The sequence below is a fragment of the Heterodontus francisci genome, chromosome 15 (genome assembly GCF_036365525.1).
Source record: "Heterodontus francisci isolate sHetFra1 chromosome 15, sHetFra1.hap1, whole genome shotgun sequence".
NCBI classification, from domain to species: domain Eukaryota; kingdom Metazoa; phylum Chordata; class Chondrichthyes; order Heterodontiformes; family Heterodontidae; genus Heterodontus; species Heterodontus francisci.
In genome coordinates this window covers 18,216,721-18,360,899 of record NC_090385.1, presented here as the reverse complement: position 1 = coordinate 18,360,899, position 144,179 = coordinate 18,216,721, and the positions used below count along the sequence as shown (strand labels likewise).

The 144,179-nt window shown below is 44.1% G+C and overlaps 4 protein-coding genes across 5 annotated transcripts; 1 reads left to right on the top strand and 3 right to left on the bottom strand.

The window, feature by feature from the left end:
- Positions 1-33,880: 33,880 nt before the first annotated feature.
- slc25a5 (solute carrier family 25 member 5) lies at positions 33,881-37,975 on the bottom strand. Its single transcript, XM_068047180.1, has 4 exons — positions 37,711-37,975; positions 35,141-35,624; positions 34,916-35,056; positions 33,881-34,294 (listed from the first exon to the last, which is right to left on the bottom strand). The coding sequence occupies exons 1-4, from the start codon at positions 37,822-37,824 to the stop codon at positions 34,137-34,139; spliced, it is 897 nt and encodes a 298-aa protein (XP_067903281.1). The 5' UTR covers positions 37,825-37,975; the 3' UTR covers positions 33,881-34,136.
- Positions 37,976-55,604: 17,629 nt separating this feature from the next.
- Positions 55,605-80,918, bottom strand: slc25a43 (solute carrier family 25 member 43). The gene is made up of 5 exons (XM_068047179.1): positions 80,585-80,918; positions 74,346-74,587; positions 66,568-66,740; positions 64,431-64,565; positions 55,605-57,349 (listed from the first exon to the last, which is right to left on the bottom strand). Exons 1-5 carry the CDS (start codon positions 80,854-80,856, stop codon positions 57,131-57,133), a joined length of 1,041 nt encoding a protein of 346 aa, XP_067903280.1. The 5' UTR covers positions 80,857-80,918; the 3' UTR covers positions 55,605-57,130.
- Positions 80,919-89,811: 8,893 nt separating this feature from the next.
- On the top strand, positions 89,812-125,751 carry LOC137377507 (A-kinase anchor protein 17B-like). Of its 2 annotated transcripts, none has more exons than XM_068047178.1 (5): positions 89,812-90,227; positions 95,215-95,987; positions 96,369-96,514; positions 99,640-99,877; positions 120,405-125,751. In XM_068047178.1, the coding sequence occupies exons 2-5, from the start codon at positions 95,229-95,231 to the stop codon at positions 122,433-122,435; spliced, it is 3,174 nt and encodes a 1,057-aa protein (XP_067903279.1). In that variant the 5' UTR covers positions 89,812-90,227; positions 95,215-95,228; the 3' UTR covers positions 122,436-125,751. The 2 variants fall into 2 exon arrangements, with proteins under 2 accessions (XP_067903279.1, XP_067903278.1); XM_068047177.1 differs by having other exon boundaries at positions 89,812-90,256.
- Positions 125,752-129,788: 4,037 nt separating this feature from the next.
- pgrmc1 (progesterone receptor membrane component 1) lies at positions 129,789-143,866 on the bottom strand. The gene is made up of 3 exons (XM_068047176.1): positions 143,525-143,866; positions 133,308-133,463; positions 129,789-131,047 (listed from the first exon to the last, which is right to left on the bottom strand). Exons 1-3 carry the CDS (start codon positions 143,820-143,822, stop codon positions 130,935-130,937), a joined length of 567 nt encoding a protein of 188 aa, XP_067903277.1. The 5' UTR covers positions 143,823-143,866; the 3' UTR covers positions 129,789-130,934.
- Positions 143,867-144,179: the final 313 nt, after the last annotated feature.

Below are 144,179 nucleotides of genomic sequence, written 5' to 3'. Positions count from 1 at the left end.
TTCGGGGATGACAGGATTGACATATGAGGAGAGTTTGGGTCGACTAGGCCTATATTCACTACAGTTTAGAAGAATGAGAGGGGATCTCATAGAAACCTATAAAATTCTAACATGACTAGACAGGCTAGATGCAGGGAGGATGTTCCCGATGGCTGGGGAGTTCAGAACCAGGGGTCACAGTCTCAGGATACGGGGTATGCTACTTAGAACTGAGATGAGGAGAAATTTCTTCACTCAGAGGGTGGTGAACCGGTGGAATTCTCTACTGCAGAAGGCAGTGGAGGCGAAGTCATTAAATATATTCAAGAAGGAGATAGATATATTTCTTAATGCCAAAGAGATATGGAGAGAAAGCGGGAATTAGACAATCAGCCATGATCTTTTTTGAATGGTGGAGGAGGCCCAAAGGGCCGAATGGCCTACTCTTATTTTCTATGTTTCTATGAATATAGTGCTTCACCATGTCAAAATGTTGCAGAGCACTGACTGCAACAAATTAGAGTCATAGAGAGATCCAGCACTGAAACAGGCCCTTCGGCCCACCAAGTCTGTTCCAACCATCAACCACCCATTTACACTAATCCTACATTAATCCCATATTCCCTACCACATCCCCATCTTCCCTCAATTCTCTTACCACCTACCTACACTAGGGGCAATTTACAATGGCCAATTTACCTATCAACCTGCAAGTCTTTGGCTGTGGGAGGAAACCAGAGCACCCAGCGGAAACCCACGCGGTCACAGGGAGAACTTGCAAACTCCGCACAGGCAGTACCCAGAACTGAACCTGGGTCACTAGAACTGTGAGGCTGCAGTGCTAACCACTGTGCCACTCCTTTGAAGCGTGCTGACTATTGTTATGTAGTCAAATGCAGCAGCCATTCTGCATCAGTAATTTCCCATAAACAGCAATTTTTGTTTTCTTGGTTTTGAGTGTGGGAGGAACAGTGGCCGTACACTGGGAGAACTTGCTGCTCCATTTTAAAGGTTCGTCTGAACCATCCAAACAGGGAGATAGGTCTTCCTTTAAAAGCTCATCCTGAGCACACATTCTGGAATGACCCTCTGTTCACTTGCTGGTTAGTTTTATATACATCATTGGAAAATTTAAAGATGAGCCCCGAGTTTAATCCTGACAAATCTCAATATTTCCAAATTTTACATAGCCCAGGAATAGGGAATTAGCTATCCTTTAACAATTTTTGTAAGAGTTTACTGTTCTGAAGGAAAAACAGTGGTATACAATATATAGGTAGCGTAATCCAGCTGCTACAAGTGTCACCGAATAAAACTTCCACCCCTTAAATCTATTCATTAAAAAAAAATATTTACAGGTTATCTAACCTCTGGCTTTGTATGTAAATGTGCCATGTAACATGGTAGTGAGTGATGCCAAAACTCAAATGTAGCATGGTAGAGTGATGCCAAAACTCATCCAAAACTCCGCTGGCAGTGTCCTCACTCACACCAAGTCTGTTCATCCATTACCCCTGTAGTCATTGACCTACATTGGCTCCTGGTTGAACAACACCTCAATTTTAAAATTCTCATTGGTCTGTTCAAATCCCTGCATGGCCTGACTCCTTTCTATCTCTGTGACCTGCCTTACAATCCTCTGAGATCTCTGTGCTCATGCACATCACCGATTTCCATTGTTCCACCCTTGGCGGCAGTGTTTTCAGCTGCTTAGGCCCTAAATGCTGGAATTTCATCCCCAAACCTTCCCACCCACCACCCCCCCCTCTCTCCCCCATCTTTTAAGGTGCTCCCTAAAAACTACCTCTTTGACGATCTTTCCCAGATTTTCAAGGGTCAGCAGAGAGCTCACCGGATGCCGCTGGAACCATGACGCTTTCCAAGGCTCGGGTCCCTCTCTCAGGGTGAACCCATTCCAGAATGCCCTGCCCTTCATAAAGAAAAGAGAACTCTCCCTGAGGCTCCCACCGGCTTCTCCTGGATCGTTTGCGTTACCGCACTGGACGCTGCAAGGTGCTCATCTCCACCAGTCTGGATTTGGAGATCTAAACCCAGCTCCCATTCGATTGGCTGAGGGAAATGGAGGCCTGTCGCTCAGTCTGGGTTCTGCCATGGCTGCACTCAGCTCCTGACCTCATTACATCCTTGGTCTAAACATGGACCAAAGAGCTGAACTCCAGAGGTGAGGTGAGAGCGACTGCCCTTGACATCAAGGCAGCATTTGACTGAGTATGGCATCAAGGAGCCCTAGCAAATCTGGAGTCAATGGAATTTGGGGAAAAGTCTCCACTGCTTGGAGTCAGACCTAGCACAAAGGAAAATGGTTGTGGTTATTGGTGGTCAATCATCCCAGACACAGGACATCACTGCTGGAGTTCCTCAGGGTAGTGTTCAAGGCCCAACCATCTTCAGCTGCTTCATCAATGACATTCCCTCCATCATAAGGTCAGAAACGGTGATGTTCACTAATGATTGCACAATGTTCAGCACCATTTGCGACTCCTCAGATATTGAAGTAGCCCATGTCCATATGCAGCAAGACCTAGACAACATCCAGGCTTGGGCTGAGAGGTGGCAAGTAACATTTGCACCACACAAGAGACCATCTCAAACAAGAGAGAATCTAACCATCTAACCATCAACATCATGAGGTTACCATTGACCAGAAAGTGAACTGGACCACCACATAAATGCTGTGGCGACAAGAGCAAGTCAGAGACTGGGAATTCTGTGGCGAGTAACTCACCTCCTGTCTCCCCAATGCCTGTCAACCATCTACAAGGCACAAGTCAGGAGTGTGATGGAATATTCTCCACTTGCCTGGATGGATGCAGCTCCAACAACATTCAAGAAGCTCGACACCATCCAGGACATAGCAGCCCACTTGATTGGTACCCCATCCACCACCTTCAACATTCACTCCCTCCACCACTGATGCACAGTGGCAGCAATGTGTACCCTTTACAAGATGCACTGCAGCAATTCACCAAGGCTCCTTTGACAGCACCTTCCAATCCACGACCTCTACCACCTAGAAGAACAAGGGCAGCAGATGCCTGGGAACATCACCACCTGCATGTTCCCCGCCAAGCCACACACCATCCTGACTTGGAACCATATCGCCGTTCCTTCACTGTCGCTGGGTCAAAATCCCGGAACTCCCTTCCTAACAGCACTGTTGGTGTACTTACACCCCAAGGACTGCAACGGTTCAAGAAGGCAACTCACCACCAGCTTCTCAAGGGCAGTTAGGGATGGGCAATAAATGCTATCCTAGTCATTGATGCCCACATCCCCCGAACGAATAAAAAAAAGACATATCCGAAAATCTCCTTCAAAGGCTCAGTGTCAAATCTTGTCTGATAACACTCCTGTGAAGCAGGTTGGGACATTTTACTATGTTAAAGGTAGCTGTATAAATGCAAATCGTTGTTGATGCAGATTAATGAGGCATTTACATTTGCCACTTCTGATCAATCTCCATATGTTAGCTGCTCACAGTTACGTAGTTTAAACTACATTGTTGATCCTGATGGCTGGATTGTGAATCAAGGGTTGAGTAACTTGCTACCACTCCACGTCTTGACTGAATTGCTTCAAGTACTAGAAGGTTGCCAGCATCTGTGAAACCAAACCTCAGCAGGAGTTCACTCTCAGTGTGTTGAGGATTGGAGTGTAGATAAAGGGAGGAAAATTGATGGGCAGTGGGGCAAGGAATTTGATCACACTTGGGTCTGGGTAGAGCAGTCAATGAATGCATTGTTGTGTCACCTCTAGATCCTGGGTTTTAATCTAGCCCAGACTGAGTGGATGAAAGTCCTGTCTCTCTGCCAGCCCAGATGCTAAGTCCAATGAGCTTTGAGTGTATCATTCAAATTTCTAGTGGGGTGGGTGGCCTACATTTGGCAATCTCACTTGGGAAAAGCTGCAAAGTTGGCCAGGAATGGCAATAGAAGTATACATAAAAAGGGAACATTTTCAGGGCTATGGGGAAGGAGCAGGTGAATGGGATGAATTGGTAGATTTCAGAGAACCAGCACAGGTATGATGGGCCGAATAGCCTTTTTCTGTGCGGTATGATTCTATGATGTGTCACACTGCTGCAGTAGGAGTTGATCCTCTGACGTTGGAGCGACAGCAACTTTTGGGGGAACACAGTGCATGGAACAATAGCTCTGCAACTAGCTGGGGTATCCTTAATGTGGGAATACTTGATGCTGAAAGTAGGTGTAGGTACCTGAAATGAAAAGGTGTTCAGTTATCCAGCGATAACATCACTCATTTTGATAAATGAAATAAATATTACTTTAAAGTATTATTTGAAAATATTTAACATCGATGTGATCCTCTCCACAGTTGACTCAATTATCCTAGTGGTCGGCAAACTTTTTTTTACCTGAAGAGCCATTTTTAAAATTTGCATGAAATAAAAACATTGGGAGCCGCAAGATGAAAAAAATTAAAGAATGGATTGAAGGCAAAAGCATACCTTAAGAAGAAAGAATTATTTATTGAAGATCTAAGAAACATTGTGCACATATTTGATGCTGTAAAACGTCATTTGCTTTAACTTCTCTCTGATGCTTAATAAGAATGACCGCAGTTACTCCTGAATTTCATGTAACTTCAATCTTGTATATATGTCGGACAAACAACCAGTTTCTACATCCCAGGAATCAGAAAAACCTTTACTTTTGTTTTCAAAGTTGAAACTTGATGCTACCAAAATCTTAAATTTGCTTTATCAGCTTTTTCCTGTAGAATCCTAACAGCACGTTTGCTTTCACTTCTAGGTGGATATTTTTTGGCAAATGTTTTGAGCTATTCTAACAATTGCCAGGCAGAATTGAATTTTCTTGTTAACATGAAACATTTCCCCCCATATCAGACATACACGAGTCCTGTTTGGCTTGGTAGCAAAACAAAATCTAGTCATCTCAGCAAGTGAGACAAGTCCCCTGTGTGTGATATTTCTTCTAATATCATTTATATAATTTACTAAATTCTAGCATTAAAATAATTGTGAATGCTAAATTCTTTAACATCTATGAATTGACTGATGAGATAAACTGTCAACAGCTAGGAGACTGCCCTATTAAGTGCAGTTTGAACTTTTAATTTATCTTTTTAAGATCACAATTACCTTCTGAAATAATCCCTAAAAATGTAATTGTCAAACTCGACAGCGTAGAAACTAAATTTTTGATTAAGCAAATGTATAACTCAATAAGGAAGATTGTGTTGCTGTCTAGTTCTTTGACGTCATTTTCTTGACTTAATTTTTTTAGTCTTTTTTCATGATAATGCAATCCAACTGGAAAATGTTGGGAGCCGCAAATGTCATGTTAAAGAGCCACAGGTTGCTGACCTCTGACCTAGTGGTATGTGTAGAATGTGATTGTAATCTTATTTACAGTACATTCAAATGTTCCGATGGAACTCCTGCTTTGGGAACAGCTAATCCTGGGAGGAGGGAAATAGCAGAGGTAATCCCAAGAAACAGGATAGGCCAGTCTAGGTTGGAGGTTGGTTGAAAATGGTTTCCTGCCCTAGGGCAACTGTGACACAAGTTTCTTTCTTTTAAAAAATGAAGTTGAACAGAATACTGATATGCTTAAAAGAAAGGCTTGCATTTATGACCTCATGACATCCAATTTTTTTTAAAAAATTCATTCATGGGATGTGGGCGTCGCTGGCCAGGTCAGCATTTATTGCCCATCCCTAATTGCCCTTGAGAAGGTGGTGGTGAGCTGCCTTCTTGAACCGCTGCAGTCCATGTGGGGTAGGTACACCCACAGTGCTGTTAGGAAGGGAGTTCCAGGACTTTGACCCAGCGACAGTGAAGGAACGGCGATATAGTTCCAAGTCAGGATGGTGTGTGACTTGGAGGGGAACATGCAGGTGGTGGTGTTCCCATGTATTTGCTGCCCTTGTCCTTCTAGTTTATAGAGGTCGCGGGTTTGGAAGGTGCTGTCGAAGGAGCCTTGGTGCATTGCATCTTGTAGAAGGTACACACTGCTGCCGATATGTGCGTCAGTGGTGGAGGGAGTGAATGTTTGTAGATGGGGTGCCAATCAAGCAGGCTGCTTTGTTTTATTTTAGAGAGAGAGATGCAGCACTGAAACAGGCCCTTCAGCCCACTGAGTCTGAGCTGACCATCAACCACCCATTTACACTAATCCTACATTAATCTCATATTCCTACCACATCCCCCCTACCTATCCTAGAAGCAATTTATAATGGCCAATTTACCTATCAACCTGCAAGTCTTTGGCTGTGGGAGGAAACCGGAGCACCCGGCAAAAACCCACGTGGTCACAGGGAGAACTTGCAAACTCCGCACAGGCAGTACCCAGAATTGAACTTGGATCGCTGGAGCTGTGAGGCTGCGGTGCTAACCACTGTGCCACCCAAGCTTCTTGAGTGTTGTTGGAGCTGCAGCCATCCAGGCAAGTGGAGAGTATTCCATCACACTCCTGACTTGTGCCTTGTAGATGGTGGACAGGCTTTGGGGAGTCAGGTGGTGAGTTACTCGCCTCAGGATTCCTAGCCTCTGACCTGCTCTTGTAGCCACGGTATTTATAAGGCTACTCCAGTCCAGTTTCTGGTCAATGGTAGCAATTAAGATGTTGATAGTGAGGGATTCAGCGATGGTAATGCCGTTGAATGTCAAGTGGAGATGGTTAGATTCTCTCTTGTTGGAGATGGTCATTGCCTGGCACTTGTGTGGCGTGAATGTTACTTGCCACTTATCAGCCCAAGCCTGGATATTGTCCAGGTCTTGCTGCATTTCTACACAGACTGCTTCAGTATCTGAGGAGTCACGAATGGTGCTGAACATTGTGCAATCATCAGCGAACATCCCCACTTCTGACCTTATGATTGAAGGAAGGTCATTGATGAAGCAGCTGAAGATGGTTGGGCCTAGGACACTACCCTGAGGAACCCCTGCAGCAATGTCCTGGAGCTCAGATGATTGACCTCCAACAACCACAACCATCTTCCTTTGTGCTAGGTATGACTCCAGCCAGCGGAGGGTTTTCCCCCTGATTCCCATTGACCTCAGTTTTGCTAGGGCTCCTTGATGCCATACTTGGTCAAATGCTGCCTTGACGTCAAGGGCAGTCACTCTCACCTCACCTCTGGAGTTCAGCTCTTTTGTCTATGCTTGGACCAAGGCTGTAAGGAAGTCAGGAGCTGAGTGACCCTGGCGGAACCCAAACTGTGCGTCACTGAGCAGGTTATTGCTAAGCAAGTGCCACTTGATGGCACTGTTGATGACACCTTCCATCACTTTACTGATGATTGAGAGTAGGCTGATGGGGTGGTAAATGGCCGGGTTGGACTGGTCCTGCTTTTTGTGTACAGGACATACCTGGGCAATTTTCCACATTGCAGGGTAGATGCCAGTGTTGTAGCTGTACTGGAATAGCTTGGCTAGGGACGCGGCATGTTCTGGAGCACACGTCTTCAGTACTATTGCCGGAATATTGTCAGGGCCCATAGCTTTGCAGTATCCAGTGCCTTCAGTCGTTTCTTGATATCACGCGGAGTGAATCGAATTAGCTGAAGACTGGCATCTGTGATGCTGCGGACTTCAGGAGGAGGCCAAGATGGATCATCAACTCGGCACTTCTGGCTGAAGATTGTTGCAAATGCTTCAGCCTTATCTTTCGCACTGATGTGCTGGGCTCCCCCACTATTGAGGATGGGGATATTTGTGGAGCCACCTCCTCCAGTTAGTTGTTTAATTGTCCACCACCATTCACGGCTGGACATGGAAGGACTGCAGAGCTTCGATCTGATCCGTTGGTTATGGGATCGCTTAGCTCTGTCTATCGCATGCTGCTTATGCAGTTTAGCATGCAAGTAGTCCTGGGTTGTAGCTTCACCAGGTTGACACCTCATTTTGAGGTATGCCTGGTGCTGCTCCTGGCATGCCCGCCTGCACTCTTCATTGAACCAGGATTGGTCTCCTGGCTTGATGGTAATGGTAGAGTGGGGGATATGCCGGGCCATGAGGTTACAGATTGTGGTTGAGTACAATTCTGCTGCTGCTGATGGCCCACAGCGCCTCATGGATGCCCAGTTTTGCATTGCTAGATCTGTTCGAAATCTATCCCATTTAGCATGGTGATAGTGCCACACAACACGATGGACGGTATCCTCAATGTGAAGGCGGGACTTCGTCTCCACAAGGACTGTGCGGTGGTCACTCCTACCAATACTGTCATGGACAGAAGCATCTGCGGCAGGCAGATTGGTGAGGACGAGGTCAAGTATGTCTTTCCCTCATGTTGGTTCCCCCACCACCTGCCGCAGACCCAGTCTAGCAGCTATGTCCTTTAGGACTCGGCCAGCTCGGTCAGTAGTGGTGCTACCGAGCCACTCTTGGTGATGGACATTGAAGTCCCCCACCCAGAGTACTTTTGTGCCCTTGCCACCCTCAGTGCTTCCTCCAAGTGGTATTCAACATGGAGGAGTACTGTGTCATCAGCTGAGGGAGGGTGGTAGGTGGTAATCAGTAGGAGGTTTCCTTGCCCATGTTTGACCTGATACCATGAGACTTCATGAGGTCCGGAGTTGATGTTGAGGACTCACAGGGCATCTCCCTCCCTACTGTATACCACTGTGCCACCACCTTTGGTGGGTCTGTCCTGCCGGTGGGACAGGACATACCCGGGGATGGTGATGGCAGTGTCTGGGACATTGTCTGTAAGCTATGATTCCGTGAGTATGACTATGTCAGGCTGTTGCTTGACTAGTCTGTGGGACAGCTCTCCCAACTTTGGCACAAGCCTCCAGATGTTAGTAAGGAGGACCTCGCAGGGTCGACAGGGTTGGGTTTGCCGTTGTCGTTTCCGGTGCCTAGGTCGATGCCGGGTGGTCCGTCCTGTTTCATTCCTTTTTATTGACTTTGTAGCGGTTAGGTACAACTGAGCAGCTTGCTAGGCCATTTCAGAGGGCATGTAAGAGTTAACCACATTGCTGTGGGTCTGGAGTCACATGTAGGCGAGACCAGGTAAGGACAGCAGATTTCCTTTCCTAAAGGACATTAGTGAACCAGATGGGTTTTTACAATCGACAATGGTTTCATGGCCATCATTAGACTAGCTTTTAATTCCAGATTTATTAATTAAATTCAAATTCCACCTTCTGCTGTGGTGGGATTCGATCCCATGTCCCCAGAGAAATACCCTGGGTCTCTGGGTTACTAGTCCAGTGATAATACCACTACGCCACTGCCTATCCGCATCTTACAGCCAATTAAGTACTTTTGAAGTGAACTGTTGTAATATCAGAAATGTGGCAACCAATTTACACACAGCAAACTCCTACTAACAGCAATGTGATGATGACCAGATAATCTATTTCAGTGATGTCGATTGAGGACTAAATATTGCCCAGGACACCGGGAATAACTCCCCTGTTCTTCTTCAAAATAGTGCCAATAATTCTTCTGCGCCCAGTTGAGAGGGCAGACGGGGCCTTTGTTAATTTCTTCTATTTTTTAAATCGGTAGCCAAGAATATTTTTTCTTTGCCAAACTACAGGAGGATTACAGTTGCTTTGTTCAAACATTTTGTAATTCAATATGATTCATATACAAAGCATTTCTAGAGAGAGTCACACACCCAATGTGTGTCAATACTGTCTCCCTCACAACAATCGCCATGTAATAAACATATATAGGACTTTCAACTGTAGTAATTAGAAAGACACACCTCATCACATATACATGCACACCATTTCCAAATCAAACCCTTAATTTTCCTATAAACTGTGAGGACAAATTAAACTTTCACAGTTAAGTAGAAAGGAATCCTATATGTTTACCATAATAAATACTCAATCAACATTATTCACAGAAAATTAATTTATTAACTACTCCTCAGTGGGGTGAGGTTACCACACTGAATGAGGTTTTGTCACTACTGGTCACAATAATGCAGCTAAGGTATTTACCATTGCTTGTCCTAGTGTAGGTAGGTGGTAGGGAATATGGGATTAATGTAGGGTTAGTATAAATGGGTGGTTCTTGGTCGGCACAGACTCGGTGGGCCGAAGGGCCTGTTTCAGTGCTGTATCTCTAAATAAAATCAGGCATAGACAATAGCAGCACTCACATCTCAAGAACAATGAGAATAAGAGCTTAAGTAAGTAAAATTATGTCATATCCACCCTCTCCTCCGCCAGTGTACATTGGCATAGTGAGAAAGCAGGACAATGGAATTAGTTTTGGATTGCCAAAGGAAAGCTTAGCACAAACATGGTGGGCCAAATGGTCTTCTGTGCGGTGAACCTCTAGTTCTGTGGTACACATTGTTACCCAGGCAGCAACTGAGATTTAAAAATCTCTCCTAAGCACAATAAATTAACAGTATGAAAAGATGTCTCATATGGATGGAGTGTTGGCTTTGCCTATTGCTAATATACACCACACAGACAATAAAGGAGTTGGTGCACATGTAGTTCATGTTGAATCCACCTGTCTAAACCACTTTACCTGTAAAACACGTTTTGCAAACTGCAGAGAACTTTGCAAAGTAACCATGGAGCTATCCAGTGCATGTTACATCAGTGCAAGTGACAACAGTGCATGTGTCATCCAAAATGTATAAGAATCATTTCCACAAAGGTAAGCTTCACATATGTCTAACATCAACTGAAAACACTCTGAGGTCAAAGTATTTCAGCTCAAATCAGCATAACCCAGATGTATTGTTCTATCTATATCAGGTGCTAAAACAGTGAGAGCTGAATGACATTAATCAGTATAGCCAATTCATTTCAGTTACAGAAGTGTGAAGTTTACAGTGTATTCCATGCCAGCAAATTCCAGTGTATGACTGCAATAAAGTTAAGTAGGTTTGCATGTTTTGAATGCCTGGCCTTTTTAAGTGTGTTCTTAGAATGTGGGCATAGCTACATTTATTGCTGTAGTTGCCTGAAAAGGTGACCTTCTTGAACTATCACAGTCCTTGTTTTGATGGTGCTCCCATTAAATAGGAAATTAGAGGATATTGATCCAATGACACTGAAGGAATGGTGATATTTGTCCAAGTGATAATGGTGTGTGATTTAGTAGTTTCCACATCATTGCTGGACTTGTGGTAGAGATTGAAAGGGAGGAAGGCACTGTTGAAATAACCTTGGTGAGTCGCTTGGTGACCGGTAGGTCCTGCACATACTGCAGCCAATGTACACTGCTGGAGGAGAGGGTGGATATTGTGTCCAATGACAGAACTGCCAGTCAAGTGAATTGCTCTGTCCTTGAGGACGTCGAGTTTCCTATTGTTGTTTCAAGTGGGTCCATCCAGCTGAGTGGCGACTATTCCATTTCTTACCTGTCTTAAGCCTTTTAGATTAAGATGTTTTAATGGGTCCGGAGGTGAACTATGCATTAAACGAAATCCAACCTTTGCCCTCCTTTTATAGCTGCAGTGTTGATATGGCTGGTCAATAGTCACTCTCAGGATTTTTAAAAATTTGTTTTATGGGATGTGGGCATCGCTGGCAAGGCTAGCATTTATTGCCCATCCCTAATTGCCCTTGAAAAGGTGGTGATGAGCAGCTGATGGTGCGGTTACACCCACAGTGCTGTTTGGGAGGGAGTTCCAGGATTTTGATCCAGTGACAGTGAAGGAACGGTGATATAGTTTCAAGTCAGGATGGTGTGTGGCTTGGAGGGGAACTTGCAGGTGGTGGTGTTCCCATGAACCTGCTGCCCTTGTCCTTCTAGGTTTGGAAGGTGCTGTCGAAGGAGGAGTGGTGAGTTGCTGCAGTGCATCTTGTAGATGGTAAACACTGCTGCCACTGTGCATCGGTGGTGGAGGGAGTGAATGTTGAAGCTGGTGGATGGGGTGCCAATCAAGCAGGCTGCATTGTCCTGGATGGTAATATAAAAGCAAAATACTGCAGATGCTGGAAATCTGAAATAAAAACAGAAAGTGCTGGAAATACTCAGCAGGTCAGGCAGCATCAGTGGAGAGAGAAGCCGAGCTAATGTTTCAGGTCTTTGAACTTTCATCAGAAGGTCACAGACCTGAAACGTGAACTCTGCTTCTCTCTCCATAGATGCTGCTTTGTCTTGGATGGTGTTGAGCTTCTTGAGTGTTGTTGGAGCTGCGAGTGGAGAGTATTCCATCACACTCCTGACTTGTGCCTTGTAGATGTGGACAGGCATTGGAGAGACAGGAGATGAGTTACTTGCTGCAGAATCCCCTGCCTCTGACCTGCTCTTGCAACCACAGTATTTATGTGGCTGCTGCAGTTCAGTTTCTGGTCAATGGTAACCCCCAGGATGTTGATAGTGGGAAATTCAGTGATGGTAATGCCATTGAATGTCAAGGGAAGATGGTTAGATTCTTTCTTATTGGAGATTTTCAAATGCCTGGCACTTGTGTGGCGTGAATGTTACCTATCAGCCCAAGCCTGAATGTTGTGGATGGTGGGGTACTCAGTGATGGTGCCATTGAAGTTCAGGGCTATCAGAAGAATCTTCTATTGCGAACAATAATGGTTTGCTTTCTGCATGTCAATCACAGTAACTCTAAGTCCTGCAGAGCCCAAGGTCATTATGGTTGTAAAAGGTCTGTCATAATTTCCTTAAAACCGAAAGTGGCTGCCAATGTTCCTGCTTACATTAGCCAGATATAAATCCGCCTCCGTATTATAAAACGTACAAGTCCAAGAAAAGAAACAAAATTAATCAGTTGTAAAAGTGTGTAAGATTTTGATTTCCTTGTTGTAGGCTTATCAAAACAATCAGTGCGATTGACTTGTGGTGCACTCTTTGTCTACCTGTGAATCCGACTTATATAAAAAGCTGAAGTTGTTCGGTTCATGCAGTTTATGTTTCATCACAATCACAGATATCTGAATTACTCGCACAACAACCCTACACACTCTTAATTTACTAGGATTTAATTAATAGCGGTTTCTGGGGATTAATGTAGAAAACCCACCAGCGCCAATCGTTAAAGGTCTAATTAGCAGTGGTAATCAAAGTAGCGTTCATTTGAAAAACTTGTGACTGCTAGTGATTTTAATGGGTGGCAGGGCTATGATAATTAACAGTTCAGTGTTCCCGGTGAGAGAAACGGAAAAGTGGCACAGAAATCCTGGGAAATTATGACCTGTTGTAATTCATTTTCTGGATTTTTTCCCCCCGTAAAACGACATAGACACGCCATTAAAATGGCGCAACAATGCCCAATATTTGATGCCAAAATAATAGTGAGTTCAATGTCGCTCACTGTTATTAATGTGTAACTTGTGGCCAGGGTGAGATACCCCATGAATTGTAATTTGCCACAAGTTGCTGCTCTGCTATTAACTTCACGCAAACAGCAGCTGGGCCTCAACCACCCCATAAGTTTTATGATGTTGCTGCATTTGCACATTAATTGCCCATTACATTCGCCACAAAATGTTAAAGCTTAATTGCACAAGTACCTTTTTAATGAATTTTATGTTCCTGTAATGCTATTCAGCATCTCTGGCTCAGATAGGAAACAATTTGAACAGTTGAGTCTCATTCCTACAGGTAGTAAATCGCTCTTGCACATTTTTACATTATTTAAATTTTTTCCTTTCTGTCTCTCAATCCAGTCTTTCTTCCCCCTCCTGGCTCTTTGAAAGTGCTTTGTCCCACACCTGTGTATTTTCTGCCTATTTACTGCAAGTTCCTCATCCTCAGGTTCCTGTCCATCTCCCTTTTACAATAGTTATAAATCATACAAAATTGTTTTCCTTTAAGATACCAAAGATAAATAGTGAGATATTTAAGCAGGAAGGTTTTCGTTTCATTCCCTGAAGCAAAGGTGTGGAAAACACACAAAAAATAATTGTGAGAAGGGATGAGTCCCTTCACACTAATCGGGAAAAAATGAGTTGATTAGTCATTATTTCCCAGTGCTGCAATTAGTCTTCAGCTCAATGCCTGGTCGTCATTTTCATTCTGGGTGAGTGGAATGAAGGGAGTGTAAGGGCTGTGTCTGAAAGGAGTTGCGGTATCGGAAGGTGCAGAGGGAAGTACACAGCTTGCGGAATGACTCATTCTGCAATCACACTTCCTCACTTTCATTTGGCTTTCCGCAGTCACTGCTTTTTGGGCACGCTTAGTCAACACTTGCGAATTTATAACTTGCTGAACACTGGTAGAAGCCAAAATTTGCAACAACTGTCCAGCTGGGAAAATGGCGGAAGCGTTTCTTTTGCTTTAATTACATGACACTCGCCTCCCTTGCAAATGACCTTATCTCCAGCTGCACACTCGCAATGTGGGAGAGGCAGGGCGAAGACCAGTGTGATTCATACTGTGATTGACCGTGCCGAAGGCAGGAAATGCCAAAGTCATTGTACAGCAAGTTTACCCCGAGTCAGGGATTGCCCTTTGGCCATCGCGTGCTATCTCATTCCCATCGTAATTAAGCTTCTTTTGGCAACAAAGCAGTCACTGAGACAGCCTCTAAAATATAAAAAAAAACTGCATCTATACAGCGCTTATCGCCACGTCAAGACGTCTTACAGCCAGTTAAGTACTTGTTGAAGTGTGGTCACTGTTGTGAACGCAGCAGCCAGTTTGCACACAGCAAGATCCCACAAACTGCATCACAACAATTTAATCTGTTTATTTAGTGGTATCGGTTGAGGGACGACAGAAAAGATTCCTCTGCTCTTCTTCAAATAGAACTTTTACATCCACCTGAGAGGGCGGACAGGGCCTCAAGTTAACATTCCACCTGAAAGACAGCATCACCAACAGTGCAGCACTCCTGCAGTAGCACACTGAGGCATTATAAGGTCGAGTCTCTGGAGTACATAAGAAATAGGAGCAGGAGTAGGCCATTCAGCCCCTCAAACCTGCCCCACCAATCAATAAGATCATGGCTGATCTGTCCCAGGCCTCAACTCCTCTTTCAGGCCTGCTCTGCCTAATCCTCAACTCCCCGAGATTTCAAAAATCTATCTACCTCCTCCTTAAATATATTTAGTGATCTAGCCTCCACAACTCTCTGAGGTAGAGAATTCCAGAGATTCCACCACGCTCTGAGAGAAGAAATTCCTTTGCATCTCAGTTTTAAATGTGTGACCCCTTATTCTGTAACTATGTCCCCTAGTTCGAGATTTCCCCACTAGTGGAAACATCTTCTCAACATCTACCCTGTCAAGCCCCCTTAAAATCTTATGTTTCTATAAGATCACCCCTCATTCTTCTAAACTATAATGAATAAAGGCCCAACCTGTTTAGCCGTTCTTGATAAGACCCCTTCATCCCAGGAATCAGCCCAGTGAACATTTTCTGAACTGCCTCCAATGCTAGTATATCCTTCTTTAATTAGGGGGGGCCAAAACTGTACGCAGTACTCCAGGGGTGGCCTCACCAACACCCTGTACAGTTGTAACAAGACTTCCCTATTTCTAGACTCTAACCCCCTAGCAATAAAGGCCACAATTCCATTAGCCTTCCTAATTACTTGCTGCACCTGCATGCTAACCTTTTGTGTTTCATGCACATGAACACCCAGATCCCACTGTACTGCAGTATTTTGGAGTCTTTCTCCATCTAAATAATAATCTGCCTTTTTATTTTTCCTACCAAAGAGGATTACCTCACACTTTCCCACATTGAACACCATCTGCCAAGTTTTTGCCCACTCACTTAACCTATCTATATCCCTTTGTAGGTTCTTTGTGTCCTCATCACAACATGCCTTCCCACCTATTTTTGTATCATCAGCAAATTTGTATACACTACACTCTATCCCTTCCTCTAAGTCATTAATATAGATAATAAATAGTTGAGGCCCTAGGACAGATTCTTCTGGCACCCCACTAGTTACGGCTTTCCAACCTGAAAAAGACCCATTGATCCCGACTCTGCCTTCTGTGTGTTGGCCAGTCCTCAATCCACGACAACACAATACCCTGAGCTCCTATTTTGTGTAATAACCTTTTATGTGGCACCTTATCAAACGCCTTCTGAAAATCCAAATTCACTACATCTACTGGTTCCCCTTTATCCACTCTGCTTGTTATATCCTCAAAGAACTCAAACAAATTTTTCAAACATGATTTCCCTTTCATAAAACCATGTTGAGTTTGTTTGCATTGTGTTTTTCTAAATGGCCTGCTATTTCTTCCTTAATAATGGACTCTAGCTTTTTCCCAATGACAGATGTTAAGCTAACTGGTGTGTAGTTTCCTGCTTTCTGTCTCTCTCCTTTCTTGAATAAGGGTGTCACATTACCGGTTTTCCAATGCGCTGGTACCCTACCGGAATCCAGTGAGTTTTGGTATATTATGACCAATGCCTCCACTATATCTGCAGCCACTTCTTTTAAAAGCCTTGGATGCAGGCCATCAGGTCCTGGCGACTTGTCTGCCTTTAGTCCCATCAGTTTGTCCAGCACCTTTTCCCTCGTGATAGAGATTGTTACAAGTTCCTCCCTCCCATTTACACCTTGCTCATCTATTATTGTTGGGATGTTTATAGTGTCCTCCACTATGAAGACCGATGCAAAATATTGGTTTAAATTATCTGCCATTTCCCTGTTATTAATTCCCCAGTCTCATCCTCTAAGAGTCCCACACTTACTTTAGCTACTCTCTTCCTTTTAATATACCCGCATAAGCTTTTACTGTTTTTTATATTTCTTGCCAATTTACTTTCAATCAATTTTCTCCCTCTTTATTAGTTTTTTAGTCATCCGCTGCTGGTTTCTAAAAGATTCCCAATCCTCTGGCCTACCACTCATTTTTGCCGCATTGTATGCCTTTGTTTTTAATTTGATATTCTCCTTAACTTCCTTTGTTATCCATGGTGGTTCATCGTTCTCTTCAAGTCCTTTCTTCTGACCAGAATAAATGTTTGCTAAGTGTTATGAAATATTTGCTTAAAAGTCTGCCACTGCTCATCTACTGACTTCCCCTGTAGTCCATCTTCCCAGCCCGCTTTAGACAACTCTTTCTTCATACCTCTGTAATTGCCCTTGTTTAAATTGAAGTCACTGGTTTGAGACCCGAGTTGCTCACCCTCAACCTGAATTTGAATTTCTACCATGTTATGATTGCTTCCCCCTAAAGGATCCTTAACTACGAGATTTCTTATTAATCCTACCTCATTACACATTACCAAATCTAAAATAGCCTGTTCTCTGGTAGGTTCTGCAACATATTGCTCTAAGTAACAATCCCTGAGGCACTCTAGAAATTTGTCTTCCATGTTACCCTTGCCAATTTGACTTGTCCAGTCTATATGCAGATTAAAATCACCCATGATAATTGCAGTGCCCTTCTTACACGTCTCCATTATTTCCTGATTAATGTCTTGTCCTACAGAGAGGCTACTCTTCGGGGGCCTATAGACCACTCCCACCCGTGATTTCTTTCCTTTGCTATTCCTTATTTCCACCCAAACTAATTCTACATCACGGTCTATTACACCTATATCATTACTCACAACTGCACTGATCCCTTCCTTTCATTGCAAAGCTACCCCACCTCCTTTTCCTTTCTGCCTATTCTACTGGAACGTCGAATATCTTTGAACATTAAGATTCCAGTCCTGGTCATCCTGCAACCACATCTCAGTGATAGCTATCAAGTCATATTCATTTATTTCTATCTGTGCCGTCAGCTCATCTAGTTACAAATGCTACGTGCATTCAGATAAAGAGCCTTAAGCTTTGACTTTTTACCATTTTTACCTACTCTGGTTCTAATTTCTGCTGTACTCTTCTGCTTGTATTCTCTGTCCCTCCCTGTCACTCTCTGATTAATGTATGCTCCTTCACTACCCTGCACCTCTGCGCTCTCATTACTTTTTGACTTTTTAAACTTCCTTTCAATTGAACCCTCCCCCCACCCACTATTTAGTTCAAAACCTTATCTACAACCCTAGTTACACGATTCGCCAGGACACTGGTCCCAGCATGGTTCAAGTAAAGCCCATCCCAACAGAACAGTTCTCTTTCCCCAGTACTCGTGCCAGTGTCCCATGAATCAGAACCCATTTTTACCACACCAATCTTTGAGCCACACATTTACCTCTCTAATTTTATTTACCCTATGCCAATTTGCACATGGCTCAGGTAGTATTCCGGAGATTATTACCTTTGTGGTTCTGCCTTTTAATTTGGCCCCGAGCTGCTCATAGTCCCTCAGCAGAACCTCTTTCCTAGTCCTACTTATGTCATTGATACCTACGTGGAGCACAACAACTGGATCTTTTGCCTCCCACTCCACGTTCCTCTCCAGCCCAGAAGAGATGTCCTTAACCTTGGCACCAGGTAGGCAACACAGCCTTCGGGACTCTCTATCTTTGCTGCAGAGAACAGTATCTACTCCCCTGCCTATGCAATCCCCTATTACAGCTATATTTCTCTTTTCTCCCCCCACTTGAATGGCGCTCTGAACCACGGTGCTGTGGTTAGTTCGCTCATCCTCCCTACAGTCTGTGCGCTCGTCCACACTGGGAGCAAGAACCTCGTACCTATTGGATAAGGGCACTGGCTGAGGCTCCTCCAAAGCTAAATTCTGGATCCCCATACCTGCTTCACTCGCACACACCCTCCTGTCTCTGACCACTGGCCGAATTCAAGGTAGTTAATCTAAGGGGTGTGACTGTCCCCTGAAACACAGTGCCCAGGTAACCCTCCCCCTCCCTGATGTGTCGCAGTGTCCGCAGCTCGGACTCCAGCTCATCAACTCTGAGCCAAAGTTCCTCGAGCAGCCAACACTTGCTGCAGATGTGGTCACTGTGGATCGCACCGGCATCCACCAGCTCCCACATACTACAGCTGTAACACATCACCTGCCCAGCCATCTCTATTCTATTTAATTAATTATTTTGGATCTTAGTATTACAAAAAAAAAGAACTAGTTAAGTGGTCTCTTAACCTGTAATGACGTCACCTGATTTAAATCACTTGGCCAAAACTAAAAAAAAAACACAAGAGACACGGAAGAAAGAAATACCCACCAATCACTTACCAGCTTTCCCGTGACATCACACTTCAATTTTTGCTGGTCAAGCAGGTCCACAGAGCAGAACAGAACACTCTCACCGCCACCACTCTTGCTGCTGCTTCTGGTCTCGGGCCTCAGCTCCTTTTATCTCCCGGCTCCTCTCGCCGCCGTCACTCTCACTGCTGCTCCCATTTGAACCCACAACGTTTTGTGTCAAGAGGCACTAGTCCTATAACTGAGCCACAGCTGACACTTCTAGGTATGTGTTTTTAGTTTATTTATTGTGCACATTCCCATTGCAATTATAGTAATCCACATGAACTATGTACTACCCAGCAGTCCGATTAAAGAGTGGCCCTGATTCAGTCAGCAAGAATCTCAAACATTTTTCGCTAGCTTCTAGCTTGCAGAATGACTGCTAAATATTGTAACATTATGCTGAGAGCCGAGTCTTGTTGCCAGCCACTTAGTAACCAGCAACTCCCATGTCCCATTTCCAACTGTTAGGCCACTTATCAACTGAGAAGTGTGTAAGTTCTTGCCATATTTTAGGGTGCTTACTTATTGTGCCAACTTAGGTTATTCTTTTCCACATTGCTTTTTAAAATTTGTTCGTGATGTGGGCATCATTGGCAAGGCCAGCATTTATTGTCCATCTCTAATTGCCCTCGAGATGGTGGTGGTGAGCCACCTTCTTGAACCCCCGCAGTCCATGTGGTGTAGATGCACCCACAGTACTGTTATGGAGGCAGTTCCAGGTTTTTGACCCAGTAAGTGAAGGAACGGTGATATATTTCTAAGTCAGGATGTTGTGTGGGTTGGAGGGGAACTTCATAGAATCACAGAAAGAGACCACTTGACCCATCGTGTCTGCACCAGCCGAAAAACAGACCACACAGCCAAATCCCACCTTCCAGCATTTGGTCTGTAGCCCTACAGGTTACGGCACTTGAGGTGCATATCCAGACACCTTTTAAATGAGTTGAGGGTTTCTGCCTCTACTACCCTTTCAGGCAGTGAGTTCCAGACCCCCACCACCCTTTGGTGAAAACATTTTTCCTCATCTCCCCTCTAATATTTCTACCAATCACTTTAAATCTATGACCCTAGTCACTCACCTCCTCTGTTAAAGTAAATAGGGCCCTCACACCCACTCTATCTGGGCCCTTCACAATTTTATACATTTCTATCTAATCTCCCTTCCAAGGAGAACAACCCCAGCCTATCCAACCTTTCCTCGTAGCTGTATTTTTCTAGTCTCGGCAACATCCTCATAAATCTCCTCTGTACCCTCTCCAGAGCAATTACATCCTTTCTGTAATGAGGTGACCAGACTGTACACAGTACTCAAGTTGTAGCCTAACCAATGAGTTATACAGTTCCAGCATAACCTCTCTGCTCTTGTATTCTATACCTCGGCTAACAAAAGAAAAGATTCGATAGGCCTTCTTAACCATCTTATCGACCTGTCCTGCTACCTTCAGAGATCTGTGGACATTCACTCCAAGGTCCCTCACTTCCTCTACACCTCTCAGTATTCTCCCATTTATCAGTTTATCCTGTCTCTCAGAATTGATTCCAATAATTTACCCACTGCTAGGTTAGACTGATTGGCCTGTAATTATTCAGTCTATCCTTCGCTCCCTCTTTAACTAAAATTACAATGTTAGCAGTCCTCCAATCATCCACCTGTATCCAGTGAGGACTGGAAAATGATGGTCAGACCTTCTGCTATTTCCTCTCTTGCTTCTTTTAACAGCCTGGGGTACCTTTCATCCAGCCCTGGTGATTTATCCACTTTCAAGGATGTTAATCCCAGTAATACTCACTCCCTATGTTTATCGCTTCCAAAACTTCACACCCTTATTCTTTGACTACAATATCTGCAGCGTCCCCCTCTTTTGTGAGGACAGATGCAAAGTCTTCCGTCCCTATGCATAGGTTACTTTTTTAGTCTTTTATGGGCCCTACTCTTTCCTTAGTTATCCTCTTATTCTTATTGTATTGATAAAACATCTTTGGGTTCACCGTGACTTTGCTTGCCAATATTCTTTCATGCCCTCTCTTAGCTTCCCTAATTTCCTTTCTGATTTCACCTGTCCACTTTCTATACTCATCTCAGCTTTCTGTAGTATTCAGTTCTTGATGTTGGAGATACAGTGGCACAGTGGTTAGCACCGCAGCCTCACAGCGACCCGGGTTCGATTCTGGGTACTGCCTGTGCAGAGTTTGCAAGTTCTCCCTGTGACCGTGTGGGTTTTCGCCGGGTGCTCCGGTTTCCTCCCACAGCCAAAGACTTGCAGGGTGATAGGTAAATTGGCCATTGTAAACTGCCCCTAGTGTAGGTAGGTGGTAGGGGAATTGAGGGGATGTGGTAGGAATATGGGATTAATGTAGGATTAGTATAAATGGGGGACTTTAATGCCAGGGTTGGGGCCGACCATGACTCATGGCCCTCCTGCCGTGGGCGCTATGGTATTGGAAGGATGAATGAGAATGGACCGAGACTGCTTGAGTTGTGTACCTATCATAACCTCTGCATCACCAACTCGCTCTTTCACACTAAACCCTGTCAACAGGTTTCTTGGATGCACCCTAGATCACGTCATTGGCACCAGCTGGACCTCATCATCACAAGGCGAGCCTCCTTAAACTGTGTTCAAATCACACGCAGCTTCCACAGTGCAGACTGCGACACCGACCACTCCCTGGTGTGCAGCAAGATTAGACTCAAACCAAAGAAGCTGCATCACTCCAAGCAGAAGGGCCACCCGCGCATCAACACGAGCAGAATTTCTTATCCACAGCTGTTACAAAAATTTCTAAATTCACTTGAAAAAGCCCTTCAAAACACTCCCGCAGGGGATGCAGAGACCAAGTGGGCCCACATCAGAGACGCCATCTATGAGTCAGCCATGACCACCTATGGCAAACGTGTGAAGCGGAATGCAGACTGGTTTCAATCTCATTTTGAAGAGCTGGAACCCTTCATAGCCGCTAAGCACATTGCACTGCTGAACTACAAAAAAAGCCCCCAGCGAGTTAACATCCATAGCACTTAAAACAGCCAGAAGCACTGCACAAAGAACAGCCAGGCACTGCGCAAATGACTACTGGCAACACCTATGCAGTCATATTTAGCTGGCCTCAGACACCGGAAACATCAGAGGAATGTGTGATGGCATTGAGAGAGCCTTTGGGCCAACCATCAAGAAGATCGCCCCCCTCAAATCTAAATCAGGGGACACAATCACTGACCAATGCAAGCAAATGGACCTCTGGGTTGAGCACTACCTAGAACTGTACTCCAGGGAGAATGTTGTCACTGAGACTGCCCTCAATGCAGCCCAGTCTCTGCCAGTCATGGATGAGCTGGACATACAGCCAACAAAATCGGAACTCAGTGATGCCATTGATTCTCTAGCCAGCGGAAAAGCCCCTGGGAAGGACAGCATCACCCCTGAAATAATCAAGAGTGCTAAGCCTGCTATACACTCAGCACTCTACGAACTGCTTTGCCTGTGCTGGGACGAGGGAGCAGTACCATAAGACATGCGCAATGCCAATATCATCACCCTCTATAAAAACAAAGGTGACTGCGGTGACTGCAACAACTACCATGGAATCTCCCTGCTCAGCATAGTGGGGAAAGTCTTTGCTCGAGTCGCTTTAAACAGGCTCCAGAAGCTGGCTGAGCGTGTCTACCCTGAGGCACAGTGTGGCTTTCGAGCAGAGAGATCGACCATTGACATGCTGTTCTCCCTTCGTCAGCTACAGGAGAAATGCCGCGAACAACAGATGCCCCTCTACATTGCTTTCATTGATCTCACCAAAGCCTTTGACCTTGTCAGCAGATGTGGTCTCTTCAGACTACTAGAAAAGATCGGATGTCCACCAAAGCTACTAAGTATCATCACTTCATTCCATGACAATATGAAAGGCACAATTCAGCATAGCGGCGCCTCATCAGACCCCTTTCCTATCCTGAGTGGCGTGAAACAGGGCTGTGTTCTCGCACCTACACCGTTTGGGATTTTCTTCTCCCTGCTGCTCTCACACGCGTTCAAGTCTTCAGAAGAAGGAATTTTCCTCCACACAAGATCAGGTGGTAGGTTGTTCGACCTTGCCCATCTTAGAGCAAAGACCAAAGTATGGAAAGTCCTCATCAGGGAACTCCTCTTTGCTGACGATGCTGCATTAACATCTCACACTAAAGAGTGTTTGCAGAGTCTCATCGACAGGATTGCGGCTGCCTGCAACGAATTTGGCCTAACCATCAGCCTCAAGAAAACGAACATCATGGGACAGGACGTCAGAAATGCCCCATCCATCAATATCGGCGACCACGCTCTGGAAGTGGTTCAAGAGTTCACCTACCTAGGTTCAATTATCACCAGTAACCTGTCTCTCGATGCAGAAATCAACAAGCGCATGGGAAAGGCTTCCACTGCTATGTCCAGACTGGCCAAGAGAGTGTGGGAAAATGGCGCACTGACACGGAACACAAAAGTCCGAGTGTATCAAGCCTGTGTTCTCAGTACCTTGCTCTACGGCAGCGAGGCCTGGACAACTTATGTCAGCCAAGAGCGACGTCTCAATTCATTCCATCTTCGCTGCCTCCGGAAAATCCTTGGCATCAGGTGGCAGGACCGTATCTCCAACACAGAAATCCTCGAGGCGGCCAACATCCCCAGCTTATACACACTACTGAGTCAGCGGCGCTTGAGATGGCTTGGCCATATGAGCCGCATGGAAGATGGCAGGATCCCCAAAGACACATTGTCCAGCGAGCTCGCCACTGGTATCAGACCCACCGGCCGTCCATGTCTCCGCTTTAAAGACATCTGCAAACGCGACATGAAGTCCTATGACATTGATCACAAGTCGTGGGCGTCAGTTGCCAGCGATTGCCAGAGCTGGCGGGCAGTCATAAATGCGGGGCTAAAGTGTGGCGAGTCGAAGAGACTTAGCAATTAGCAGGAAAAAAAGACAGAAGCGCAAGGGGAGAGCCAACTGTGTAACAGCCCCGACAACCAATTTTTTCTGCAGCACCTGTGGAAGAGTCTGTCACTCTATTATTGGCCTTTATAGCCACTCCAGGCACAGCTCCACAAACCACTGACCACCTTCAGGTGCTTACCCATTGTCTCCAGAGACAAGGAGGTCAAAGAAGAAGTAGTAGTATAAATGGGCGGTTGATGGTCGGCACAGACTCGGTGGGCCGAAGGGCCTGTTTCAGTGCTGTATCTATAAATAAGCATTCCTTTTCTGCCTTCTTACCCTGTAAGCTCCTTGACATCCATGGGGCTGTAGATTTGGCCTTGCCATCCTTTTTTCTTTGTGGGAACATGATTACTCTGAACCCCTTGAATCTCTCCTTTGAATGCCTCCCACTGCTCTGACACTGAATTACCTTCAAGTAGCAGTTTCCATTCCACTTTCGTGAAATCACTCCTCAGTTTGGTAAGATTGGCCTTACTCCAATTGAGAACTCAACTCCTGTTCTATCCCTGTACTTTTCCATAATGATGTTAAAACTGACAATTATTGCAGGTGGTGGTGTTCCTATGCACCTGCTGCCCTTGGCCTTCTGGTGGTAGAGGTGTGCACTGGTAGTGGAGGGAGTGAATGTTTAAGGTAATGGACAGCTTGCCGATCAAGCAGGTTGCTTTGTCCTGAATGGTATCAATTTTCTTGAGTGTTGTTGGAGCTGTACTCATCTTGGCAAATGGAGAGTATTCCAACACATGTTTGATTTGCTTTGCTTTGTAGATGGTGGAAAAGGTGGTCCAGTTTGGCTTCCAGTCATTGATGACCTCCCAGGATGTTAATGATGGGGGATTCAATGATAGTAAGCCATTGAATGTCCAGGGGAGGTTGTTGGACTCTCTCTTGTTAAAGATGGTTATTGTTTGGTGCGATTGTCGGCTGAATGTTATCCAGGACTTGCTGCAAGTGAGCTTGGACTGCTTCATTATCTGAGGAGTTGGGAATGGAACTCTGAGCAGACCCCTCATGATTTTGAACACCTCTATCAAATCTCCTCTTAATCTTCACTTCTCCAAGAACAGACCCAGCTTCTCCAACCTATCCACGTAACTGAAGTGCCTCAGTCCTTGATCCATTCTTGTGAATCTATTCTGCACCCTCTATTGCCTTAACTGTCCTTCTGAAAGCATGGTGCCCAGAACTGGACACAATACACCAGCTGAGGCCAAACCAGTTTAAAAAAAAACAGGTTTATCATAACATTCTTTGTTGTACTCTATGCCCCTGTTTATAAAGCCCAGGTTCCCAAATGCTTTCTCAACATGCCCTGCCACCTTTAATCATTTGTGCACATAAACACCCAGGTCCCTCTGCACCCACTTTAGAATTGTGCCCTTTAATTTAACTTTGCCTCTCCTCATTCTTCCTACCAGAATCATTTCTGCATTAAATTTTATCTGCCGCTTGTCTACCCATTTCACCAGCCTGTCTATGTCCTCTCGATGCTTATCACTATACTCCTCACAGTTCATAACACTTGCAAGTTTTGGGTCATCTGCAAATTTTGAAATTGTGCGCTGCATAGGCAGTATGCTTCCATACCCCTTAAAGTGGTAAGTTGGTGACTAATTACTGTAAAAACTGTTAATGATTTACCACTACATACACTGCAAATTTAAATAAAATAACTCCACCATGTTGTAATCCCTTTTCAAATCCCACTCAGCAGCTTCGATTATGCGCTCAAGTCTATTTCAGAACAGTGATGCAATGAGGACTGCATTTTTGGAGATCTCATCTGCCTGTTGAGGTGGATGTTAATTATTTCTTTGCACTCTTTGGAAGTGATCACCCCATCTTATGGTTAATATGCTATCCACAGTCCTTGACACCAAAATGCAATTTGGCAGTTACGGCATTGCTATATGTGGGATCTTCCACTGCACAAAAATGGCTACTGTATTTACTTATATAACAGCAGTTGCACTTCCACCTATTTCATTGACTGTGAAAGAAGTTGAGACATTTAGTAAGCTACTATAATAAATGCAAAATTGTTTTTTCAAACTGGTAATAAAGTCCCATTCAACCAACAAGGTGGCATGCCATATGAGATTTAGTAATGAGCAGATTTAGTTACCAGTCTAAAAATGCTAGAACATTATGATTGCTATTTGATAATTATGATCAAGTTCAATTTAGTGATTGAAAGGGAAAAACAAATTTTGGTACAGTTGACTTTTTTTTTTTATTCGTTCATGGGATGTGGCCATTGCTGGCCAGGCCAGCATTTATTTCACATCCCTAATTGCCCTCAAGAAGGTGGTGGTGAGCTGCCTTCTTGAACTGCAGCAGTACATGTGGGCTAAGTACACCCAAAGTGCTGTTAGGAAGGGAGTTCCAGGATTTCGAGCCAGTGACAGTGAAGGAATGGCGATATAGTTTCAAGTCAGGATGGTGTGGCTTGGAGGGGAACATGATGTTCCCAGCAGCTGTTGCCCTTGTCCTTCTAGATGGTGGAGGTCGTGGGTTTGGAAGTTGTCGAAGGAGCATTGGTGCGTTGCTGCAGTGCATCTTGTAGATGGTACACTGTGCGTCTGTGGTGGAGGGAGTGAATGTTTGTGGGTGGGGTACCAATCAAGCAGGTTGTTTTGTCCTGGATGGTGTCAAGCTTTGAGTGGTGTCGGAGCTACACTCATCCAGGCAAGTGGAGAATATTCCATTACACTCCTGACTTGAGCCTTGTAGATGGTGGACAGGCTTTGGGGAGGTAGCAGGATTCCTATGCAGTCCATAATGGGTAAGTATACACCACAGTGGTGTTAGGAAGGGAGTTCTAGGATTTTAAGCCACTGACAGTGAAGGAATGGCAATATAGTTCCAAGTTAGGATAGTCTGTGGTTTGGAATAGAACTGCAGGTGGTGGTGTTCCCATGCTTCTGCTGTCCTTGTTCCGCTAGGTCAGGTAAGTTACTCGCCACAGGATTCCCAGCCTCTGGCCTGCTCTTGGAGCCATGCTATTTATATGGCTACTCCAGTTCAGTTTCTGGTCTATGGAAACCCCCAGGATGTTGATAGTGGGGGAATTCAGCGATCGTAATGTCATTAAATGGCATGGGGAGATAGTTAGATTCTCTCTCAATTGAGAGAGTCATTGCCTGTTACTTAAGTTGCAAGTAACATTCACACCACACATCAGCCCAAGCCTGGATATTATCTAGGTCTTGCAGAATTTTTACAGACTGCTTCATTACCTGGGTGTCACAAACATGCAATGTTCAGCACCAATCAGGGAGCCCCTCCTCAGCACGGATTATAAGATCTTTGTCCGGGCTATGTCTACCCGCCTGGGCTCCGTGCTGGCCCACATGACCAGTCCTGACCAGTCCTACATGGTCCCGGGCCAGTCCATCCAGGACAACATCCACCTGGTCCGGAAGCTGATCCATCTTTCCCAGAGGACTGGTCAGTCGGTCACCTTTCTCTCCCTCGATCAGAAGGCGATCGACAGGGTGGATAATGAATACCTTTTCGGGACTCTGCACGCTTTCGGACTCGGGCTGCATTTTGTGGCCTGGGTCCGACTTTTATAACGCCACTGCAGAGTGTCCAGTCAAGATTAACGGGTCCTTGACAGCGCCCCTTCGCTTTGGGAGAGGAGTGCGTCAGGGATGCCCCATGTCCGGCCAATTGTACACCATCTGCGTGGAGCCATTCCTGTGCCTGCTTTGCAGGAGGTAGACGGGATTGGCTCTACACGAGCCGGCCATGCAGATTGTCCTCTCAGCTTATGCCGATGACCGCTCCTCGCGGTCACAGATCCCGTTGACTTGCGGAGGATGCGCGACTGCCAGCAGACCTTTTCTGCCGCGTCCTCCACGAGGATCAATTGGGAGAAATGTTCCTGTCTCCTGGTGGGTGAACTCCCTGCCAGAGGAGTTGACACCTTTTGCGTGGAGTACCACGCACCTCCTTTATCTGAGAGTCCACCTTCGCCCCAGCAAACTGGCAGGAGTTGGAGGCGAAAGTCACCGCTCAGCTAAGGCGCTGGATGGGTTTGCTCAGAGTGCTGTGGTATCAGTTGGTCACTTTGGCCCTGCCCCCTGCATTCACCACCAAGATCCAGAAGAAACTTGTCGATTTCTTCAGGGGCAAGAGGAAACACTGGGTCTCCACCACGGTCCTGAGTCTCCTGATTGAGTCACCCAGGCTGCGACTCTCTGCAGGGTCCAAAGGCGGAGAAACCTGTACGTCAAGTGTCCTCCCAGATGGTGTGCACTGGTGATGTATTTTTTCCGCTAGTGTCACTGCCTTCAAGACGACACACAGCTCTTGGCAGAGACCGTTAGCCGCGCCTCTCTTTTACCAGGATCTATTCCAGTCTGGAACATGGTCGTCTCCAGCCAGGGCGTTCCCGCGCCAGTGGAGGAGCACGCCTCAGCTGTCCAGGCGGCTGACTCTGGGGACGGACGAGTAGCCGAAGCCCCCGGGACGTCCCTCACTGCGGGTGGCGAGGGGACTCGGGAGAGCAGAGCACTCCCAGCCGATAGACCCCCGCCCGGCCGGAACTGCTCATCGGACCCAGGCTCCGAAACCCTCCTTAGGAGCTGGTCCCGCACAACCCGAGCCGCCTCTCAGAAATGCCCTCTGTGCCATTCCAATCGGCGCAGAGTGGTTTCCTGTACAGGCTGCTCTTGCACACTCTCCACTTGCACGCCCTCGTCAGCCAGCCGGACATGTCCTGGCGGTCCATGTTGCCATCTGGCAGTGAGGGAAACCCCGATTGAGGTCTCTTTAGATGAGAGTCCTCCCCCTTTACATCGGGGAGCTGGGGTGGAGGGTGTTGTACAGGGCAGTCCCGTGCAATTGACTAAAGCATGTTCACGAATGCCCAGGCCGCCTGTACTTTCTGTGGGCTGGACGAGTCAGCGTTCCATGTATATATGGAGCGTGCGAGGTTGCAGCCCAAGTATTTGAAGGGGCTGCTCCTCAAGTTCTGGCTGCACTTCAGTCCCACGCTCCTGATCGCTAGGCACGCAGTGTGGAGGGGCACAGGCCAGGAGGAGAATCTCCTTGTTGCTCTGCTCTTGGGCCTGGCCAAGGTGGCAAGTCACAAGTCCAGGCTGCGGGCCGGCAAGTGTGGGGGGGGGGGGGGGAGGGTCCGTCCTCCCCGATTGCCTGCCCCTCTTCCACGGTTACGTTTGTGCCTGGGTGTCCGCAGGTACGCTTGAGGTCTTCTGCGAGAATAGCATTTTAATTTAAGTTTTTTAAAATTAATTATATATATATAAAAATATAAAGAGACTGAGTAATAAAGTCCCCCTCAAAATAAAAAACAAGTTTAAATATGGAGTAAAACTCTCTACACTGGCCCCAAACAGTCCCAGGACAGGTATAGAAAAAAAATCAAATCAGGGAGCATCCCTACTGCTGCCAGAGTGAAGGAGCAGCTGAAGATGGTTGGGCCTAGGTCACTACCGAGAAACTCCAACATTGATGTTCTGGATGAGATAATTGACCTCCAACAACCACAACCATCTTCCATTGCACTAATAATGACTCCAACCAGCAGTAGGTTTTCCCTGATTCCCATTGACTCCAGTTTTGCTCTAGCTTCTAGCTGCCATACTCTGTCAAATGCTGCCTTGATGTCAAAGGCAGTCACTCTCAATGAGACTTTCAGAACTGGGAAAATTTATTAAAATCAGTAAAATGACAATCATTTGTTGGAAGTCTTCAAAATAAATGTATTTTAATCTTACAGACCCAGTTTGTAACCAACCCCCACCCCACCCCCAAAAGGGAAAGAGCTCTACTTGCCAAAAGAGAGACAATATCAAAAGAAAGAAAAAGCATACAAAAATGTAAAAAAATCTCAGGGGAAAAGATACAAAGAGCAGCAAAGGGTGACAAGAGTATGAAAAGAAGCTTGCAAGGAATATCAAAATCTACACATTAGGAAAATGATTGTCCTCAGACACTGGAAACTCAGCCAATAAAGGAGGAAATAGCAGACATGCTGAATTAAATCTGGTAGTTACAGTTTAAAAAAAAACCTACAAATTGTTGTAAGCCAACAACTTTGAGGCCAAGGAACACTAATTACTTGCATATAGTTTGTTTAAATCTTCTAGTTTCAGCAAACTACCAAAATTCCACAAGGAAATGCTATTTAAATTTATCTACTCCAAATACACAACTCACTGATAATAGATATGAAAGGAGTGCATGTCCACAATTCTCCAATATTTGATTCACATTCCCAGATTATGGAGGTGCAAGGGAGGGGCTTCAGATCATGCCCCACAGGCAGGAGAAAAAAATTATAGGTTGAATGAGGTCAAAGAGCAATCATGCAACCTCAGCAGTAAGTGAGTGGTACCCATGGATGCTTTGGTGGTGAACCTCCCAGTCTTTCCTTGGTTGGTGCACAGTGCAATTCTAAGAATGAAAACCACTGACATAACTTGTTCTATTAACAGGAACATAGCATCTTACTGATCCCTTGTTCTATGGATTCCAAAGATAATACTGTAACAAGTATGTTACCTGAACCTTCCTCCAAACACTATCCTTGAAAAGAGCTCCAAAAGGTTGTAAATATCTGCATAGAAATAAAGTGTACAGACTATGTATTGCATAATTGTCATCAATATAGGTAAACATAAAGCAACATATTCAGCCCCATGTCAAGGACCCACAGTGGCTCAGCAAATTTTTGAATTGCAAAAAACACTGCATTAAATTAGTGCTGAACCATTCAATTTCAGTTTGGATGGTGATAGTTCCTGGAGACCAAGCATTAGGTATGTCCAGATCTTTGATGGACTTTGGGAGGATTGGGATAAGACAACTTTAATAGATCCATCAGCTCAGTGGCAGATACATTGCTTGGCATGATACTCAGCTGCACAGACCAGGAAGGTCCAGATCAGTTTCCTGGTCCCAGTCCTCTGCTCTTTTTCACAGCACTTCAAGTATATATCCAATTCTCTTTTGAAAATAATTCAATCTCCTATTACCATTCCAGACAGACATTCAGGCAACACATTTTGGATAACAGCTCACTGCAATAAAAAGGCTTATATCTGGCTTTTTTGTCAATTACCTTAAAATCTGCACATAATTACCAAAGCTTCTGGCAGTAGGTTTATTTTTACCTTAAAACACTTTTGGTTGTGAATGTCTACGTCCTTAACTTTCTTTGCCCGAGAACAATCCAAACATCTCAATCATTTCACACAATGAGAGTCTCATCCCTAGTACCATTCAGTTGATCTCCTCTGCACATGTAACAGACATCAGTTGATACATCTGACTAATAACAGTAACCAAGATCTTGAAGGTTTCAGTATAAACAAGTAATGCAGACTGAAAAATATAACCATATTACAACTGCAATCTGCATTAAGCAACATAATACTAAAAGTGAGTCCTACTTTAAACATACAAAATCACAAAAGGGACTTGATACGGTTATCTCTAGATTGGAAAAGGAAACATTATTGGAACTGGAACTTCAGATTGACTGGGAAAAAAAACAACCAGTTAAAGCTCAATTCCTTTAGAATGTTTCTTGAAGATGGGATCCTCCATCTGTAAACAGCATGCAAGCAGATGCTATTGATTTATTTATTCCAAAATGCAGTCTTAATTTTTGGATTCATTTACCACCAATACTACATTTCTCATAGGGGAATGTTTTTCTAAATTAAAAAGAAATCATGTATAGTTAGTGCTGTGAAGCCATGATATAGAAATCGTAGCATCTTACAGCACAAGGTTATTTGGCCCATTGCACCTATGGCAGCTGTTTAGTTACACTCCCCTGCTCTTCTCCATAGTCCTACAAACTTTCCTTCCTTCAGTTAATATTTTGAACATTCTCAGCCAGATTAGCTTTGTATCCAAAATGACATTTCTCCCCCTCCCCATTTCCAATTTTTCATTCATCTGGAGTTGTCTTTAGTATAGGCCACTGCCAGTCATTCTCTAGTACTTCTCTGATTTGCCATTACTTGTCTCAGTCTGACCATTGACCACTAAACAGGCTATTTGACTACAAGAGGCATCAAATCCAACCCCTGATGAAAGGTCACAGCTGCTGCCAGACATACTGCATATTTCCAGCACTGTTATTTCAGATTTCCAACATCCACAGTAGTTTGCTTTTATTCCAATGCTGTATTCACCTGACTACCACACATACATTCCATCTGTGGTTAATAAGCAATCAGGTAAGCAATTATGGTTATCTTCCTTTCCAGCCCAAGAATGCTGAGGCTCTCCATCATTGACATTACCCCAGTAACTCCCAAATTAAAAATATTTGAATGATTTACTCATTCACCGATTAATTTATAGTGGTCTTACCCCTGAACTTACTTTCAGCCTAGATATTAATCTTCTAAATAATCCTGGTGGAATATGAATGAGGAGCTTAACTGGTTTCTTGCTCAGTTTAACAATTCAACTGAAATAAACCACCAAAGTTGGAATTGGGGAAAACCCTTCAATAGGAATAGGCTATTAACTAGGTCGTAGAGAAAATGTAGATTTTTTCAGCTAGATTGAATTCAATGCAAGAATAGATATGAAGGTTAGGGACTACCCCATGACAAAAATACAGGCCCAGTTCTCAATTGTGTAATGTTGTTACAGTTCTTTGTTCTAACTGGATTGTAACAGTGGCTTCTCAACATTCTCCTAGTATCTCCAAGTTTAGAGAAACATTTGCAGAACGTTCCACATCACATTATGAGTAAACAGGTTAACAGTGATCTTGTCTATTGGTAGACTTTCCAACAATGCCAATAAGATACTGGAGGCTTGGCACCTACAACCGCATCCAAGCAGAAGTAGAGAAATAGGTTCTAATTTGACAAAACCATTACAACTCTGCTTCACTTAGCCTTGACAATTATTTTGTACTTCAAATGGAAAATCATACCTACAAATCAACTTGGTATACTTCAGCACATCACTTTGCATCACATGGAAGTGATCAGATGTCAGAACATTAAACAGCATTAAGGACAGTAGTATCTCTAGAATGTCACACCCATCCCAACCTGCCAACACCAGTTAATCCAAAGCAGTTGTCAATATATCCTTTGGCAGCTACATGTCAAGACATTTGCCAAAAACAAATTATGGGGGGCATGCAAATTTAGAGCAAATATTGAAGGGCTTTCAACCTAATCACATTACCTGCTGCACTAGCACAGAGGCAAAGTAATCTTGTAAAAGCTTTTAATTCAGCAAAAAGGCCCATTATATTCATTTAAGGTTTGAATATCCATGTTGAGACTGGGCTGTTAATTATAGACATACAGCTGAATAATTTACTGATTTGATATCTAAATTGAACATCTCAGCTGTTAAATGCACTGTATTCTAAATAGGCAATGAGACATTGCAAGCATGAAGCCAAGTTGGCAATGGGAATCTGGCTGCAAAATACAGCTTCCATACACTATTTAGAATTAGTGTGCATACAAAATACTTGGTTTGTATTTTTGGCTTGGGCTAAATTTAGACAACCTGTTGAATTCCCAGAGCAAGGCCTTTTGGTGTGAACTGTCCTTTAGTCAGGCATCGAGAAATATCAGGACTTTTTCTGCAACATTAACTGTTGAATTGCCATTTAGGTAGTTTCCCATGTTAAATAGAATACAGGGCTGCCAACAGGCTTACAACATCCCAGCTAGCCAGCACTCAATGTCTAGGCTTACAGAATGGCTATTCAAACAGGGAACAAAAAGACATCAGAAAAATTGTATCACCTTCAGGTGAAGCTGCAAAAAGCCATCCTTGGAATTCTGGAACAGTACATTCAGCAACATATGGAGGTTATCCAATATGCAAAAAAACAGGCATTCCTAAATTCTTGCTGAGTAACATTCAGATCCTACTGAAACATGAATAAAAACTGCAATCATTTACATTGTCTTTTATTTTCTTTAGTTACAGTAATTTAAAAAGATCAGTCGGATGAAGTGATTTAGTCCCATCAGTATGGAATGACTAAGTTTAGAGAATGATTGTGGTCACTTAATATGGTCGATTCACAACTCAAGCCAACAGAAAGATACCAGATGGGCCCCATAAATAGGTGTAACTTAACAGTCCATGAATGTACAAGATATGTTACAAGTACAACACTGGTTCACGCAACATTGACGTCTGACCATTTAGACAAACTTCTTGAATTCATCGTACAAGACCAGCACGAAAGCACCACCCATGCCTCTGAGCACATTGGACCAGGCACCCTTGAAGAAAGCTTTGCCACCCTCATCCCGAAGGATCTTCTTCCAGCAATCAAGTGTTCCTTTATACATGATATCAGCTGAAAACAGAAACACAATTATCTTGGCCACCTCTTTCTAGATCAACTTCAGAAGTTTAAATTAAGTGTTTATCAAATGTTACTCTGATATGCTTAAAGGGGAAGCAAAGCAGAGAGGCTACTTTCAATATCCCATATTGCACATTTACCAAGAGGCTCAATACCATTTCTCACCCCATACAATCTCATGCAGCAATGGAGCAAAAAGAGCACCTGCCCAAACCATACAGCCAGCATCAATGAGGGTGGGGTTTGGGGATAAAAGTACTTTGCCAAGATGATTCCTTTGGGCCTTTGGTTAAGTTGTTGTCTCTCCACCTAGTCCGGGCAGCAGAGAAAACCTAATGGTTATAGGTGCTAATAGAGTATGATGGATGTAATCCTGAATGACATCCAGTTCAATTGATAGCTATCAAGATATTCTGTTGCTATTCATGTCCAAACCACATACCATCTACACCCTCCCTAAAAGCACTGTGGGTGTACCGACACCATACAGACTGCAGCAGTTCAAGGCAGCTCAGCACCACCTGCTCAAGGGCAATTAGGGATGGATGATAAATGCTAGCCGAGCAAGAAGCACTCATCCACAAATGAATAAGGCATCCAGTGTCAACCTACCTCCTTTCCGACCAGACTGCATCATCATACGACGACGAACAGTATCAAATGGGTAGGATGTCACACCAGCAACAGCTGTTACAGTCTGAGCTATCATCCAACTGACCACAATATGGGTGTTCTTAGGATCTGGGAGCATTCCTGGGGTGGGAGAAAAGTGCCATCACATTAGAAAGTTAAAGAGATGCAGCTCATGTCATGAATACAAGAAGTTTCAATGCTTACCTTTAGCAGTATCATAGATGCCAAAGTATGCAGCTCTGTAAATGATGATGCCTTGTACAGACACATTGAAGCCCTGGTATAACCCTTTGATGCCGTCTGACTTGAAGATCTTGGTAAGACAGTTACCCAATCCTGAGAACTCCCTCTCTGCCGCTGACTTCCCAACATCAGCGGCCAGACGTGTTCGGGCAAAATCAAGGGGATAGACAAAGCAGAGCGATGTAGCACCAGCAGCACCACCGGAAGCCAAGTTACCAGCAAAGTAACGCCAGAACTGTGTCTTGTCAACACCACCAAGGAAAAACTGTTTGTACACATCTTTGAAAGCAAAGTTGAGAGCCTGTGTGGGGAAATATCTGATCACATTGGCCAAATTACCACGCCAAAAGGACAGAAAACCTTGCTCTTTCGGGATGCGTACAACACAGTCAATGATCCCTTTGTATTGACTCTCTACTGCGATCTGTTTGCTTGCATGTTGCACCTACAATGATAAAACAAATTAGTTCAGTTATCAGTGTTCCTTAAATCATTTTACAGTTTACACAGCCATGGTCTAGCAGTGAAAGTCTAAACTGTTGCTACAGAAATAAGACCAACCCTCATCTCTACTAACTACACGAGAACTCAAATAGTTAGAGGCTACAATGCTGAAACACCCATCCTCCAAAGGAATTCCATACAGGTGGCACAGTGGTTAGCACCACAGCCTCACAGCTCCAGCGACCCAGGTTCAATTCTGGGTACTGCCTGTGCAGAGATTGCAAGTTCTCCCTGGGTTTGCGTGGGTTTCCTCCGGGTGCTCCAGTTTCCTCCCACATGCCAAAGACTTGCAGGTTGATAGGTAAATTGGCCATTAGCAATTGCCCCTAGTATAGGTAGGTGGTCAGGAAATATAGGGACAGGTGGGGATGTGGTAGGAATATGGGATTAGTGTAGCATTAGTATAAATGGGTGGTTGATGGTCAGCACAGACTCGGTGGGCCGAAGGGCCTGTTTCAGTGCTGTATCTCTAAACTAAAACAAAAACATACATCAAGACCCACCCACAAGCACCAAGTTGTTTTAAATTCGTTCATGGGAAGTGGGCATCACTAGCAAGGACACTTATTGCCCACCCCCAATTGCCCTTGAAGGTGGTGGTGAGTTGCCTTCTAACTGATGTAGTCCTTGGGGTGTCAGAACCTCCGCAGTGCCATTGAGGAGGGAGTTCCAGGATGTGCCTGACTTGGAGGGAAACTTGCAGGTAGCGTTCCCATGTGCCTGCCGCCCTGTCCTTCTAGCTGGGTGGCAAGGTGACCCTGACTTGCCTTTTAAGAGTGGCTTGGCAGAGATTATCCAAAAAAGTCATTACTTCCCTGCACATAGTGGAAAATGCTATTTTAGTAGGAACCAGACATGCATCAAACTAGCGCGCCAGTGCAGAGAGTCAACCGCTGCAATGGGTTTGTTCTTCAGGATGACCTTCGAGTACTAGAGCTACACGGACTCAATATACGGGATTTGAAAGGTGAGGGCTGGAATACACTGAATCGCGGTACTTCGCCATTGATTATCTGCGACCGGGAAATACAGCGCGATTGATGGCCTCCGAATACGAACACCAAAATTTAGCCACCGCGCCAAATAGATGTTGCCTTGGAATAAAACGACTCGGTGGGCCGAAGGGCCTGTTTCAGTGCTGTATCTCTAAATAAATAAATAAAACACTTTACAGGTGGGACAAAGATACTTAATCTTTCCAAAAGTCAGATTTTATTTTTTTTTAAAGCGCGGAAAGCGGGCATTTCTGCCTAAACTGAGAGCGGTCCCTACCGGCTTCCCGCAACTCTGTGGGATAGCGACATCCACACGTGCTTAACCGGTGCGTAATTCCGGCGCAATGGATTCAGGAAAAGCCTAGTGCGGGGATAGTTAACAGTTCCTTCCTGTAGTTTTACAGGGTCAACCTAGTCCCCTCTCACTAGTTTAGTGATTAAATAAAGCAAAAAATCTCTCCCCCCCCCCAAACCACCCTTATTGTTCCGCCTCACTTGGCTAGTTCAATCATTGGGAAATTTCTCTCCGAATTTCCCCCAGTTTCGGATGCAGGAAAGGGAGAGGTTGCGGCGATTACAAGCTAGGCCTTCTTCCGCACCGCCTTAATCAGGAATCCTCAGCCCACAGGCCGCGCTCCTTCTCCTTGTCACGACCTTGATTGCCTTAAAAGTCGCCTTCAAAATTTCTCCCTCAAAATGTTTCAAAACATTTTACACATCAACCCTATCGACCTACAATAAAACCTCCATCTGCATTAATGCTGAACAGATGGAGACAGCCTGCACTGACTAGATCACATTCATTTTCTGCAATATGGGTGGGTGGGGAGAAGCTCCATTTTGCATCTGCTCAAGACTTGTTCCAATAGAGAAAAAGAAAAGAAACCCCGAATATAATTAACTATCACTTTCTAAACGCGAGAATTACAGGCGGCGCATAACCTACTCCAGCATTACAACAAAAGCAAACCGCTGCAACGTTCAACCTGCGCCAATGCTGAAAGCAAGAGGCCCTCCAGCAGAATCCGTTACCTGCAGCAGAAGCTTCACTCTCTCGATAGGAGCCACAGCCGTCTTGGAAATTGCAGCAGCCACGCCGCCAGCAAGGAAATCCTTAGAAAAACTTATAATCTTGTCGGTCGCCATTTCGTTTCTTTCTTCCTCTTGTTATTTTAACCCTTTTCTTTAAATTGCGCTTCTCTTGCTTTTTATTTGGGCTAAACTACCTTACAGCAGTGCTACTTTGCAAAGTACTGCCGGCACCGACGAAATGGCCGACGTTGCAGCGGAAGTGAAGCTTTAAAGCGGCGCAGCTACCGCGAGACCGCGCGCGAGCGCCTCCTGGGGCGCGGCAGCCACGTCGCTGATTGGCTGGCCGCGGCGCTCCTCGCTATGTGATTGGCCGGGCCGGCGGGGCGCCCGGGAGGCTCGCGCCAGCTGATCCATTGTCCCGGGTGGGCACGAGGTTACAGAGTAGCAAAGTGTAACCCGGGATCCCCACTCTGTAACTGTAACCATCTGTGCGATGTAACTCTGCCACAATGTTACTGTTGAGAAAACCTCCCAAAAAGAGCAATGAGGGGAAGGGTTAGTGGATGGGGAGGAAATCAGTCGCACATCCAAAAATCTTGAAGGTCACATTGCAACGAGGTTGCATTTTTCCTTCTGCCCGTTCAGATATTCCTCATGCCAAAGCACAGCCCATCATTTAGTGATTATACAACAGTAATCTAACTAAGGAGCATAAACTGCAAGAAGGAAATGCGAGTCGTCTTCATTGTTGAGTCTCTGAAATAGTTCGTTTTTAAAAAAAAACTTTTTAAGTTTACCAGTGCAAGTGTGGATTTCTTCTATTTTACGTTGTTTTATGCTACTAATTGACTAATGTTGTGATTGCACTTAGGCTACTGGGTCAAGACGTGCAAATAATGTTCGAGACATGCGCCAGTCTCTTCCACAGCATTTTCTTTTTCGTTAGCTGCTGTTCCTTGTTCCCAGGTGATGTCAGCTTCCGAAGGGTTATTATCAGTAGAGCTTTGTTATTCTTGTCTTTTCATTTGAGTGTAATTGGAATTCTTATGGCCAAAGTTGATAGCACTCTTGCCCCTGTATCAGGATTTCAAAGATATAATCAATGGTCTGCAAATGAGTGCTGCAGAGAGTCACAATGACAAAGAAGGAGGCCATTCGGTCCATCGTGTCCATGCCGTCTCTCTGTCGAGCAAACTAGTCAATCCCATTCCCCACTCTATCCCTGTAGACTTGCAAGCTTATTCCATTCGGATTGTGAGGCACTTCATGTTTCTGTATCAAAGAAATCTGATCTCTATTGTACTTTTGGAAATGTGAAATTTGAACTGTTTTGAACAAGTATATTTTTAGGAAAAAAACCCTGTGAGTTTATTTCCCTCAAGTTCCTAACCAATTTCCAGCCACCTGTAGGACTCCAGTGTCTTTGACTCTTGCAAACCGGACCCAGAAGGCAGTAGGTACGATTTGACCCATAGCTGGGAACTGGTTGATGGATGCCAGGGCATGTCCACATGCCAGTGGGCCTGTTTATCACATCTCTGGGGGCCAAGGTTCCTCCAAGATCCCTTGCATTTCACCCTAGGGCCATAGGATACCTAGTTGCTATGTGTCACTGTGAGGAGGCACTAAAGGGGATTTTGATGATGCAGAGGCTGGTAGGAGAGACTTAGACATATGGCTCCCTCTTCACAGTAAACTACTCAGTGGCAGTGGATCACTTCAACTGATGTATAATATCACCCTGTGGCAAAACCACTGACACACACAGAAAATGCTACGATTAATGCATCTATATATTATGTATTAATATGTCTATATTATGCCTGTGCTGGGACAAGGGAGCAGTACCACAGGACATGCACAATGCCAATATCATCACCCTCTATAAGAACAAGGGTGACCATGGTGACTTCAACAACTACCATGGAATCTCCCTGCTCAGCATAGTGGGGGAAGTCTTTGCTCGAGTCATTTTAAACAGACTCCAGAAGCTGCTGGAGCGTGTCTATCCTGAGGCACAGTGTGGCTTGCGAGCAGAGAGATCCACCATTGACATGCTGTTCTCCCTTCGCCAGCTACAGGAGAAATGCTGCGAACAACAGATACCCCTCTACGTTGCTTTCATTGATCTCACCAAAGCCTTTGACCTCATCAGCAGACGTGGTCTCTTCAGACTACTAGCAAAGATCAGATGTCCACCAAAGCTACTAAGTATCATCACCTCATTCCATGATAATATGAAAGGTACAATTCAGCATAGCGGTGCCTCATCAGACCCCTTTCCTATCCTGAGTGGCGTGAAACAGGGCTGTGTTCTCGCACCTACACTGTTTGGGATCTTCTTCTCCCTGCTGCTCTCACATGCATTCAAGTCTTCAGAAGAAGGAATTTTCCTCCACACAAGATCAGATGGCAGGTTGTTCAACCTTGCCCGTCTTAGAGCGAAGACCAAAGTACGAAAGGTCCTCATCAGGGAACTCCTCTTTGCTGACGATGCTGCATTAACATCCCACACAGAAGAGTGTCTGCAGAGACTCATCGACAGGATTGTAGCTGCCTGCAACGAATTTGGCCTAACCATCAGCCTCAAGAAAACTAACATCATGAGACAAGAGTTCACCTACCTAGGCTCAACTATCACCAGTAACCTGTCTCTCAATGTAGAGATCAACAAGTGCATGGGAAAGGCGTCCGCTGCTATGTCCAGACTGGCCAAGAGGGTGTGGGAAAATGGCGCACTGACACGGAACACAAAAGTCCAAGTGTTTCAAGCCTGTGTCCTCAGTACCTTGCTCTACGGCAGCAAGGCCTGGACAATGTATGTCAGCCAAGAGTGACGTCTCAATTCATTCCATCTTCGCTGCCTCCGGAGAATCCTTGGCATCAGGTGGCAGGACCGTATCTCCAATGAGGAATTCCTCGAGGCAGCCAACATCCCCAGCATATACACCCTACTGAGCCAGCGGCGCTTGAGATGGCTTGGCCATGTGAGCCGCGTGGAAGATGACAGGATTCCCAAGGATGCATTGTACAGCGAGCTCACCACTATTATCAGACCCACCAGCCGTCCATGTCTCCGCTTTAAAGATGTCTGCAAATGTGACATGTATTCCTGTGCCATTGACCACAAGTCGTGGGAGTCAGTTGCCAGTGATCGCCAGAGCTGGCGGGCAGCCATAAAGGTGGGGCTAAACAGTGGCGAGTCAAAGAGACTTAGCAGTTGGCAGGAAATAAGGCAGAAGAACAAGGAGGGAGCCAACTGTGTAACAGCTTCGACAACCAATTTTATCCAGCGCCTGTGGAAGAGTCTGTCACTCTAGAATTGGCCTTTATAGCCACTCCAGGCGCTTCTGCACAAACCACTGACCACCTCGAGGCGCTTACCCATTGTCTCTTGAGACAAGGAGGCCAAAGAAGAAGAATATGTCTACATTATATAATGTAAACATTTAATACTTGTAACACTGTAAGTAGACATTCCAATATCAGTTTTTGATGCACCAATAAAGTCTTTCTAAACAATTAAAAAATAAAATACTGCCATTTCCCCCCCACGCACCGCCCCCCCCCCGCCCCCCACCCCTGTAACTGAAATTTCAATTGTCCAAAATAAGACTTTAAATGATATTAAACTTTAACCATAGAGTTATACAGCACAGCAACAGGCCCTTCGGCCCATCCCTGTGTCTGTGCTTGTCATCAAGCAATTAACTATTCTAATCCCATTTTCCAGCACTAGCCCTGTATGCTGTGGAGTTTCAAGTGCTCATCTAAATACTTCTTAAATGTTGTGAGGGTTCCTGCCTCTGCCATCTCTTCAGGCAGTGTGTTCCAGATTCCAACCACCCTCTGGGTGAAAAATGTTTTCCTCAAATCCACTCTAAACCTCCTGCCACTTACCTTAAATCTATGCCCCCTGGTTATTGATCCCTCTGCTAAGGGAAAACGTTTCTTCCTATACATCCTATCAATGCCCCTCATAATTTTGTTTACCTCAATCAGGTCCCCCCTCAGCCTTCTCTCCTTTAAGGAAAGCAACCCCAGCCTATCCAGTCTCTCTTCATAGCTGAAATGCCCCAGCCCAGGCAACATCTGGTGAATCTCCTCTGCACCCTCTCCAGTGCAATCACATCCTTCCTGTAGTGTGGTGACTAGAACTGTACACAGTACTCCAGCTGTTGCCTAACTAGCATTTTATACAGCTATTATATATTTTGCAAAAATAGAATTAAAGTTGTCTTTGTGTTTTTTAATGCCATCATTAATATTTTTACTTGACAACCTTGGCTTCTGGGATGTTGATTTTGTTGACTCAAGGCAGATGTCTGCAGCCTGAAAATATGCACAATATCCTAGGAGGAACCACTAAGCTAGCCCAAGGAAGGAAAGAATCTCACTTCGGCTCAAACAAAACCTATCTGGTTGCCTCTCAAAATAATTTGAAGAAAAATGAGAGGACAAATTTCAAAAGCTTTATGCAGGTAAAATTAATATGGAAATATTTTTAAATGTGTCTGCTGTCCTGCAGTGGCACGATATAGAGGTTTCCTAGGAAAATAATCTGGACAGAAACAAATCATGTGGGCCTAAAAATGACATGATGATGTCATTGGATAGGCACTTAATGGGGGCAAAAATCATCTCGGTGACAGGACAAAAGTGGTGATAGTGGTTCATAGTACACTCTGTCCAAATTTATTTTCCATTAAATTCACCCACAATTTGTTCACGTGATGTTCCTCTGTCTTCTATTTCAATGTAGATATTACCCAATTTATTGACAGTTGAATGTCACACTTGGTAGTACGCTTTAGGCTGTAATCAGTTCATTTGAAGTAACAATGTAATCTTACACATTCCTCTCAATAGAATAACAGTACAAACTCTGTTTCTAAATCCTTTTCTAAATAACTGCATCTGTCTCCACTTTCTTTGCAGTTCCAAAGGTAAGGAAACAGAATGGAATTAAATTCTTAATGACTTACTAGGAAGTTCTGTCAGGAAAGAAGGAATCAGAGGAGTAAAATAGATCACAAAGAACCTTTGGTACCATTATCTCACCCACAACGCCAGTGGAAACAAAACTGGTGATAACCAAGCGGAAATGGTGGTGCAGTGGTAATGTTACTGAACTAGTATTCCAGAGGCCCTTGCTAATGCCCTGGGATATGGGTTCAAATCCCACCACAGCAGCTGGTGGCATTTAAATTCAATTAATAAATAAAAATCTGGAATTGAAAGCTAGTCTCAGTAATGGTGCCATGAAACTATCATCGATTGTTGTAAAAAAAAATCTGATTCACTAATATCCTTTAGGGAAAGAAATCTGTTGTTCTTACCTGGTCTGGCCTACATGTGACTCCAGATCCACAGCATTGCTGTGGTTAACTCTTAACTGCCCTCTGAAATGGCCCAGCAAGCCACTCAGTTGTCAAGGGCAATTAGGGATGGGCAACAAATGCTGGCCCTGCCAGCGATCCCACATCCAATGAAAGAATAATAAAAAAAGAACCAAAGGAAAGAATGAACCAGAACGAAAGGGAAGCATTAAAGCTTGGAAAGGTAACATGCCAGCAGATAGATCAAAACCCACTAGATAGTAGTTGGCATATCAAACCATAAACGTGATCGCGCATAAGATTAAAAATGCACCCAAGCGAGACAAACTGGGAACCACAAAAAAGAACCAGAGTGAACAACTAGTTCTGTCATAGAAGAGGAATGATGTTTGCATATTACCAAGGAGATAACGCTGCATCATTGTAATGTAACTGTGCCTGTGTAAATGCTGTAATGTGGCCCAGCCCTGAAACTGGCTGTAGCAGTGAAAAAATGACAAAAGAACTTAAAAAATAATGATAGCTGCTTTTACACTGCAGATTGAGGGGGCGCTAACTGCAGTGACTCCTGAAGGGTGGGGTCTTGTGGCTGTTGCCACACTTACTGGATATGTTAAATTCCACCGCCGGCAAGACCAAGCAGAAAATAGATTTCCTGGCTGCCCAATTTAATGAATACAACTTGTGTACAGCAGAAATAAAAACAAGAAATGCTGGAAATACTTGGCAGAACTGGCAGCATCTGTGGAAAGAGAAGCAGAGTTAACGTTTCGGGTCAGTGACCCTTCTTCGGAACAGTCACTGACCTGAAACGTTAACTCTGCTTCTCTTTCCACAGATGCTGCCAGACCTGCTGAGTATTTCCAGCATTTCTTGTTTTTATTTCAGATTTCCAGCATCCGCAGTATTTTGCTTTTATTTTTGTGTACAGCAGAGTTTCCATTGGCTGTACAAGACCAGTGAGTCGTGAACCAATGATGTGAACAGTCCTCTGATACCAGTATAAAAGAAATTAATAAAGGTAGAAAACTATTGCCCTCCTCAGATGTTTTAGTGGGTAAAAGAACCTAATGGTATAAGAACAAACCTGGAGTGTGCTACATTAGCTGATCTTAGGTGAGCTGACTGTAAAATGCTGTGTTGTCCATGTTCCTTGGGTGAGGGAAGGGTAAAATCAGTCAGGACCGACTGGATTGCTATACAGAGAGCTGACTTGGACTTGATGGGCTGAATGGCCTCCTTCTGAGCCGTAATGACTCTATGATTCTAAGTAGTTAGGATCTGGAATGCACTGCCTGAGAGGGTGGTGAAGGCAGATATAATCGTGGCTTTCAAAACAGAATTGAATAAGCACCTGAAAAGAAAAAATTTGCAGGGCTACAGGAAAAAGGCAGGTGAGTGGGATTAGCTGAGATGCTCTTTTTTTTAAGAGATACAGCACTGAAACAGGCCCTTCAGCCCACTGAGTCTGTGCTGACCATCAACCACCCATTTATACTAATCCTATATTAATCCCATTACCCTCTCACATCCCCACCTTCCCACACTAGGGGCAATTTATAATGGCCAATTTACCTATCAACCTGCAAGTCTTTGGCTGCAGGAGGAAACCAGAGCACCCAGCAGAAACCCACATGGTCACAGGGAGAATGTGCAAACTCTGCACAGGCAGTACCCAGAATTGAACCTGGGTCACTGGAGCTGTGAGGCTGCGGTGCTAACCACTGCGCCACTGTGCCGACACAGACATAATAGGCCAAATGACCGCCTTCTGTGCTGTAACCATTCTATGATTCTATGGTTCATGATTTATCGTATTGGATCACTTTCCAGGGAGATTTCTGAAAAGTATTCACATATTCACCGTGGTGAACATTGATTTACCCCACCGGCACCCTGCAACCCCCGTTGTAAAATACCCTGCCATGTATTCTTGCACTTTGGAACTATACGTGAGCACAGGTCACTGGACAGGAATGAAGTAAATTCTGTAAAATATAAAAAATATGAGTAATATCAGGAGTGGCGCAGTGGTTAGCACTGCAGCCTCACAGCTCTAGCAACCCAGATTCAATTCTGGGTACTGCCTGTGCAGAATTTGCAAGTTCTCCCTGTGACTGTATGGGCTTCTGCTGGGTGCTCTGGTTTCCTCCCAAAGACTTGCAGGTGGATAGGTAAATTGCCCTGAGTGTAGGAATGTGGGATTAATGTAGGATTAGTATAAAATGGGTGGTTGTTGGTTGGCACAGACTCAGTGGGCCAAAGGGCCTGTTTCAGTGCTGTGTATCTCTCTATGACTCTATTAAAATGTGGAAATGAGATAATGTCTTTCAGCCTACCTGTCTCACATGGTCATTCAGATAATCTTTTGGCACCATTTTTGAAATGTATTTTCTATTCCAAACCCATACAGCTCTTCCCCTGGAGGTTCAGTAATTATGACAGTTCCCATTGGTATTGAATTTCCTGTTTCAAAAGACGGTGATTGAGCAACGATAATGGAAATGTGCAAATGTTCCTCTGATTTTACTGCAAGCATGATTGTGTTGGTAGGTGCTAAGTCTTGGCTGTGGCAATCTGGCCAGGAGTTCCCTCAATATTGAAGGAGGATTCATACTAGCTCTGATGAAAGCACAAAGACGGCCAGCATGGCTGAGAGATCAGTTCATCTACGACCAAATTCAATGTGAAAATCCACATCACCATTGGCAAGGCTCAAGTCAGGAGTCAGATGGAACAGTCAGGAGTCACTGTTCACCTGGATAGTGTGTAGAGGGGAAAGGATAGCAAAAGGCAGGAGAGGTAAATGAATGCGAAGTCCTTCATGTTTAGTTTTTTTTACATTTTGAATTATCTTAAAATTAGTGTCATGTGCCTCCTAGTGGATGGCTAAAATATCCAAAGGTACATGCCCAAGTAGGGGAGGGCATTGGGGTGGGGGCCAACAGCAACAGTTTGGGGGAAAGGATGGGGAAATGGGGTGTGATATTGGATACCATGGTGTCAGGGGAGCACCCCTGCTTCTCTTAGCTCCAAAGCAATATCTTTGGAAATTTTGGAAAAACCTTTGCTTAGGCTGCAGTGACCCCGGAAGAATCCTGAGTAGGTCAGGAATTATGCCTGAGGTAGGGTCAATGTCTGCCTCAAGCATCACAGACCAGTTTCTGTAAAGTGGCCTAAAACAGGCTTCCAGCCCCTTGTTTACATACATAAGGGGGCTAACTCCCATTTTAGGCAACTGTTTTAGGTCGGACAGCTTCCAGGCATTCATGGGGTCCAGGCAATTGGTCCCCAAAATTGGGCCTCATTGCCCCCATTTTATCCCTGGAAAAGAGGTGCAACAATGTCCAATTTCCACCCCATAGGTCTGACTGGCGGGCAGTCATAAAGACAGGGCTAAATTGTGGCGAGTCGAAGAGACTTAGTAGTTGGCAGGAAAAAAGACAGAGGCGCAAGGGGAGAGCCAACTGTGCAACAGCCCCAACAAACAAATTTCTCTGCAGCACCTGTGGAAGAGCCTGTCACTCCAGAATTGGCCTTTATAGCCACTCCAGGCGCTGCTTCACAAACCACTGACCACCTCCAGGCGCGTATCCATTGTCTCTCGAGATAAGGAGGCCCAAAAAAGAAGAGGGTCTGACCAAACAAACAACCAACCAATCAGAAATTATGGGAGTCTCTGTCCTCAAATGAGAACATGTTTTCCCCCCAAAATATACTTTATTCATAAAAATCTGTACAAAAATACATTACAGAGCGGTTCAAAATAGCACCAAGTTGACATTCCAAAAAGTGCAAAGGAAATTAATTTTCTTCAATATTGCCTCGCACCCCTTCCATTCCATTTTACATGCCATGTACATTTTACAGCAAACCCATATTTGGTGTACACAACCTTAGAGGGTTTTCCATGGATCCAGCCCCTCAGTTCACTATAGCGGGAGGACTTTACACAGTGGTCTTTCCCCATTGAGCCTTTGCGGCGGCTGCCCCAAGCTTTAGTGTGTCCTTCAGCACATAGTCCTGGACCTTAGAATGTGCCAGTCTGCAACACTCGGTCGTGGACAATTCTTTGCGCTGGAAGACCAGCAAGGTTCGGGCAGACCAAAGAGCATCTTTCACTGAATTGATGGTCCTCCAGCAGCAGTTGATGTTTATCCCGATGTGCGCCCCTGGAACAGCCCGTAGAGCACAGACTCCTGTGTTACAGAGCTGCTTGGGAGGAACCTCGACAAAAAACACTGCATCTCTTTCCACACCTGCTTTGCAAAGGCACATGAACAAAGAACAAAGAACAAAGAAAATTACAGCACAGGAACAGGCCCTTCGGCCCTCCAAGCCTGCGTCGATCCAGATCCTCTATCTAAACCTGTCGCCTATTTTCTAAGGGTCTGTATCTCTTTGCTTCCTGCCCATTCATGTATCTGTCTAGATACATCTTAAAAGACGCTATCGTGCCCGCGTCTACCACCTCCACTGGCAACGTGTTCCAGGCACCCACCACCCTCTGCGTAAAGAACTTTCCACGCATATCCCCCCTAAACTTTTCCCCTCTCACTTTGAACTCATGACCCCTAGTAATTGAATCCCCCACGCTGGGAAAAAGCTTCTTGCTATCCACCCTGTCTATACCTCTCATGATTTTGTACACCTCAATCAGGTCCCCCCTCAACCTCCGTCTTTCTAATGAAAATAATCGTAATCTACTCAACCTCTCTTCATAGCTAGCGCCCTCCATACCAGGCAACATCCTGGTGAACCTCCTCTGCACCCTCTCCAAAGCATCTACATACTTTTGGTAATGTGGCGACCAGAACTACACGCAGTATTCCAAATGTGGCCGAACCAAAGTCTTATACAACTGTAACATGACCTGCCAACTCTTGTACTCAATACCCCGTCCGATGAAGGAAAGCATGCCGTATGCCTTCTTGACCACTCTATTGACCTGCGTTGCCACCTTCAGGGAACAATGGACCTGAACACCCAAATCTCTCTGTACATCAATTTTCCCCAGGACTTTTCCATTTACTGTATAGTTCACTCTTGAATTGGATCTTCCAAAATGCATCACCTCGCATTTGCTCGGATTGAACTCCATCTGCCATTTCTCTGCCCAACTCTCCAATCTATCTATATTCTGCTGTATTCTCTGACAGTCCTCTTCAGTATCTGCTACTCCACCAATCTTAGTGTCATCTGCAAACTTGCTAATCAGACCACCTATACTTTCCTCCAAATAATTTATGTATATCACAAACAACAGTGGTCCCAGCACGGATCCCTGTGGAACACCACTGGTCACACGTCTCCATTTTGAGAAACTCCCTTCCACTGCGACTCTCTGTCTCCTGTTACCCAGCCAGTTCTTTATCCATCTAGCTACTACACCCTGAACCCCATGCGACTTCACTTTCTCCATCAACCTACCATGGGGAACCTTATCAAACGCCTTACTGAAGTCCATGTATATGACATCTACAGCCCTTCCCTCATCAATCAACTTTGTCACTTCCTCAAAGAATTCTATTAAGTTGGTAAGACATGACCTTCCCTGCACAAAACCATGTTGCCTATCACTGATAAGCCCATTTTCTTCCAAATGGGAATAGATCCTATCCCTCAGTATCTTCTCCAGCAGCTTCCCTACCATTGACGTCAGGCTCACCGGTCTATAATTACCTGGATTATCCCTGCTACCCTTCTTAAACAAGGGGACAACATTAGCAATTCTCCAGTCCTCCGGGACCTCACCCGTGTTTAAGGATGTTGCAAAGATATCTGTTAAGACCCCAGCTATTTGCTCTCTCGCTTCCCACAGTAACCTGGGATAGATCCCATCCGGACCTGGGGACTTGTCCACCTTAATGCCTTTTAGAATACCCAACACTTCCTCCCTCCTTATGCCGACTTGACCTAGAGTAATCAAACATCTGTCCCTAACCTCAACATCCGTCATGTCCCTCTCCTCGGTGAATACCGATGCAAAGTACTCGTTTAGAATCTCACCCATTTTCTCTGACTCCACGCATAATTTTCCTCCTTTGTCCTTGAGATGGGAAACAGTCTCTTCCCCCACCACAGCCACCTCGAGGGCAGCGTGTGGAGGGGGTGAGACTCTGGGCGTGCAGGAAGGATCTGACGGGGAGGGCCCTTCTCACCACCAGCCAAGCTACGTCTTGGTGCTTGTTTGGAAGTTCTGGTGATGAGGCATTCTGCCAAATGACTTTGGCAGTCTGCTCGGGGAACCATCTGACAGGATCCACCATCTCCTTATCCCGTAGGGCTTTGAGGACATTCCATGCAAACCACTGCCTGATGGATGGGTGGTCAAAGGTGTTTTTCCGCACATACATTTCCAGGATAGGTAGTACGTCACGGTCCAACTGGATGGAACATTCCGCAGTAATGTGACCAGACCCATCCTTCGCAACACTGGGGACAGATAGAACCTCAGCACATAGTAACACTTGGTGTTTGCGAACTGGGACTCTACACAGCTTGATGCAGCCGCACATGAAGGTGGTCATTGGGATGAGGGCGACGTTGGGTACGTTTTTCCACCCTTATCCAGAGGTTTGATCATCATGTCCCTCCGGACCTGGTCCATTTTGCATCTCCAGATAAAGCGGAAAATGGCTCAGGTGACCACCAGGACCCACTGGGCCAGACCTGCGCCTCATACAGCAACGTGAGCGTCTCGAACCTGATGACCAGGTTCGTACCCACAATGAAGAGAGAACACTGCCCCCACATGTTCAGTTTATGGTGTACCCTGGCTACTCGCTCCCTCCAGGTTTTGGCCCTTCCAAATCATATCCCCATCACCTTCAGGTAGTCTGACCTGATGGTGAAGGGGACAAAGGATCGGTCAGCCCAGTTCCCAAAGAACAAGGCTTCACTCGTCTTGAGTTTGACTCCAGAACGTATACATTTAAAGAAATAGTTATTAAACAGAATCGTAGAATTTTATAGCACAGGAACAGATCATTTGGCCCATCAAGTCTACCTGGGCCTTTTTCTCCACATGAGTCAATCCCAAAAGTCTGCTCTCTTGTTAAACCCTATAATATTTTTTATTTTTTTAAATGGCTTTAGGTACAAAGTCCATGAACAATAAAACACTGACTAGGCCAGAACTTTGAACTTTCACATCCCGATGTCTGGGGTGTGACACAATAATGGCTGTGAGATCCAAGGTTACAGTAAATGAAGCAAGTCCGCAGCTAAAGCAATAGGATTTCTGATGCCCTACTTTCACTTTCAAACCCTGGAAAAACCAAGTATGGAGGCTCAGAAGCTGTCTTAAGATGCTTTTATACCATGTGAAACCCAGGCCAATACCATTGGTTCCAGTTCCCAATACATGCAGCTGGTGTAGGCAAAGTAAGCCTGCTGGGATTCACTAAGACTGACTGTTATATTTTACTGGGCCTTCCTAAAAGTCAGACTTGATGAATCTAAAAATCTTAGTGAATCCAGGGGTACAACTACAAGGAAATACTGAACAGGCTAGAGCATCTTTTGTCCAGAAATTAGAAGACTGAGAGGTGATCTGATATTCTTTGAAATTATGATGAGGTTTGGTAGCATAGACATAGAGATATTTACACTTCTGAGGGTGTCTAACAGAGGTCATAAATGTTACGTAGCTAGTCATAAAATCAATATAGAATTCAAGAGAAACTTTGTTACCCAGGGAGTAGTAAGAATGTGGAACTCACTGCCACATAGAGCGCTTTTTTTCATTCCTTCATGGAATGTGAGTGTCGCTGGCAAGACCAGCATTTATTTCCCATAAAGGCCTGCTACCCGACCCGAACCTGACGGGACCTGATGACATGCATCGGGTTTGGGTCGGGTCGGGTTGCACTTCTGGGTCTGGCATTCGGGCTTGGGTCAGGCCGGGTCGGACACGCTCTATCATAGGTAAGTGGCTCCAATGTTAATTTAAGTTTTGGACTAGAAAGGTGGTTTTGTTACAGTTATTTTAAGCTTGTGCAGATCAGCAACAAAGTGAAAAATGGAAAGTAAGTTAACTGGTTGGGTCTGGCGCGGGAAAAAAATGGAAGGACTCGGGCCGGGTCGGGCTCGGGTCGGATGTGGTTCTTTCGGGCACGGATCGGGGTTTTTTTTTGCAGACCCAAGCAGGCCTTTAATTGCCCATCTCTAATTGCCCTTGAGAAGGTGGTGGTGAGCTGCCTTCTTGAATCGCTGCAGTCCATGTGGTGTAGGTACACTGACAGTGCTGTTAGGAAGTTCCAAGTTTTTGACCCTGCGACAGTGAAGAAATGACAATATCATTTTAAGTCAGGATGGTGTATGACTTGGAGGGGAACTTGCAGGTGGTTATGTTCCATGCATCTGCTGCCCTTGTTCTCCTTGGTGGTAGAGATCATGGGTTTGGAAGGTGCTGTCAAAGGAGCCTTGGCGAGTTGCTGCAGTACATCTTGTAGATGGTACAAACTGCTGTGTGTCGGTGGTCAAGGGAGTGAATGTTGAATGTGGTGCCAGCCAAGTGGGCTGTTTTGTTCTGGATGCTGTTGAGCTTCTTGAGTGTTGGAGCTGCACTCATCCAGGCAAGTGGAAAGTATTTCATCACATTCCTGACTTATGCCTTGTAGACAGGCTTATTCATCCCAGAATTCCCAGCCTCTGAACTGCTCTTGTAGCCACAGCATTTATATGGCTGGTCCAGTTAAGTTTCTGGTCAATGGTAACCTCCAGGATGTTAATTTACAGTTCTTATCAAAGTCACAAATGATATACTATGTGACTTTGACAAAGTTAAACTTTCCCTCCTCATCCTTCTTGACCTGTCTGCTGGCTTTGACACTGTTACCCACACCATCCTCCTCCAATGCCTCTCCACTGTCGTCCAGCTGGGTGGGACTGTTCTCACCTGGTTCCATTCTTATCTAATCGTAGCCAGAGAATCAGCTACAATGGCTTCTCTTCCTGCTCCCACAATGTTACCTTTGGTGTCCCTCAAGGATCTATCCATGGCCTCTTCCTATTTCTTAACTGTATGCTGCCCTTGGCAGCATCCAGTTAAGAAATAGGAAGAGGCCATGGATAGATCCTTGAGGGACACCAAAGGTAACATTGTGGGAGCAGGAAGAGAAGCCATTGTAGCTGATTCTCTGGCTACGATTAGATAAGAATGGAACCAGGTGAGAACAGTCCCTTGGCAGCATCATCTGAAAGCATCGCATTAGTTTTCACATGTATGCTGACGATACACAGCTCTATCTCACCACTTGCTAAATTACCAGACTGCTTATCAACATCCAGTACTGAATGAGTAGAAATTTCCTTCAATTAAATATTGGGAAGACTGAAACCATTGTTTTTGGTCCTCACTCCAAACTCTTTTGCCTAGCTACTAACTCCATCCCTCTGCCAGGCAACAGTCTGAGACTATGTCTGTCTGTTCGCAACCTTGGCATCATATTTGACCCCGAGATGAGCTTCCAACCTCATATTCGTGTCATCATTGAGACTGCCTATTTCCACGTCTGTAACATCACCCAAATTTGCCCCATCTCAGCTCATCTGCTCCTGCAACCCTCATTCATGCCTTCGTTACCTCTTGGCTTGACATGCTCCAACAGACTCCTGGCAGGGCTCCCACGTTCTACTCTCCGTAAACATGAGGTCATCCGAAACTCTGCTGCCCCTGTCTTAACTCGCACCAAGTCCCATTCACCCATCACTCCTGTGTTCGCTGACCTACATTGGCTCCCGGTCAAGCAACGACTTAATATTAAAATTCTCATCCTTGTTTTCAAATCCCTCCATGGTCTCGCCCCTCCCTATCTTTGTGATCTCCTCCAGACCAACAACCTTCCAAGATACCAGCACTCCTCTAATTCTGGCCTCTTGAGCATTCCTGATTTTAATTGCTCCAGCATTGGTGGCCGTGTCTTCAGCTGCCTAGGCCCTAAGCTCTGGAATACCCTCCCTAAACTTCTCCACTTCACTTTCCTCTTTTAAGACACTCCTTAAAACCTACCTCTTTGACCAAGCTTTTGGTCATTTGATCTAATATCTCCCACTGTGTTTTATAATGCTTCTGTGACGTGCCTTGGGATGTTTTATTACATTAAAGGCACTATATAAACATAAGTTATTGTTGATGATTGTAATGCCATTGAATGTCAAGGGACAATGGTTAGATTCTCTCTTGTTGGTCATTGCTTGGCACTTAAGTGGCAAGTAACATTCATGCCACACATCAGCTGAAGCCTGAATATTGTCAAGGTCTTGTTACACACGGGCACGGACTGCTTCAGCAACTGAGGAGTCACAAATGATGCTGAACATTGTGCACTCATCAGTGAACATCCCCAGTCCTGACCTTATGATGGAGGGAAAGTCATTGATGAAGCAGCTGAAGATGGTTGGGCCTAGGACACTTCTGCAGCAATGTCCTGGGGCTGAGATAATTGGCCTCCAACAACCATAACCATCTTCCTTTGTGCTAGGTATGACTCCAACCAGTGGAGACTTTTCCTCTGATTCCCATTGACTTCAGTTTTGCTAGGTCTCCTTAATTGCCACACTCAGTCAAATGCTGTTTGATTTCAAGGGCAATCACTCTCACCTTACCTCTGCAATTCAGCTCTTTTGTCCACGTTGTAGCAAGGCTGTAATGAAGTCTGGAGCCAAGTATCCTTGGCAGAACCCAAACTGAGCATCGCTGAGCAACATATTGCTGAGTAAATGCCACTTCATAGCATCGTCAATAAAACCTTCCATCACTTTGGTGATGATTAAGAGTAAACTGATGGGGTGGTAATTAGCCCGATTGGATTTGTTCTGCTTTTCATGGCAGAATATACCTGAGCAATTTTCCACATTGTCGGGTAGAAGCCAGTATTGTAGCTGTACTGCAGCTTGGCTAGGGGCGCAGCTAGTTCTTGAGCACAACTCTTCAGCACTTATCGGGCTGTTGTCAGTCGGGCTGTTGTCAGGGTCTATAGCTTTTGCTGTATCCAGTGCCTTCAGCCACTGGGGCAAATAGCACAGGTGCATTTAAGTGGAAGCAAGAGAAGTACATGATGAAGAAAGGAATAGGAGGATATGTTCACAGAGTGAAATGAAGTAAGGTGGGAGGAGGCTCCTGTGGAACATCAGCATAAACAAATTGGACTGAATGATCTATTTCTATGCTGTAAAATTCTACATAAAATAGTGAATCCCAGCAGATTCACCTTCAGTTTGCAACTTGCTAATGTGAGACCCAGGCATCAGGAAGTGAGCAGGTCTTGCATAATATAAAATCATCTCTCGTCTCCAGAAGGTGCACTGTACCCTACTGCTATCCCCAGGTCCTGCTGGATTTGCGAGGTGGTCCCTGAGATGATCAGATTCCTGCACATTTATCATCAAATTTTTATATTTTTGACTTACTAGTTGTTCTATAGAAATAAGGACAATCACTGTCAGTGCTAACATTTGGAGTTGTTGGCTTAATTGTCAAATGCACCACGTGGTGCGGCACTAAGCCATTCAAACTAGGAAGGGAGTTTAATCCTTGGTTAGCTGATCTCAGTTAGGGTGCCATTGTCCTCAGGCTAGGGAGGGAGGAAAGCCATCTGGTGTTTCCTCTGCTGGTTCTCATTTAATGGCTCCCAAGTGAAGTAACTTTGATTACAAGCTGTGATCCATGGCTTTAATTTCAATCCATAAACATTCTCCAGTGGCTTGGGAAGGTCCTTACAAACTAATAGTGTGAAAATTCCTGCCTAGTCTGAGCTGGTCACCCACAACTGTACAAAAGTGGCCAGGCTACTGGTTCAGACGCTTACCCAAAGATATATTAGGATCCTCACAGTAACAACAGAGACCTTTGTTAAGCTGTTTCATTTAACAGCTGCATTAGTCCATTCCAGACATACAGGGCTATTGCACAGCAAAAATGATGCAGGTATGAGAAAAAATGACCATGATTGGGGAAAGGATTCCTCCATGTGGGAAATGAGAATTGAACTCAAGTGAATACAGACTGACTTCTGCTATGCTTATTAAGTCCTGTACCATTGGAACGCAAGAACGGGGGTAGGCCATTCAGGTCCTCAAGCCTGTTCTGATATTCAATTAAATCATAGCTGATTTGCACCTCAACTCTATTTAGCTGCATAACCCTGATATAACAAAAATCTATTGATCTCAGTCATGAAAGCTCCAATTTTTCCAGCAAGCACAGTTTTTTGGGCAACAGAATTCCTGATTTCAACTACACTGTGTGGAGGAAGTGCTTCCTGATTTCACTCCAAAATGGCCTATTTTATTATGTCCCTTCATTCTTGATTTCATCCATCAGAGGAAATAGTTTCGCTGTATCCTATTGACTCCTTTTAACATTTTATACACTTGGACAATTCAAGTTCTCGCTGTACAGAACACCTGTACCTCACACGAATGCTGCGATATTCCAATAACCAAAGAAGCACCAAATACAGTCATCCAGCCCATTCAGTGGCAGAGTTTGAAGTGTAACTGCAAGCCCAGGAGTGGAATGGTGAAATTTTACTTGCTGCCATTTTGTTGGTCAAGGCATTTACATCATGGGATCAACGTGAGCAGGAACGTCACGGTTACTTCAGAATCATGTCCCAAGTGGTGGGACTAACATCTCAAACCACCATTTACATTGGGGTTTAGAAAATCAGGCAAGTGGCAAAGAAAAGTCACACTACATAAAACAAGTGACAAATGGCACAGGAACTGTCACAGAATATCACACTCTAATAAATCATTCACCTCACTGATATATTACGGATGAAACACTGTACATAATATACCAAGATAATCTGCAATATACAGCGACAATTAAACATCTTATATTTAAAATTTTATTATATGTATAATAGACATATAATTTAAATGGTCATTAAAGAGGGAGAACAAGATCAAAAGAATGTCCATCTTTGGCCTCATTTGGATATAAAAAAGGTGTGACTCGAAGGATTAGAATCTAAATGTAATATTGGATACATTTCTTAATTACAGTGCATATTTCTGTTATTGCTGAAAATGGTGAAACTTTGACAGATCATATGGTCCGTACAGGACAATTTGTTCTAAAGAAATCTCTGATTTCATATTTCTCTGTTACAGATGAGGGCAGACTAACTGAGTAATTCAAGTTTGTGCAATAAAGTGATTGGGACGTAACCCAATGAGACTTGCCCAGTAATACTGACTGGTTATGGATACTTGCTCACAAGTTAGTGCATAGGTTCAAAATGCAATCCTTCTAGTCTTTAGTTCCTTAATAAATTGCTTAAGACTTTGAGTTTGTTTCCAGACAGGGTCATAAAGTGAACAGCAGAATTCCAGAAAACCGACCAAAGATCATCTACAAAAGCAGAGGTCGGTTTCTCTCTCTGTACAGCTTTGCTCACAAGACGATTTTTTGTTTTAGTACCAAGCTCATCTGTAAACAAGTGCTGAATACATGCGTTAGTGCATTCTCTCAGAATCCAGGTAATTGCTAACTGTACACGGTCACACCTCAATCTTTCTTTGGTTCCTATGTCCATTTTCTCTGTGAAGCAACATTTTTCTATGTTAAAGGCACAATATAAAATGCAAGATTTTTTTGTTGTCTTACAAATGATTTTTGTGTTACTTCACACCTAATGTCTGTTGTGACGCTGGCACCTTTAATGCTCTTCCACGGATTCGTATTACCAGCTACCTATTCATGGGTGCAGTCAATACCCAAAGATGTGTCTTTATCGAGAAAACGGGGCAAGTAAAAATGAAATCTAACTTGTGCATTATCAGAAAAGCTCGGGTAATCACATGATAAGCCATTGAAGTCTCTGACTTAAAGGGCATTTCATGTTAATATTGGGCTGCCCCACTCATTCATTAAACCCAAGTTACCTCAGTAACAGATACCGCCTCTTATTCAGCTGGGCTACTAACTGATTGATATGTCACATATAGTGTGACATCAACGGGAGAAATGTACTGTCTTTGAAGTGAAAGGTTCTTTTGAACAACCAGGTGAAGGTTGTGCTTGAGATTAACAAGTATTTTATCACAGGCCTCTACAGACCGTTTTCTCAGCCCCACCATTTGGTGCCTAGTGTGGATTGGTTGGTCTCAAAGCTCTTTTCTCTGATCAACCTCTTTAGTTCCCAGAGCTCTTCGACCCCCAAACTCTGGTCCACTCCCGGGCTGAGCCGATAGCTCAGAGGGGATACAATGTAGCCATTCTTGTAAAGACAAACCCGCTTGCAGAATTCGAACGTGCTGAACATCAGACCATAATACGGAACGATCTGTGAATTAACAGCAATGATTAAAACAGGTGGGCAAAAGGCAAAGGTTTAAAATGAAAATGACAGGTCTCCCCAACAAGTGTACTTGAGAATCAAGCATGAGGGCATTTCACATGGCTGGACTAACACTGAGGAAGCTGTAACATTTAGCTTATTAAAAAAAAAGTCAATGCTACACTGAATGTTGTACAACAGTATGTTGGAGAGCAATGGGATGAGGAGCTAATGTACTAAGAACACCTCTTGGGATTGTAAAGAGGCTTCACGCAGAGATAATTCAAAAAGCTTTTGATCCATGTCTGTGTCTATAGCAGCTGTCGCTCAGGGGCTTTTCCCACAGTTGCTGCATTTGTGTGAATTTTATAAAACTCTTAAGCCTCATTCTCAGCTCCAATCTGGACATCGTGACCGCCCCGCGCCTCCCACCACTCCATGGTAAGTTCTCAATAATAAAAAGGAGCCATACAGAACAGCCTTATATTGTACAGATTTTAGATTATCGGACACACTTCCGAGGAAAAGAGCCTTGAAATGGTTCTAAAATTAGCTTCATGGGACGCAGCGAATGCATGAAAACTCCTGTGAACAGGATTTGTTGACGTTTTTGTCTGAAAAGTCAATTTGCTGCACTCAGCTTTTCCAGATGTCTGAATATCTGGAACGGAATCAAGTTCCAATGCTGGGTCATCATGTGACATTTGTCTGTCCATATTACATTCACACAGGTTCCACGTGTTTGCTGGAAATGTACATTTGATCAGTCTTAGTTTCTCAAGTACTACAGTTAATTCTTTCTAGCTCAAGAATATCATTTTCCCCCAATAAATTATCCCTCTCCCCATCTTTCTTCCCCTTTTACTTCCTCTATTATGGTGCACCACTCATTGAGAGATAATGAGGCTGATTGTAACTTGGCCAAATAACAAATTATATGTTTAAAGCACCTTTAAAGTAATAAAACGTCCCAAAGCGCTTTACTGGAGTATTATAAAGCGAAGTATGACACCCAGCCAAAAAATGATATATTAGGTCAGATGACTAAAAGCTTTGTCAAAGAGGTAGGTTTTAAGGAGTGTTTTAAAGGAGGAGAGCAAGGTGGAGAGGTATAGGGAGGGAATTCCAGAGCTCGGGGCCTCGGCAACTGAAGGTGGGGCCACCAATGGTGGAGTGATTAAAATCAGGGGAGCACAACAGGCGAGAATTAGAGGAGTGCAGATATCACAGAAATGTTACAGTACAGAAGGAGGCCATTCGGCCCATCGTGTCCACTCCATTTCTCTGAAAGGGCAATTCACTTAGTGCTATTTCCCCACCTTCTCGCGTAACCCTGCACATTCTTCCTTTTCATATAACTGTCTAATTCCCTTTTGAATGCTTCAATTGAACCTGCCTCCACCACACTCACAGGCAGTGCATTCCAGACCTTAACCACTCGCTGAATGAAAAAGTTTTTCCTCAGATCACTTTTACTTCTCTTACCAAAAACTTTAAATCTGTGCCCTCTCGTTCCCGATCCTTTCATGAGTGGGAACAGTTTCTCTCTATCTACTCTGTCCAGACCCCTCATGATTTTGAATACCTCTATCAAATCACCTCTCAGCCTTCTCTTCTCCAAGGAAAACAGTCCTAACTTCTCCATGTTCAAAACTGAAATTCCTCATCCCTGGAACAATTCTCGTGAATCTTTTCTGCACTCTTTCCAGTGCCTTCACGTCATTCCTAAAGTGCGGCACCCAGAATTGGACACAATACTCCAGCTGAGGCCAAACTCGTGTTTTATACAAGTTCAACATAACCTCCTTGCTCTTGTACTCTATGCCCCTATTAATAAAGCCCAGGATACTGAATGCCTTATTAACCGTTCTCTCAACCTGTCCTGCCACCTTCAATGACTTATGCACATATACACCCAGGTCCCTTTGCTTCAGCAACCCCTTTATTTTATATTGTCTCTCCATGTTCTTCCTACCAAAATGAATCACTTCACACTTCTCTGCATTGAACTTCATTTGCCATCTGTCTGCCCATTCCACCAACTTGTCTATGTCCTTTTGGAGTTCTACACTATCCTCCTCACAGATCACAATGATTGCAAGTTTTGTATCATCTGCAAACTTTGAAATTGCACCCTGTACACCAAGGTGCAGGTCATTAATATATATATATCAGGAAAAGCAAGGGTCCCAATACTGAGCCCTGGGGAACTCCACCACAAACCTTCCTCCAGCCCAAAAAAAATCCATTAAGCACTACTGTTTGTTTCCTGTCACTCAGCCAATTCTATATCCATGTTGCTACTGTCCTTTTTATTCCATGAGCTATAAGTTTGCTCACAAGTCTGTTGTGTGGCACTGTATCAAATGCCTTTTGAAAGTCCATGTACACCACATCAACAGCATTGCCCTCATCAACCCTCTGTTACCTCCTGAAAAAACTCCAGCCAGTTAGTTAAACATGATTTTCCCTTAAGAAATCCATGCTGGTTTTCCTTAATTAACACACATTTGTCCATGTGACTATTGATTTTGTCCTGAATTATTTTTTCTAGAAGTTTTCCCACCACCAAAGTTCAACTGACTGGCTTGTCATTGTCAGGCTTATCTTTACACCCTTTTTTGAACAAGGGTGTAACATTGGCAATTCTCCAGTCCTCTGGCACCACCCCTGAGTCTAAGGAAGACTGAAAAGTTATGGCCAGTGCCTCCATGATTTCCACCCTCACTTCCCTCAGTATCCTTGGATGCATCTCATCCAGTCCTGGTGCTTTATTCACTAAGTACAGACAGCCTATCTAATCTGCTCTATCAATTTTAAACCCTTCTTTCTTTTCTTTCTTTCTTTTGGGTCTCCTCATCGCGAGAGACAATGGATACGCGCCTGGAGGTGGTCAGTGGTTTGTGAAGCAACGCCTGGAGTGGCTATAAAGGCCAATTCTAGAGTGACAGGCTCTTCCACAGGTGCTGCAGAGAAATTTGTTTGTCGGGGCTGTTGCACAGTTGGCTCTCGCCTTGCGCCTCTGTCTTTTTTCCTGCCAACTACTAAGTCTCTTCGACTCGCCACATTTTAGCCCCGCCTTTATGGCTGCCCGCCAGCTCTGGCGAACGCTGGCAACTGACTCCCACGACTTGTGATCAATGTCACAGGATTTCATGTCACGTTTGCAGACGTCTTTAAAGCGGAGACATGGACGGCTGGTGGGTCTGATACCAGTGGCGAGCTCGCTGTGCAATGTGTCTTTGGGGATCCTGCCATCTTCCATGCGGCTCACATGGCCAAGCCATCTCAAGCGCCGCTGACTCAGTAGTGTGTACAAGCTGGGGATGTTGGGCGCCTCGAGGACTTCTGTGTTGGAGATACGGTCCTGCCACCTGATGCCAAGGATTCTCCGGAGGCAGCGAAGATGGAATGAATTGAGACGTCGCTCTTGGCTGGCATACGTTGTCCAGGCTCGCTGCCATAGAGCAAGGTACTGAGGACACAGGCCTGATACACTCGGACTTTTGTGTTCCGTGTCAGTGCGCCATTCTCCCACACTCTCTTGGCCAGACTGGACATAGCAGTGGAAGCCTTTCCCATGCGCTTGTTGATTTCTGCATCTAGAGACAGGTTACTGGTGATAGTTGAGCCTAGGTAGGTGAACCCTTGAACCACTTCCAGAGCATGTTCGCCAATATTGATGGATGGAGCATTTCTGACGTCCTGCCCCATGATGTTCGTTTTCTTGAGGCTGATGGTTAGGCCAAATTCATTGCAGGCAGCCGCAAACCTGTCGATGAGACTCTGCAGGCACTCTTCAGTGTGAGATGTTAAAGCAGCATCGTCAGCAAAGAGGAGTTCCCTGATGAGGACTTTCCGTACTTTGGACTTCGCTCTTAGACGGGCAAGGTTGAACAACCTGCCCCCTGATCTTGTGTGGAGGAAAATTCCTTCTTCAGAGGACTTGAACGCATGTGAAAGCAGCAGGGAGAAGAAAATCCCCAAAAAAGTGTGGGTGCGAGAACACAGCCCTGTTTCACGCCACTCAGGATAGGAAAGGGCTCTGAGGAGGAGCCACCATGTTGAATTGTGCCTTTCATATTGTCATGGAATGAGGTGATGATACTTAGTAGCTTTGGTGGACATCCGATCTTTTCTAATAGTCTGAAGAGACCACGTCAGCTGACGAGGTCAAAGGCTTTGGTGAGATCAATGAAAGCAATGTAGAGGGGCATCTGTTGTTCACGACATTTCTCCTGTATTTGACGAAGGGAGAACAGCATGTCAACGGTCGATCTCTCTGCACGAAAGCCCCACTGTGCCTCAGGGTAGACGCGCTCGGCCAGCTTCTGGAGCCTGTTCAGCGTGACTCGAGCAATGACTTTCCCCACTATGCTGAGCAGGGAGATTCCACGGTAGTTGTTGCAGTCACCACGGTCACCTTTGTTTTTATAGAGGGTGATGATATTGGCATCGCGCATGTCCTGTGGTACTGCTCCCTCGTCCCAGCACAGGCAAAGCAGTTCATGTAGTGCTGAGAGTATAGCAGGCTTGGCACTTTTGATGATTTCAGGGGTAATGCTGTCCTTCCCAGGGGCTTTTCCGCTGACTAGAGAATCAATGGCATCACTGAGTTCCGATTTGGTTGGCTGTATGTCCAGCTCATCCATGACTGGTAGAGGCTGGGCTGCATTGAGGGCAGTCTCAGTGACAGCATTCTCCCTGGAGTACAGTTCTAGGTAGTGCTCAACCCAGCGGTCCATTTGTTTGCGTTGGTCAGTGATTATGTCCCCTGATTTAGATTTGAGGGGGGCGATCTTCTTGATGGTTGGCCCAAGAGCTCTCTTCATGCCATCATACATTCCTCTGATGTTTCCGGTGTCTGAGGCCAGCTGAATATGACTGCATAGGTGTTGCCAGTAGTCGTTTGCGCAGCGCCTGGCTGTTCTTTGTGCAGTGCTTCTGGCTGCTTTAAGTGCTGCGGATGTTAACTCGCTGGGGGCTTTCTTGTAGTTCAACAGTGCAATGCGCTTAGCGGCTATGACAGGTTCCAGCTCTTCATTATGAGATTGAAACCAGTCTGCATTTCTCTTCGCACTTTTGCCGTAGGTGGTCAAAGCTGACTCATAGATGGCGTCTCTGATGTGGGCCCACTTGGTCTCAGCATCCCCTGTGGGAGTGTTTTGAAGGGCTGTTACAAGTGAATTTAGAAATTTTTGTAACAGCTGTGGGTGAGAAATTCTGCTCGTGTTGATGCGCGGGTGGCCCTTCTGCTTGGAATGATGCAACTTCTTTGGTCTGAGTCTAACCTTGCTGCACACCAGGGAGTGGTCGGTGTAACAGTCCGCACTGTGGAAGCTGCGTGTGATTTGAACACTGTTTAAGGTGGCTCGCCTTGTGACAATGAGGTCTAGCTGGTGCCAACGACATGATCTTGGGTGCCTCCATGAAACCTGGTGACAGGGTTTAGTGTGAAAGAACGAGTTGGTGATGCAGAGGTTATGATAGGTACACAACTCAAGCAGTCTCTGCCCGTTCTCATTCATCCTTCCAACGCCATAGCGCCCAAGGCAGGAGGGCCATGAGTCATGGTCGGCCCCAACCCTGGCATTAAAGTCCCCCAGCAGGAATAGCTGTTCGGTGTTGGGGATGCTGCTAATGATGTTATGGAGTTGCTCGTAGAACTGGTCTTTAGCTTCAGGTGGGGAGCAGAGTGTTGGAGCATAGATGCTGAGTAGGCGTACTGGGCCAGAGATGGTGAGCAGTCGGATGGACAGTATGCGTTCCGAGCCATTTGAGGGAGGCTCTATCATGCTGAGCAAGGAGTTTCTGATGGCGAAGCCCACTCCATGCTGTCTTGGTTCTTCAGGATCCCTGCCCTGCCAGAAGAAGGTGTAGTCTTGCTCTGCTAGAGATCCACTTGCGGGGAGGCGAGTCTCCTGAAGTGCTGCAATGTCTACATTGAGTCTACTGAGCTCGTTGTTAATGATGGCGGTTGATTTGTGTAAGGTCTTCCGACAGGCCAGGACACATAGTTCTGACGTTCCAGCTTGCAAAGCGAAGGGCTGGTACCTTCTTTCCTTTTTTCGTGTTGTTTGGTGCGGTGTATCAGTCCACCTTTCGGGCAATGACCCTGAGCTCCAAGCACCCATTGAAGCAGGTAGACTGTGGCGGGACAGAACCTTATTGACTGAGGGCTGCCTGGTTTGAGGCGGGCGGTAGCTGTCCAGTGAGGTGCGATGACCTCTCCCACCGACAAAGGCAACCCGTGGCGCCCAGTTTCTACGCCAATTTATCTGGACTTATAACCCGTAACTGCTGCCTTCCGTGTTGTTTCAGACAGCCTATCTAATCTGCTCTATCAATTTTAAACCCTTCTCGTGTCTCAATTACCTCCTCTTTCACCATTGCCTGGGTTTCCTCTTCTTCCTTGGTAAAGACAGATGCAAAGTATTCATTTAATACCTCAGCTATGCCCTCTGCCTCCATGTGTAAATCCCCTTTATGGTCTCGAATAGGTCCCACTCCTCCTTTTACCACCTTTTTACTATTTATATGCCGAAAGAAAACTTTGAGATTTCCTTTAATCTTGGAGGGTTATGCGGCTGGTTTTAACATCAAACCGTGTAAGGAGATATCAGGATAGATGATCAAAAGCTCGGCCAAAGACATAGCTTTAAATGACTCCACATTAAAACCTAAGATCCAATCTATGTGATGTCTAAAAGTATTAAAAAGCAGTTCAGAATATGCTGATACCAATTTAAAACAATAAAAGAATTGTTTTCATGTCTAATGGGCATTCTTCCTTTAGATGAAGAGCTCTTACGTTGTCTAGTAGTGGTTGCATTGTACACAGAGAAATCAAGGTCAATGTTAATGTTTGCAGCTGACTAGCTTTAGATTAAGATTCTAATTATTGGGTAATGCATTAGTAGTTACAGTCTACATCTGGGAGGTAGATAAACTGAATATATAGTTTATAGTCTGGTGATCCCAAGGGATTTGCACTTTTGAAAATTTCAGGTGGAACCAGCACAATCAATACACTTCTCCTGCTACCCATCCATTTAACAACTACCGGTTTTATAGAGACAGTTATCACCTTTAGTAGGTTGGCTGTGAGACCATTCCATAGGCTCAGGACACCTTTTGTCTTCATAATTTGCTTGAAGCAGTCCACAACCCCAGTAAAATGAACATCAACACCTCCATAATGGGGGAGCAGGGGACTCTGTGCCTACAATGAGAGATAAGATATTTACACATGGATACATGGAAACCAAGACCAATTAACGTGAGGTTGCTAAGAACAAACAACCCGCATTTATATAATCGCCTTTAATGTAGTTAAACTTCCCAAAGCGCTCCACAGGAGTGTAATCAAGCCAAAGAAGGAGACATCAGGACTAATGACCAAAAGCTTGGTGAAAGAGGTAGGCTTTAAAAGGAGGGTCTTAAAAGGAAGAGGAAAGAGGTACAGGCATGGAGAGGTTCAGGGAGAGAATTCCTGAGCTTAGGGCCTAGGCAGCGGAAGGCATGGCTGCCAGTGGTGGATGAAGGAAATCAGAAAGCCGGAATTGGAGGAATGCAGAGTTCTGGGAGAAATGTAGGACTGGAGGAGATTACAGAGATAGGGAGGGGCAAGGCCATGGAAGGATTTGAAAACAAAGATGAGAATTTTAAAATTGAAGCACTGGTGAATCAGGAGCTAATGTTGGTCAGTGAGCACAGTGGTGATGGGTGAACGGGACTTGGTGTGAGTTAGGAGACTGCCACAAAGTTTTGGGTAAACTTAAGTTTACAGAGGATAGAAGATGTGAGGCCAACTAGGAAAACACTGGAATAGCGGAGTTTGGAGGTGGCGAGTCGAAGAGACTTAGCAGTTGGCAGGAAAAAAAAACAGAAGCGCAAGGCGAGAGCCAACTGTGTAACAGCCCCGACAACCAATTTTATCTGCAGCACCTGTAGAAGAGTCTGTCACTCTAGTATTGGCCTTTATAGCCACTCCAGGCGCTGCCTCACAAACCACTGACCACCTCCAGGCGCTCACCCATTGTCTCCCGAGACAAGGAGGCCAAAGAAGAAGAAGAAAAAAAGGAGGTGAAGAAAGCATAAAATGAGGGTTTTAGCAGCAGATGGGATGAGGCAGGGTCAGAGATGGGTGGAAGTGAATGATTTCTTAGCCTGAATGAGGTGGGCGATTGAATTATTTATGCTTCATCCACATGAATTGGAGTGAGTCAGATGGAAATTATTTTGGTTATTAAGACTGATTACATTAAAATTATAGTGCAGGGACAGCACAGTGACAGATCACAGGCCTGTTTCACTTCAGTGTACAAATAGGAGTCAACTCCACACACAACTCATCTCCTGTTTGCTACTGTAATACTGGTTGGTACAGAACTGCTACAAAGAGGCATGTTTCAGCTTCCGGTGCTCGGAAATTTAACCTGATAATATTGCACGGAACATCTTAAAAGCACTCGAGGTAATGACGTGCTGTAAAATGGCAATTACATCTATAGTTTACCGGCCATGGACATTCCCCAATATCAAAAACTGCATTGCTGCCCTGTTATGGGTGTGCTGAGTGTTCATGCAGGTACTGCTGGAAGCACCATTTAGATTTGCTGCATCTTTAGAAATGGTGGTGACGATGAACTTGAAATCCACTGGAAAACCCGATGGTAGGTTTTCTTAGAATGAATCTGACTTAGCACCTGCATTAAACCCACTAATGAGGCAAGTCTCAATTACACTGGCACTGATTCAGCACACTTAAACTGGCTGCTGTCTGTCAGCTACAATTTGACCGACCTACAAAGCGCCTTATAATCAGGACACCCGAGAGAAGGGAGCCCCTTGAGCTTGGAATCCCATCCTTCTGATTTGCAGCCAGTGACGAAACACTTTAGCTACATATCCATCCACATTGCGTTATCATTTACTGCTAATGCAGTCGTTCATAAAATGTTGAGCAGCTGCTTTTAATGAGAAAATGCCATCAGAGAACCCATAGAGCAATGGGCCAACAGCGCTAACTGGTGGACACAGCTGGGAACGCACAAAACAAAATAAAAAGATGTAATAGGAATTCACAATTAATAGTTATTAGGAGATGAAGAACTGTAAAGAAAAGTTAATTGCTGCAGTTTCCCTGGTACTCTAGTCAGTAAATTTACCTAATCATACAGTTTAGATGAAAGATTTCAGGCACAGCTCAGATCAAGACTCACCTGCATCTTTCTTTTAACAGTTTCAAAAGGGAAGGAGAGTGTTTGGGCAACACCCGCTGCCAGACAGCCATTCGCAAAATTCTGGAGAGGAGTGAGTTTCACACTGGGCTTATTCCAGAGCTTATCCAGGTTGATATAGACCAAAAAGGAACCTGCAGAAAAGGGTACTGCTCCTGGAAAAGGAAATACATGAATTTTCAGATTAAAATTAGAATGAGAGGTGATCTCATTGAAACATAAAAAATTCTTAAGGGGCTTGATAGGGTAGATGCTGGGAGGCTGTCTCCTCTGGCTGGAGAGTCTAGAACAAGGGGACACTGTCTCAGAGGAAGGGGTCACCCTTTTAGGACTGAGATGAGGAGAAATTGCTTCAGCCAAGCTTCACTTAGGGATGGTCAATAAATGCTGGCCTAGCCAGCGATGCCCACATCCCAAACAACTAAAGAAAAAAAACTCAAAAGGTTGGGAATCTTCAGAATTCTCTACCAGAAGGCTGTGGATGCCGAGTCGTTGAGTATATTCAAAACGGAGATCGATAGATTTTTGGATATTAAGATAATCAAGGGATATGGGGATAGTGCGGGAAGTTGAGGTACATCAGCCATGATCGTATCAAATATCAGAGCAGGCTTGAAGGGCTGAATGGCCTACTCCTATTTCTTATGTTCTTAAAATAAACGATTAGTTTAAATAGAAATATGAAGTTGTTCACTTTGGCAGGAAGAATAAAAAAAGCAGAGTATTACTTAAATGGAGAAGGACTGCAGAATTCTGAGATGCAGAGGGATCTAAGTGTTCTAGTCACAAAAAAAGTTAGTATGCAGGTACAGCAAGTTATAAAGAAGGCTAATGGAATGCTATCCTTTATTACGAGAGGAACTGAAAATAAAAGGATCTTATGTTTCAGTTATACCGGGCATTGGTGAAACCACATTTCGAATACTGTGTGCAGTTTTGGTCTCCTTATTTAAGGAAGGATGTAAATGCATTGGAGGTGGTTCAGAGGAGGTTTACTAGATTTTTACCTGGAATGAGCGGGTTTGTCTTATGAGGAAAGGTTGGACAGACTGGGCTTGTTTTCAGTGGAGTTTAGAAGAGTGAGGGGAAACTTGACTGAAGTTTATAAGATCCTGAATGGTCTTGACAAGGTGGATGTGGAGAGGATGTTTCCTCTTGTGGGGGAGCCCAGAACTAGGAGGCACTGTTTTAAAATTAGGGGTCGCCCTTTTAGGACAGTGATGAGGAGAACTTTTTTCTCTGAGGGTTGTGCAACTTTGAAACTCTTTGCCTCAGAAGGTGGTGGAGGCGGAGTCATTGAATAATTTTAAGGCGGAGGTAGATAGATTATTGTTAGGCAAGGGAATCAAAGGATAGAGGGTAGATGGGAGCGTGGAATTTGAGACACAGACAGATCGGCCATGATCTTGTTGAATGGCGGAGCAGGCTGGAGGTGCTGAATGACCTACTGCTGCTCCTAATTCGTATGAACATCTTGATCTGGCAAATGGAGTTTAATGCGGAAAAGTGCGAGGTGATTCACTTTGGAAGGAGTAACAGGAATGCAGAGTACTGGGCTAATGGGAAGATTCTTGGTAGTGTAGATGAACAGAGAGATCTTGGTGTCCAGGTGCATAAATCCCTGAAGGTTGCTACCCAGGTTAATAGGGCTGTTAAGAAGGCATATGGTGTGTTAGCTTTTATTAGTAGGGGGATCGAGTTTCGGAGCCATGAGGTCATGCTGCAGCTGTACAAAACTCTGGTGAGACCGCACCTGGAGTATTGCGTGCAGTTCTGGTCACCGCATTATAGGAAGGATGTGGAAGCTATGGAAAGGGTGCAGAGGAGATTTACTAGGATGTTGCCTGGTATGGAGGGAAGGTCTTACGAGGAAAGGCTGAGGGACTTGAGGTTGTTTTCGTTGGAGAGAAGGAGGAGGAGAGGTGACTTAATAGAGACATATAAGATAATCAGAGGGTTAGATAGGGTGGATAGTGAGAGTCTTTTTCCTCGGATGGTGATGGCAAACACGAGGGGACATAGCTTTAAGTTGAGGGGTGATAGATATAGGACAGATGTCAGAGGTAGTTTCTTTACGCAGAGAGTAGTAGGGGCGTGGAATGCCCTGCCTGCAACAGTAGTAGACTCGCCAACTTTAAGGGCATTTAAGTGGTCATTGGATAGACATATGGATGAAAATGGAATAGTGTAGGTCAGATGGTTTCACAGGTCGGCGCAACATCGAGGGCCGAAGGGCCTGTACTGCGCTGTAATGTTCTAATTCTAAAAAATCTGTAGCAGATGACGCTGAGGCTCTGTACGATATTTGTGGATAGATGTTGCCCTGTTTATACTGGCCGGGTGGGGGGGTGGGGAGGTGGTGGTGGGTGGAATCTCAACACTTGTATCACTTGTTTATTTGTGTTCTGATCTGGGGTGGAATGTTTTAAGCAGCCAGTCAGTAAATGGTACCAATGGATAACTAATCAAAACATAACTAGCTGTGGATGGGGAAGCAATGAATAGGAGGATTTGGAATATACTTGCAAGAGTTCAGGTAATAAGTTTCATGCCAATTTATAAAGAAAGAACTTGCATTTCTATAGCACTTTTCATGACCTCAGCACATCCCCAAAGCACTTTACAGCAAATCACAGTTCCATCTGCTGGTAAATACAGATAATGCCACAGGCCTGCTTTAGTTCCTAAACTCTGCTTTTCTGCAATTTCGTTTTTCTCAATCTCCTTTACTTCTCAACATGTGCCTACAAATTCACTCTCCCACTCTTACGTTCCTTCTGCATCATTAACCACCTCACAGTGACCTAGTGCCAAGCCTCCACCAGAAACATTCTTGAACTATAACACCTTGCATTTATCTAGTGCTTTTAGTGTAATTAAAACATCCCAAGGTGCTTCAAAGATGCATTAGCAGACAAGAACTGACACCAAGCTAAAAGAAGGAGATATTAGGACAGATGACCAAACACTTGATCAAAGAGGTAGGTTTTATGGCCACCAGTGGGGGATCCACAAGAGGTGGGAATTTTTTTTAATTCTTTCATAGGATGTGGGCATCACTGACAAAGTCAGCATTTGTTGCCCATCACTAATTGTCCTTGACGAGGGAGTGGCTTGCTAGGCCATTTCAGAGGGCATTTAAGAGTCAACCACATGTTTGGAGTCACACGCAGGCCAGATCAGGCAAGGACAACAGACATCCTTCCCTGAAGGACATTAATGAGCCAGATGGGTTTTTATGACAATTGATGATAGTTTCATGGTACCATTACTGAGACGAGATTTCAATTCCAGATATTTTAGTAATTAATTGGATTAATTAATTGAATCTGAATTCCACCAGCTGCCACGTGTGGGATTTGAACCAGTGTGTCCAGGGCATAAGCCTGGGCCTCTGGTTACTCATTCAGCGACATTACCTCAAGTTGGTTCTGGGAAGGTTGTAGGGCTGGAGGAGGTTAGAGATAAGGAGGGATGAGACCATGGAGGGATTTGAACATTTAATTTAGCTCGTGGGTGCAAAACAGTGTTTCTGGTCTGAGTTTCCCCGAGTGCTGATTTCTCCTTCTGTGTCTCTAGTCCCTGCCCTGCGGACGATGGTTTGACATAATCCTGGGACCTCCTGCAGATTCCAAACCACACCCAAAAACCAGCCCTATCTTAACTCTTCTGAACAAGGAATTTAGCTACTCACAAGAAAACAGCACTCTCATTGTTATTACAACAACAGAGCCAACTTGCAAATACAGAGCAATACAGAATACACAGTTCTTGAGACCCTGTGCTTGCACTGCTTCTGCCCCAAGTTCCCAAAATCTGGTGACCTGACAGATTCCCTGGGATTTCCCTACAATCCCCTCAGGTCCAATGTACCAGTTTGAAAACCCATATGTTAATGTGCATGGAAGCAGGAAATTTGATAATAGGCTAAAGCCAATCCTAAAAAAAAACAAGTTTGCTGCTTTCTTACCTGCCTCATTTTTCTTCCTTTATTTTTGCCCTACTAGTTTTTTAGAATTAGAATTTTAGAATTAGAACATTACAGCGCAGTACAGGCCCTTCGGCCCTCGATGTTGCGCTGACCTGTGAAACCATCTGACCTACACTATTCCATTTTCATCCATATGTCTATCCAATGACCACTTAAATGCCCTTAAAGTTGGCGAGTCTACTACTGTTGCAGGCAGGGCATTCCACGCCCCTACTACTCTCTGCGTAAAGAAACTACCTCTGACATCTGTCCTATATCTATCACCCCTCAACTTAAAGCTATGTCCCCTCGTGTTTGCCATCACCATCTGAGGAAAACGACTCTCACTATCCACCCTATCTAACCCTCTGATTATCTTATATGTCTCTATTAAGTCACCTCTCCTCCTCCTTCTCTCCAACGAAAACAACCTCAAGTCCCTCAGCCTTTCCTCGTAAGACCTTCCCTCCATACCAGGCAACATCCTAGTAAATCTCCTCTGCACCCTTTCCATAGCTTCCACATCCTTCCTATAATGCGGTGACCAGAACTGCACGCAATACTCCAGGTGCGGTCTCACCAGAGTTTTGTACAGCTGCAGCATGACCTCGTGGCTCCGAAACTCGATCCCCCTACTAATAAAAGCTAACACACCATATGCCTTCTTAACAGCCCTATTAACCTGGGTAGCAACCTTCAGGGATTTATGCACCTGGACACCAAGATCTCTCTGTTCATCTACACTACCAAGAATCTTCCCATTAGCCCAGTACTCTGCATTCCTGTTACTCCTTCCAAAGTGAATCACCTCGCACTTTTCCGCATTAAACTCCATTTGCCATCTCTCAGCCCAGCTCTGCAGCCTATCTATGTCCCTCTGTACCCTACAACATCCTTCGGCACTATCCACAACTCCACCGACCTTAGTGTCATCCGCAAATTTACTAACCCACCCTTCTACACCCTCATCCAGGTCATTTATAAAAATGACAAACAGCAGTGGCCCCAAAACAGATCCTTGCGGTACACCACTAGTAACTAAACTCCAGGATGAACATTTGCCATCAACCACCACCCTCTGTCTTCTTTCAGCTAGCCAATTTCTGATCCAAAGCTCTAAATCACCTTCAACCCCATACTTCCGTATTTTCTGCAATAGCCTACCATGGGGAACCTTATCAAATGCCTTACTGAAATCCATATACACCACATCCACTGCTTTACCCTCATCCACCTGTTTGGTCACCTTCTCGAAAAACTCAATAAGGTTTGTGAGGCACGACCTACCCGTCACAAAACCGTGCTGACTATCGCTAATGAACTTATTCTTTTCAAGATGATTATAAATCCTGTCTCTTATAACCTTTTCCAACATTTTACCCACAACTGAAGTAAGGCTCACAGGTCTATAATTACCAGGGCTGTCTCTACTCCCCTTCTTGAACAAGGGGACAATATTTGCTATCCTCCAGTCTTCCGGCACTATTCCTGTCGACAATGACGACATAAAGATCAAGGACAAAGGCTCTGCAATCTCCTCCCTAGCTTCCCAGAGAATCCTAGGATAAATCCCATCTGGCCCAGGGGACTTATCTATTTTCACACTTTCCAAAATTGATAACACCTCCTCCTTGTGAACCTCAATCCCATCTAGCCTAGTAGCCTGAATCTCAGTATTCTCCTCGACAACATTTTCTTTCTCTACTGTAAATACTGACGCAAAATATTCATTTAACACTTCCCCTACCTCCTCTGATTCCACACACAACTTCCCACTACTATCCTTGATTGGCCCAAATCTAACTCTAGTCATTCTTTTATTCCTGATATACCTATAGAAAGCCTTAGGGTTTTCCCTGATCCTATCCGCCAATGACTTCTCGTGTCCTCTCCTTGCTCTTCTTAGCTCTCCCTTTAGATCCTTCCTGGCTAGCTTGTAACTCTCAAGCGCCCTAACTGAGCCTTCACGTCTCATCCTAACATAAGCCTTCTTCTTCCTCTTGACAAGCGCTTCAACTTCTTTAGTAAACCACGGCTCCCTCGCTCGACAACTTCCTCCCTGCCTGACAGGTACATACTTATCAAGGACGCGCAGTAGCTGCCCCTTGAATAAGCTCCACATTTCGATTGTTCCCATCCCCTGCAGTTTCCTTCCCCATCCTACGCATCCTAAATCTTGCCTAATCGCATCATAATTTCCTTTCCCCCAGCTATAATTTTTGCCCTGCGGTATATACCTGTCCCTGCCCATCGCTAAGGTAAACCTAACCGAATTGTGATCACTATCACCAAAGTGCTCACCTACATCTAAATCTAACACCTGGCCGGGTTCATTACCCAGTACCAAATCCAATGTAGCATCGCCCCTGGTTGGCCTGTCTACATACTGTGTCAGAAAACCCTCCTGCACACACTGGACAAAAACTGACCCATCTAAAGTACTCGAACTATAGTATTTCCAGTCGATATTTGGAAAGTTAAAGTCCCCCATAACAACTACCCTGTTACTCTCGCCCCTGTCGAGAATCATCTTCGCTATCCTTTCCTCTACATCTCTGGAACTATTTGGAGGTCTATAAAAGACTCCCAACAGGGTGACCTCACCTCTCCTGTTTCTAACCTCGGCCCATACTACCTCAGTAGACGAGTCCTCAAATGTCCTTTCTGTCGCTGTAATACTCTCCTTGATTAACAATGCCACACCCCCCCCTCTTTTACCATCTTCTCTGTTCTTACTGAAACATCTAAATCCCGGAACCTGCAACATCCATTCCTGCCCCTGCTCTACCCATGTCTCCGAAATGGCCACTACATCGAGATCCCAGGTACCAACCCATGCTGCAAGCTCACCCACCTGATTCCGGATGCTCCTGGCGTTGAAGTAGACACACTTTAAACCAGGTTCTTGCTTGCCAGTGCCCTCTTGCGTCCTTGTAACCTTATCCCTGACCTCACTACTCTCAACATCCTGTACACTGGCACTAAATTTTAGGTTCCCATTCCCCTGCTGAATTAGTTTAAACCCCCCCGAAGAGCACTAGCAAATCTCCCCCCCAGGAATTTTTCTCCCCTCCAAGTCCCCAGTCTCCTGTTCCCCCAGACCAAGCTCTGACTGAGATTCCAAGTAGGTGCCTTGCTGTTAATGCCCACTTGTAACCAGTTGTGAAAAACTCCATTAATGGATGGGTCGAAGGATGCCACTGTGAAATGAGAGTTAACCTGCATCTCCAATTCTCCTTCTCCTTGTGGAGAGAAGCTCTTTTCAAGCAGGGTCCCTCTCAGGCAGCTGTGCTAAAGATCACAAACTCATCCTGACCCCATAGGGGTGGTGTTTGTTGGTACATCACTGCACTGCACAGCTACATGACCCTACTAGCTTTCTTCTTTCAATTGCATCAGTTTTCACCACTGGCTATCTCCTCTCCTGGACACTGGTCACCTTGCTCAAGTGACCATTCATCACGAGAGTATTGGCAGTAAGCGTCGGCCATCATTTTGTAGGGGTTAGGCCAAAGTCTGGCCCGATCCTGCCCTCACCTGCACTTGCAACAGGGGTAGATAGCTAGAGATTGGGAGGCAGAACCTCAGCTGAACTTCCCATCTCTAACTCTGATTGATTAATAAAGCCAGTTTTATAGAGTCCCCTAAACTCACCCTGCCGAAGATCAGCGAACTCAAATATTTACAGTTTGTCCGATGACTAAACATCTTCAGTAACAACCCCCCTGCTCCTAAACAAATCTACAAAGACAGTATATTTCTTACTGCACTGAAACTTTTGCCTACATACCCAGTACTGTCAATGAAACCCCACGGTAAAGTGCTAGGAATCCCTCCTTGGTGTAGATGGTGAGGAATGTGTGGATGATTCCTCTGTAGGTGGGAGCCGTGCTGTTCTGAACAATCAAACGGGTCTCGATCAGCTCTGTTGGGTAAGTCAGGACAGCAGCCATGATCCCAGCCAGGCTCCCTGCTACAATGGCACTCCAATGGGAGATGTGACCAAGGTCATCCATGAAGAGGCTCACAAACCTGGGAAACAAAAGGACAATGTCTCAAAAGGGATGCTGGTAACAGTTGTCACTTGTGCAGCCTGGAAAACTGACCTGTCTAAAAATCTGGGCCAGCAATAGTGACACAATAAAAATTCTGTAACGAGAATTGTACCTGTGATGTGGAATTTCAGTTACAGGCAGACACCAGCGAAGCTAGGGTGGTTGTTCTTCAGAGTAGAGAAGGTTTGGAGAAGATTTGCTAAAGGTGTCGAAAATCATGAATGATTTTGATAGAATAAATTAGGAGAAACTATTTCCAGTGGCAGAAAGATCAGAAAACAGAGGACACAGATTTAAAGGTAATTGGAAAAAGAACCAGAGGCGAGATGAGAATTTATTTATTTACACACACACAGTGAGTTATGATGATCTGGAAAGCACTGCTTGAAAAGGCAGTGGAAATAAAGCCTGGCTCGGGTATAAAATTAAAACCTGCCCCGGGCCCGGGCCCGGCCCAACCCGACCACAGCCAATCCGAACCTGACCTGGGGCCAAGTCCTTCAATTTTTTTCCATGCCTGACCTGGCCCAAAAATATCAAACATGTTATTAGTACAGAAAAAAAATTGCATCAAAACGTAGATTAAAAAGAAAACAATACAAAACAAAACCCGACCACAGCCAACCCAAACCCAAATGCTGGACACTGAAAGGAAAGAGGAGTGGGACTAATTAGAGAGCTCTTTCAAAGAGCCAGCACAGGCACAATGTCCTGAATGGCCTCCTTCTGTACTGTATGATTCTACGAACTGCATCCTTAAAAGAGGGTAACCAGTATACAGAACTTACTATTTAAAAAAAAATTCTTATTTCCAGTTAATCGCAAAGTCAATGTTTAACTCAGGTCACTTTATCTGTCTAAAGTCAGACAAAAATATAATAGACATTTTGCCTGACAAAGCTCTGCTTCCAAGTTGGTCTAAAGTTCATGCAAATGAGGAGTATATCATAAATCAGAACGCAACACAAAAGGACAAGAAATGTATAGGCAAGAATACATATTCTAGTATGTTTCCCTCAAAACAATGGAGTGTGTGGAGGAGCTGTTGTCTCACTCGTCCTTTTAATTTTGTTGGAGAGGTGTCATAATTCAGACTAGAGCTTTCAAACCTGTGCGTGTGTGTATTGGGGGTTGGGGGAGGGAATCGCTGCCAATACTGACACACTCCTGAGCATTCCTGCCCTAACTTCCAACCATGGCTATTAAAGGAAAACACAGCAGCATCACTGCAGGAACTTGATGACCCTGCAAATCCACTCAGGTCTAGCGAATCAGACTTTGGTTTGTAGGAGATGTCAAGGTGGTTACCTTCCTTGGTGGAAGCGCCTGCCTCTTTGCCATTTATTATTTTACATATCAAGTCAATAATATTTATCAAAGTAAGCGTTGGCAACAGCAACTTGCATTTATATAGTGCCTTTTAACATCGCAAAACATCCCAAGGTGCTTCATGGCAGTATCATCAAAAAGGTTGGTACCGAGCCACATAAAGAGATATTAGGACAGATGGTCAGTTTACACATCCTGGTTTAGCATTTTTCTGCAAATACTATATTTAGTCTTCAGTCTGCCTAGACCGGTAAACATTTTGGAAATTCCTCTTGGAAGTGATTCCTAGATTCTCGTTGCTTAACTTGTACTTTCTTTATATGGTGATGGTCGACACAAGCTCTTCGACTTAAAAGAGAACGCCTGATTCTTTAGAACATGCAAAGTTTCCAATGTCTGCTTTCCCTTGTACTGGAGTGTCGTCTGTAGCTTCCCCTTTACTTCAAGTTCAACCCTTCCTGGGCCATGTAATTGGGTTTCTGCTGGTTGCAGAAAATGTGTTGATAACCACGACTCTTTGTCTAATTAGAGTGTTACACTTGTTCCGGTTTTGAGTTTAAAATTAGTGACATGTCCATTGATTATATATATATATATATATATCTGCAGACCAAAATGCCTGACTAGGATCATTAATCTCTCCAAGAAAGTGTATAGGTTGCTCTTCTGAATGCCCTATTTTCTTACAGTAGAAGCATTCTGCTTTGTTTGCAGGACACTGTTCGCGCCTGTAGGTACTTCTGGCGCCACGTCGCTGGCAGGGTTTAATGGTGTCTTTTGTTTATAATATAATAAAGTGTTGACATGTTCTGCCTCAGACTGATTGTCCAATTTAGAAGCTATTCTGTATCTGACGAAGCTTTTTTCGCCAGAATGACCAATTTTGGTTCTTCTATGTCTCCAAATCTCTCTGGAATTGAGAATCGAATCTCCATTGCTTCAATTAGTTTTGCTTTCACTTTTGTGTTCTTTCTTCTAGTATCCGATGTTTCCCGCACTTTTTTTCTTTACTCTGTACTGATTCCCACTATGGTTGTTTCAGCCTTCAAAATCTCGCTGCTAGACTAAGGATTACTTCCTTATTTTAAGCTCTGTTTAATGGCGTAACTGCTATCTCATTAAACTCTCTTCTTGTTGAGAATCAAGTATTTGCAGCTTCGTTGTTTTGTTTTCCTCCGGACACCATGCGTAATGGCACTGACCTTGGATCAGCCCTCACTACAGATTTTCCTAGTGCTGCTGCCTAGTACCATTATGGACGGATTTTTTTTTACCCTCTTTCAGGGTTGCTCACCAGATCCTTGAACATTGCTTGGTTCTCCGACTCAAGCCTGCGCTCGCCAGGCTGGATTTCTACTGCCAACTCCCTGACTCACTGTACCTGGAGCTTTTCTGCTGCCTCCTCTTGAGTCCTGCAGTTTTGGCTCTTCTTTTTTCAGGTTAGCTTCTTTAACTTCTTTCAAATTCTTCTTCTGGGTGTAGCCTGGAAAGAATCCTCGGTCTCAATTGCACCGCTGATCACCGTCTTGTATATGTCTGTTCTGAAGAAGGGTCACTGACCTGAAACGTTAACTCTGCTTCTCTCTCCACAGATGCTGCCAGACCTGCTGAGTATTTCCAGCATTTCTTGTTTTTATTTCAGATTTCCAGCATCCGCAGTATTTTGCTTTTATCACCATATTGCATGTTGGTTTGGTACGCTGCCACCTTACTCAGTCTAGCTGATACAGATGCTTCAGTCTGGGTTAGTTAGAATATTGATATTTATATTAGAACTATATACATCTTTGCAAGGGGAGAGCTAACTGTGTAACAGCCCCGACAACCAATTTTATCTGCAGCACCTGTGGAAGAGTCTGTCACTCTAGAATTGGCCTTTATAGCCACTCCAGGCGCTGCTTCACACACCACTGACCACCTCCAGGCGCTTACCCATTGTCTCCTGAGACAAGGAGGCCAAAGAAAGAAAGAAATATACATCTTCACACTAGTCTGAGTGACTTCATCAAAAGTCACGCTGCATCTAGCTTCAAGTCTCTCTCACATGTGATCTCTTACATCATGATAGGAGGTATTTACACACTCTCAAGATTAATCCTTTCAGACCCTTATACTGAGTAGCCTAGCTCCATTAAGATATGCTGTAAAGAGGCCCCATTGAAGGAAGTCAAAGCATGTTGAAATATTTTAGTTGCTACACCACAACTGGATACTGCGTGTTCATTAGTTATTGCTACTGAAAATATTCTTTGACAGAACTGCTGTCACAGTGCAGTGCACTATTGCTCACCTTTAGTCCTGTCCCTCAATCCCAGGGCGTCTCTGGGAGATTGTGACGAGATTCATCCCATACTTTGCATACAATTTGTATCATGTGATGAATATGGTGACCTGATCACCACATGTTTGGCAAGGACCAAAATCCTACTGGACAACATTGGTTTAATAGGTCTTCAATATTACAAAGTATGCATTTAAAAAGAGACAGCAGACAGTGGAGCAAGGCACAAACAAATAGAAAGTTATAACTGGACCAGTAACAACATTGCATGGTGCAGAAATAAAAATGGAAAACACTCAATGCACTGTACAGAAATTGTAGAAAGTGAAAATAGTAAATGTTCAATCAAAAAGGAGCAGCTTTATATTGATATGAGGGCCTGCGTGAATTTATTTTTCTAATATAAAATATTTCTCATAAACCAATACCACAGAGATGCCAAGTGTATATACACACAAAGGTGCTTAAATTTATGTTGTTTCAAAAACTCAGTTACTATGTAGCAAACATATCCCAACCACAATTAGCAACAGAGTTAAAACAGGGTAAATATGTCTGCTAATGTGAACTACATCAGTGAAATGTAGACCCATTCATTCTCCTTTCCTGAAGACTGACTCTTTCTGGGATCCATGGGAACCAGCACTCCTCCAGTGCCTTACCATTCTTCAGTTGAAACTAGGCAAGTATCAGCCAAGTATTTGACCATGAAGGGCATCCCAGCTGAGTACAATCTCATCCCTCCTCACAAGTGCACTTTAAGTAGGAAATCACTGGTTAGCAATCAGGAGCAGGAGCCCTATCTCCCTAGTTCACAGCACTGAAACTGGATGGCTTCAACTACAGAAAGTTATCTCAGCACAGACAGGGATTGAACTTAGATCTGCTGGTGATTGTAACTTTGTTACCCCAGGGTATGGTTTTACTCCAGACCAGTGTCCCTGCATTCATTTTAAGATCTACCACATCAAATAACACTTGCGTGGTTATACACTCCTGTCAGATTCTGATCATAGAATCATACAGAACAGAAGGGGCCATTCATCCCATCATGTCTGTGCCCACTCTTTGAAACAGTTATCCAATTAGATCTACTCACCTGCGCTTTGCCAATAACCCTGCAAATTTCTCCCTTCCTTATATTTTTGATTCTTAAAGTGAACCCAAAAATCTGTCTACTAGATATTTTAAGAGATTATTTTTAAGCAGATTCCTTTAAATTAAACTACAGTAGTTGAAATGTGAGGTGGGGGAGGGGAGGGGGGCAAACTAGTAAACGATCAGTTTAGGACTGATATTAGGAAACAGTTTATTACACACAAAATAACCAAGGTGTGAAATAAATTTCTAGATAGAGTAGTTTAGTGGAGGCAAAAACCCTGGAATCTATTAAGAAACAATTGGTAAATGGATTGGACAGGGTGGATGCAGAGAAACTAGTTCCTCTGGTGGGTTAATGCAAAACAATGGGACACAGTCTTAAAATTAAAGCTAGGCCAATTAGGACTGAAATCAGGAAGTACTTTGCCACACAAAGGGTAGCAGGTATTTGGAACTCCCTCCACCCCCCCGCCCGCCCGCCAAACAGGCTGTGGATGCTGGGGCAATTGAAGCTTTGAAGATAGAGATTGATAGATTTTTGTTGGGTAATAGCATTAAGGAATAAATGGCAAAAGCAGGAAAAAGTGGGGGTGTAGATCAGCCATGATCTAATTGAATGGCAGAATAGGCCCGAGGGGCTGAATGGCCTCCTCCTGTTCCTTGTTACTATGCATTTCCATGGGAGTGCTGATGGACAAGTGACATTTTATTATTTTAAAAAAACAGGAAATGTACAAGAAGTTTATCAGCATCTGTGAAAAGACAGGTCATTGTTTGAGAACAGGAACCCCCCTTTTCTGCACTCGAAACTTTAAACTGGCCCTTCCCCTTTTTGTTACTCCACAAGCCTGCTGGCTTTTAGACCAGACATATTCATTTACAAATGTGCCATCACACCCGGAAGCTGCGCTCTCCTTACAGTCCGTCAGTATCAGCTAAGTGACAGCCAGCCCGGGATTGGATGTACAGGAAGGCGTGATCGTGGAGTCCCTTCATTAAAAAAAACATTGAACAGTGCAATCTGAGCAACAGTCCAAACGTCTTAACCTTCTCCTTTACTTAAAAGAGCTTTTTCCAAAAAAAAGTTGTATGCTAAAAGTTGTACAAAATGCCAAAGTATGTTTGGATTAATTTGAAATTAACATGTCAATTGGATAAATACAGACACCCCTCCCCCAGTCGCATTTGAAGCCATGTGTTTTCTAACCTATGGAACAATTTACAGTGAAATGGACAAGCAGATTAGAGCCAGCTCCCTCTTACTTGCTGTAAGCGGTAACTTGTATGGAGCTGTAAGGAAAGAGCCGCACGCAGGCGATGCCATTCCCCTTCCACAGAGCCCGCAGTCCCTCGGCCTCGGAAAGTATCCAGAAAGTCCTCAGGAATCCCCTCTTGCTGTGGAAGGTCCCCACTTGGGCCAGCACCTTGACCACATCCAGCGGGCAAGTGAGGGAGCGGCTGAGCAGTCCGGCCAGCCCTCCACAGCCCAAGCTCTGGCAGTAGGTTATCCTGGAGTCCCGTTTCCCCACCACCATCCTCCGCCTCTCCTGGCCGCTGCCAGCTGAAAACAGATCAGCCGGAGGCCGGTTTATTTTAGTGCTTCAGGAAGCAGCCGGTGACGATGGGAGGCTGGACTCTGACAGATTTAAAGGTCGACTCGATGCCTTTTAATTTTTTATTTTAATGGTCATTAAAAAAATACCAATTCTGATCGGATCTTCGTGCATTTTGATGCCGATCTGTTTCCTAAACACGGTGAAACAGTGACTCTTTGGCATGTTTTTTTTTAATGCTGTCTACAGACCGAAATATATCAGCTGGGCCATCGCAACACAATACTGCAACAGCAGAAGTCCCAGTGTTGCTTAGAAATTGCAAGAATATGTCTAGTCTGAACATGGCCTGAGTTATGACCGGCAGCTCCTTTTCATCAGGTTGCAGGGTCTACACGTGGCCTGGCAGGAGTTGCCTGTCTTTTATCAAGAACTTGTTAGTGTTTGGAACATGGCTGCCTCCAATGTCCTCTCTGGTGGAGCTGCTGCTCTGCAATCAGCACCTCTGGGTGGCTGGTTTAGGTGACACGTGGCTGATGGAGCAGAGGGCCTGGGCTGGGAGGGTAACCGGCATCAGGGATGTACTGGATGGCGACAGAGCATGTTGGATGTCACTGGATGCATTGGTGCATCAAATGTTCTGGACCTGCGCCCAGTCTGCAGCTAATTTCAGGCAATGATACTCATGCTTGGCCCAGACTCTGTTAGGGGTATTGAGGTGCGTCTATAGTATGGTGTGATCCCACCAAATCTTAGCTTCTCATTGGCATGAAGCCACAAAACCTCCCTTGGGAATCTGCGCCTCACAATCTGAGCCATCTGACCTCAATTCTGTCTGTGCCATTTCACACTGGGCAGAGTGGGTTTCTGTATGGGCTACTCCTGTGCACTCAGCTCTGTTGCCCCTGTCTGCTGTCTGGATGTGCCCTGACATTCCATCTCACCATTCAGATACAACTTGATAGGTCACCTCTGGAGCGGGGAAGGGGGTATGGGGTCCTCAGTGGAGGACTGTCAGTGCGGAGGCCTACCCTGCTCCATTGGGGATCTGGGTGCAAAGTGTTGCATGGAGCAATCATGCGCATTAGGTTTTTAAGCTCAGGCTGCATGCTATATTTACAGCCTACAGGAGTCTGCAGCCCATGTATTATTCAGTGAGTGGTTGCAGTCCCTGTATAGTTACCTGAAAGGGCTGTTCCCCAATGTTTAGCTACATTTTAGCCCCATTGTGCTATAAGCTTTGGCCGCCTGTGCGCAGTGGGGGTGGGAAAGTTGAAGGATCTTCTCATGGGCCTGCTGCTGGGACTGGCTAAAACAGCAATCTGTAGGTCCAGGACTGTTGGGGCCCACAGGGGCAGGGAGAGTGGAGAGGAGGTGTTGCCTGCCTCTGTTCCTTGGTCTTCTCCTTGCCCGCCAGACAGTGTTCACCAGTATGCCTGGGGCCTTCTGAGACCAGTGGATACTGCAAGGTATAGAATGTTGGGCATACATCAATAATAACATCCTGATTTAGTTGGGAAGGTATCAGTTTGTTTTTGGTGGTACTTGATGCTTATTTTGGTACCTTTCAGTTTGATTGGACATTAGCGATGCCTTAAAAAGGACACATGTGGTGATGATTATTGTTTAGTTACTGTGGAACAACCCAGTATCAGCCTAATTAGTCCCTCAAAAAAAGTCCCACCTCAGAAACTCAGAGCATAAAAACCAAGGCTGGCACTCCAGTGCAGTACTGAGAGAGTGCTGCATTGTGGGAGGAGCCATCTTCTGGACTTTAACAATACTTCATTGTCTGTAAAGTGCTCTGGGACATTGTGAAAGGTGCTATGTGAATGCAAGTCCTTCTTTTAAATGAGACTGAAGGTACATAAGAGTGTGGATTCGGGGAAACAGATGGGAATCGCAGAGCATTCCTTAACTGCTGTTTTAATTAAATAGAGGCATGGCAGGGCAGCTTGGTCCCATGGAGTGCGCATCCTGCTCCATGTGGGAACTCCAGGCCACTTCTCATGTCCTGGACAACTACATGTGCAGGCAGTATTGTCAGCTGCAGCAGCTTGAGCTCCGGGTTTTGGAGCTTCAGCAACAGGCGGCATCACTGCGATGCGTATGCAAGCCTAAGAATTTCGTGGATAGCATATTTATAGATGTGGTCACACCACAGCTTAAGGATATGCAGGCAGAGGAAGAATGGGTGATCACCAGGCAGTCAAGAAGGACCAGGCAGGTAGTGCAGGAGTCGCCTGAGTGCATCTCACTTTCCAAACAGTATTCCGTTCTGAGTACTGGTGAGTGTGATGGTTCCTCTAGGAGTGTGCAGCCACAGCCTAGTCCATTGTACCACAGCTGGCTTAGCTATACAGAAGGGGGCAGGGGAGATGGTGGCATAGTGGTAACCTCACTAGACTAGTAATCCAGAGACCCAAGCTAATACTTTGGGGACACAGGTTCAAGTCCCATCATGGCAGCTGGTGGAATTTAAATTCAATTAATTAATAAAATTCAATTAATTAATGAAAATTGAAAGCTAGCCAGCAATGTTGACCTTGAAAGATTGTCATTAAAAATCCATCTGGTTGTCCTTTAGGGAAGGAAATCTGCCGTCCTTACCTGGTCTGTCCTACATGCGACTGCAGACCCCCAGCAATATGGTTAACTCTTAACTGCCCTCTGAAATGGCCTAGCAAGCCATTCAGTTGTACAAAACCACTACACAAAAGTTGAAAAGGAATAAAACCAGATGAAAAACCCTGTATTGACCTAGGCACTGGAAACGGCAACGGAAAATCCAGCCCTATTGACCCTGCAAAGTCCTCCTTACTAACATCTGGGGGCTTGTGCCAAAATTGGGAGAGCTGTCCCATAGATACGTCAAGCAACTGCCTGACAGTCACACTCACGGAAACATACCTTCCCTCCACCACTGACGCACAGTGGCAGCAGTGTGTACGATATACAAGATGCACTATAGCAACTCACCACACCTCCTTCAACAGCACCTTCCAAACCCGCGACCTCTTCCATTTAAAAGGACAAGGACAGCAGACGCATGGGAACACCACCACCTGCAAATTCCTCTCCAAGTCACACACCATCCTGATTTGGAAATATATTGTCATTCCTTCACTGTTGCTTCACAGGATCAAAATCCTGGAACTCCCTCCCTAACAGCACTGTGGGTGTACCCACACCAGATGGACTGCAGGGGTTCAAGAAGGCAGGCCACTACCACCTTCTTAAGGGAAATTAGGATGGGTAACAAATGCTGGCCTTGCCAGCAATGCCGACATCCCGTGAAAGAATAAAAAAAATTGGAAAAGCAATAGTGATAAGGTTTTCAACAGTTAGGAGAACAGACAGGCGTTTCTGCAGCCACAGACGTGAATCCAGGATGATATGTTGCCTCCCTGGTGCCAGGGTCAAGGATGTCACTGAACGGCTGCAGAGCACTCTGAGGGAGGAGGGTGAACAGCCAGCAGTCATGGTCCATATTGCTACCAAAGACATAGATAGAAAGAGGGAGGAAGTCCTGCAGGCAAAGTTTAGGTGGCTAGGAAATAAACTAGCAAACAGGACCTCAGAGGTAGTAATCTCTGGATTACTTCCTTAATCACAAGCAAGTGAGTATTGAAATAGGAGGATAAAGCAGATGAATGTGTGGCTGGAGAGATGGTGCAGGAGGGAGGGCTATAGATTCCTGGGACACTGGGGCAGGTTCTGGGGGAGACAGAACCAGTAAAGGCAGGTAAAACAGCAGGACTGGATACTAAATATTCCTGGGTACAAGCTGTTCAGTAAAGGTAGGGAAGGAAAGAAAGGAGGAGGGGCAGCAGGATTGTTTAAGGAGAATATTAGCGTGCTGGAGAGAGCGGATGTCCTAGAGGGGTTAAGGCTTGATGCGTTGCACCTGAACAGAGCCGGGACCAATGTCCTTGTGAGGCGATTTGCTAGTGCTACTAGGAACTAATTTGGCAGGGGTGTGGGAACCAGCAAGTAATATTAGAGGAAAACCAAGGTGCACAAAGAATTGGCAGAAATAGATAGCACTCGAGTAGAAAGTAGTAAGGTATTAAGTGGAGTAAGAGGGAATGTAATAAGGTCTAAATTAAGTTTGCAGTGCATGTATATGAATGTGCGGAGTGTAGTAAATAAGGCAACTGAGCTGCAGGCACAGATAGCCACATGGAAATATGATGTTGCGCCAATAACAGGAACCTGGCTCAAAAAAGGGCAGGACTGGGTACTAAATATTCCTGGATACAGGTGTACAGGAAAGATAAGGAAGAAAAGAAAGGAGGAGGGGTAGCAGTATTGATTAAGGAGAATATTACAGTGCTGGAGAGAGAGGATGTCCTAAAGGGGTCAAGGACAGAATCTATTTGGTTACAGATAAGAAACAATAGAGGTACCATTACATTGCTGGGTGTATTCTATAGGCCACCAACTAGTGGGAAAGATATAGAGGAACAAATTTCCAAGGAAATTACAGAGAGGTGTAAAAAGTATAGAGTAGTTATAATGGGGGAATTTAATTATCCTAATATAGACTGGGATATTAATAGTGTAAAGGGCAGAAATCAGCAAGAGTTTCCAGAGTGTGCTCAGGAGAATTTTCTACATCAGTATGTTTCCAGTCCAAGGGGGAAGGAGGCATTGCTGGATCTGGTCTGGGAAATGAAGTGGATCAAGTGGATCAAGTGTCAATAGGGGTACAGTTAGGGGACAGTGATCATAGTATCGTAAGATTTAAGTTGGCTATGGAAAAAGACAAGGAGCAATCCAGAGTAAAAATAATTAATTGGAGGAGGGTCAACTTCAATGGGGTAAGAATGGATCTGGCTCAGGTAAATTGCATTAAAATAAAAGCAAAATACTGCAGATGCTGGAAATCTGAAATAAAAACAAGAAACGCTGAAAATACTTAGCAGGTCTGGCAGCATCTGTGGAGAGAGAAGTAGAGTTAATGTTTCAGGTCAGTGACCCTTCTTCAGAACTCGGATTGGCAGACAAAACTGGAACGCAACGAAGGGCTGCCTTTAAAGAGGAGATAGTTCGGTTACAGTCGAGGTACTTTCCCACCAGCAGGAGATAGCACAAAAAATACAGAGCTCCATGGATGATGAATGAGATAGAGATTAAGATGAAGCTGAAAAAGGGTGCATATGATAGATGTTGGCTGGATAATACTATTATCAGAACCAGGCTGAATATAGAAAGTTCAGAGAGGAAGTGACAAAACAAATAAGAGAAGCAAAGAGAGAGTAGGAGAAAAGACTGGCAACTAACATAAAAGGGAATCTAAAAGTCATAGAAATTGTTAAAGGGAGGTAAAAGGAGGAGTGTGGCTGATTAGGGACCTAAAAGGGAATTTATGTATGGAGGCAGGGGGTATGGCTAAGCTACTAAATGAGTACTTTGCATCTATTTATGTATGGAGGCAGGGGTATGGCTAAGCTACTAAATGAGTACTTTGCATCTATTTATGTATGGAGGCAGGGGTATGGCTAAGCTACTAAATGAGTACTTTGCATCTGTCTTTACCAAGGAAGAAGATGCGACCCAGGTCACGGTGAAAGGAGGTTTTAAAATTGATAAGGAGAAGGCTGTCTGTACTTAAAGCTGATAAGACACCTGGACCAGATGAGATGCATCCAAGAATACTGAGGGAAAGGGAAGTGGAAGTGGACATTGCAGGCCATAATTTTCCAGTCTTCCTTAGACTATATGGTGGTGCCAGAGGACTGGAAAATTGCATATGTTACACCCTTGTTCAAAAAAGGATGTAAAGAGAAGCCCAGCAACTACAGTTTAACTTCAGTGGTGGGAAAACGTCTAGAACAATAATTCAAGACAAAAGTAATAGTCACTTGCACAAATGTGGATTAATTAAAGAAAGCCAGCACTGATTTTCTAAGGAAAAATTATATTTAACTAACTTGTTTTGAGTTTTTTGATGAGGTGACAGAGAGGGTTGATGAGGGTAATGCAGTTGATGTGGTATACATGGACTTCCAAAAGGCATTTGATAAAGTGTCACTTAACAGCAAAGTTACAGTCCATGGAATAAAAGGAACAGTAGCAGCATGGATACGAAATTGGCCGAGTGACAGGAAACAGAAAATAGTGGTGAATGGTTATATTTTGGACTGGAGGAAGTTATATAGTGACGTTCACCAGGGATCGGTGCTAGGACCCCTGCTTTTCTTGATATATATATTAATAATCTAGACTTGGGTGTACAGGCCACAATTTCAAAATTTGCGAATGACACAAAGCTTAGAGGAGTGGCAAACAGTGAGGATGATATGAATCAGCTGGGGGAAAGATAGACTAGCAGGTGGAATTTAATACAGACAAGTGTGAGATGATGCATTTTTGCAGAAGGAATAGGGTGAGGAAATATAGACTTAATGGTGCAGTTCTAAAGAGTGTACAGGAACAAGTGGACCCGGGGATGCATGTGCATCGATCTTTGAAGGTGGCAGGAAATACTGAGAGAGTGGTTCACAAAATTACAGAATTGCTACAGTGCAGAAGGAGGCCATTTGGCCCATCGTGTTCGCACTGGCTCTGAAACAGCAATTTCCTCAGTTCCATTGCCCTGCCTTCTCCCCTTTGATTAGCAAAGCATATGGGATCTTGGACTTCAAAAATAGAGATATTGAGTACAAAAGCTAGTAAATTATTCTGAACCTTTATAAAGTTCTGGTTAGGCCCCATCTAGAGTATTGCGTCCAGTTCTGGTCACCACACTTTAGGAAAGATTTGAGAGTTCTTGAGAGGGTGCAGAGGAGATTTACCTGAATAGTTCCGTGGATGGGGGATTTTAGTTACAAGGTCAAGTTGGCAAAGCTGGGGCTGTTCTCCCTGGAGCAAAGGAGATTGAGGGAAGATTTGATAGGTGTGTACAAGATTATGACAGGCTTAGATAAGTTGTTCAAGGAAAAACTGTTCCCAATAGCTGATGGTACAAGGACCAGGGGACACAGATTGAAGGTTTTGGGCAAGAGATGCAGGGGGAATATGAAGAAGAACGTTTTTATGCAGCAGGTGGTAATGATCTGGAATGCACTGTTTGAGAATGTGGTGGAGGCAGATTCAACAGTGGCTTTCAAAAGGGAATTGGATAATTATGTGAAGAGGCTACAGGGGAAAGCGTGGGACTAGGTGAGTTGCTCTTGCAGAGAGCCGGCATGGACACGATGGGCGGAATGGCCGCTTCCGTGCTGTAACCATTATAAGAGTTTAACCAAAAAAATGCATATTTTTGTAATTGGTGCCACAGAACTGTTGCTGCAACCTTCCGAAAAATTGGCAGGGCTCAGACACAAAGATTCACTCCACATGATATCAAAAAACGACAGGAGGCACTGGATATTGCAAAGGCTATGGGTCCTGACAATATTCCGGCAATAGTACTGAAGACCTGTGCTCCAGAACTTGCCGCGCCCCTAGCCAAGCTGTACAGCTACAACACTGGCATCTACCTGGCAATGTGGAAAATTTGCCCAGGTATGTCTTGTACACAAAAAGCAGGACAAGTCCAACCAGGCCAATTACCGCCCCATCAGTCTACTCTCAATCATCAGTAAAGTGATGGAAAGTGTCATCAACAGTGCCATCAAGCGGCACTTGCTTAGCAATAACCTGCTCAGTGACGCTCAGATTGGGTTCCGCCAGGGCCACACAGCTCCTGACCTCATTACAGCCTTGGTTCAAACATGGACAAAAGAGCTGAACTCAAGAAGTGAGGTGAGAGTGACTGCCCTTGACATCAGGGTGGCATTTGACCGTGTATGGCATCAAGGAGCCCTTGCAAAACTGAAGTCAATGGGAATCAGGGGGAAAACTCTCTGCTAATTGGAATCATACCTAGCACAAAGGAAGGAAGATGGTTGTGGTTGTTGGAGGTCAATCATCTGAGCTCCAGGACATCACTGCAGGAGTTCCTCAGGGTAGTGTCCTAGGCCCAACCATCTTCAGCTGCTTCATCAATAACCTTCCCTCTATCATAAAGTCAGAAGTGGGGATGTTCACTGATGATTCACAATGTTCAGCACCCTTTGCAACTCCTTAGATAATGAAGCAGTCCATGCCCATATGCAGCAAGACCTGGAGAACATACAGACTTAGACTGATAAGTGGAAAGGAACATTTGCACCACACACAAGCAATGACCATCTCAAACAAGAGAGAATCTAACCATCTCCCCTTGACATTCAATGGCATTACCATCGTTGAATTCCTCACTATCAACATCCTAGGGGTTACCATTGACCAGAAACTGAACTGGAGTAGCCATATAAACACTGTGGCTACAAGAGCAGGTCAGAGGCTAGGAATCCTGCGGCAAGTAACTCACCTCCTGACTGCCTAAAGCCTGTCCACCATCTACAAGGCACAAGCCTGGAGTGTGATGGAATACTCTCCACTTGCCTGGATGGCTGCAGCTCCAACACTCAAGATGCTCAACACCATCGGGACAAAGCAGCCCGCTTGATTGGCACCCCAACTACAAACATTCACTCCCTTCACCACCGATGCACAGTGACAGCAGAGTGTACCATCTACAAGATACACTGCAGCAACACACCAAGGCTCCTTAGACAGCACCTTCCAAACCCGCGACCTCTACCACCTAGAAGTATAAGGGCAGCAAATGCATGGGAACACCACCACCTGCAAGTTCCCCTCCAAGTCACATATCATCCTAACTTGGAACTATATCGCCGTTCCTTCACTGTCGCTGGGTCAAAATCCTGGAACTCCCTTCCTAACAGCACTGTAGCTGTACCTACCTCACATAGACTGCAGCGGTTCAAGAAGGCAGCTCATCACCACCTTCTCAAGGGCAATTAGGGATGGGCAATAAATACTGGCCTGGCGACGCCCACCTCCCATAGATGAATTTAAAAAATCCCTTTCTGGCCACGGTGTCTTTGGCACTGCAGTGGAGCAGAAAGAACAGAATCTGCGCTTGCTCAGTCCGTCTGCAATTACAATCCTGCCAGTTTGGAATTTCCTGATCATTTCTTCTGGGTGGTGTGAATCAGCTGCGAAGATTCCGATTTTTGCAGGCGGGCGACGCAAGTTTACTGCTGAGTGTTAGCTTAAAGCTGCAAGCGGCCGAGGATGACGTGCAGATGTCAGCAGACACAGCCTTTGAACGTCGAGTGATTGTTTTTTTTTTAGCTGGTGCACTCCTTCGTTATTGACAGGGAAATATTATTTCTGCAGGAGGTCGTTTGATGTCAGGCAGTGTGAACTGATCGAGCGGCCGAAGTTGTACATTGTGAATGGCTTTCAGCTTTGGGTGCAGAAGAGAGTGAACGAGGGGAGTTATGCTCCTGAATGTGAGTGACAGGCCTGTGTTAGATCTCAGGCAAGTTGCACAGAGGTTGCTAATATATACAGTAACACGGTGTGTTCACTGATCCGGCTGAGGGTATTTGGTAGGGGATAATTGGGCACGTGTCTCAGCACGCTCGCTTTGCAAAGAAAATACTGTAGAAATGGTTCTCCCTGGTGACTGAGCCGTGGGTCTGGTGAGGTTCAATCACTAGCGTGTGGCTGATTGATCTCCCCCAGGGTGGCAGTGGTCTCAAAGCTGGTTTCTGCACCGCTGGGTAAAGTATGCGTTGGGGGAGGGGAATCGCTACGGTTGCTGTTTCCAATTGCTGTCCGAGAAGTGAGTGTGTGTGGACGTTGGGTCAGGAGAGTATTGACTCTGATACACCCTTCACTTCTACTTGCCAACTAAAGGCACACAAATAAATAATGGGCACTTTGACTTAGTGCTTGAGGGCAGTCAGCTCCCATGGATGCATGTCAAAAATCAGTGAAAGGAAAGTTTTTTAAAACCTGCTGTAATGTGGCTGATCCAAACTATTGTTCACGTTATTGCCTGTAGTTCTTTATAGCCTGTTGCACATTGCCATTCCATTTACCTAGTGCTATTTCGGGCATAGTAACATCTGTAAGTGGTCATTCAGTTAATGCCAAATTATATCCAGACAACTACTGTTGTCAAAATTGGGGACAAGTTATGATCAGGCAAAGTAATTGACAGAAAGTGAGAGAATTCACTCAAGGTTGGCTGTCTTGATTGTTGTCACAGCTGCAAAGACAGTTGTTGTGTGTGGTATTGGACATTTTTAAAGCAACATTAATGACAATGATTTGGAAGTTACTGTTACAGAGGTAGTTCCAGTCAGAGCAACTGCTGAAGAATACATGTAATTGTTCATGAATTCCAATACAGCTAGAGATGGCGCCAACTGAAGAGGTAGCATTGACACAGGTTCAATAGACCGAATGGTGGCCCTCTGTGCTGTAATTTCTATGTTCCTGGTGCATTTGCTGTGCATCCCAGAGAGCAATACAGAAAATTTGTGTTAGTAACCAATTGCCTTTTTTATTGGTGGCAAATAGATAAAACCACCACAAGAAAATAGGGTTACATTTACATTTTAAAAATATAATTCTTTATATGGATAATATGATGCCACATAATATATTTTTGCATGTGGCAATACAAAATTAGCAGATATTACATTGCTCTTAAAACTTTAGGCTTAAATTAGCATATCAATTCACAGAAATACAGATTTAATTGCCAAAAATATTGAAATAAGAATGGTAAGAAATAAAAAGTCAAATAACTTTTTTTTTAAATCAAGTGGAAATACCCATGTCTTGTTTGCTAAAGGAAGGACTCAGTTATGCACCAGTCTAAGGGAAGTTTATTAAACCTCATTGTGATGCAATATTTACAAAACATAGGTTATAATTTCTCTCCCAAATATTTTCAAAAGTATTATTCCCAAGTGTGTTGTACAAATTTTGAATCTGTTTCGTATTTTCAAAAGTGTTACAAATAAGCCTGACATCCTGTTGTACATCCTGTACATTCTGTGATTTTGATAAATTGTTTCCTTGTAGGAGATACAGCGTTAGTAACTTATTGTTATATCTGTACTGGGAATACCAGATTTTCTGACTTGCCCCTACTTCGATGATCTCCTGACTTCTGAATGTTTACCGAAATTGTTTTAATATGCACTTATCTCATGAGATTGTTCACTTATATATTTTAAAGTAGGCAAAATAATTTTTATTCATCCATAGGCAAAGCCAGCATTTATTGCCTATCCCTAATTGTTCTTGAGAAGGTGGTGGTGAGCTACCTTCTTGACAACTGAGTGGCTTGCTAGGCCAGTTAAGAGTCAACCATATTGCATTGGGCAAGACCAGTAAGGACAGCAGATTCCCTTCCCTAAAGGACATTAGTGAGCTAGATGGGTTTTTGCAACAATCCGATAGTTTCGTGGTCATCATAGTACTTTTTAATTCCAAAATTAGTTTAATTAACTGAATTTTAAACTCCCCAACTGCTGTGGTGGGATTTGAACTCATGTCTTCAGATCGTTAGGCCAGGCCTCTGGATTACCAGTCCAGTAGCATAACCGATATGATACTTATCCCAGCAGTGAAAGGTTAATGATAATCTATAGAGTCTGGGACCCTAAAGCAGCCTCGAATTGGTAAACCTCAAACTTTCAGTATTTGGCTTAGTTTTCATCTTCAAGAGGTTTTCCTTAGATGAGAGAGCCTGGAGTTCAGAAATAGAAGTGTCCTTTGTGTGTAAAGGTTCAGCACAATTTTCGTCAAATTCAGCATGCAATAATATTTTAATTGGCCTAAATATTTTAGGTAGGTCAAGATACAGGGCAGTGGGAAGAGGATAGTGGGATTCGTTTTTGAAGAGCAAAATACTGTAAATGTTGGAAATCTGAAATAAAAATAAAAAGTGCTGAAAACACACAGCAAGTTTGACAGCACCTGTGGAGAGAGAAACAAAGTTAACGTTTCAGGTCAATGATTAACGGTCAACAATAATAGTTGGATAACATTTAGTAGTATCAATCCTGGCTGCTTTTGCTTTGTTTCATTAGTTCAGGGGAACTAAGGCCAATGACAGACTCGACTGCTGCATTGACTGGGAATCACACCTGGGAACTCCGAAAAAATAGGACTTGCTACAATATTATTCTGTTGAGAGAAAAGTTCTAAAATAGCGTACAATATTCTTATATATGTTAACAAAAGTTGGGTAGTTCAGTTGGTAGTGTTTTTGTGGATTAAATTGCCTTGCATTGTGAAATACAGGCCCCTTATTACATAGCAATACATAGAATTTGCAGGCCATTCAGCCCAACTAGTCTGTGCTGGTGTTTATGTTCCATATGAGCCTCCACCCCCCTCTCCCCCTCATCTAACACTATCTGCATATCCTATTTCTTTCTCCCTCATGTACTTGTCTAGCTTCCCCTTAAATGTATCTATGCTATTTGCCTCAACAACTCCATTTAGTAGCAAGTCCCACGTTCTTCAGGTAAAGACGTTTCTCCTGAATTCCTTAATGGTTGTATTTATATCGCTGTTGCGTTTTTGAAGTAAAGTGTTGCATTGTTACAAGCCAGATTAAATTGAGAGAGGGTTAAATGCCTAGAATCTAATTTAAAGATCCGATAAAGACAGATTTTACAACTGCATGACACCACGCAGTAATGGGGTGCAGGTTCTTAGCTAGGATTCCTATGACACTTGAGTTTCAAGCATCAGCTGGGGTAATTGAGGGACGTGGCAGCTGAAAGTTAAACACTTTCCCATAGCGAGGGAAGAATTATTGATTCACTCGGGTGGCTGGTTATGGAATGCACCAGCAGCATGGACTATGGAACAGTGCATGGTCCAAGGAACCAAGAAACTATTTTAGTGTTTGTAAACTTCAAATGAGTTCCGAACCCGAAATTTGAACTTGTCTTTTTTCCTTTCTGAAGCTGCTGAGTATTTCCAGCATTTTCAGTTGTTATTTCAGACTTCCAGTATTCATAGATTTTTTTCTCTCCTTGTTCTTAAGACAGTTCAACAACTAGCTGACAGATTGAATCCTCTGCCCGGTGTCATGGGCTATGTGCAGCTGTACTATGTAGCAGCCAGATCATGAACTTGTATTTTTTTTTAAACACATGAACACTTTGACTTATTTCTGCTCCAGTGCTGACTTAAGGGCAGTCAGGTTCAGCAACTGAAGTGGTCCCTGATCGGGCATTGTTCCTGGAGCATTAGGTTGATGGACATCTCTTGTAATCTGATACTTTGCACAGTGCTGCCTACTTCATATGAGGAAATACAGTGACTATGTTCATTTTAGAACCATAGGATGTTGCAGCGCATGGAAATTTTCAAGCAGAAAGAACACACAACACTGGTTGTGAACATACAACAATTACAAAAAGTGATTTTATTTTCATACACCATTCCAGACACTGGTCTGTGTGGAACTGCATCTGGGAACACTTCTTTATTACTTCCTCTTTCAACCCTGAAGTCAATCATCCATAATTTTATGACCTATTTTCTTCACTGCCTTTTTTATTTTCTTTGGGGCAAAATTGTTCTCTGCAGTGTGAATTATGTCTGTGCTGGGAGTGAAGTTCTTCTGCTAATTCTGCCAACTGGTGTGAGCCTCAAGATCTGCCAGGGTCAGGTAGAACTGGAGTGAAATACTCCCTCGATTCTACCCCCACAATGTGCTTGACCCTAGTACAGCACCCTCTACTGCACCATTTAATTAATGTACCATAATTATTTCACTTTTTCCCCATATCGAGCCGTCCCTTTGGCCAGAGTGTGAACTTGTCAGTTGGTGGAAATGAGCTCCTTCCCACTGGGAAATTAAAAAAAAATCATTATCGGGATGTGGATGTCACTAGCCTTCTCTAATCGCCCTTGGGAAGGTGGTGGTGAGCCGTCTGAAACCACTGCAATCCATATGGTGAAGGTGCATCCACAGTGCTGTTAGGGAGGAAATTCCAGGTTTTTGTCCCAAGGAACATGAAGGAATGGTGATATAATACAAAGTCAGGATGGTGTATGATTTGGAGGGGAACTTGCAGGTGTTGGTGTTCCCATGTGCCTGCTGCCCTTTTCCTTCTAGATGTTGGAGGTTGGGACTTTGGGAGGTGCTGTCGAAACTGTGCAAACTCATTTCCAAGAAGACCCCTGCAACCAACAGACAGAGGAGACTAATTTTGAATTCAGGGCGGACTAGATTCAAAGACAAGCTGCAGAGGTGGAAGGTCAGAGTCTATCTCACTCCTCCACCCAGCTAAATGCTTGCAGTGTATGTAATTGTCAGTGAAAATAAATGATAGTGCAGTGACCATGCCACTGGTTAGCTAATACTGTTCTAGGCAGTGATGGTGATTTTAAGTGCAGAAAATTTTACAAATATAGTTTTATTTCTAACAATTATTTTACCTTTTTTTTCTCAAGAGCTTTATGTTGCTATGGCAGCCACAAGACTGTTTGATACTTCTGATGCAGTGGAACTCTTTGCTCCCCAGTGTCTGTACCTAAAGCCAATTGCAAGGCTGACAATCAGTGTGATGTTTCCCGAGTCCAAGTTATCCCCAAGGCTCATTTCAAACTGGGAAGTGATGGAGAGCCTGAAGAAAATGGCGTATCCAGTTCAGATTACATCGCTCAAAGTCTCGCGAAGTACAATGGACTTTATTCGCTTTGAAGCAGAAGTTGAAAATAAGAATCAAGTTCAAACCGTATGGGAAAAGTTTAACAACAAAGCCATTAAGGTGAACGGTATCAATGAGACTGCGAAGGTTCTGGCAGTTATAACTCAAGTCAATTTTCCAAGCCCATGTGACTGGGAGACCTTTTTTAAAACTGCTGACTGCATGAATGAGGCTTTACCCGGTGAAAGGCCTGATACTATTCATATGGAAGGGCTGCCTTGCAAGTGGCTTTCTTCAAAACAACTCAACAGGGAAAAGCCAATGGAAGAGATCCTTCAAAAGGTTTTTGGAAGGTTTGGAGAGATTCGAAATGTTGACATTCCCATGTTGGATCCCTATAGAGAGGAAATGACAGGAAAGAAATTCAACACGTTCAGCCTTGGTGGTCTCCCCACCTTTGAAGCATACATCCAATATCAGGATTGTGCGGGCTTTGTGAAGGCGATGGAGTCTTTACGGGGAATGAAGTTGATGCACAAAGGTGATGATGGAAAGGCATTGGCCTGTAACATAAAGGTATGTTAAAATACTTGCATCCGTTACATGTGGATAAAGTGTCTCTCAGCATCCAGCTGTTGACTAGATTGAACTACTGCTTAAAAGTACCATGTTCCAGTGGGGGCTAATTATATAATGGGAAAAAGATACTTATTTAGCCTGAGGAAAGGAACATTTTTATCCCTATAGACTGTACCAAGGTTCCTTCAATTTCATTAATTAGCTCTGCTTGCATCTTTCTGTATGTTGGATATTGAGGGACGGGATCAATTTGACTCCGTGCTAATTGGCTGATTGCTTTGTGCCACCTTCTGATGAATGATATCTTTATCCCTAATGTGTGCTTGTTTTAAGGTGCAGTAACTCTTACAGGGACCAGTCTCGTACTTTCTCTTCCAGGTGACCTTTGACACAACCAAACACCTTAGCGATTCAGCCATTGGAAAGCGGAACCTGGAAAGGTTAAAGCTGCAAGAGTTGGAGAAACAGCGGGAGGAGCAAAAACGGAAGGACAAAGAAGAGGAGCAGGCCAAGGAGTCTGAACGGTAAATCAACAAAAGCAGTGATAGAAACCCATCGCATCAGTAATAATTTTCTGTGTGATGGTTTACTTTGCCCACTCCAGTGAGGATAGTTAGTGAGTGACTGCCTGTCAGGTGTGGTGCTGGGAATAAATATCTCTGGCAGTGGTTAATGTCACACTGACCCCAATGCCTTCCAGCTTTGGTACTTTGATGTTTAACTTGCATAGTTACTGGCTTGGCAAGGCTGAATTTTTGTTGTTGTTGTTGTTGTTTAAGTTGACAACATTTATGGAATTTTCAATTTTTGACATTTTGATCTGCACACAGTGAACAGACTACTTGTCAGTGCATTGTAGAAACCAGTGGCTGAATTGAGTTTTTGATGGTGGTGGATGTTCATGATCAGGTTTTTTGGATTCATGACATACAGTCATAGAGTCATTATGGCACAGGCCATTCAGCCCATCTGCAGAAGCTATCAGACAATTCCAAAATTTGGCAGTTAATGATCCCATGCTGGCACAGTGCCACATTTGTGTTGGGTGTTGTGGAGAATTTGCTGGCTGACATCTGGGCAAGTAGGACTTGGCTCAGGAATTTAAAATAAATAGATTCAATTTTATGGTCAAACCTCCAAATGCTGAGTAAATAAGTGCAATGGTAAGTGGGCACTGAGTTATACAGACCAGGCCTATGCTGAATTAACCCAGCCAGAATCAGAGTGGAATGCTAGAATTGGTTTTGACATTTATGCATCTAAGAGGAAGGGAAGTTGGTGAGGTTTCTTGCTGCTGATCGCTACTCTAGTGGCTCTAGCTGGTAGGTGCCTCTGTTTGGATGTTGGGTGAGGACAGGATCAGATTTGGCTTTGGCTACTGTTCAGAAAAGTAAAAGCCCCTGGGATCCAAGGGAAAGTGGCAAGTTGGCTCCAAAATTGGCTCAGTGGCAGGAAGCAAAGGGTAATGGTTGATGGGTGTTTTTGTGACTGGAGTGGGGTTCCTCAGGGCTCAATACTGGGTCCCTTGCTTTTTGTGGTATATATCAATGATTTAGACTTAAATGTAGAGCGTATGAGTAAGAAGTTTGCAGATGATACAAACATTTGACTGTGTGGTTGAAAGTGAAGAAGAAAGTTGTAGACTGCAGGAAGATATCAATGGACTGATCAAGTGGGCAGAAAAGTGACAAATGGAGTTCAATCCGGAGTATTGTAAAGTAATGCATTTGCGGAAGGCAGCGAAGGCAAGGAAATACACAATAAATGATAGGATACTAAGATGTTTGGAATAGTGGAGGGATCTTGGAGTGCATATCCACAGGTCCCTGAAGGTAACAGGACTGGTAAACAGAATGGTTAAGACAGCATACGGGATACTTTTACAAGAGCAAAATACTGCAGATGCTGGAAATCTGAAATAAAAATGGAAAGTGCTGGAAATACTCAGCAGGTCTGGCAGCATCTGTGGAGAGAGAAACAGAGTTAACGTTTCAGGTCAGTGACCTGTCGTCAGAACGCCATAAGTTCAACGACCTGAAACCTTAACCGTGTTTAGTATGTAACGTTAAATGTGGGGATCATCATTCTGGTTAGGGGATGTACAAGTGCACACGCCACACAACTTGAGAGTTTCATCCTTCAATCATAAGTAATATAGATTAACTGGCCATTTATCACACCTGCTTTGTGTAGGACCTTGCTGTGCACAGATTAACTACTATGTTTCCTGACAAAACAACTATCTTGAGGATGTGAAGGGCACTAGAGAAACACAAGTTCTTTCTTTCCCAAGGGGTGGTCATAATACAGATAATACACGGCGCAGTGGTTAGCACCGCAGCCTCACAGCTCCAGGGACCCGGGTTCGATTCTGGGTACTGCCTGTGCGGAGTTTGCAAGTTCTCCCTGTGTCTGCGTGGGTTTCCTCCGGGTGCTCCGGTTTCCTCCCACATGCCAAAGACTTGCAGGTTGATAGGTTAATTGGCCATTATAAATTGCCCCTAGTATAGGTAGGTGGTAGTGAAATATATAGGGACAGGTGGGGATGTGATAGGAATATGGGATTAGTGTAGGATTAGTATAAATGGGTGGTTGATGGTCAGCACAGACTCGGTGGGCCGAAGGGCCTGTTTCAGTGCTGTATCTCTAAACTAAACTATATCTCATACTGCAAGTGTTCAGAATAAAACACTCTTAATTGTTGTAACTGTCCAAACATTACAAACCAAGCTCCCTTATATTGAAGCTTAATCCCAGAACCACCTCGGGGTAATTTTAACCTAATGCACTGGGCAGGAAAATCCCACCCGATATCACTGTTGGTTAACTTTACTAGAGAGTAAAGCTAGCTGGGGTGTAAAACCAGTGTTTACTGACTGACAGGTTCGGTTAAGATTGTCCCCCTTAAGTCTGAAGACTTCAATCGTAAATTTAAAAAAAAATAATTGTTATTCTACAAGCTATGTGTACTTCATTAAGTTATAGTATGTGTGAGGTCACACAGCACACACATATGCTGCTACAACAACTTGCATTTATAGAGTGCCTATAACATAGGAAAATGTCCCAAGGCACTTCACAGAGGTGTAATGCACCTAAAGTGAATGCTGAGTTATTAGGAAGGGTGGCCAAAAGCTTGGTGAAAGAGGTAGGCTTTAAGGAGAGTCTTGAAGAAGGAATGGGAGATGGAGCATTATTTTACATAACATCTGATTCCATGAGATTCTTTTGCTTGTATATGCGGAAGAGGCTTTTTCCATGAAAGAGAAAACAACTGATTAAGTACTGCGAAACATCATTATAGTAACACTCCCACTATAACTCTGCATGATACAATGTGTCTTCAGATCTACTTCTGTGGTTGAAAAGGAACAGTGCTGGATTTTCTGAGTTTGAAATTAAGTCAACAGAATATTCTCCAGCCTGTACTGTACTTCCCTTTTTCATATAAGATAAATGTGGTTGCTATATTATCTCACATGTGAAGTTGTGTTTGAAAAGGAATGTGAACATAACTGGACATAGCTCACTGAAAGAGAACTTTATTTCGTAAATTTTAATGTGATATTAAATAAACATTCAATAAATACAAATTGCCCAGAACGGTTCTGTGTGAAATCACATTGCCTTTCTGAACTGTTGTCTTTAGGAAACGTAGAGAAGACGAGCGTGAAAGGGAGAGGAGAAGGAAAGAGAAGCTGAGGAGGAGGGAACATAGGCAGAAAGAGCGGGAAGAGAGACATCGCCTGCGCAAACAGTGGAAAATGAAAAAGGAGAACGAAAAAGAGCAAAGGGAGGCCACTGCATGGGAGGAGAGAAAGCTGGTGTTAGCACAGAGGAGGCTGGACTCGTACAGGCTTCTCACTGTGCTCTTAAACAATGCAAAAGTAGGTTTTTTTTTTGTTTTGAATGAATTTCTCTATCACCCTCTCACCCCTTCATTTCTTTCCTCTGGTCCCTTAGTTCTCCTATAGGCGCTGACCCCTGCAACGTTACGGTAGTAGCTCTCTGGTACCTTACTAAGTGAGCAATTCTTTACGTGCCAGTCCCAACATGGATCCTGTTCTACACCCAATTCCCTGTTACAACCGAGGTGGGAGGAGTGCACTGTCGTTTCTAGTTCCAATTCTCCACAGGCCACAACATATATTTAAATGTTTACCCAGTTACCGATACAATCAATCATAGACTCTACTTTTATCCCAGAATAAAATACACCATCCAATACACCTTTAATAAACAACAAAATTATCAGTTTATTATAAAACAAGACATAACCAGTAACGAAGAAAAGCATTAACACAAGATTGAAATATGAAAGTTCCCTTTTACCTTAGCCCCTCACACAAATGTACTTCGGTTAACCGGAAAAAATTGAGATGTTCTCTTTACAGCTCTATTACAAAAAAAAAGCAGAAAAAGAATACTTTGGCCAAATACTTGCTTATTCTTGAAGAACAAAAGAGAGGATATGGAAAGATGTCAGATGTCCTTTTATTGATTTGGTGTCCCAAATACACATATACGGCTGTCACTGGGATCAATCTCTGGAGCAATTCAGTCACGTGGCATCTAGGATTTATCTGGCAGGTTTTTCCAGTGTCTCAGGAGAAATGCGGCAACTGGGAGTTTCAGGCAGGCCTTTCAGGAGGAATGTATCATCAATTTCTCTATTTCTTACGCGCGCTTGTTAGAAATTCGCAAAGAGATGGAAAAACTGGCAGGCTTCTCAAAGAAATGGGAAAGACTGAGTTGGGGTTTTGTCCTTCAGGTTGATGTGTAACCTTGTCTGTCCAAGGTGAAACCAAAACCAATCTCAAGAGTCAAGCCACCTGACCCCTATAAATCTTGACCTGTCACTTCTTCGTAAACATCTTCTCCAAGGCAAAAAGCCCCTTCTGGGTATTTATCTGAAGACAGGTTGACTTCCAGTACCTGTTGTTTGCAAACATGTCCAAAAGATCTACTGATTACCTTTTTTAAAAAAAAAACCACAAAGTCCAGCATCGATCGAATCCTTTTTTCAGTTTTAAAACTCAAGTCCTCAAAATTTAACCAAAAATTGGGAGGATTTTACAATGCAGCAAAGGAGATCCAAGAAACTGATAAAGAAATGAAGAATAGAATATGAATGTAAACTAGCAAAAAACATAAAAATGGACTGTAAAAGCTTCTATAGGTACATAAAAAGGAAACATTTGGCGAAGACAAATATAGGTCCATTACAGGCAGGCTCAGGAAAATTTATAATGGGGAATAGAAAAATGACAGAGAAGCTAAATGATTACTTTGTGTCTGTCTTCACAGGAAGATACTAGAAATTGCCCAGAATTAGAGATCCAAGGGACTCGGGAGAATGAGGAATTGAAGGAAATTAGTATTAGTAAGAAGGTTCTTTTGGAGAAATTAATGGGGCTAAAGGTTGATAAGTCCCCGGGACCTGATATTCTACATCACAGTGTGTTGAAAGAGGTAGCTATGGATCATTTTCCAAAATTCTATAGATTCTGGAACGGTTCCTGCAGATTGGAAGGTAGCAAATGTCACCCCACTATTTAAGAAGGGAGGGAGAGAGAAAACAGGGAATTAACCTTACATCAGTAGTAGGGAAAATGCAAGAATCTATTCTAAAGGATGTGATAAATGGACACTTGGGTAATAATGATCTGATTGGGCATAGTCAACATGGATTTATGAATGGGAAATCATGTTTTACGAACTCGTTAGAGTTTTTTTGAGGATGTTACTAACAGAATTGATAAGGGGGAGTTGGTGGATGTAGTATACTTATTTTCAGAAGGCTTTTGATAAGGTCCCCCACAGGAGTTTAGCAAAATAAAAGCACATGGGATAGGAGGTAATATACTGGCATGGATTAAGGATTGGTTAACAGGCAGAAAACAAAGTAGGAATAAACGGGGCATTCTCGCGTTGGCAGTCTGTGACTAGTGGGGTACCGCAAGGATCAGTACTTGGGGCCCCAGCTGTTCACAATATATATCAATGATCTGGATGTGGGGACCAGATGTAATATTTCCAAGTTTGCAGATGACAAAACTGGGCGGGAATTTGTGTTGTGGCAAAGATGCAAAGTGGCTTCAAGGGGATTTGGAAAGACTTAGTGAGTGGGCAAGAACATGGCAGATGGAGTATAATGTGGAAAAATGTGAGGTTATCCACTTTGATAGGAGGAACAGATGGGCAGAATATTTCTTAAATGGTAAGAGATTAGAAAGTGTAGATGTACAAAGGGACCTGGGTGTCCTCGTCAGTAAGTCACTGAAAGCTAATGTGCAGGTGCAGCAAGCAAGTAGGAAGGCTAATGGTGTGTTAGCCTTTATCGCAAGAGGATTTGAGTATAGGTACATGGATGATAGTAGTATGAAGGGTATGTAGGTAGTTTGATCCTAGAGTAGGTTAAAGGTTCGGCACAACATTGTGGGCCGAAGGGCCTGGACTGTGCTGTACTGTTCTATGTTCTATAGGAGTAGTGAAGTCTTGCTTCAATTGTATAGAACCTTGGTTAGACCACACCTGGAATACTGTGTGCAGCTTTGGTTCCCTTACCTTAGGAAGGATATTATTGTCATAGAGGGAGTGCAATGAACGTTCACCAGACTTGTTCCCGGGATGGCGGGACTGTCCTATGAAGAGAGATTGGGGAAATTGGGTTTACATTCTCTAGAGTTTCAAAGAATGAGAGGTGATCTCATTGAAACCTACAAAATACTTAAAGAGATAGACAGGGTAGATGCAGATAAGATGTTCCCCCTGGTTGGGGAATCTAGAACCAGGATACACAATTTCAAAATAAGAGGGAAGCCACTTAGGACCGAGATGAGGATAAATTTCTTTACTCAGAGGGTTGTGAATCTTTGGACGTCTCTACCCCCAGAGGGCTGTGGAAGTTCAGTCATTGAGTATGTTTAAAGCAGAGTTTGACAGATTTCTAAATACCATTGACATAAAGGGATAAGGGGACAGTGTGGGAAAAAGGCATTGAAGTGGATAATCAGCCATGATCGTATTGAATGGTGGAGCAGCCTCGATGGGCTGAATGGCCTGCTCCTATGTTCCTATGTACTTTTGTAACAGGATATACTTGCATGCTTTCTAGCAGGGTTGACTGGATAGCCGTCAGGAGTAGGAGCAATAGCTGTTCTTTTTCTCAGAATCATAGAATCATAGAAAGTTTACGCACAGAAAGAGGCCACTTGGCCCATCGTGTCTGTACCAGCTGAAAAACGTTCCACCCATTCTAATCCCACCTTCCAGCATTTGGTCCCTAACCCTGCAGATTACGGCACTTGAGGTGCATATCCAGACTTCTTTTGAATGAATTGAGGGTTTCTGCCTCAACTACCCTTTCAGGCAGTGAGTTCCATACCCCCACTAATCCTTCTACCAATCACTTTAAATCTATGCCACCTAGTCACTGACCTCTCTGCTAAGGTAAATAGGCCCTTCACATCAACTCTCGCCAAGCCCCTCACAATTTTGTATATCTCAATCAGATCTCCCCTCAGCCTTCTCTGTTCCAAGGAGAACAACCCCAGCTCGTCCAATCTTTCCTCATAGCTGCAATTTTCCAGTCCCGGCAACATCTTTGTAAATCTCCTCTGTACCCTTTCTAGTGCAATTACATCCTTTCTGTAATGAGGTGACCTGAACTGCACACACTACTCAAGTTGTGACCTAACCAATAATTTATACAGTTCCAGCATAACCTCCCTGCTCTCATATTCTATACCTCGGCTAATAAAGGAAAGGATTCCTTCTTAACCGCCTTATCGACCTGTCCTGCTACTTTCAGGGATCTGTGGACATTTACTCCTAGGTCCTTCACTTCCTCTATACCTCTCACTATTTTCCCATTTATTGTGCATTCCTTTGCCTTGTTTGACCTCCCCAAATGCATTACCTCACACTTCTCTGGGTTGAATTCCATTTGCCACTTTTCTGCCCATCTGACCAGACCATCAATGTCTTCCTGCAGTTGACAGCTATTCTCCTTGCTGTCTACCACACGGCCAATCTTTGTGTTGTCTGCAAACTTCTTGATCATGCCCTCCACATTTAAGTCCAAATCGTTAATATATACCACAAAAAGCAGGGGACCCAGTACTGAGCCCTGTGGAACGCCATTGGAAAAAGCCCTCCAGTGGCAAAAATACCCGACAGCAATTACCCTTTGCTTCCTGCCACCGAGCCAATTTTGTATCCAACTTGCTTAATTTCCCTGGATCCCATGGGATTTTATTTTTTTAACCGGTCTGCCATGTGGGACCTCGTCAAAAGCCTTGCTAAAATCCATGTAGACCACATCAACTGTACTACCCTCATCAATCTTCCTTGTTACTTCTTCAAAAAATTCGATCAAGTTGGTCAAAAAAATTCTTCCCTTAACAAATTCATGCTGACTATCCTTGATTAACGTGTGCCATTCTAAGTGACAGTTTATCAAATGTCCTTTAAGGAAGGAAATCTGCTGTCCTTACCTGGTCTGGCCTACATGTGACTCCAGAGCCACAGCAATGTGGTTGACTCTGACATGCCCTTTGAAATTGCCTAACAAGCCACTCAGTTATATCTAACCGCTACGAAGTCAATAAAAAAGAATGAAAGCGGATGGACCACCCAGCATCGATCTAGGTACCGGAAACGACAACGGCAAACCCATCCCTGTCAGCCCTGCAAAGTCCTCCTTACTAACATCTGGAGGCCAAAGTTGGGAGAGCTGTCCCACAGACTAGTCAAGCAACAGCCTGACATAGTCATACTCACGGAATCATACCTGACAGACAATGTCCCAGACACAGCCATCACCATCCCCGGGTATGTCCTATCCCACCGGCAGGACAGACCCAGCAGAGGTGGTGGCACAGTGGTATACAGTCGAGAAGGAGTTGCCCTGGGAGTCCTCAATATCGACTCCGGACCCCATGAAGTCTCGTGGCATCAGGTCAAACATGGACAAGGAAACCTCCTGCTGATTACCACCTACCGCCCTCCCTCAGCTGATGAGTCAGTATTCCTCCATGTTGAACAGCACTTAGAATCATAGAGTCATAGAGCCGTACAGCATAGAAACAGGCCCTTTGGCCCACCGCGTCCATGCCGACCAGAATGCCTGTCTATACTAATCCCACCTGCCTGCATTCATTCCATATCCCTCTATGCCTTGCTCATTCAAGTACCTGTCCAGATGCCTCTTAAATGTTGCTACTGTTCCTGCCTCCACCACCTCCTCTGGCAGCTCATTCCAGATAGCCACTATTCTTTGTGTGAAAATTTACCCCTTTGATCCCCTTTATACCTCCTCCCTCTCACCTTAAATCTTTGCCCTCTAGTTTTAGTCACCCCGACCATGGGAAACAGACTTTGGCTATTTACTCTATCTATGCCTCTCATAATTTTATATACCTCTATCATGTCCCCTCTCAGCCTCCTTCGCTCCAGGGAAAACAGACCCAGCCTACCCAATCTCTATTTATAACTCAAGCCCTCCAAACCAGGCAACATCCTTACAAATTTTTTCTGCACCCTCTCGAGCTTAATCACATCTTTCCTGTAGTGCGGCGACCAGAACTGCACACAGTTCATGTACAACTGTAACATGACGTCCCAACTCTTGTACTCAAGGCCTCGGCCGATGAAGGCAAGCATGCCATATGCCTTCTTTACCACCCTGTCTACCTGTGTTGCCACTTTCAGGGACCTATGTACTTGCACCCCAAGGTCTCTCTGCTCAACAACACTCCCCAGGGCCCTGCCATTCACTGTATATGTCCTGCCCTGGTTTAACTTCCCAAGTGCATCACTTTGCACTTGTCTGCATTAAATTCCATTTGCCAATCCCTTGCCCACTTTCTCAGTTGATCTATATCCTGTTGTAACCTTAGACAACCTTCTTCATTGTCCACTATACCACCAATTTTGGTGTCATCTGCAAACTTACTAATCATGCCCCCTACATTCTCATCCAAGTCATTAATATATATGACAAACAACAGAGGGCCCAGCACCGATCCCTGCGGCACACCACTGGTCATCAGCCTCCAATCTGAAAAATAACCCTCTACTACCACCCTCTGCCTCCTATCACCAAGCCAGTTTTGTATCCAATTGGCTAGCTCACCCTGGATCCCATGTGTTCGAACGTTCTGGACCAGCCTACCATGCGGGACCTTGTCAAAGGCCTTTAAAGTCCATGTAGACAACGTCCATTGCCCTGTCTTCGTCATTCCTCTTGGTCAACCTGGTGAAGCTACAACAGAGGACTTTGTGTGCGTAACTGCATAAGCAGCATGCAATAGACAGAGCTAAGCAGTCCCATAACCAACGGATCAGATCTGAGCTCTGCAGTCCTGCCACATCCAACCGTGAATGGTGGTGGGCAATTAAACAACTAACTGGCTCCACAAATATCCCCATCCTCAATGATGGGGGAGCCCAGCACATCAGTGCAAAAGATAAGGCTGAAGCAGTTGCAATTACCGCCCCATCAGTCTACTCTCAATCATCAGTAAAGTGATGGAAGGTGTCATTAGCAGTGCCATCAAGCGGCACTTGCTGAGCAATAACCTGCTCAGTGATGCTCAGTTTGTGTTCCGCCAGGGCCACACAGCTCCGGACCTCATTAGAGTCTTGGTTCAAACATGGAAAAAAGAGCTGAACTCAAGAAGTGAGGTGAGAGTGACTGACCTTGACATCAAGGCAGCATTTGACCAAGTGTGGCATCAAGGAGCCCAAGCAAAACTGAGGTCAATGGGAATCAGGGGGGAAACTCTGTGCTGGTTGGAGTCATACCTAGCGCAAAGGAAGATGGTTGTGGTTGTTGGAGGTCAATCATCTGAGCTCCAGGACATCACTGCAGGAGTTCCTCAGGGTAGTGTCCTCGGCCCAACCATCTTTAGCTGCTTCATCAATGACCTTCCTTCAATCATTAGGTCAGAAGTGGGGATGTTCGCTGATGATTGCGCAATGTTCAGCACCATTCGTGACTCCTCAGATACTGAAGCAGCCTTTTCACTGCAGCAGCTTTTTCGGGAGCAGAGAGTGCGAGCGAGTGAGCAGCTGGGAAGGTCAGTTTAAAGTAAACTTAATTTCCTTTTGTTTTTGGCGGAGACCAGGGGGCTGCTGGGTAAGTAAAACCCTATATATTTGAGCCGTTTCTGAACCCGAGACACTACACCTGTAGTGTCTCCCACCCGCCCTCCTCCTCTAACCAAAAAAAAAAGGACTCGGTGGTGTGTAGGTAAGGTAAGGCTTTTTCTATTTCTCTTTTTGTTTTATCGTGTGATTAGTTAAAAACTTTTCGTTCCTTTTTCATTTAACTAAGTTTAAGCTTAAGATTAAAAATGGCAGGAGATCTCAGACCCGTGACATGCTCCTCTTGCTCAATGTGGGAGCTCAGGGACATGGCTGATGTCCCTGACTCCTTCACGTGCAGGAAGTGTGTCCAGCTGCAGCTCTTGTTAGACCGCATGATGGCTCTGGAGCTGTGGATGGACTCACTTTGGAGCATCCGCGATGCTGAGGAGGTTGTGGATAGCACGTTTAGCGAATTGGTCACACTGCAGATTAGGATTGCTGAGGGAGAAAGGGAATGGGTGACCAAAAGGCAGAGAAAGAGCAGGAAGGCAGCGCAGGTGTCCCCTGCGGTCATCTCCCTCCACAACAGGTATACCATTTTGGATACTGTTGAGGGAGATGGCTCACCAGGGGAAGGCAGCAGTAGCCAGGTTCATGGCACCGTGGCTGGCTCTGCTGTTCAGAAGGGCGGGAAAAAGAGTGGAAGGGCTATAGTCATAGGGAATTCGATTGTAAGGGGAGTAGATAGGCGGTTCTGTGGTCGAAAACGAGACTCCCGAATGGTATGTTGCCTCCCAGGTGCACGGGTCAGGGATGTCTCAGATCGGCTGCAGAACATTCTGAAGGGGGAGGGTGAACAGCCAGTTGTTGTTGTGCACATAGGCACCAGTGATATAGGTAAAAAACGGGATGAGGTCCTACAAGCAGAATTTAGGGAATTAGGAGCCAAGTTAAAAAGTAGGACCTCAGAGGTAGTAATCTCAGGATTGCTACCAGTGCCACGTGATAGTCAGAGTAGAAATGAAAGAATAGTCAGGATGAATGCGTGGCTTGAGAGATGGTGCAGGAGGGAGGGGTTCAGATTTTTGGGACATTGGGACCGGTTCTGGGGGAGGTGGGAATATTACAAATTGGACGGTCTACACCTGGGCCGGACTGGAACCAATGTCCTTGGGGGTGCTTTTGCTAACGCTGTTGGGGAGGGTTTAAACTAATGTGGCAGGGGGGTGGGAACCAAAAGAGGTCAGTAGAGAGTAAGGATGTAGTAACTAAAGCCTGTAAGGAACTAGATAATGAAGTCAGCGTGACTAAGGGAAAGAGTAGGCAGGGAGCAGATGATGAAAGCAAAGGGACTGGTGGTCTGAGGTGTATTTGTTTTAATGCAAGAAGTGTAGTAGGTAAGTCAGATGAACTTAGGGCTTGGATTAGTACCTGGGAGTATGATGTTATTGCTATTACTGAGACTTGGTTAAGGGAAGGGCATGATTGGCAACTAAATATCCCAGGATACCGATGCTTCAGGCGGGATAGAGAGGGAGGTAAAAGGGGTGGAGGAGTTGCATTACTGGTCAAAGAGGATATCACAGCTGTGCTGAAGGAAGGCACTATGGAGGACTCGAGCTGTGAGGCAATATGGGCAGAACTCAGAAATAGGAAGGGTGCGGTAACAATGTTGGGGCTGTACTACAGGCCTCCCAACAGCGAGCGTGAGATAGAGGTACAAATATGTAAACAGATTATGGAAAGCTGTGGGAGCAACAGGGTGGTGGTGATAGGAGATTTTAATTTTCCCAACATTGACTGGGATTCACTGAGTGTTAGAGGTCCAGATGGAGCAGAATTTGTAAGGAGCATCCAGGAGGGTTTTCTAGAGCAGTATGTAAATAGTCCAACTCGGGAAGGGGCCATACTGGACCTGGTGTTGGGAAATGAGCCGGGCCAGGTGGTTGACGTTTCAGTAGGAGACTACTTTGGGAATAGTGATCACAATTCCGTAAGTTTTAGAATACTCATGGACAAAGACGAGAGTGGTCCTAAAGGAAGAGTGCTAAATTGGGGGAAGGCCAACTATACCAAAATTCGGCAGGAGCTGGGGAATGTAGATTGGGAGCAGCTTTTTGAAGGTAAATCCACATTTGATATGTGGGAGGCTTTTAAAGAGAGGTTGATTAGCGTGCAGGAGAAACATGTTCCTGTGAAAATGAGGGATAGAAATGGCAAGATTAGGGAACCATGGATGACAGGTGAAATTGTGAGACTAGCTAAGAGGAAAAAGGAAGCATACATAAGGTCTAGGCGGCTGCAGAAAGACGAAGCTTTGAAAGAATATCGGGATTGTAGGCACAATCTGAAACGAGGAATTAAGAGGGCTAAAAAGGGTCATGAAATATCTTGAGCAAACAGGGTTAAGGAAAATCCCAAAGCCTTTTATTCATATATAAGGAGCAAGAGGGTAACTAGAGAAAGGATTGGCCCACTCAAGGACAAAGGAGGAAAGTTATGCGTGGAGTCAGAGAAAATGGGTGAGATTCTAAACGAGTACTTTGCATCGGTATTCACCGAGGAGAGGGACATGACGGATGTTGAGGTTAGGGACAGATGTTTGATTACTCTAGGTCAAGTCGGCATAAGGAGGGAGAAAGTGTTGGGTATTCTAAAAGGCATTAAGGTGGACAAGTCCCCAGGTCCGGATGGAATCTATCCCAGGTTACTGTGGGAAGCGAGAGAGGAAATAGTTGGGACCTTAACAGATATCTTTGCAACATCCTTAAACACGGGTGAGGTCCCGGAGGACTGGAGAATTGCTAATGTTGTCCCCTTGTTTAAGAAGGGTAGCAGGGATAATCCAGGTAATTATAGACCGGTGAGCCTGACGTCAGTGGTAGGGAAGCTGCTGGAGAAGATACTGAGGGATAGGATCTATTCCCATCTGGAAGAAAATGGGCTTATCAGTGATAGGCAACATGGTTTTGTGCAGGGAAGGTCATGTCTTACCAACTTAATAGAATTCTTTGAGGAAGTGACAAAGTTGATTGATGAGGGAAGGGCTGTAGATGTCATATACATGGACTTCAGTAAGGCGTTTGATAAGGTTCCCCGTGGTAGGCTGATGGAGAAAGTGAAGGCGCATGGGGTCCAAGGTGTACTAGCTAGATGGATAAAGAACTGGCTGGACAACAGGAGACAGAGAGTCGCAGTGGAAGGGAGTTTCTCAAAATGGAGACGTGTGACCAGTGGTGTTCCACAGGGATCCGTGCTGGGACCACTGTTGTTTGTGATATACATAAATGATTTGGAGGAAAGTATAGGTGGTCTGATTAGCAAGTTTGCAGACGACACTAAGATTGGTGGAGTAGCAGATAGTGAAGGGGACTGTCAGAGAATACAGCAGAATATAGATAGATTGGAGAGTTGGACAGAAAAATGGCAGATGGAGTTCAATCAGGGCAAATGCGAGGTGATGCATTTTGGAAGATCCAATTCAAGAGTGAACTACACAGTAAATGGAAAAGTCCTGGGGAAAATTGATGTTCAGAGAGATTTGGGTGTTCAGGTCCATTGTTCCCTGAAGGTGGCAACGCAGGTCAATAGAGTGGTCAAGAAGGCATACGGAATGCTTTCCTTCATCGGACGGGGTATTGAGTACAAGAGTTGGCAGGTCATGTTACAGTTGTATAGGACTTTGGTTCGGCCACATTTGGAATACTGCGTGCAGTTCTGGTCGCCACATTACCAAAAGGATGTGGATGCTTTGGAGAGGGTGCAGAGGAGATTCACCAGGATGTTGCCTGGTATGGAGGGCGCTAGCTATGACGAGAGGTTGAGTCGATTAGGATTATTTTCATTAGAAAGACGGAGGTTGAGGGGGGACCTGATTGAGGTGTACAAAATCATGAGAGGTATAGACAGAGTGGATAGCAAGAAGCTTTTTCCCAGAGTGGGGGATTCAATTACAAGGGGACACGAGTTCAAAGTGAAAGGGGAAATGTTTAGGGGGGATATGCGTGGAAATTTCTTTACGCAGAGGGTGGTGGGTGCATGGAACGCTTTGCCAGCGGAGGTGGTAGACGCGGGCACGATAGCGTCTTTTAAGATGTATCTAGACAGATACATGAATGGGCAGGAAGTAAAGAGATACAGACCCTAAGAAAATAGGCGACATGTTTAGATAGAGGATTTGGATCGGCGTAGGCTTGGAGGGCCGAAGGGCCTGTTCCTGTGCTGTAATTTTCTTTGTTCTTTGTATAGAGATGCAGCAAGACTTGGATAATATCCAGCTTGGGCTGATAAGTGGCAAGTAACATTCGTGCCACACAAGTGCCAGGCAATGACCATCTCCAACAAGAGAGAATCTAACCCTCTCCCCTTGACATTCAGTGGCATTACCATTGCTGAATCCCCCACTATCAACATCCTGGAGGCTACCATTGACCAGAAACTGAACTGGAGTAGCCATGTAAATACCATGGCTACAAGAGCAGGTCAGAGGCTAGGAATCCTGCAGCAAGTAACTCACCTCCTGACTCCCCAAAGCCTGTCCACCATCTACAAGGCACAAGTCAGGAGTGTGATGGAATACTCTCCACTTGCCTGGATGGCTGCAGCTCCAACAACACTCAAGAAGCTCGACACCATCCAGGACAAAGCAGCCCACTTGACTGGCACCCCATCTACAAACATTCACTCCCTTCACCACCGACGCACAGTGGTAGCAGTATGTACCCTCCACAAGATGCACTGCAGCAACGCACCAAGGCTGCTTAGACAGCACCTTCCAAACCCACAACCTCTACCAACTAGAAGGACAAGGGCAGCAAATGCATGGGAACACCACCAAGTTCCCCTCCAAGTCACACACCATCCTGACTTGGAACTATATCGCCGTTCCTTCACTGTCACTGGGTCAAAATCCTGGAACTCCCTTCCTAACAGCACTGTGGGTGTACCTACCTCACATGGACTGCAGCGGTTCAAGAAGGCAACTCACCACCACCTTCTCAAGGGCAATTAGGGATGGGCAATAAATGCTGGCATAGTCAGTGACGCCCACATCCCATGAAATAATTTTTTTAAAATCCTGTCTCTCAGAATTGCTTCTAATAATTTGCCCATGACTGAGGCCAGACTAACTTCAGGGCACGAGTCCAGCTGAAGCATCCAAACAGTGATCTGATTTGGGATCTTTCTAGTCTATGTAGCACAACACCACACCAGATAGCGCATTTACTAGCAGAGCCATGGCCGGATGCTGTGAATGCCAGAATTAAGTATTGTCTCGTAGGGGAATTGAATACAAAAGCAGGGAGGTTATGCTTCAGCTATACAGGGCACCTGTGAGACCACATCTGGAGTACTGTGTACTGTATTGGCCTGTTTATTTAAGGAAGGTTGTAAATGCGTTGGAAGCAGTTCAGAGAAGTTTACTGGACTAATACTTGGAATGAGCGGGCTGTCTTATGAGGAAAGGTTAGACAGGCTTGGCTTGTATCCGCTGGAATTTAGAAGAGTAAGAGGCGACTTGATTGAAACATATAAGATCCTGAGGGGTCTTGACAGGGTGGATGTGGAAAGGATGTTTCCCCTTGTGGGAGAATCTAGAACTAGGGGTCACTGTTTAAAAATAAGGGGTCGCCCATTTAAGGCAGAGATGAGGAGAACTTTTTTCTCTCAGAGGGTTGTGAGTCTTTGGAATTCTCTTCCTCAAAAGGCAGTGGAAGCAGAGACTTTGAATATTTTTAAGGCAGAGGTAGATAGATTCTCGATAAGTATGGGGATGAAAGGTTATCGGGGGTAGGCAAGAATGTGGAGTAACCAGTTCAGCCATGATCTTATCTCAGCAGGTTTAATATATTTATCAATTCTTAGCTGGACGCTAGGTGGGGCATTTCAGCTACAGATTAAAACTTTTGTTCTCTCTTGTATGAGATCCCATGTCACGTACCTGTTCACATTTCATCCTTCAATTTTCCACCAAAATAACTGGTCCTTTGTGTTATTTGCTATGTATTGGAGCTTGCTGTGCACAAATTAGTTGCAGTGTCCCATGACTAAACAATGTCTTGAGGATGTTGTTATGACCTCAGTAGAGACTGTTCTCTTTAAAACAAGAGGTACAAATTCCCCAGGCCGATTAAAGAATTACATGACAAGGTTTCACATTTTAAGACTTTTACAATAACAGCCAAACTCAAAATCAACATGAACTAGACAGTACTTTGTACGTAGCTCATATACTAAATTACAGAGAAAATTATTTCTCATTAACTTATTAACACACTCAAAAACCCCACATCACATTTATATATTCCACGGTGTCCTCCTTGAAATGGTATCTTTGCAGTTAAAAGTCCCAAACTCCTCCAGTTGCAATGGGTTCGAACTCCCAGTCCTTCTCAAAGCCAACGTCCTGCTTTGTTCACTTCTTACGAACACATTTGACCAGACTTCCGTTAATAAGGCAATCTCTGGTGACCCCGTTGGTCTTTTCTCCTCCGCAAACCTCAACTTTCGAATGGGAGTTCAAATCTTAGCAGCCTTTTGCTCTCTCGGTGATCTGAGAAAAGCTGTTTTTTTCTCTCTCTCTCTTGGCTGCATAGTTCTGCTTGTTGGTCTTCCTTCCTTTCAGCCTCCAGACCCAGGAAAGCCTTTCGAATTTATCCAGATCAAAAGTCAGTAGTTGTTTGCCTTTTACAATTCTCAGAGACCATAGGTCTGACCATAGCAAAACCACCTGGGTCTTCCTTTGTTTCCAGGTGTTAAAAATTGCAACTCAGATTTGTATTTTAGAGACCTTGGCTCCCTGTTTACAATCTCAGAGTCTGGGAGAGCGAAACCCATTGTCCTTTAGGTGTTACAAGCTTGCACCCTGATTTCAAAAGGGTCTTTGATCTGGGTACCTTGTTCTCATGGTAACCAAGACCCCCTGACTTGTCTCTGGGCAGATTTGGTGTGAGATCACATGTCTCCCCAAATGGCCATTTTACACTGCATTAAAGATCACAGTTTTTAAAACATTACCATACTACAAAGTCCAGTGTTCATAACAATGTGAAGGGCATTATATAAACACAAGATCTTTATTTCCTAATGAAAGGGGGAAACGGTAATACAGGTAACACCATCTCATACTGCAAACATTCAGAAAGATGCTCTTAATTGTTACAACACTGTCCAAACATAACAAACAAAACTCTCTCAGGTGGAGTGTGAAACAGGTGGCTGATTCTATCCCATCAGTTCTGTACAGTCAGCAAACTTTGCTATCATGGCACATTTTTCCAGGCACTGTTAATTCCGCTAAACAATTCTTAGCTGGGCCACTAGGTGGGGCATTTCAGCTGCTGATCAGAACCTTTTGTGGTCTGTCAGCTGAGGGACATTCAGAAGCAGTGAATCTCAACAACAACTTTCACTTATTTAGCACCTTTAACGTAATAAAGCACCCTAATGTGCTTCACAGGAGCATTATAAAGCAAAAGCTTGGTCAAAGAGTTAGGTTTTAAGGAGCGACTTCAAGGAGGAAAGAGAGGCGGAGAGATTTGGGAAGGGAATTCCAGAGCTTGGGATCCAGGCCAGGGCTCTGCAACCTTTTTTTTTAAACCTGAACAGCCTTTTAAAAAAAAAAATTGGGGAAAATAAACTATTGGGAGCTGCAAGATGAAATTTTGGCATTTCTAAACCAAATACTTGGCAAATTGCCAAGTATCTTTGGTAGAATCCATAATTTGTATATATTATAAATAAAATACATGTATTGAATTTTTGTAAAACCTGTTCTTGGAACCAAAGGCATTATCTATAAGCATGGTGTGGCTATACCACTTGAACAGGTTTATTTAGAGCACGAATCATTTGAAACCGTAAAGTGCAGCATAATGATTAGCTTTTTATCCCCACAATAAAATCAAGGCTCTTACTTATCTTGACTTATTTGTTTTTAGGCTTTTTTCATGTTAATGCCATCCAACTGGAAAAGGTTGGGAGCCGCAAATGAGATGTTAAAGAGGCGCATGCGGTACGGAGCTGCAGGTTACAGACCCCTGTCCTTGGCAGCTGAAGGCACGACTGCCAATGGTGGTGAAATTAAAATTGAGGATTAGATGAGTGCAGATATCTCGGAGGGTTGTGGTGCTGGAGGAGATTACACAGGTGGGGAGGGTCGAGGCCACGGAGGGACTTGAAAACAAGGATGAGAATTTTAAATCGAGTTGTTGCTTAATGGGGAGCCAGTGTAGGTCAGTGAGCACAGGGGTGTTGGGTGGACGGAACTTGGCGCAGGTAAGGAGAGGGGCAGCATCTCCTGTTTACCTGTTCTGTGTGTGTGGAAGGACCTACTTTCCCGACCCTCACTGTCAAACACAATCACTTTAATTAAACAAAATCAGGGAAATCGACAAACTAAATGCTGAATGGCAGCCAGGCCTACTGGCTTTGTGCTGCCTCCCCTTTGGGTATGTCCAGCTGCCTGATCCAACAGCAGGGTGAGATTCATGGACAGGTGTCATAACAATGTTGCATTTCTATAGTGCTACAGCAATGTGCAGAGCACTTACCAATAAGAGGGACACAACAGACCAGGGAGCGGAGGGGGGGGGGGGTGGCGGAGTGAAGGGAAATGGCAGCGCAGAGGAAAGTGTGCAGGTAATCATGGCTGAATGAGCATTCACCACTAGTGCAGTGCTTAGAATGAGGTCAAGGAAGACCCCAAGGTAAGAGGAGCGGAGGGTATATTTGGGGACATAAGGCAGGAGGAAATCAATAAGGAAGAGTGGGGCAAGGCATGGCAAGATTTGAAAACCAGGAACAAGAATCAGCCCCGTAGAGCTTGGAGAGGACAGGGACGGTGGGAGTGCACAGCTGGGTGAGATGTACCTTCTAGAGGGTTGAGGGAGTGAGCCTGGTGAGGTGAGTGTTAGAGAGGCCTCGAAGTAACTAAGGTTTTGCTGTGCGGGGTGGGGGGGTGGTGGAGGGGCTGGCGTGGGAGTTGGAGCAATAGCAGCGCAGTGTTGTGGAGATAGAAAAGGGGAGTTCACGAGAGAAAGGAAGCTGAAACCAGGGTTAAACCAGGAAGTTAAAGTTCTACATTTACCGAGTCTAACCGGGGGTAGCTATAGAGGGTAATGGGAGTCGAGAGGCATGAGGCACTGGTATACAAGTGGCAGCCAGAAAGCAAAATCTGGTTTTGCCGACGTTTAGTTGAAGGAGGTTCTGGTTCATCCGGTTCTTGACGTTGAACAGGCATTTGGAAAGTCTAACAAACTCCTTTTGGATCACTGGAGTGGACACGAGTAGCGTGGCGCATTGTCAGCATGTGCAGGTTGGCCCCATATTTGACGAGTACCACAGGAAGATGGGAGAAGGAAGGAATGGTCAACCGTGGGCTTGCTCATTGTGTTGTCAGTGCCCGGATAATGTGAGGTGGATGGAAATAAACAAATTGTGGACAGAACATGAAAACAAGTCAGCACTAGAGATAGTGTTAACACAACCGTCTGCTAAACTTTTCCACAGAACACCACACACGGTGGACTGGATTTTATGGGCCCCCCTGAGTCCTGGGGTCGGAGGCAGGGGGCCCCAGAGAATCACGACAGGTGGTGGGGGGGTGCAGGATGCAGAGGGCCCATCGCCACCCTGTCACTAAGTGATTTTCCTGAATAGGCCAACCCGCCCAAAAGTCTGTAGAGGCCCTTAATTGGCCTATTAATGGCCAACTAAGGGCCTCTTCCTGCCGCTGCTGGTATCTTACCCGCAGCCGACGGGGAGGGGGGTCTCCGCCATGCGGGGAGGGCATCATAAAATGACGCAACCTCCCTGTGGGCTGGGGGTGGTCCCTCCTCCTTGGGCAATCTGTTGTCCAGGGAGGAACCCTGCTGGGAACCACTTTACCCCCAGGGACTTCCCTCCCCCTGGACGACCAACTACCCACCCCCCTTCGCTGGGGCCTTCGGGACTGGCCCTGGTGAGCCCACCTCACTTATTTGAGGTTCTGTGTTCGAGCACTGGGCCTCTGCAGTACTGGCAGTGACCACCGCTCCCGGTGGTGCTGCTGACACAACTGAACTACCGGCCCTCTGATTGGACAGCAGCTCTTCAAGGCGGGATCCCTGTCTTTAAAGGGACGGGTATCCTGGCTCGTGAAACTTTAATGTAAGAAGACTGGAGGATCGATCCGGGGGTGTGGGGGAGGGCAAAAAGGCCGAAGTGGGGTTCCCTCCACCATTTCAGCCCAGCGCTGGGAGCCCTGCCTCCTTCACAACATCCAGCCCTGTGTGTGTGAGTCTACTGACTGAATAAAAAGACTAAAATATGATAAACTCAGATGTAGGAGATAAGCATTCAGGGGATTCTGTTAGGTAGAGTGCCCTATGACAAGTGGTGTGCTGTGTAATGGGTCAACAGCACAGTGCCACTTCACATCATTAACACAGTAACCACCTCACTTTCTGTTATGCAACCTCTGCTACAGTTCCTCTCAATGGAAGGAATGGAAATGTGGAACTGACAGAGAGATAAACATGTTATCTGGGGCGTACTCTACCTACAAGTTTTGGTCATGCGCTAGGTTGCCCTATTTGTGGAATATTTTGAACCTAGCAGGTTAACTTACCTTACAATTGCACTGCTATTTTTAATTTCAGTAGAAAATGGAGAAAAACAGACTCCCATTAGTTGATGTTTGCAGAATAATCCAGGTGTATTTCTCAATGTTTGTGCTAGGAATTGTGGATAATATTTAATCATCTCTGAAAAAAAATTCTAATGTGATTTGACCACTCGCCCAGTTTGGCACCAGTGTTTGACGGGACTCACCTTATATCAATTGGTCATAAAAACACAATGACTGATATCTTGATGTATATTTAAAATGTGGAGCGTAAACTGAGCTAATCCTATACAATCAAGAAGCTAAAAGACATCAGAAAAGTACATTATCTTCTAGATTGCACATGTTGGATTACAGAAGTGACTGTGATAAGTAAGGCGACAGATATCTTGCTTTATACAGAGTACAAGCCAGAGAAAATGCCTCTATCTGTAAGTATGTTGTGTTAATACATTACCACTGGACAGGTCTCTTATGCATATGCATTCTGAGGAATGTAAATGTTTGTCCCTGTGCTATCCTGATAGTAAGTATCACATGATTTACATTTGTACAATATTATATTGTTGCCATATTATGCAAAATCTTTTACACATGAATACATAAAGCCTTTCTCACCTGGAGCTCTGCCTCATACTGAGCATTCTGCGTAGAGTGTTATTACTGAGAACAGATAGGGTGCTTTACAACCTCCTATAGTATGTTTGTGAACCGACACCCCAAGGACTGCAGTGCAGTGGTTCAAGAAGGCAGCTCGCCACCACCTTCTCAAGGGCAATTAAGGATGGGCAATAAGTGCTGGCCTAGCCAGTGATGCCCACATCCCATGAACGAATAAAAAAATTAAAATACTTTGCAACACTTAAGAATCATGAAACACAGAAGGAAGCTATTTGGCCCATTATAACTGTTACAGCTTTTGAAGAAATTATTCAGTTAGTTCCACTCCCCTGTTCTTTCCCCATAGCTGGGCAAATATTCCCACTACCAGAATTTATCCAATTCCCTTCAGAAAGTTACCACTGAATCTGCTTCCACCGCCCTTTCAGGCAGTGCATTCCAGATCATATCAACTCACTGTGTTAAAAAAAATCCTCCTCATCTTCCTCTGGTTCTTTTGCCAATTAGTGTAAATCTGTGTACTCTGGTTACCAACCCACCAGTTTCTGGAAACAGTTTCTCTTTATTCATCAAAATCCTTCATAATTTTGAACACCTCTATTAAACCCTTAACCTTCTCTGCTCTAAAATAAACAATTCCAGCTTCTCTAGTCTCTCCACATAACTGAAGTCACTCATCTCTGGTACCATTCTAATAAATCTCCTCTGCACCCTCTCCAAGGCCTTCACCTGCTTTATATTTCTCTAGATTGTCCTTAACAGATACTCTATAAATCTCCTCTTCACGTATAATTCCTCAAACATTGAATTCCTACTCTCTGCTTTGCTGAGCTTCCTCATAGGAAGTGTTTGAGGAGAGGAATAAAGTGTATTGGGAGAATGCTGGGATTAAGAAGCTCAACATCCTCTGGGTAACTGCATGGTGCAAATGGAGACCGATCTAAGTCGACATATTTTGGCAGAGAATATTTTTTCTTCTCCTTGTTTTCTGTTTTGCTTGCTCTGTCGCTAGTATATTGATATTATAGAGAAGGTTTGCTCCAAGGTTATTGCATTTATGTACCAGTAACAAAGTTCCATATGGGTAAGGTCTGAAGTTGAGCTGTTTGCTTATGATTGCACAGTGTTTGACGGGACACGTTTGTAATTCCTCAGAAAATGAAGCAGTTCATGCCCACTTGCAGCAAGACTTGGACAACATCCAGATATTTGCATCACACAAGTGCCAGGCAATGACCATCTCCACCAAAAGAGGAACTAACCACCTCCCCTTGACATTCAGCACCATTACCATTGCAACATCCTTCACCATAAATGCCCTAGAGGTTGCCATTGACCAGAAACTCAACTGGACCAACTACATAAATGCCATGGCTACAAAAGCAGGTCAGAGGCTGGGCATTCTATGGCAAGTGGCTTGTTCCTGGCTCCTTAAAGCCTCTCCACCACCTAAAAGACACATGCCAGGAATGTGATGAAGTACCCTCCACTTGGGTGCAGCTGCAAAAACACTCAAGAAGCACAACAGCATCCAGGAAAAAGAGTCTGCTTGATTGCCACCCAATCCAGTAGTCGAATCATTCACCCCCTCCACCATTAGTATATGGTGGCTGTATATATCCTATCTATAGAATGCACTGCAGCAACTCATCGACAGTACTTCCCAAGCCTGTGACTTCACCAGCTAGAAGGATGAGAGCAGTAAGTGCATGGGAACACCACCAACTGCGAGTTGCTTTCCAAGTTACACACCATCTTGACTGGAAACTATATCGTGGTCCCTTCAATGTCACTGGATCAAAATCCTGGAATTCCCTTTCTAACACCATTGCGGGTGTACCCACGCTGCATGGACTTTAGCAGTTCAAGAAGGTGGCTCACTACAATTTTCTCCAGGGCAATTCGGGATGGGCAACAAATGCCAGACTTTCCAGTGATGCTCACATCACAGGAATGGAAATAGGAATGTCTGATTTTTTTTTTTGTAATGACTCACAGCTATACCTGAGTAAACATTTTACAGATATGAAATGGACCTGCTCAGCACCATCTTTGTACCAGACACTTATTTTGCTGTTTGTGTTTCTTTGCAGTTGTTCTTACAAAATGGAATGAGGTTTCGGAAGAGACAGTTTCCTGAGAGTGGCACAACAAATTGTTACCAGAAAAAGATGAAACTTGAACACGCGAAGGAAAATGAGCAAAAGAAACCAGGTGAAGATATTGCCGGGAAAAAAGGCTTTCACAAAATGAAGACCGAAGAATGGAGGAAGATTAAGATGCTGCATGAAACCACTGATGGGGAGAAGCACAGGTCACTTACTGGAGCAAAGGAGCCTTTGACTTTACAAACCACCAACTTCCCTTTCACCACCTCCCTGGCACATGTGACTCCTGTTGACTCCGTAGAACAGCATGGCCCAGTCAGGGGAAGAGTCACAACACCTCATGAATCTGGATCCTTGCAGATTACTGTGACACAAGATTGTGGTGCACACATACATAAGCAGCATGCAGGTGATCACGATAATTCTCTTTGCAATGGACACTTCCGCAAGGTCACCACTGTAGACCGCCAGATTCGCCATCAGCTTTACCAGTATGAAGATTTTGTCAATTGTTTGCTGAATTACCATCAGCATGCTTGCCCTTTGGAAGTTAGCCATGCAAATATCTGCCACAGAGGCAATGACCCCAGAAACCACTCCGAGTGGCGGAGGATAGTCTCTGACAATGGGAAAAGCTTCCGGATAGATTTGAAGAATAAATCAAGCCATCTTTGCACCAAGGTCAGCATCACACAGCGAAACAGATGGCAAGATTATGATCACGAAAGCAACTACAGATGGACAATCACCATCGGCGAGTCTGGGGCCAAGCAGAAAGCCTCCAGCAGTAGTGCCAGCTGTCAGCTGAAAGAATATGACAGAGAGTTTCAAGTGCAGTGGAAAGATTCAGGTAGCCAGGTGGACTTTCGGGAAGAGTTAACTGGGGGGTACCAACTACACTTAAAAGATACAGTTGGTTCCTCAGAGAAAAGTTGTGCTGTCTCTGTCTGTGACCTTAAGAACCAAGAGGGGAAATTGGTCAGTTACCCTGAGAATCTGTATTCCAGCACCAAAGATAAGGATCTGTGGCTATCTTCCTGCTCAGGCTCCAAAGAACCATGGAAAAACTCCACTAGCAATTGGAAAATTTCAATTAAAAACTCTCAAAATGAGCTGGCTCGACCAAGGCTAGAGAACAGTAACCAGTCCAGCAACGCAAGCACAAAATACAGCAGCCAACCGAAATCCCATTGCGGGGTAACCAAGATTGAACCAGATTTTTTCGACAAAGAAAGCACAGATGAGCTGAAGCAACCAAATATAACAGTACAGTGCGTTCACAAGGATAATGTTTGTGAGTTCAGTGCTGCGAACAAATGGTCAAATTGCAAGTCAGGTTTTTGCCAAGAAGCCTCGAACCACAAGCCTAACAAAAAATCTCGAACATACAGCAATGATGTAAAGCTGACTCCAGGTGGATCCAGGAGTGAACTAAAATATCCTTGGAAAGAAAATGAAAGCAAGTTCAAAGAAGAACTTAACAATTCCAGCAAGCTTTGTAGTGGGGACCAGAGGAAAGACTTATGGAATGCTGAAGGCTCTGGGAAAAATCTTAGCAATGAGTTGGATTTGAATAATCAGCTGTCCAGTCAATCTAAAATCTTCAGTGATGAAGTAAAGCACAAAAAAACGGAGAGCAACACTAAGACCATTGTCCATCTCAAAGACAAGCATATTAAGGATATGCATCATCTTATGGATTCTAATAGAGATAACAAAGTCCATTGTAAAAGCCTTTCTAATCCATCCCAACACATGAAGAATGAATGTATAGATAATTATTGCTCTTATGAGAGAGGTTTTGGTATTCGCCATGATTTCTGTGGCGATTATTCTTGGCCTCACGAGATAGATTTTGGGCAATATTATTACCGTTCCCAAATAGGAGCAAATGGAAACCAGACATATTTTGACAGGCATTTTGCCTTTGACCACGGTCTTTATGACGCTAATAGATGTGAGCAAAAGATGAAGAAGTGTGAAACTGATGCCAGCAAATTTCATCACCGTAAATAAGCAAAAGAGGGATTAAAGTGAATCAAAGTAATTTAGGAGGTCTGCGTGAAATGAAGCTCACACAGGCATCATATCCTCTATAAGTTAGAAACCTAATCTGCTTATTTTATCCAAAGCACCAAACTGTAAAAAGAAATTTCCATTTCATTTAACTTGTGCTATTTAATATTCATTTAAATACATTAGTGCCTTTCTAGGCCAAAGCACTTCAATTAATCTGATTTGAACAAAGTAGCACACTAAACCTAACTTAATTATGAATTGACATATGGTTGAGTATATGCAATACTGTAGCCTGTTTGACCAGCAATCATTCATTCTTGGTGAACATATTTGAGAGAACAAATTCTATATTTGAGAGTTAACATAGAAAAGTAAGGATGCACTTCAGATGTTTGGCAATCAAAGGAAAAAGAACCAGTGTTCCCCTAAAATAAATTTTAAACTGCTTCCTTCTAAACAATGCTTTGTTCCTGGCCAACATTTCCCCATAACTAACACCACTGGAAAAACTGATAATCTGGTCGCTTATCTCGTTGCTTTTGTGGGAGCTTGCTGTGCACAAATTGGCTGCCACATTTGGCTACGTCACAACAATGACATTTAATATGTACTTAATTGACTATGAAGTGCTTTGTTGTCCTGAGGATGTGAAAGGTGCTATGTAAATGCAAGTTTGTTCTTTCTGCAATGGACAAAGTCAGTGATGCAGCAGGCTTTGTACTGGAACAGAGGACTTAGGTTTTAATTTACTATTATTCTCTGGTCCTCTTTCCTACTTAAACTCTGATGCTCCAGTTAATTAGCATGGCATAGACCAAACTTTAACTGTAACCCTCACAGCACAACATTTTAATTTTTTTCTTCTTCCTTCTGTCCTTTAGTTCTCTTCTAAGCCTAATTTAACAGAATCTGGTTTGCTGAGATGGCTCCACCGAACCATTGCGTAAAATGTAACAGTTTGCCTTTATTTCTTAAGTTTACTTAATCAGTCAAATGACTCAAAATAAATATTTAAATAAAATGTTTGTAAAACAACTAGTAGCAGCATTTCTAAAAGAGAGAAAATCCAAGTGGATAAATATAAATTTACAGATTTGACCAAGAATCTAAGGATCTCATTAGCTTTGTTTACAGTATGTGGATACATTCAGTTGGGATGACGATGATTTAAACTGCAACACTGACATGTCCCCTAGTGCTGGTAAATAATTCCCAACCTGACACGTATCATCTGTTTTCTTTCTCTAAAGTATTTGGTGATTTTCATTAGGTACTGGGAGCTATTGCCAAGAGTTGAATTTATTTTTTAATCTGAGACTGAAGATGAGTTAATTTTTTAAACCTCTGAATGAAGACTATTTAACATTGAATATTTTACACTGCTCCCACCAACCACCATTCCCCCCCATCAATCTAAATTGCCATCACATTCAGCTCAGGAGCTGTTGGGTGATTGGAGATATTGATAATGTTGTAAGTATTTATATAAATATTATATGCCTTAACCCATTCACATGCCGACATAGAAACTTGCATCATACTGTCACATTCCATCTGTTGGCCACTCTAGGTGCAAACTCATGTTAGTTTCGGAGAAGACTTGTTAAAATAAAAACCTGGAATATTTAAATTCCGGCCTTTGTTGAACTGCAGTTGTTCAAAGTAAACTTAATTCACAACATGCATTATAAATGATCTGATACTGGTACTGGTTTAGAACTTGAAATGCTCAGTTGTACTGTTGGCTCAGAGCTCTGCAATATTCTCTGTTTAGGGAGGTGGAATTTTGCACGATGCTCGTACGTCAAATCACTGGTCTCCAAAAGCTGATGGCATGTTCTAATGTTATCGAGAGCTTAGAGTTAAAAACAAAGCTTCTCGGAACTGTTAAAAATTAACTTTGCACTTGTACCGCAGCCAGTGTAAAACCAAAGCAACTTGAGATCTGCCTGATTAAGACCTACATCATTCTGGCTGAACTGAACCTGGATTGACAGAACTGCAGATATTTTACAAATTATGTGCTGTTATCTGCTGCACCATCTCCTATTTTCCTCTTAACTACAGAGAGAAAGAGGTGCAGTGTTTTTATCTGTAAAATCTTTTATCCATTCATACTGTACCTTTCAGTGTAACATTGTACTGCTGGTAATATTAGTGAAACAACTACAAGGATTTATGATGGAGGTAGTAGCACCTTTTGCCTTTAATTCAATAAAAACAAGGCCAAGGTTAAATATTTTCCACAGTTATTGAAGACTAATCAATCTTTTATGGAATTCCCTGCCTAAAACTCTCTATCTCTCCTACCTCATTTATGACACTCCTTAAAACCTACCTCTTTGACAAAGTTTTTGGTCACCTGTCCTGATATCACCAAACATAGCTCAGTGTCAGATTTTGTTTGGTAACACTCCTGTGAAGCACTGTGGGACTTTTACTATGTTAAAGTGCTACATATGTGCAACTTGGTGTTGTGGTATCAAATGGTATCATTGTGGTATTGTGGGAATTAAGACCAAGTGTGGTCTTCAGGTCAAGCAGGGTTAGAGGCTGGAGATTATTGAGTTAGGGCACACAGATGAAAGAAAATCAATATATTTATGAGGTAATTATAGAATCATAGAAAGTTTACGGCACAGAAAGAGGCCTCGTAGTCTGTTGCTGGAACATGGCTGGAAAATTATACTCACTGAGGATCAAGTGATAATTATAGTCAAGATTCAACAAATTATAATCAACTTGTTTATTTCCTTATCCCCAAAACGTCTCAGCACTTGCCCACTGTATTCAATCCTTTGCAGCTTTCCTCAACTCAGTCAAAGGTTCACTGACAATGTTTCCAACTTTTTAATAAGTAAAATATTAATTTCAGGCAGTTCACAAAAAAAACTTTCCAAAAAGAACTTTACCCCCAGCAATCTACATCACAATATTGTTTTCTTAGTTTCAATTGGTGGATTTGTCAGACGAGTGACAGTATTCAGAATCCTGTCAAAGACTGCCTATGTTTAATCTAAAACCTAACTACTTACCCTATCACCAGTTTGGATTGGTCAGTTACTGTACAAAACTTGAGTGTGTAGTGAATGTGCCCTTTAATTAATGCACACATTGCAATTACAGTGATCAAAATATGTGAGATAATTTGGGCTAAAAGAGCAGCACTTAATTACTTTGGTTTCATGCAAACATAATTAAACATTTTTAAGACAATCATGGCTGTTTCATTTGAACTATTTATACAGTTGAGGAAGCATGTTGAAAAGCCTGTAGCGTTGAAGTAGTGAAGTCAGTTCTGACTTATTGTACCATTCTTTAATGTAATAAATAATGACACTTTGCTGAGCTGCAGCACCAAAGGAATTTTTAAAAAAGCCTTAGCTCTGACAGGTCAATTTTATTTTACACAAGCAACTTAGCAATAACCTGCTAACTGATACTCAGTTTGGGTTCTGCCAGGGCCACTCAGCTCCTGACCTCATTACAGCCTTGGTCCAAACATGAACAAAAGAGCTGAACTCCAGAGGTGAGGTGAGAGTGACTGCCCTTGACAACAAGGCAGTATTTGATAGAGTATGGGCAGCACAGTGGTTAGCACCGCAGCCTCACAGCTCCAGCGACCCGGGTTCAATTCTGGGTACTGCCTGTGTGGAGTTTTCAAGTTCTCCCTGTGTCTGCGTGGGTTTCCTCCCACAGCCAAAGATTTGCAGGTTGATAGGCAAATTGGCCATTATAAATTGCCCCTAGTATAGGTAGGTGAATATAGGGAAGGTGGGGATGTGGTAGGAGTATAGGATTAGTATAAATGGGTGGTTGACGGTCAGCACAGACTCGGTGGGCCGAAGAGCCTGTTTCAGTGCTGTATCTCTAAATAAAATCAAGGAGCCTGAACAAAATGGGAATCAAGGGGAGTTGCTTGGTTGGAGTCATACCTACACAAAGGAAGATGGTTGTGGTTGTTGGAGGTCAATCATCTCAGCTCCAGGACATCACTGCAGGAGTTCCTCAGGGTAGTGTCCTAGGTCCAACCATCTTCAGCTGCTTCATCAATAACCTTCCCTCTATCATAAAGTCAGAAGTGGGAACGTTCACTGATGATTGCACAATGTTCAGCACCCTTTGCAACTCCTCAGATGATGAAGCAGCCCATGCCCATATGCAGCAAGACCTGGAGAATATACAGACTTAGACTGATAAGTGGAAAGGAACATTTGCACCACACACGTGCCAAGCAATGACCATCTCAACCAAGGGAGAATCTAACCATCTCACCTTAACATTCAATGGCATTACCATTGTTGAATCCTCCACTATCAATATCCTGAAGGGAGGGGGAGGGGTCACCATTGACCAGAAACTGAACTGGAGCAGCCACATAAATGCTGTGGATTCAAGAGTAGGTCAGAGGCTGTGAATTCTGCAGGGAGTAACTCACTTCCTGATTCCCCAATGCCTGTCAACCATCTACAAGGCAGAAGTTAGGAGTGTAATGGAATACTCTCCACTTGCCTGGATGGGTGCAGCTCGACACCATCCAGGAAAAAGCAGGCCACTTGACTGGCATCTCATCTACTGCCTTCAACATTCACTCCCTCCACCACCTACACACAGTGGCAGCAATATGTACAAGGTGCACTGCAGCAACTCGCCAAGGCTCCAACAGCACCTTCTAAACCTACATCCTCTACCACCTAGGACAAGGGCAGTAAATGCATGGGACCACCACCACCTGCAGGTTACCCTCCAAGCCACACACCATCCTGACTTGGAACTATAATCGCCATTCTTTCACGGTCGCTGGGTCAAAACCCTGGAACTCCCTAACAGTGCTGTTGGTGCACCTACACTCCAAGGACTGCAGCGGTTCAAGGCGGCAGCTCACCACCACCTTCTCAAGGGCAATTAGGGATAGGCAATAAATGCTGGCTTCACCAGCGACGCCCACATGTCCCGAATAAAAAAAAACTACTACAAATGGAAATGTGTTTCTGCTCTGTACTGACACTGTTCAGCTCAGATTGAGAGCTTGTTTTTACTGTGGAGTTGCATAGTTTTCCATATGCAAAACAGACATAATTAATCTGCACTTACTAAGTCTCCAAAAAATTGCTTATCGTTGTCTAGTTCAGTAGTTTCAGTCCCATTTATCTACATGTAGCTAAAGCATCTCATTGCATCAAGGATCCATCTTTTCCCTCTTCATCTACCTTTCACTAAGTGTCACTGCTCTTTTTGCTGCAATGGCTTTTGGACTCTTAAGTGGCACTGAAGTGTTGCCCGTGTGTGATCTAACAAAACATTGCAACTTGTACGAAACAGCATGCAGAATTTGGCTTCCAAATTCCCACTCGACCTGCTGCAGTAAGGGTGTGGCCTTTTTGTTTTGCTCATTCTGGCATCTCACTTATCTGCAATACTTGAATCTGCTTCTCTCAAAACTGCACCAGAAGCCCTCCCTCATCTACCTATCAGCGAGTTGTACCTTGTGTCAATTACTAAAATGCACAATGTTTGCAACATGCCCAACAATCAGAGGTGAGCCTTGTTAATTACTAAATCACACTACTTTGACAATACACCGATCAATCAGCGAAGTGAGCCTTGTGTCAATAAATAAAACACATGAAGTTCACAAAATGGCCGATTTCACAGAGAACCCAAGATTTCACGGTCTATGATGCAATTTTCATGGCCATGAATTTGGTAGGGCCCAACTTACAATGGAGATGGAACAAGAAAGGAGTGAAAATTTGCACCAAGATGTTTAATACCGTGAACAAAGAAAAACAAAATGAGAAGCTTTAATAATCACAGCCATGTTTTAAAAAATGGATATGGTGCATACTGATCCTAATACAACATTCACAGCACATACTGCGAAATTAAATTTTAGTACCAACTTTCATGTCAGATATTCAAAATATGAGTGTTTCAAGGTAAAATGATGCTACTTTAAATATACATTTTAGCAGATAACATTGGCATACAGCTCATTCACAAACACTATACATGTCTTCTTTGGCCTCCTTGTCTCAGGAGACAATGGGTAAGCGCCTGGAGGTGGTCAGTGGTTTGTGAAGCAGCGCCTGGAGTGGCTATAAAAGGTCAATACTAAAGTGACAGACTCTTCCACAGGTGTTGCAGATAAAATTGGTTGTCGGGGCTGTTACACAGTTGGCTCTCTCCTTGCACTTCTGTCTTTGTTCCTGCCAACTGCTAAGTCTCTTAGTCTCGCCACACTTTAGCCCCGCCTTTATGGCTGCCCGCCAGCTCTTGCGATCGCTGGCAACTGACTCCCACAACTTGTGATCAATGTCACAGGACTTCATGTCGCGTTTGCAGACGTCTTTAAAGCGGAGACATGGACGGCCCGTGGGTCTGATATCAGTGGCCGAGCTCGCTGTACAATGTGTCCTTGGGGATCCTGCATCTGCCATGTGGCTCACATGGCCAAGCCATCTCAAGTGCTGCTGACTCAGTAGGGTGTATAAGCTGGGGATGTTGGCCACCTCAAGGACTTGTGTGTTGGAGATACAGTCCTGCCACCTGATGCCAAGGATTCTCCAGAGGCAACGAAGATGGAATGAATTGAGACATCGCTCTTGGCTGACATATGTTGTCCAGGCCTCGCTGCCGTAGAGCAAGGTACTGAGGACACAGGCACACAAAAGTCCACGTGTATCAAGCCTGTGTCCTCAGTACCTTGCTCTACGGCAGCGAGGCCTGGACAACTATATATGTATTTACTGTTAAAATAGCTTGACAGTATTGTGATCAAGGTTACTTATTACAATGAAGCACAAATATTCCTTTTTGTACAGCATTTGATAGTATTCAAGACAAACTGATTTTTCCTGATTTTCTCTTAAAATGTAATCTTCATATCTTTTCTTTAAATGGATTTTCAAGACTAAAAATAAAAACTGAAGAACATTTGGTGACAGACTTTACTGCTGATTTCAAAATCGGAGTTTAAAGATCCTTGACCACATAGTACAGGGTCAAAATTAGTAGATGGGAGCTGGGGGGCAGCTGCAAGTGCCCTTCCCTGAGGGATATTACTGAATTAGTTGAGTTTCTAACAGCAATCCTGCAGTTTACAGTTATTTCTTGGCACAGTGCATTACTTAACCATGACTCATTGAATACAAATTTCATAACTTGCCTTTGGCAGAATCTGAACTCTCAATCTGTGGGTTGCTGGTCCAGTATCATAGTTATGACACAACTGTACCCTTAATCTATATTAAGCTTAACTGCCAACTGTGACAGAGGAGTCTTGATAAAAGATTGCAATTCCTTTAGACTTACTGCAATAGTTCTCATTTTTACACAATTAAATCAACATTTTTGAATTCCAAGTAGTTTTATTTCAACAAAAGTAAACACGGACCCCTTACACTATTACCGGATGTATATTTATATAGATTCCATCATACTGTTAGTATACAACATTTAAACTGGTTAGGCATATATTCAATACATACATGGGATTTTAATTTTTTTTTTAAAATTGCAATTCTTTGAAGAGATCACATAGTCTTACGCACATGACAGCTGTTGTACAAGGATTATGCAAGGACACCGAAACAGGTCACGTTATCTCTACAATTAGAAAAATGACAAAACGTGCTGCTTTTTTGTTGGTTACTGCTGGAATGATTTCACATGCATATTGAAATGGTTTGTTTCGTAGGCCCATTATTTTAAAGGGAATGTGGTTTTAACTGAACCGGATTCCACACAACACTTTGAGAACTCAACCCTCAGACATTATCTGTGTTATCCTGTTCAGTTATTGCTACATACTTCCACCAAGGCACTGCACCCGATAAGAAGGGCTTTGTTGCATTTACAAGAGACAAGTAACACATTTGAACAGAATTAACTGCTGACTTTTGCAGCTGTAAATTAGTTTTGCATTGCACATCTTTCTGGACCAAAAACACTGCTAGAAGCTCAAATAAAGGTTAGCTCTGCAGGAATGGGATTAATACTATTTGCTCACATGAAGGGTACATGTTGACACAGTCTGGTCGGGCTGGATGGCCCGTTTCCATGCTGTACCTTCCATGCATTGCTCTGAACTTAATTTCTAGTGTGTTACAAAGGTCTTCACCCTTTCCTATTGAAAAGAGGGAAAGCGTGGGTTAATTTGAAAAGATGTAACCAGACTGAATTGAGTAGCTTGATTATCAGGCTAGACTGCTCTGCCTTGGCTGGGACAAAGAGTGTTATATTGCAGTCTTACAATATTTACAGCTCAGTGCTGTTAGAATGATGTACCTCCTCCATACAACTTAAGTTGTCTACATCCTCACTTAATACTTCACCACAAAACATCTATCAAAGTAATGAGACTGAACAGTTGCAATAATCATGCCCTCACACCACCCCCACCCCCCAACAGAAATCTTACTCTCAAAAATTCAATACAATGTTGTTGTTGCGTGATCAATTCTACAAAAATAGATCTCTCCAAACTGCAGAACTTCACTCCTTTATCAATTCTTTAGCCTCTTTTGCATCTTTCGTATCTTCTTCGTCTGTGTATTCTGTGGGCTCCTCTCCTGGTTTCAGGAGTTTTCCAACGTAATAGTACTTCTCTGGAAAACCGTGGGAACAAAGACACAACTGTTAGAATTAACTAACATTCCAGTCTTAGGAAACATCCCAAAAAAGGTGCAATAAAGTGCTGTGTCACACATCTTTGTTCTTACTGGAGTATGCTCCAGCGAAAAGACAGTGAAATCTCCCTTTTCTCACCCAGCTTCTCTGGCAAATCACTCCAAGGCCCACAACTATAGTGCATGTTTGGGAGGTCACCAACCCCACCCTCTCCCAGCTTGCAATATATTTATTCTACAATTATCAAGGCAAACAAGCTGCGTCAAACCTTTGATCCCAGCAGCATGCACCAACAGACTTGAAGGTATTGAAACACTCATCCCACAAACACTACACAATGATTTAAAATGTATTCAGATGTTTGACAATTCTATCGGAAAAACTCAAATTGCTAGTAATCAAGATAGCGAGGGAATAAAATGGTCACTTTACTCCTTTAAATTACTAAATACCAACAGAAAATTTTAAAAAGACAAAATCCAGCAGCTGTTTTTATTAGAACAGGGATTAAGTGATTTGAATCATGAAGTGCTGGTACAGAGTAGATAAAAACAGATTGGAGCATACAAGGTTTCATAGATACAAGAGAGAGAGAGAAACATTTTTTTTTAAAAAATAGGTGAGGCTATGAAATGCACTTCCAGAGTTAGTCATTTTGTTTTTCCTGTATTGCCTTATCACTCGGAGAAGAAGAATGGGTGGAAGGATTCACAGTCTGACAGGCTGCAAACTGAGAGTTCCTTCCATGGCCATACTCAACCTTATTCCAATCCATATGGTGGTTAGTTCTAAATCGGTGGAAGGGTTTTATGGGTTCCTACAACCCATACGATGAAGAACAGGTCATCACACCTACCAGACAGGACTGTCCCGCTGGATGTCAGAGTGGAGCTTCAGTCTTTGTTCACCGGGACAATCTGACTGACTGTTCAAAACCTGGACCCTTCTGACTCAGAGGCAGGAATAGTAGCACCAGTTAAGGCTTGCTTTACCGGAGTTAGAGATTGAAGCTGAAATCATGTCAATATTTAAAGATGTAGTAAAATAAGTAGTTGTGATTTCTATGGAAATCTCAGATGGATTTTGAAGACAAAATGAAAATCTAAGCATGCAGAGTGCTAGTACAACATGCTTGCAGTCTCAGAGCAAACCTGTAAGGCCAGAGCATTCATTTTTGGAAATCAATCAGCTTTCGTAAAATTTGTCGATATCAAAAAGTAGTGTTTAGGTTGAGCAGTGAATAAGTACTTTTCTTCAATTTACAACATGCAAGCATAAAGATTTGCCAAAAAGTATTGAGAACTACACAGCTATATGAAACAAAAATGCGTATTATCTGGTTCAGTATTGGAAGTTGAAAACATTTCTGGTCAGCTTTTCCTGAGGATTGCAGAAGAAGCATTAGCTGTTCAAAGATGAACGCTCTCAATGGTTCATAATCTCTGCTGTGGTACAAGTTTATCTCTGCTGTACAGAGATTTCCATCCTGCACTTTAGAGTTTTTATTGAAAGTATAAGGAACCCAAGTACATATTAAAGGTTTAGATGGCTCTGTGTATGGAGCTATTTCATCACTTGCAGCACTGATTTTGGTCTTTATCCAAACTGAATACATAATTCTGCTACATATAATAACATAAGTGATAGGAACAGGAGTAGGCCATACACTCCCTCGAGCCTATTCCGCCATTCAATAAGATCAAGGCTGATCATTAAACTCAACTCCACTTTGCTGCACTATCCCAATACCCCTCGATTCCCTTAGTATCAAAAAATTCAAAACTTTTGTACGCTTGCCTCCTCCACAACGTTAACCATAACATCTACGTCCTCCTCAACAAATAGGGCAGGACTATGTAGGCCAAATACTAATTGGTGGTACTCTACCAGTAAGATTCTGAAGCATAAAATTTACAATTGAACAGTCAAAACCTTTAAGGATTTCAGATCAATAAATATTTGCAATAGGAACCTGACTATTAGATTCTTGATCAATAATTTGTAAACAAATTAACTTTTTAAATACACTGTGGAGATAGAAAACATTATGCAGAGGTTTTAAACAAACATTTGCATGGCCGTACAACACAGCAGAGCTTAATTCTGTGCTGTGATTCTTCCTCCCTACTGCATTTGTACTGCATAGCTCTGGATTTGAAACAAGAGATTAGTACCTCCTAACCTAGACAACACAAGTGGAGGTTCAGAGTTCCATCATCAAACAATGAGAACACTTACGGGTGAACTGCATCTCCCACTCCTGAAGACTTTCCAGCTGCATGGCATTGAGATCAGACAAGTCATCGTATTCGTCCTTCAGTGCCTCCTTATCCAGGCAGAATGTAGCAAGGCCTCTTGATGCATCTCTTCCAGCAAATACGCCATAAGGACCCTCTAGTTAAAACAAGTAATTTATTAATGCAATCTTGTCCTTCAAATGATGGTTCACCTCTCTATAATTCTTTTATAAAAAGGTACTGGGGCACAGTGAAATGGCCTCACAGAGAACAAAGACACAAATCTATGGCAACGAATTTGAGCATAATTCTACTGATTAGAAGCTGTAGGAGTTCTTTTTCAGCTTACAGTTTTTTTTTTTAAAAAAAAGAAGAAATCAACTAAATGATATGAAATTGAGAGCTGTAAAAGGAGTTTCCTTTCAGTTGTTACCCAGTTAAGATATACACTCGTCTTCCAGGGCAGGAAGCAAAGCTGCACGTTTATGCACAAATTAGATTTGTGCCAGGATAAGAGATTTTCTTCTAAAATTCAAACATTCTAATCTCTGGCTTTTCAACAAGGTTGCTGGCCTTGAAATTATGCTGAGATGTGAATATGGGAATGGCTAACATGCCATTTCAAATTCCAATCTGCTATATTAACAGATGTTAAGTCAGTCCCATTAACCAGTCGTATGCCAATATCCCACAGCATTATTTTAAGGCCTGTATTTTTACTTTTAACTGTTAATGGTATGTATGATGTTAATTATAGTGAAGTATCCATTTCGCTTTAGTAGGTGGTCACTTATGCTGCATTATAGGTTGCGATGTTGCATATTGCAGAAAAGTGTCATTATGAAACTTCTTTTTGTACTTTAATTCTTTGTCTCGCTCTGTCTCTTTTTCCATATGCTTGTGAATGTTAGACCTGTTTTCACACGCCATTCTTTGACAGAGTATTATACTATCCGGATAATTCTCAGTTAACATTAGACTTTTAAAAAAAAAAGATATTTTTCAGTTTACCTATCAGACTCCGAATGAGATGGGCTCTGGTCTCTGCAATCCCTGTTACTATTTCCAGCCACTCAACATGGGCGCTATCAAAAGGCCAGTCATAGAAACGTAGAAAGTCTAACTGCTACTGCCAACCATCCCCCAGCCAACTGTATTTATTTCTGGTCACTTGTCAGGTAAATGAGTTGGGGGGTAGAGAGGAAGGAATGAACAAGAACAGGAGGCAAGGAGAAAAAAGTAAGATTGGAGGGGTCTTCCAGGGAGCAATAGCAGTGAAAGTACTTAATGTCAGTGCATGCCAATCAGTGATCAAGTGGACAGGAAGACACCAGGTTGAGTCAATTCCAATCCACAGAAGAGCTGAGCAAGCCAGGCCTCAGCAAGCACCCAATACTTGAAGGAGAGGGATGATTTTAAGTCGGCTGAGCAGAGGGACTGTTCCATTCAGAGGTGAAGAACATGAAACAATTTGATAGAAAGCTTAAAATAAAACTAAACAAAGAAATGGAAAGAATGGGTAGAGAATATAGACATAAAATGGTAGAGTCTAATTGGCTCATGATGTGCTTAACACGGCCAATCAGCAACACAATAAAAAGCAATACTGCTTCATGCAGTTTGAGGTGTTGAACTAACAGATAGTCGAGCATTACTTACAATACACAGCCACTTTTGAAGCAGCTCTGTGCATTTATAGTTTGGAGCTCCTGCTGGGACAGCTTCTTCTTTCGGGCCTCGTTATCTCGGGAGACAATGGATACGCGCCTGGAGGTGGTCAGTGGTTTGTGAAGCAGCGCCTCGAGTGGCTATAAAGGCCAATTCTAGAGCGACAGGCTTTTCCACAGGTGCTGCAGAGAAATTTGTTTGTCGGGGCTGTTACACAGTTGGCTCTCCCCTTGCGCCCGTCTTTTTTCCTGCCAACTACTAAGTCTCTTCGACTTGCCACATTTTAGCCCCGTCTTTATGGCTGCCCGCCAGCTCTGGCGAACACTGGCAACTGACTCCCACGACTTGTGATCAATGTCACAGGATTTCATGTCACGTTTGCAGACGTCTTTATAGCGGAGACATGGACGGCCGGTGGGTCTGATACCAGTGGCGAGCTCGCTTTACAATGTGTCTTTGGGGATCCTGCCATCTTCCATGCGGCTCACATGGCTAAGCCATCTCAAGCGCCGCTGACTCAGTAGTGACTACAAGCTGGGGATGTTGGCCGCCTCGAGGACTTCTGTGTTGGAGATACAGTCCTGCCACCTGATGCCAAGTATTCTCCGGAGGCAGCGAAGATGGAATGAATTGAGACGTCGCTCTTGGCTGACATACGTTGTCCAGGCCTCGCTGCCATAGAGCAAGGTACTGAGGACACAGGCCTGATACACTTGGACTTTTGTGTTCCGTGTCAGTGCGCCATTTTCCCACACTCTCTTGGCCAGTCTGGACATAGCAGTGGAAGCCTTACCCATGCGCTTGTTGATTTCTGCATCTAGAGACAGGTAACTGGTGATAGTTGAGCCTAGGTAGGTGAACTCTTGAACCACTTCCAGAGCGTGGTCGTCAATATTGATGGATGGAGCATTTCTGATGTCCTGTCCCATGATGTTCGTTTTCTTGAGGCTGATGGTTAGGCCAAATTCATTGCAGGCAGCCGCAAACCTGTCGATGAGTCTCTGCAGACACTCTTCAGTGTGAGATGTTAAAGCAGCATCGTCAGCAAAGAGGAGTTTCCTGATGAGGACTTTCCGTACTTTGGACTTCGCTCTTAGACGGGCAAGGTTGAACAACCTGCCCCCTGATCTTGTGTGGAGGAAAATTCCTTCTTCAGAGTACTTGAACGCATGTGAAAGCAGCAGGGAGAAGAAAATCCCAAAAAGTGTAGGTACGAGAACACAGCCCCGTTTCACACCACTCAGGATAGGAAAGGGGTCTGATGAGGTGCCGCTATGCTGAATTGTGCCTTTCATATTGTCATGGAATGAGGTGATGATACTTAGTAGCTTTGGTGGGCATCCAATCCTTTCTAGTAGTCTGAAGAGACCACGTCTGCTGACGAGGTCAAAGGCTTTGGTGAGATCAATGAAAGCAATGTAGAGGGGCATCTGTTGTTCACGGCATTTCTCCTGTATCTGACGAAGGGAGAACAGCATGTCAACGGTCGATCTCTCTGCACGAAAGCCCCACTGTGCCTCAGGGTAGACGCGCTCGGCCAGCTTCTGGAGCCTGTTCAGAGCGACTCGAGCAAAGACTTTCCCCACTATGCTGAGCAGGGAGATTCCACGGTAGTTGTTGCAGTCACCGCGGTCACCTTTGTTTTTATAGAGGGTGATGATATTGGCATCGCGCATGTCCTGGGGTACTGCTCCCTCGTCCCAGCACAGGCATAGCAGTTCATGTAGTGCTGAGAGTATAGCAGGCTTGGCACTCTTGATTATTTCAGGGGTAATGCTGTCCTTCCCATGGGCTTTTCCACTGCCTAGAGAATCAATGGCATCACTGAGTTCTGATTTGGTTGGCTGTATGTCCAGCTCATCCATGACTGGTAGAGGCTGGGCTGCACCGAGGGCAGTCTCAGTGACAGCATTCTCCCTGGAGTACAGTTCTAGGTAGTGCTCAACCCAGCGGTCCATTTGTTTGTGTTGGTCAGTGATTATGTCCCCTGATTTAGATTTGAGGGGGGCGATCTTCTTGATGGTTGGCCCAAGAGCTCTCTTCATGCCATCATACATTCCTCTGATGTTTCCGGTGTCTGAGGCCAGCTGAATATGACTGCATAGGTGTTGCCAGTAGTCGTTTGCGCAGCACCTGGCTGTTCTTTGTGCAATGCTTCTGGCTGCTTTAAGTGCTGCGGATGTTAAATCGTTGGGGGCTTTCTTGTAGTTCAACAGTGCAATGCGCTTAGCGGCTATGACAGGTTCCAGCTCTTCATTATGAGATTGAAACCAGTCTGCATTTCTCTTCGCACTTTTGCCGTAGGTGGTCAAAGTTGACTCATAGATGGCGTCTCTGATGTGGGCCCACTTGGTCTCAACATCCCCTGTGGGAGTGTTTTGAAGGGCTGTTACAAGTGAATTTAGAAATTTTTGTAACAGCTGTGGGTGAGAAATTCTGCTCGTGTTGATGCGCGGGTGGCCCTTCTGTTTGGAATGACGCAACTTCTTTGGTCTGAGTCTAACCTTGCTGCACACCAGGGAGTGGTCGGTGTCGCAGTCTGCACTGTGGAAGCTGCGTGTGATTTGAACACTGTTTAAGGTACAGCTTCTACACTTAACATTATGCATCAGCAGCAGATATGCCTGCTGTGAGCCAGACCACCCCAATCCCAGTCACTCCTCTCTCTACCAAGGATATTTCAGTCCTTTTATCAGTGGCCGCTCTAGTTAAATATCACAAATCAATTGACGGGGCGGGAAAATTACTACTTCCATTAAAAAAACAAGCTTTGCTGATTTATCAGTGGGTGGATTTTGCATAGTATAATAATGAAAAACTAGAATAGCCTCAGGTTCAACCCTCAGTTTCTGCTGCATCTCAGCTGGATCAGTATTGACAGTACAATTAGACGTCGTCATGTCCCCAGGCTTGGTTGGGGGGGGTAAATGTGGCACGGTGCTGGGTTGGTGCAGAAGAGGGAGATGAACAAAGCCAATAGAACATTGAATTCTATACTCCAAAACAGTGAAATACAAGTCAGAAGAAGCCATGATCAAACTACAGTGCTTTTGTCGGACCACACCTAGAGTGCTGTATTCAGTTCTGCTCACCAAGACATAAAATTGACAATCACACATTGGAGAGATATGATTAATGCCTGTTGTCAGAGCACTGATTTCTGAGCATAGAACACAAAGAAACCTGTTCCGAAGAAGGGTCACTGACCCGAAATGTTAACTCTGCTTCTCTTTCCACAGATGCTGCCAGACCTGCTGAGTGGTTCCAGCATTTCTTGTTTTTATTTCAGATTTCCAGCATCCGCAGTATTTTGCTTTTATTACAAAGAAACCTGTGCTTATTAAGCTTTGAAAGGAGTCTGAGCAGTGATTACTTCAAGCTATAAAAAAAAGACAGTAAACCTATGAGCCTTGTTATATACTATCTCAATTTAGCATTATTGTCTGGATTTACCATTGTTCTGTCTATTCAGAATGGCCCTAAAGTACTCAGTATCCAATTGCATCTGCACTTGGAAAATAATTCCAGGGCTTTCATTGCCAACAGACTATCCAGGAGTACATTCTGAAGTTTGATCACTCTGAAGATGATCTTCCTGATATCAATCCTAAATTTGCTTTTTACTCGGTTGAATCTGGACTACTTTTGCAATTCAGCATTATTTTCTGAAAGAACTAAATTCAGAAAATTCTATGTTGCAATGTGTCACTTAGACAAACTATTGCTGAGTACCCAGAGAACCACATGCACGTTCAAGAGAATAAATCAGAGTTTAGATGGTCAAGGTGCAATCCAATGGAGGTCTTTAACATAAATAAAAACAAGAAATGCTGGAACCACTCAGCAGGTCTGGCAGCATCTGTGGAAAAAGAAATAGAGTTAACGTTTCGGGTCAGTGACCCTTCTTCGGAACTTCGGAGGTCTTGAACATGATGAAAGGATTTGATAGGGTAGCTACAATTTCCTCTGGTGGGGAAATCCAGAACAAGGGGGCATAATCTTAAAATTAGAGTAAGGCCATTTAAGAGTGAAATCAGGAAACACATTTCCACAGATGAAATCTGGAACTCTGTCCCCAGAAGGCTGTGCGTGCTGGGCCAATTGAAACTTTCAAGACAGACAGACAGATTTTTACTAGGCTAGGGTATCAAGGCTAAGGAGCAAGAGCTGGTAGATGGAGTTCAGGTACAGACCAGCCATGATTTATTAGAATGGTGGAAATGGCTGAGGGCTGAATGGCCTATTCCTGTTACATTCCTAGCTAAGGCAAACCACCAAAGTGATGAGAACTAGACTGCATTAGCATTAACATGGCAGTTGTCCAAATTACCAGCTCAGCAGCATCGGCTGGTATTCAAGGATATTTGCCAAAACAATTCAATTTTGAGGTAACCAATTTTCTTTCGGGCTTCTGCTATAACTAGCTGTTTCCACAATATGGGCAAATTTCAATACAATACAAGTAGCAGTTTAGAAACATTGAAAACAATTTCATGCCAAGAACTTGTATTTAATAATCTTCTGGATCTAGCCATATAAATCAGTGACCAAAAGAACCCCAGCAAATGTGTGGCAAAGTATTCAACATTCAGAAGTTACTTTTTTTCCCCTACAAGTAATACTTGTTTGCCAAAAATATTGTTGATTTCAGGTACAACCGCAGGAGTGCCATTGCACGGGTTCATCTGCTAACAGCACTATCCTGCCTCCAGTTGTTACAGGAAGAAAGGCTCAGAAAACTCTCGCAAAAAGGAAATCCAAGAGGAGTTTTATCTTTAAAAAGTTACCTCATGTCCTCTCCGCCATCACCTCGTGCATTTTCCAATAGCCAGCACTAAAGCAGCACTGACCGAGAAAGGGTCACATGCACCCTTCCAAGTGGACGAAGGGACAGAGGAAGAACTAGAATTTAAAGAACTCCTAACATGACCTCAAAGCATGCGGAATATATCCCCAGAAGGGAATACAATTGCTGTTGAATTTGAGCAGAGTTAATCAGCAAGATGAAGGGCCGCAGCCATTTGTAAAAACTGCAACACCACGAGAAAGTCAATCAGGATGAGATGGAGTGGATAAATAGATATTTCTTACAAGATGGCCTGTAGCTTACTTTTTAGCTTAAGGCAGTGACACAAATCAGCCCAAACTAAAACAGAGGAGGGGGATTCCTAGATCTGATGTATGTTTTGTACAATGCAGGAGAAGCTGTATTAATCCTATTTCGAGATCTAATCAACTTATTCCTATACATGTTAAGATATGTTCTTGTTGCTAAGCTGGATGATTGATCACTATTCACTGCTGTAGCTGCTGTCACAGTAAATTTTACAAATGCAATTGTTTGCTGCACCTCAACATCTAAAGTAACCAAGCAGGTTTAGGCATAACATACCAGGTTTAGCAGAGAAAAGTTCCAGTCTGTTTAAGTTATTTCAGTCATAAGTGGATCAAAATACTTCATTACTAAAAAGATGCATGTCAGAGAAAAGACATTTTATTGCAGAATTTCTTTGAAGCACCTGGAAATTAAATGGAATGCAACCATGCCAGCAGACTCCACATTGTCAGCCATTGCCTTCATTGTCTTAAACAATTCAAACAGATCCTGAGACTAGCATCCACAGTAAAATAGTCAGACAAGGGAAACAAAACTACCAGCACTTGCTGGTCACAAAGAAATGTTCCTGAAAAAGAGTATGGCCAGAGAGTTACAGGAGGAAACCGAGTGACTTATACCAAAATTATTTCTGAGCGTTGTCATGTGTGTTTTTGGTGATTGGGGACTTGGGCCATTCACAGATACATGGTGATCAGGAATTGAGAGCCTGTTAGCTCAGCAATGCATTCCTGTACACAAAAAGCTGATGTTCAAAGATCACCTGACATATTGCAGCACTCAACAACTCAAAAGCTTACTGGTTTAGACGAAAATCTAAAGCAAACAGTCAAAGTCTTGATAGAAAGGATGTACTACAGTCAGATACCAATCACCACCTTTGATATATCTACCGTTAAGTGCGATTATTCAAAGGAATTCCCAACACCCTGATAAAAATGTAGCAACTGTCCCAATCACCTTCACTTCCACACACTTTCCATCAAGATTCTCAAATAACCAATGTCTGTTCTTAAAAGGTCCACTTGAATTATAATCAATGGTCTTATTTAAATGGGTGGTTCTTGGTCGGCACAGACTCAGTGGGCCGAAGGGCCTGTTTCAGTGCTGTAACTCTAATAATAAAAAAAAAATTATAATCAATGGGATCTGCTTTGGAATAAAGCTCGGGTCTGATCAAAATTACACAAACAGGTACAAGTACCCAAACTACAGTTTAAGTGGCAGTGTATAACACTAACATTCACACAGATTAGCTGTGATTACTGATATTTGAAAAAGTTTGCAATAGGTAGTCAGGAGCACAGTAGAGCCAGTATTTTATAAGCTGTATATGAATTACACTAGACAGTTTTTTAAAAAATGACCTTTTAAAACATGGGTCTGCCAAGCAGCACAGGCTGAGAGAGTGCGCTCTGATGTTTAACTAAGCTCACTCAGATACACCAGCCTGCCATCAGGGGTCTGCTGGAGGGCGTACTTATTTAAACAAAACTAAATTGTGGACAGGAAGAACAGTGGTCCAACACCCTGTACATGAATGCAAGCAAAGGTCCACACCCCATTCTAATTCTAATCATGCTGAGTAAAAGTCATTTTGGAAGAACTTGTGAGGAAAAGGTCACAAAGCTCAAATAGCTTGTTCTTTTTTTCCCACTGTTCAACCCTCCAACCCCTTTTACACCTTCACCCTCAATCTCTTCTCTCTCCCCCCCAAGAAATCCACTCAATTACTTTTAAACTAATTTACACCATCCAAGACAAGTGGGTTTCTTGGTAATTTATTCTACAAGTCTATCCACCCAACTTTCTTAAATTTCAATGTGTTCCACCTCTTATTTGCTCTACTCAACTTTTTCAATCCCCTTCATACAGAAATTCTTAGTGAGCAGCATCTAATGAGATGCTGAGTCAAGATGAATACTAATACTCCCAGGCTGCTGGCAGTGCTGCACTGTAACAAGTCATCAGCTGGTTACACTACAACAGCACCGCCTAGAAGCCAACAGGCAGGTAGCTAACTCCAGGATGGTACATGGGCCGGGGGTGGGGGGGTCGGGCAGTGGAAGCAAAGTGCAGAGGAAAAATTCAAAATCATAGAAGGCCAAGCAAAGAACTGGCTGGGGTGCATGTGGAGAACAGCAAATAGATGATACCACGTGCAAAGGGTAGGATGTAGTGTGCAAGCTCTGATAACATCTTTGTAACACAACATTTCACATCAACGCTTGGAAAGGGCAAACCATCTTTGCAAATGTGTGCATTAAAACAAATCCATTTTTAGGTGCGCCTAAAGGGGAGATGGGAAAATAGCAGGCAGAATAACAGAATCAACAGTAGAAACTAATCAGTTGGTCCATGAAGGCTGCTCCAGACTGTGATGGCCAAATAATGACTCAACATTTCTTAGCTCCACCCAACTCATGCAAGCTGAGAAAAACAGGCCAAGAGTTTCAAAGGTTTCCCATATCTGTGTAAGTTTACAAATGGCCCCACAAATCACATGGGTACTGTTTGAAAGACTTTTTCAGAGTTTGCCAAGATATTAACCCTTTCAAAAATGTAGACAAACCGACTCCTTTTAAAAGACTTGCATTAATATGGCACCTTTTGTAACCTCAGGGCATCCCAAAGCACTTCAGAGCCAATTATGTACTTTTGATGGTTACTATTGTAATGCAAGACGTCTGCAAACGCAACATGAGGTCCTGTGACATTGATCACAAGTTGTGGGAGTCAGTTGCCAGCGTTCGCCAGAGCTGGCAGGCAGTCATAAAGGCAGGGCTAAAGCATGGAGAGTCAAAGAGACTTTGCAGTTGGCAGGAAAAAAGACAAGCGCAAGGGGAGAGCCAACTGCAAAACAGCCCTGACAACCAATTTTATCTGCAGCACCTGTGGAAGAGCCTGTCACTCTAGTATTGGCCTTTATAGCCACTCCAGGCGCTGCTCCACAAACCACTGACCACCTCCAGGCACTTACCCATTGTCTCTCGAGATAAGGAGGCCAAAGAAAAAAAAAGAATTGTAATGTAGGAAGTGCAGCAGCCAATTTGCACACAGCAAGCTCCCACCTACAGCAATATAACAATGACCAGATAATCTGTTTTTATGTCCACCTGAGAGCACAGACATGGCCTCAATTTACTGTCTCATCCAAATCTGAATAGTCAGATAAAAATTAAGTTATAGTTAAACACTGACAAGATAATCTAAAGCTTTGGATGGAAATATTAAGCATGACCAGCCACAGGGCAATCATATCTAATATTAAGCATGACCAGCCACAGGGCAATCATATCTAAAAGTTACCACGGAGAGAGAGGAATGGGGCGACAGGGGGCCGAGGGTCAGTGGCAGGGGGGCGGGGGAGGGAAACGGGGCGGTAAATCTTCACAAAGCCGCCCGCGGTCACTTGCGGCCCTGCATCTCCGTACCGTGTCCGTAGAATTTCTTCCCTTTGGTGACATCGAAGACTTTGCTATTGACGGCGATCAGGATGCGCGGGTTCTTGTCGCCGTCATATTCCCGCATCTCGGCCGGGGTGAAGTCCCTCCGGAGCCGGGGCAGCTCCTCCTCACGATTCACCGGGTCGGCCTCAGGCGGCCGATCCCCCCGCACGATCTTATAGAGGAGGAACAGGCACAAGAAGAGCAAGCTGACGTTGAGGGGGCTGGTAAAGATCTCCTGCAACACACCGGGCCCCACCGAGCTCTGAACCGCTTCGTCCGCCATCTTACACTCTGCTTGTTTCAACCACAACCACAGAAAGAATCACAGCCGCCGCACCGCCCCCGAGCCAGAAGGACCAATAACGGCACAGTCCGACCCAGGGGGACCAATGAGCGCGCTCGGCACACCGCCCCTTCCCAGCAGGACCAATGAGCGCGCTCGACACACCGCCCCTTCCCAGCAGGACCAATGAGCGCGCTCGGCACACCGCCCCTTCCCAGCAGGACCAATGAGCGCACTCGCTGCACCGCCCCTTCCCAGCAGGACCAATGAGCGCACTCGCTGCACCGCCCCTTCCCAGCAGGGCCAATGAGCGCACTCGCTGCACCGCCCCTTCCCAGCAGGGCCAATGAGCGCGCT

Excerpts from the sequence above, each read along its gene's own strand:
- slc25a5 (XM_068047180.1), bottom strand. The coding sequence starts at position 37,824 with ATGGCGACCGACAAGATTATAAGTTTTTCTAAGGATTTCCTTGCTGGC. Across the intron at positions 35,625-37,710 it reads GAGTGAAGCTTCTGCTGCAG|GTGCAACATGCAAGCAAACA; the intron begins GTAACGGATTCT and ends TTATCATTGTAG. Across the intron at positions 35,057-35,140 it reads CATCTATGATACTGCTAAAG|GAATGCTCCCAGATCCTAAG; the intron begins GTAAGCATTGAA and ends CTCCCACCCCAG.
- slc25a43 (XM_068047179.1), bottom strand. The coding sequence starts at position 80,856 with ATGGTGGTGGGGAAACGGGACTCCAGGATAACCTACTGCCAGAGCTTG. Across the intron at positions 66,741-74,345 it reads GGTTTCATTGACAGTACTGG|GAGCAGTACCCTTTTCTGCA; the intron begins GTATGTAGGCAA and ends TTCCTTTTCCAG. Across the intron at positions 57,350-64,430 it reads TCACAGCCAACCTACTAAAG|ATCGTTCCGTATTATGGTCT; the intron begins GTGATAACTGTC and ends GTTAATTCACAG.
- LOC137377507 (XM_068047178.1), top strand. The coding sequence starts at position 95,229 with ATGGCAGCCACAAGACTGTTTGATACTTCTGATGCAGTGGAACTCTTT. Across the intron at positions 95,988-96,368 it reads CATTGGCCTGTAACATAAAG|GTGACCTTTGACACAACCAA; the intron begins GTATGTTAAAAT and ends TTTCTCTTCCAG. Across the intron at positions 99,878-120,404 it reads TGCTCTTAAACAATGCAAAA|TTGTTCTTACAAAATGGAAT; the intron begins GTAGGTTTTTTT and ends GTTTCTTTGCAG.
- pgrmc1 (XM_068047176.1), bottom strand. The coding sequence starts at position 143,822 with ATGGCGGACGAAGCGGTTCAGAGCTCGGTGGGGCCCGGTGTGTTGCAG. Across the intron at positions 133,464-143,524 it reads GAAGAAATTCTACGGACACG|AGGGTCCTTATGGCGTATTT; the intron begins GTACGGAGATGC and ends TGTTTTAACTAG. Across the intron at positions 131,048-133,307 it reads GTGGGAGATGCAGTTCACCC|AGAAGTACTATTACGTTGGA; the intron begins GTAAGTGTTCTC and ends ACGGTTTTCCAG.